General features: G+C 43.9%; 20 protein-coding genes across 20 annotated transcripts; 9 read left to right on the top strand and 11 right to left on the bottom strand.

Annotated features, from left to right (window-relative positions):
• Positions 1 to 6,164: 6,164 nt before the first annotated feature.
• On the bottom strand, positions 6,165 to 7,187 carry LOC131289709 (pancreatic triacylglycerol lipase-like). The gene has a single exon (XM_058319010.1). The coding sequence runs from the start codon at positions 7,185 to 7,187 to the stop codon at positions 6,165 to 6,167; it is 1,023 nt and encodes a 340-aa protein (XP_058174993.1).
• Positions 7,188 to 7,552: 365 nt separating this feature from the next.
• On the bottom strand, positions 7,553 to 8,665 carry LOC131285607 (pancreatic triacylglycerol lipase-like). The gene is made up of 2 exons (XM_058314468.1): positions 8,617 to 8,665; positions 7,553 to 8,526 (listed from the first exon to the last, which is right to left on the bottom strand). Exons 1-2 carry the CDS (start codon positions 8,663 to 8,665, stop codon positions 7,553 to 7,555), a joined length of 1,023 nt encoding a protein of 340 aa, XP_058170451.1.
• Positions 8,666 to 9,383: 718 nt separating this feature from the next.
• On the top strand, positions 9,384 to 10,562 carry LOC131285606 (pancreatic triacylglycerol lipase-like). The gene is made up of 2 exons (XM_058314465.1): positions 9,384 to 9,411; positions 9,598 to 10,562. Exons 1-2 carry the CDS (start codon positions 9,384 to 9,386, stop codon positions 10,560 to 10,562), a joined length of 993 nt encoding a protein of 330 aa, XP_058170448.1.
• Positions 10,563 to 10,967: 405 nt separating this feature from the next.
• On the top strand, positions 10,968 to 11,987 carry LOC131285605 (lipase member H-like). The gene has a single exon (XM_058314464.1). It carries the CDS (start codon positions 10,968 to 10,970, stop codon positions 11,985 to 11,987), a length of 1,020 nt encoding a protein of 339 aa, XP_058170447.1.
• Positions 11,988 to 12,879: 892 nt separating this feature from the next.
• On the top strand, positions 12,880 to 13,890 carry LOC131285604 (lipase member H-like). Its single transcript, XM_058314463.1, has one exon. It carries the CDS (start codon positions 12,880 to 12,882, stop codon positions 13,888 to 13,890), a length of 1,011 nt encoding a protein of 336 aa, XP_058170446.1.
• Positions 13,891 to 14,664: 774 nt separating this feature from the next.
• On the bottom strand, positions 14,665 to 15,864 carry LOC131285602 (phospholipase A1 VesT1.02-like). Its single transcript, XM_058314462.1, has 2 exons — positions 15,825 to 15,864; positions 14,665 to 15,749 (listed from the first exon to the last, which is right to left on the bottom strand). Exons 1-2 carry the CDS (start codon positions 15,862 to 15,864, stop codon positions 14,665 to 14,667), a joined length of 1,125 nt encoding a protein of 374 aa, XP_058170445.1.
• Positions 15,865 to 17,152: 1,288 nt separating this feature from the next.
• LOC131285601 (lipase member H-like) lies at positions 17,153 to 18,127 on the top strand. The gene has a single exon (XM_058314461.1). The coding sequence runs from the start codon at positions 17,153 to 17,155 to the stop codon at positions 18,125 to 18,127; it is 975 nt and encodes a 324-aa protein (XP_058170444.1).
• Positions 18,128 to 18,282: 155 nt separating this feature from the next.
• LOC131285600 (pancreatic lipase-related protein 2-like) lies at positions 18,283 to 19,387 on the bottom strand. Its single transcript, XM_058314460.1, has 2 exons — positions 19,342 to 19,387; positions 18,283 to 19,271 (listed from the first exon to the last, which is right to left on the bottom strand). The coding sequence occupies exons 1-2, from the start codon at positions 19,385 to 19,387 to the stop codon at positions 18,283 to 18,285; spliced, it is 1,035 nt and encodes a 344-aa protein (XP_058170443.1).
• A 6,105-nt stretch (positions 19,388 to 25,492) lies between these two features.
• Positions 25,493 to 26,603, bottom strand: LOC131287605 (pancreatic lipase-related protein 2-like). Its single transcript, XM_058316669.1, has 3 exons — positions 26,525 to 26,603; positions 26,283 to 26,457; positions 25,493 to 26,219 (listed from the first exon to the last, which is right to left on the bottom strand). Exons 1-3 carry the CDS (start codon positions 26,601 to 26,603, stop codon positions 25,493 to 25,495), a joined length of 981 nt encoding a protein of 326 aa, XP_058172652.1.
• Positions 26,604 to 31,095: 4,492 nt separating this feature from the next.
• LOC131285599 (facilitated trehalose transporter Tret1-2 homolog) lies at positions 31,096 to 33,663 on the top strand. Its single transcript, XM_058314459.1, has 3 exons — positions 31,096 to 31,137; positions 32,103 to 33,323; positions 33,397 to 33,663. Exons 1-3 carry the CDS (start codon positions 31,096 to 31,098, stop codon positions 33,661 to 33,663), a joined length of 1,530 nt encoding a protein of 509 aa, XP_058170442.1.
• A 394-nt stretch (positions 33,664 to 34,057) lies between these two features.
• Positions 34,058 to 39,304, bottom strand: LOC131286801 (axoneme-associated protein mst101(2)-like). The gene is made up of 6 exons (XM_058315801.1): positions 36,383 to 39,304; positions 35,567 to 36,331; positions 35,356 to 35,497; positions 34,881 to 35,297; positions 34,538 to 34,811; positions 34,058 to 34,463 (listed from the first exon to the last, which is right to left on the bottom strand). Exons 1-6 carry the CDS (start codon positions 39,302 to 39,304, stop codon positions 34,058 to 34,060), a joined length of 4,926 nt encoding a protein of 1,641 aa, XP_058171784.1.
• A 4,218-nt stretch (positions 39,305 to 43,522) lies between these two features.
• LOC131286058 (transcription initiation factor TFIID subunit 5) lies at positions 43,523 to 45,795 on the bottom strand. Its single transcript, XM_058314922.1, has 4 exons — positions 45,700 to 45,795; positions 45,055 to 45,634; positions 44,651 to 44,990; positions 43,523 to 44,583 (listed from the first exon to the last, which is right to left on the bottom strand). The coding sequence occupies exons 1-4, from the start codon at positions 45,760 to 45,762 to the stop codon at positions 43,608 to 43,610; spliced, it is 1,959 nt and encodes a 652-aa protein (XP_058170905.1). The 5' UTR covers positions 45,763 to 45,795; the 3' UTR covers positions 43,523 to 43,607.
• Positions 45,796 to 49,106: 3,311 nt separating this feature from the next.
• On the top strand, positions 49,107 to 53,385 carry LOC131288030 (dicarboxylate carrier SLC25A8-like). The gene is made up of 4 exons (XM_058317127.1): positions 49,107 to 49,238; positions 50,558 to 50,751; positions 52,059 to 52,329; positions 52,412 to 53,385. Exons 2-4 carry the CDS (start codon positions 50,611 to 50,613, stop codon positions 52,993 to 52,995), a joined length of 996 nt encoding a protein of 331 aa, XP_058173110.1. The 5' UTR covers positions 49,107 to 49,238; positions 50,558 to 50,610; the 3' UTR covers positions 52,996 to 53,385.
• Positions 53,158 to 55,627, bottom strand: LOC131288029 (recQ-mediated genome instability protein 1-like). Its single transcript, XM_058317126.1, has 3 exons — positions 55,219 to 55,627; positions 55,054 to 55,156; positions 53,158 to 54,986 (listed from the first exon to the last, which is right to left on the bottom strand). The coding sequence occupies exons 1-3, from the start codon at positions 55,505 to 55,507 to the stop codon at positions 53,456 to 53,458; spliced, it is 1,923 nt and encodes a 640-aa protein (XP_058173109.1). The 5' UTR covers positions 55,508 to 55,627; the 3' UTR covers positions 53,158 to 53,455.
• A 674-nt stretch (positions 55,628 to 56,301) lies between these two features.
• LOC131285598 (uncharacterized) lies at positions 56,302 to 57,523 on the top strand. Its single transcript, XM_058314458.1, has 3 exons — positions 56,302 to 56,443; positions 56,520 to 56,970; positions 57,498 to 57,523. Exons 1-3 carry the CDS (start codon positions 56,330 to 56,332, stop codon positions 57,521 to 57,523), a joined length of 591 nt encoding a protein of 196 aa, XP_058170441.1. The 5' UTR covers positions 56,302 to 56,329.
• Positions 57,524 to 57,754: 231 nt separating this feature from the next.
• Positions 57,755 to 58,421, top strand: LOC131286504 (UPF0545 protein C22orf39 homolog). Its single transcript, XM_058315465.1, has 2 exons — positions 57,755 to 57,924; positions 57,988 to 58,421. The coding sequence occupies exons 1-2, from the start codon at positions 57,844 to 57,846 to the stop codon at positions 58,381 to 58,383; spliced, it is 477 nt and encodes a 158-aa protein (XP_058171448.1). The 5' UTR covers positions 57,755 to 57,843; the 3' UTR covers positions 58,384 to 58,421.
• A 145-nt stretch (positions 58,422 to 58,566) lies between these two features.
• Positions 58,567 to 59,957, bottom strand: LOC131285597 (zinc finger protein 331-like). Its single transcript, XM_058314457.1, has 3 exons — positions 59,799 to 59,957; positions 58,896 to 59,722; positions 58,567 to 58,822 (listed from the first exon to the last, which is right to left on the bottom strand). Exons 1-3 carry the CDS (start codon positions 59,925 to 59,927, stop codon positions 58,567 to 58,569), a joined length of 1,212 nt encoding a protein of 403 aa, XP_058170440.1. The 5' UTR covers positions 59,928 to 59,957.
• A 657-nt stretch (positions 59,958 to 60,614) lies between these two features.
• On the top strand, positions 60,615 to 63,111 carry LOC131286619 (ATP-dependent DNA helicase Q1-like). Its single transcript, XM_058315598.1, has 3 exons — positions 60,615 to 61,446; positions 61,513 to 62,212; positions 62,294 to 63,111. The coding sequence occupies exons 1-3, from the start codon at positions 60,771 to 60,773 to the stop codon at positions 63,099 to 63,101; spliced, it is 2,184 nt and encodes a 727-aa protein (XP_058171581.1). The 5' UTR covers positions 60,615 to 60,770; the 3' UTR covers positions 63,102 to 63,111.
• Positions 63,112 to 63,162: 51 nt separating this feature from the next.
• On the bottom strand, positions 63,163 to 64,270 carry LOC131287619 (uncharacterized). Its single transcript, XM_058316682.1, has 2 exons — positions 63,418 to 64,270; positions 63,163 to 63,349 (listed from the first exon to the last, which is right to left on the bottom strand). The coding sequence occupies exons 1-2, from the start codon at positions 64,208 to 64,210 to the stop codon at positions 63,165 to 63,167; spliced, it is 978 nt and encodes a 325-aa protein (XP_058172665.1). The 5' UTR covers positions 64,211 to 64,270; the 3' UTR covers positions 63,163 to 63,164.
• A 15,492-nt stretch (positions 64,271 to 79,762) lies between these two features.
• LOC131285596 (uncharacterized) lies at positions 79,763 to 103,845 on the bottom strand. Its single transcript, XM_058314456.1, has 6 exons — positions 103,776 to 103,845; positions 97,001 to 97,136; positions 89,960 to 90,102; positions 83,527 to 83,851; positions 81,867 to 81,981; positions 79,763 to 79,909 (listed from the first exon to the last, which is right to left on the bottom strand). The coding sequence occupies exons 1-6, from the start codon at positions 103,843 to 103,845 to the stop codon at positions 79,763 to 79,765; spliced, it is 936 nt and encodes a 311-aa protein (XP_058170439.1).
• Between the last annotated feature and the right edge of the window lie 18,051 nt (positions 103,846 to 121,896).

Raw genomic sequence — 121,896 nt, 5'->3', positions numbered from 1 at the left:
GCTTACATAGCCGTGACCAGCCTCATACCTCCGTAGGTTCCCGCCAAGCAAACACCTTCGTCCAAAACCAAAAGCAAAAAGAAGCGTTCCGAAAGCGAAATAATTACTCTACCGCGCGCGCTCGTTACACCGCGGGAAAATGAAAACAGAGACCGCAAGATAAGGTTCTTTTTATGTAGACCAGGGTTCGCTGGGAGCAGGGCGCTGTATGCAGGTGAAATGCTTGGTAGATGTGTAGAAGCGTTTTGTAAAGTTAATTGACACTTGCCGGAACGGAGCGGAAGGCTGCGTTGGGTTTTATCTACGACGTGCATTTCGCTGCACAGCTTCGTTCGCCATACCATAATTAAAATTTATGCAGCCCCGTTTAATGGTTGGTACCGATACGATAAGCTTTGGTGGAATGTTTCTATTTTATTAAAGAAGCCAAAATGACAGGAGACGACTTATGATGTGTCTGTTCCGGTAGAAATATTTAATTAGAGTTCGTCGGTTACTGAGGAAATGTAGCACAAACCAAGCTACTATTTATTCTAGTCTGTTCTATTTTCTTCTTCTCAACCACTTCAGTATGATTGGCCATCGCTAAGCAACTTTCCTTTATGCCCGATTGAGTTCTGTTTTCCCTCACAACTGTTTGCTTGCTCACCATCAATCTACTTTACCATCCCAAACCTCCTGCCGGGCGCTCAAACAAACGAAAGTGAGCTGTCGATGGGTTGTCAGGATTAGAATTAGGCCAGAGTTATCGAGCCCTTTACGGTCACCACAGCGAGGGCTTACTTCTTACGCTCGATTTGCCGGAAGTAGGTTTCCGGGAAAGCAGAATTGTGCCAATTTGTGTCACTGTGTCGCGTTCCTGTAGCGAAACTAGGATGGGCAGGGCCAGGCACTCGAATTGGTTACCCAAATAAAGATGCAATCAGGATTTGCGAGCAAAAAGGTAACGTACGGAAAAATACAGGGGACGAAATAATATGTTAGCCAAACGCTTCCAAATGGTCCATCTGTTCTGGGATTGGCACAATGCAACGAATGAAAAAAGGAACAAGGAAATAAGAATCCAAATGTTGGGTTTGCCATCTGGAGCAAACATTGTACTTCGAGGGGCTCGAGCAGGAAACGATCAATGGAGAAGCAGAATAAAAAAAAAACAACCATCCACCAAACCCAAAACAATAATACGTGTTTAATGAGTTGCGCAAATTATCTTGCGGCCATTACGAGAACCATTAGCGGGGCCAATGCGAATTCAAACGTGCCCACAACGACGTTGCCCCGAGAAATCTTCTAAAATAAGAATGTGAAAAGATGGAAAAACAAGTAAACAGGGCGCGGAAATTTACCAAACCTCGCAAAAGATGAGAGCCGAAAATATGCTCTCCAATGGTTGGTGGTTCGGAAGGTTGCAAAATGTTCGAGCACGATTCGAAACAATTGGACCCAGTGTATGTTTCATGCGCCACCGGTACGATTGTGGAAAGGAAAACGGTTTGGTACGGCTGGGAAAACATACTCCACAGCGTTATGGACCGTCATCAGCAGCGATTATTGCCATTCAGCGTTTGATTTTCCCAACAACTGCGAGCGTAAATGGTGCGGATTTTGCCCTTGTTTTCTTTCCATTCCGGGTCTTTTCTGTGCCTCCGACAACAGGTTCGATTGGATACGGATTCAGGAAGTGAAATGATTGCAATGCAATTGTGAACAGACGTCGAAACGAGAAGTAAAGGAAAGCCGAAAGAATGAAAACAACCGAAGAAAAAATTTGTGTCTTGCAGAAAAAAAGAAGCGGAAAGTGCTTTGCCTCTTTTTTCTACTTTCATTGAACGATGTTTTCAACCATGGTTTTTCTTATGTTTCTTTATCTTTACTTACATGTTCAACGATTGTGTGTAATGAATGGCAGAGATGAATTGGAAGTATTTACGGCTTTTCCGACTCGCAAAAATTAGCTGCAACACTCGGTTTTCTGATTATGGGTTTCCTCGCACCACGTGACGTAGTGAGTAATCCTTAGCTTGAATAATCCACTTTTCCCTCCTTTTCTACACTATTTTTTTCTCTTTCACTGCTCACTAGCACACTCGGTCCACCGTTTTCACACGTCGAGCTTCCCGGCTGTGGAAATGTGCTGAAATTTCTACTTCAAACCCGACAATAACACAATCACACAAAACACGGAAAGGCTACTACTGCTTATCACTTTGTTGTGGCACGATCGATAGGATTTTATTCCGCTGGAAAAAAAATCAAAAGAGGCGCCGGCACGTAGCCACCACTAATTAACACTTTTCCAGGCCTGGACGCGACAGCCGAACGAATATTGGCACGCACGAATATTGGCGCCGTTTTGCAATTTTCTTTGCTTTTCTTTCTGCAACTTCGACTTGCACTGCACACATGCACTAATTACCAGCTCGATTGACACCTCCACAGCACCAGACAAATTATATATTCAGCGTAATTCCACACACCGAATCGGTTGGAGGACGAACTATCCTCGCGCCAAAAACCCGCGTGCACAAGAGAAGGAAAACACCGTTCCGTTGGTCAACGCCGTTGGGGGAAAACCAGCTCGTATCCTTTTTTCGCAACAACTGACAGCTCTCGCTCCCTCCTTATATCCCTTTTGTGGCGCACACAAACACCGGAGAAGCGGAGTAGCAGTTTCCAAAATCCTGTTACGAGTCCTCCTGCTGGGATGATAGCCTGCGGGTGGGAAAAACAAGACAAGAGAAGACGGGGGGCGAGGAGTTATTGCGAGTTTAATTTATGACTCACCAGACTGCTGGTCCATTCAGCTTGCCCTCCCCTGATCCCAGTCCCCGATTATCTCCCAGGGAAACGAAACCCCACCGACCCTTCATCCCCTTTTCCCAGCCCAAAAAGGGCAGAACCACAGATGAATGTGTTTTCGTTCTACATTTTCTCGTGCTCTCCAACTTCCCCCCTGTTTCGTTTCCCGACGTTTGCTCGTGAGGCGTGAGTAATTTAATGTTTATGTTGGGCCCGCTTATGCTACCGTTGGATCCTTTTGCGAGCTCGCCCCGACACAACGATACACAACTACCGTAACCGAAGGCCACACGAACACCAGCGCGCGTGCCAGCGCGACGTGTCCTGGCACCCCGATGACGACATCGGGCGTCCGGATTGGGGCGCCGATTTGTAGGGCGGATTGATCCGTTTTTCCTGCGTCCCTTCGGTTGGCGTCCGTAGCCATTGTGGCTCCTCAGCGTGTGCGTGTGTGTTTGTTTGCGTGGCATTTGTTTCATGTTGCTACGTTGTTGCCGTTGTGGCGTGTGTGTTGGTGGCGTTGGTCCAAAAGGGCGGAAGTAGCACCAGCTGGCCGGGATGCAAGGATTCTCTCATCTCCACCCGACAACTTCTTCAATGCAAACCGTGCGGTGGTCAAATTTCCAGGGAAGCGCTTCTCTTCTTCAAAGGACAAAGTTTTCCTCCCGAGGTACCGGCCGGAAACCGCAGGAAACTGATTCTTCTGAGCAGGTTTCATTGGATGTGCGCGAGATCGCGATGGGAAAACCTTCTGTTTCTTTAGCAGGAAACCCTGCCTTTCATGTGGTTCTTTGTGAGCGGCTTTTCCGGCGTGTCATAAGCTCTAATTACCGATAAGAATTTCAATTCAATTTATTCCCAAATTATCTAAGAGGCCCTACTTTTGAGAAAGATGAAGTTTGATGAACAAGACAAAGATGATGTAGTCTTAGGTAGATCATTACGATTCCTTAGAGTTAATTAGCAAAGGAATGTAAAATGTGTTCAGAAGGTGGTCCAACATTGGAGAAATATGCTACCGGAATGGTTAGCTGGTGATTGTGAATTGATCAGAAATCTTTGTGGATGATAATGGGTTTACTTTCTGAAGGCCAAGTGAATTGGTGATAACGGAATACAGAATATTTTCATTGTTGCCATTTTTGCGTCAATAAAACTTTAAGTTTTTAGTTGCATAAGTACGACTAGACAACTAAAGGGAGATTTTTTTAAAGCTAAATTTCATGCTGTTTTTAAAATGATTTACAACCAACAAAAGCGCGTATTATTCATCCGTGAAATATCATTCAAATTTCTCAACCGACCGGTACGTAAGGCGAACGTTTTCAAATTGTGTATCTTTCAACTGTTTGTGGAGGCACAAAAGGATCAAACCATCAAGTAGGCGCAGGCAAATACATGAAGGAGCATAGATTATGGGGCGAAAAATGCGATGCTAAGCAGGGGGAGTAACATTAGCCCAGCTTACTCGGATGAAAATGCGGTCTTCAAAAGCAGCCAAGGTAGAAGATGTTCCTCTTCCTTCGCTCCCCTTGTTGGAGGAGCACAGAAATTGCAAAACTTGGTATCGATTTTTTTTGTACGTGTCCGACTCGTGCCACAGAGAAAACGAGACGGTGGGTGTAGAGTTTTCTTTTTCTCGTCCCCTTTTTCCAGTGTGGAGCTGATTTTCCTCCTTGACGCTCGCATTTTCATTCGCTCTGGCGCACACACGAATAAAAAGGGGAACCACGCGTCCGAGTTGGGTTAAAAAGAAAAATAAAAAGACATGGTCGTAGATAGTCCTGAAACCTGAGGACTTCCTTCATTTGCACAATCGCACACATACCATTGCAATTCGTTACGTGAGCGAGAAGGAGCGCCTAACAAAAGTGCTTCCTTCTTTCCGTTCGTTTGTATTTTTGCTACCGCGTTGTCCTGCAGGAAAGTGGAAGGTAGTGGCGAGGTAGTGGAGACCGAATCGAAGACCCCCAAGCCGTTAGGTGTTGTTGACGATTTAACCGGCATTTCTCTGCGCAGAGCACGGAACAGGATCGTTTATTTCAAACGCAGAAGCGATCAAATGATTGATGTAACAAATCATGCCTTATGAAAACTTACATGAAAACCACTTATTTTATCTGAACGACTCTTCACCGTTTAAGTTTCACTTCGCATAAAATTCACCGAACCGCATCGCATTAGAAATCTTCTTTTTGCCGCATTCACACTTTATATTACGCACCACGTGGAGCTGCAACAAACTGCACAACCACTCGCGAGAATGTTCCGATTCAAACTGACGCGGAAGAAGCCGAGACAAATGAATTAGGGTTGGCAGAATCGGGATTCGGAAGATTCGAAGATTCGATCCCTAGGCGGATTCTAAAGATTTCATCCGATTGGGATTCGAATCAGATTTGATTTATTTGGGACTCGATTTGACTCGGTTTTAACTTCATGCGAATCTATTTGACTTTGATGAGACGCGACATGACCTGATTCACATTTTAATCGAAAAAAAAACATCTTCATTGAGAATCTCTTTGGACAGTATAAGATTGATGGATTGGGATTCGGAGTTCGGGATTCGATTTACCCACCATTAGAACGAAGCTGCAGCGCGCAAGCTGGCATCTACAAGCTTCAAATACCTTGGTCACAACTTGCTCGTAGTTCGAAATTAACGAATTAATGTATCACCTATTGCATACATTTAGGTATATGGTTACACAAGCTTTGTTTACGCTTTTCCCTCCGTTTGAATTAGATGCCGTGTTAAATTAAAAATTCTGGTTGTATTGAACAACTAACTAGAAGTCCTCAAAAAGTTGATGACCGATCTAGGAAATCCAGCTATTAACCGTCATCCATTGTAAGGTTAATTTGCGTGATCGATTTGACAACATTCAGAACATGTTTTATTTGTATCCGTGTTTCTTCAGTTGGATTATTTTTTATCTTTATGTAAGGACTGTTGACGAACATCTCACGGTTTATCTACACAACTTTCTATTTTAAAGAAATTATTTGAAAAATATACACACGATAAATTTAAAGACAAAACAAATATTTTGTGTAGGCCATGGACACGTTTTAGCTGTGCAAGAATTTGTTTCAGCGGGTTTTTTGCTACATGGATGAGTTTACATTTTTATAAATAACGTCAGATTAGTGGCATTTTGTCGATCGGCAGGAAGTTTGATAAGATAAATCGCCACTAAAAATAACTGTCACTGGAAAGTCCCAATCACGCAGCAGCCCACATTTACTGCTTCAAAGACCCTCCAAAACGAACATATTTTTCATGTAACAACATTTTTTTTATTAAAAATCACATTCGGTACTATTTACAAAGGAGTCTTTATTGTTGAAAAGGGAACGGTTTAACCTTGAGCAAACGGCGAGTTGGAGTTGGTGGTCAGATGGTACACACCCGAAACACCGCGTCCACGGTTCGACGGCTCACCGCCCATGTTCGCGTTGGCGCCACTCGGAGTGCAGCGTCCGCCAAGGATTTCACCATGATCTGCGCAACGCACCGACCGGAAGCCCACGGACGACGAGACGGACTCGGCGTAGAAATCGTTCACACGGTTGTGCGCACAGATACCGGCAATGTCCAGGATGCATCCGGGCTGCGAGCGTCCACCGTTCGGGTAGAAGTTGGCGTGGGCCAGCGGTTGATCGAACCCGAGCAGACCAGCGTTCGTGTAGATCGCCTCCGTGTAGTGGGCATCGTTGGCACCGAAAAGGTCCGCCTGGCCATTCGAGAACAGCGGACCGGCCGGGTCCAGACCGATGATGGTGTTCAGCTGTCCGTTCTGGTGCTTGCCAGCGTTAGCTGCAACGTGCGCCCCGAGACTGTGTCCGATCAGGTTGATGTTATCCCGGGATGCTCCCGTCGCGGATACGATCGTGTTGATCATGCGCGAGATGATTTCACCGACGGCACCGACACGGTTACGGGCGGCAATGTAGTTGATCGTCTGCGAACCTGCACCCCAGTCCACGTTGACGATGTTGAATTCGCCGATGCGGATAAAGTGATCCTTGATGCTCCAGTGCAGACTGGCGTCCTCACCCTCCAGGAATCCGTGGATGAGGAAGCGCGTCGGATGAGCCGGGTTGAAGTTGCTGCCCGACACCGAAGCCTGGCTGTTCCAGTTGATCACCTGCGGGTGGACCGGGTTGCGACGGGTGTACAGACGGAACACGACATCCGTCTCGGGGTTGAACAGTGGCTCGACCTCAGCGTCGCTGGTGGGAACGTCGTACGGGTTCACGTTGAGGAGATGGAGCCGGCCCTGACCATCGGGCACCAAAGCCCAGGGACTGACCTCCAGCGGGGCGGCACTGACCAACGCAGCCAGTCCAACAACACCTAGTACCAACGTAGCGGCCTTCATGTTTCTGCAATCACTGATCCATCCTGGACCCCCGACGTAGTCTTTTATTGGCGCTCCTTATCATACCCAGGGGACTCTTATCGGAGGGACGGGGGTTGGGCGTGCGAGATACCTCGAATCAGATAATTCGGATACTATTTAATCCTGCCTGTCGAATTATGTCGACTTCCCTCTCGCCAAAAAAACGGCGCAAAAAGGGCATCGTTAAACCATAAAACAAATCCCATCAATCTGGAAGCTCCTCCCCATATCGTGACGTCAAAGACAAAAGGCAATCAGTAGGTTGATAAAGATAAGTGTCAGATGTATTTCTTAAGCTACAAACGAAAGCTTCGACGATGTTGCCGGAGGTGAGTTGGCAAGCTTTATCCCAGCGAGAAAGGAGTAGCGGCACGGGTAGTCAGCGTGAAGACGCCCGAGGTACCGGTGTCAAAGTTCGACGGCTCTCCACCCATCGGACGGCTCGGACCCGCCACGCTGCAGGTTCCGGTAAGAATTTCATCGTACGAACCGCACTGTACCGAGGTGAACCCACCGGAAACGATCGACTCGGCGAGGAACTCGTAGGCGCGACCGTGAGCGCATGCGCCGGCGATGTCGACACCACAACCTGGCTGTGTGCGTCCTCCGTTCGGATAGAACGAAGCCTGTCCAAGGGGTAGATCGAAGCCCAGCAGGCCAGCATTGGTGTGGATCGACTCGACGTACTGTGCGTCATTCAGCGTGATGCGATCGTTGCTGTCCAACGAAAACAGAGGCAATGCCGGATCCATGCCGAAGATCGTGTTCAGCCGTCCAGACTGGAAGAAGCCCGCGTTACCGGCGGCATGCGCACCGAGACTGTGTCCGGCGATGCTAACGCTTCCGTAGCTGATACCGGTGTTGGCCTGCAGGAAGTTAATGAAGGTCGACACCACGTTGCCAACGGCAGAGACACGCGCCCGGGCGAAGGGATAGTTGATCGTCTCAGCACCGACTCCCCAGTCGACGGTGAACACGTTGAACTCGTCCCGAGTCAACCAGGCATCTTTCAGCATCATGTTCACCTCCGAGAAACCGTTGTTGTTCCATCCGTGGATGATGAAGCGGGTCGGGTTGGCTGGGTTGAAGTTCGATGCGGACAGCGTGGGGGCCTGTCCCAGTTGAACGACCTGTGGCGTGTCCCGGTTGGCGCGGGTGTACAGCCGGAAGATGGTGTCAGTACCGGCAGTGAAATGAGGCTCCGGAACCGTCTCATCAATGTTGTACGGGTTCAGGTTGGCCAGATGCAACCGACCGTTACCGTCCGGGATCAGCATCCATTTGTCCGATGCCGGGGATGACAGCGAGGCAGCGTTCACTAGTGGAACGAGAATAGATCAAATGTCACGAAGTCGATTTCAATATCTCAAGATATGAGTCTTTCGAGAAGACTCGAATGTAAACCTACCTGCGGCAATAAGGCCGAGGAGCAGCAGAGCAGCGGTGTTACGATACATCTTGGTACTCCTTAGATCGGTTTAATCTTACTGACAGCAATCCCTTGCTTAGGGAGGTGTTTTATAGCACCCCCAGGAGTAGGAAACAAACGTGCTACAAAACACCTTATCGGCTTTGCACTGATTAGCCGATATAGCCTTAGCGCAAGGCGCATTCGGGAGCGGGATGAGATTGGACAATAGGACCAAATGTTGCTACCGCATCGTGGACAGTCGTTCAATGTTGAAGGTAGTAATATTTCTAGCAAATTCATTTAGCGATCATTCCACCGCGAGATAAGCGCGGAGGTCTGTGTTGATTGTTTTATGGTGGGAAAGTTTGGAGGTGCGTTCTTTGGCGCCTATCAACAGTCTTCGCAGGTGTGCCACCGAAAAGGGATATGGAACATTGTCCGTGTTTCAAACGTGCAACGGCGATTAGGATTCGTTTGGAAGTTCACTGCAACGTCACATACATCAAATAAGTTTGCTCCAAAACACGTGATAAACAAAACTTACTAATTTGCGCCCTACGCACAAAGTTATTTTGTGTGTTTCACCAGCTCAAGATTAGCAGAAGCTTAACTCACTTGATAAGAACACATCCTTCTGCGTTTATCGCGCGGGGGGTCAAATATTTGTGACGCAGATCGGGCCAGATGGTTGACGTGAAAAATAAGCACCATCGGTGGCACCGTATCGTAGAGTGATTAATTACGCCTTCATGCGTACACCAAATATGACGGGAGGCGATAAGTTAGTGAACGGTATAAAAAGGCACGTTCGATAAGCCGATTGAGGTTGATCTTCGTTACACCCAGCAGTGAGGTTAATATGGCGAAGGTGTTGATTCTTTGCTTGGTAGCTGTGCAGCTCCTTGGAGGTATAGTATACCGTTTGTTTTGTTTGTTGTTCATCGTTTTTGTAACGAAGCCGACAATCCTTTGTTTTAGCTCTGGCCTCTGATGCCTCCAACTGGAAGTTGGTACCGGATGAGTCTGGACGGTTGCGGCTGGTCAATAGTAATCCCTACAACCTTCCGGCGAACGAAAACGAAGTTGAACCTCTCTTCAATGCGGAGACGGATGTGATCTTCCGCTTGTTCACACGTCGTAACCCTGCCCACGGACAGATTCTGGAGTGGAACAATCCCGCCTCGGTGCAAAACTCCAACTTTATCGCTTCGCACCCGACGCGCTTTACCATTCACGGATGGAACGGCGGAGCAGACTCGGGCCTGCATGCCAACATTCGCCAGAACTACCTCGGCATCGGGGAGTTCAACGTGATCGCTGTCGACTGGGGTGCAGGTGCACAGACGGTCAATTACATTGCCGCCCGCAACCGAGTGGCGGCCGTTGGAGACATTGTTTCGCGCATGGTCAACACGCTTGTGTCGGCCTCCGGAACGTCCCGGAACAATATCTATCTGATCGGACACAGTCTCGGTGCGCACGCTGCGGGTAACGCTGGTAAGCAACAGAATGGCCAGCTGAACACCATCATCGGTCTGGACCCGGCCGGCCCGCTGTTCTCGCTGGCTGATTCGGACATCATGGCCCCACGGGACGCGCAGTACACGGAGGCAGTCTTCACTAATGCGGGTCTGCTTGGCTTCGATCTACCGCTCTCGGATGCCAACTTCTACCCGAACGGAGGCCGTTCGCAGCCTGGCTGTGGTATCGATGTGTCTGGTAACTGTGCCCATTCGAGGGCACACGAGCTGTACGCGGAATCGGTGTCGACACCGGTTGGTTTCCGGGCAACACGCTGCGCCAGTCATGGCGAGATCACCGCTGGACAGTGCAGCAATACCGGATCGGCTAACATGGGTGGAGAACCGTCCAACCAAGGCCGTGGAGTTAATGGCTTCTTCATTGTCTCTACCAATGGAAACTCTCCCTTTGCTCAAGGATAATAAGTTAATTCTAATAAATATAAGACTTTGGAAATTCTCTAAAACCCTGAAAGTTTGTGTTTCTTATCTTTGTAATTTCAAAGAGTCCAACACATCAATCAGAGTATTATTTAGACTTTTGATAAAACATATGTTTGAAAAATCACGTATACTACTGAACTTTGCTTCGAGTCCATATTCTTTTAAGGTCTAAAATAAGTTTGTATAGTCATCATGATCAAGTAATATTATCGGGAATGCTTTTAAGGCAATAGAAAGAGTTTGTTTCATCATTATCTTTAGATTTGATTATCTTTTATCAAGATGCCGACCTCCGCAAACGTTATAAAATAAGGTGGTTTGTTTCACTACCCTCGTAGTCGCAAGCCTTAGTTGCGTCTAGTGAGTTCAAATAATATCCCAAAAATGATTCAAAGTGCCTTACTTCTTGTGGCCGCATCGTTGATGCTGGTTACAGCACAACCTATAACGGACTCTAACTGGCATCTAGTGCCTGATTCCAATGGAAGGCTTCACCTGGTGAACACAAATCCGTACAATTTACCAGAGGATTCCGTTGCATCCGTTGCGCCACTGTTCAATCCCGAGCAGGACCTGATCTATCGCCTCTTCACGCAGGCCAATCCGACTACGGCACAGGTTCTTGAGTTCGGCAATCCGGCCTCCATTGCGGCCTCGAACTTCAACCCGGCCCATCCGACGCGCTTTACCATCCACGGCTGGAACAGTAATGGTAACGATGGTATGAACACAAACATCCGTGATCGATACCTTAGTCTCGGTCAATACAACGTCATCAGTGTGGATTGGAGTGCCGGAGCGGTAAACCCCAACTATATCGCTGCCCGGAATGCTGTCGGACCAGCTGGAGCGGCACTTGCTTCATTCATTGACCAGCTTATCGCCGCCGGTGCTTCCCCGGATAACATGTACCTTGTTGGATTCAGTCTTGGAGCTCATGTGGCAGGAAATGCCGGCAAAGGGCAGCAAGGACGTATTAACACTGTGATTGCACTCGACCCTGCAGGACCGTTGTTTTCGTTGGGACAAGTAGATGCTGTCTCGCCTGCGGATGGACGCTACGTCGAGATGATCATGACCAACGCCGGACTTCTGGGTAACACCGATCCTATGGGTCAAGCAACCTTCGCACCGAACGGTGGCCGGTCACAGCCCGGCTGTGGAACCGATATTGCCGGTGGCTGTGCCCATGGTCGTGCTCCTGCCTTCTTTGCCGAGTCTATCACCAGCTCCGTTCCGTTCCGGTCAACCCGCTGTGCCGGTTTACAGGAAGTGGTAGCGGGAAGCTGCACGCCAAGTGGACCCGATGCTAACATGGGAGGAGAGCCTTCCAACTATGGCCGAGGGGTCACTGGAGTCTACTTCTTGACCACAAACGATGCTGCTCCATTTGCCAGAGGATAAGACTACGACTCGGATATCGAAAATAAAAATAGAATAAAGCTTGAAAAGGAAATGTCTTTAAATACAATCATTATAATGCTTCTACTATTGAAACTACAATTGTAAGAAATAATAGCCTCCAAAAACATGATAGGAAAAACAAATATAATGTATTGGCATCGCTACAGAATGATTTTTTAGAGGACGTCCACCCATTTAAGGCTATGCTATTAATGGCTTCTTTATTTGGTCTACTAATCTTGCTTTGGGGGGATCCGCGACAGCCGAGCGGTAGCGTCGGTAATAAAATCGGCCTATGAGCGCCGGGGCTCGACGGCTTGGGTTCGAATCCCAACCGACCAATATGGTCGTTACGCTAAGAAGAAGAAACTTTCTTTGCTTCCCTTTGCTTAAGAAAATTCTTCTTTTGCTCTAAAATAGATATAGCTATTGGATTCCAAGTTAACAAGCTATATCTAATAAATTTAAGAGAATCAAATTTCCAGAAATCATAGAATTTCCTGTGGCTTCTCTCGAATGCACAACATTATAATGAAATTGACGCAGAATTCTAATATATTTTACAAATGTGGAACATAACTAACACATCTATAAAAGTATTGTTTGCATTGGTAGCCTGAGCAAATCTTTCCAATACAACTTTGCTTCGAGTCTTTATTTTTCTGCAGATATTCGTGTTGAAGTAGTTTGTATAGTCATCATGATAAAAATATGGAAAATGCTATTAGGTCAATAACAAGAATTTGCTCCAACATTATCTTTAAAAGTGATTATCTTTGATCACGTTGTCGACCCCCATGATGAAGCAAACATTATAAAATAAGGTGGTTTGTTTCGCGACCCCCACAGTCGCAAGCCGCAGTTGCCTACAGCGAGCCTGAGTATCTAAAAAATGGCCCGAAGTGTTTTAATCCTTGTGGCCGCATCGTTGATGCTGGTTACAGCACAACCTATAACGGACTCCAACTGGCATCTAGTACCAGATTCCAATGGAAGGCTTCACCTGGTGAACACAAATCCGTACGATCTTCCGGAGGATACTGCTGCGCCCTTGTTCATTCCTGAACAGGACCTGATCTACCGCCTCTTCACCCAGGCCAATCCGACTACGGCACAGGTTCTTGAGTTCGGCAATCCGGCCTCCATTGCGGCCTCGAACTTCAATCCGGCTCATCCAACACGCATCACCATCCACGGCTGGACCAGCCATGGAAACGATGGTATGAACACAAACATCCGCAATCAATACCTTAGCCGCGGCCAGTACAACGTCATCAGTGTGGACTGGAGTGTTGGAGCTCAAAACCCCAACTACGTCGCTTCCCGTAATGCTGTCGGACCAACCGGAGCTGCGGTGGCTTCGTTCATTGATCAACTTGTCGCCGCCGGAGCATCCACGGATGACATTTACCTGATCGGATTCAGTCTTGGAGCTCATGTGGCAGGAAACGCCGGAAAAGGCCAGCAAGGACGTGTTAACACTGTGATTGCACTCGACCCAGCAGGACCGTTGTTTTCGTTGGGACAAGCAGATGCTGTTTCGCCTGCGGATGGACGCTACGTCGAGATGATCATGACCAACGCCGGACTTCTGGGTAACACCGAACCGATGGGTCAGGCAACGTTCGTACCGAACGGTGGTCGGTCACAGCCCGGCTGTGGAACCGATATAGTCGGTACCTGTGCCCATGATCGTGCCCCGACGTTCTTTGCCGAGTCCATCACCAGCTCCGTTCCGTTCCGGTCAACTCGCTGTGCCGGCATGCAGGAAGTGGTAGCGGGAAGCTGCACGCCAAGTGGACCCGATGCTAACATGGGCGGAGAGCCATCCAACTATGGCCGAGGGGTCACTGGAGTCTATATTTTGTCCACGAACGATGCTGCTCCATTTGCGAGAGGATAAGCTATAGGATACCGAAAATAAATGCAAAAATATGAGTACTTCGGAATGCTATGAATTTAATTATGAAAATGTGCGAGATTTAAAACTAAAAATAAGAGAATTTGCAGTATTAACAAATATTAGGGAAAAACAGATGTAATGTTCTGGGAGTCCGTAATTGTTATGCGCGTACGTAGGTTAGGCCAGAGGTTAGCATAGACGAATTAGATCAGGGGTCTCCAAACTACGACCCTCTCCTCCTTGGGTAAATGTGGCTCAACGTTACGGTTATTCCACTCAATGCGGCCCGCGTTAAAAAAAGTTTGGTGACCCCTTGATTAGATGATAAGAAAGAAAACGAAAGCGCAAATGTAAACACCTTTAATTGTGTTTTATTGGTTTGAAAATGATATTGAACGTTTTTTGAATATAGTACTAAATTTATAATCCGAAAGGTAATATAAGCCTCTTAGCTCCCATCCTACGCGCTTCAATTGTAAAGCTACAATTTTAAGGCTCGAATGGCAAACATTTTCAACAAATAAATAATAATATTATTTACAATAAACATAACATAAATTTATACTGTACTCAAATTATTTTAATATAACATGGTTTTACTAGCGTATTATCGTGAATTAATAACACAAAACAATCAAAACAAATAACAAGAACAGAACAGAACATTTAACTATACAATGACAATACTATAAATTGAAAGGCATGGCTACGAAAGTATGATTCAGTTTATTACATTTAAAGTTTTTTGAAAATTCTTGCAAAGCAGATCACGGTTTAGCCTCGCGCAAACGGAGCGTTGGCATTGGTCGTAAGGTGGTACACACCATTGACACCACGGCCAATGTTGGAAGGCTCTCCACCCATACGAGCATTAGCACCAGAGGACACACAGTTGTTGTTCAGAATCTGGTCGTAGTTAGCACAACGGACCGAGTTGAATCCACTCTGAGCTGGGCGAACGGACTCCGCGAAGAACTGATGAGCACGGCTATGCGCACAGGTACCAGCCAGATCGACACCACATCCGGGCTGACTACGGCCTCCGTTGGGGTAGAAATCAGCCTGACCGATTGGCAGATCGAAACCGAGCAGACCACCGTTGGTGTGGATGACCTCCACGTAGTTGGCATCTCCCGAAGCGACACGGTTGCCCGGATCGTTGATGGAGAACAGCGGCAGCGCCGGATCCAGGGCGATGACCGAGTTCAGGCGTCCACGAGTCACACGCTTGCCGACAATACCGGCAGTGTGGCCTCCGAGACTGTGTCCAGTGACGTAGACATTGTTGAAAGCCAAGCCTCCGCTCTGGTTAAGGAAGTCGATGAAACGGGCGACGGCAGCTCCGACAGCATTGATGTGATTACGGGACGTAACGTAGTTCGGGTTCTGAGCACCACCACCCCAGCCCACCACGATCACGTTGAGATCAGCACGATCCAGGTAGGCGTTGCGAATGGCAACGTTCACCTCCGAACCTTCATTGTTGTTCCATCCGTGGATGATGAAGCGGGTCTGGCGGCCACCGTTCCAGTGCGGTCCAAGGGTTCCAGCATTGCCAGGGGTAATGCGATGTCCACTGTTGCGGTTGTTACGGGTGAACAGCAAGAAGACCGTGTCGGTGTCGGCGTTGAAAAGAGGCTCCGGAACATCCTGGCTTCCCAGGTTGAAGGGGTCAGTGTTGACGAGATGCAGGCGACCATCACCGTCCGGGACCAGCTGCCAGTTCTCCGGAAGACCTTCCTCCTCGCTGGGAATATGCTCTTCGCCTACTTCCTCGTTGGGCATATGTTCCTCTCCGATTTCCTCATTGGGAATGTGCTCACGTCCGCGCACATCTTCCTCAATAGGGATGGCGGTGGCTAAGGACATTTAAATAGTAAATCAATAGGGCAAAACCAAATCTCTACTAAACCCTAAAGGTACTTTCAACTTACCAGCTGCCAAGCAGAAGATCAGTACTGCGAAAAACTTCATCTTGGGTCCGTAACTTCCCGCTGACTGAAGGCCAACGGATTCCAGATCGGTTTTTTATAGGTTTAATAATCTTTTCACAAAAAAAAAAACGAGACTTGTGCTTATGATAAATGAATTGCTTTGTCTAGCCAAAAATCATAATGCTCAATGCACAAATTAATCTTATCGTTAAGCGTTGCTGGAGCGTAGTAAATTCGGTAGTCTATAAATCGCTTAAGGGGTGGTCCAAGACTACGGGGAGTTATCGATAAGACATCGGACCCCATCAAAGGTCCACAAAAACCACGCTATACGTAGATAACGAAAACGATGCTATTTAAAGATTGATTAACTATGTAGCTTTGACAACAAGTGAATTATAAAACAAATCAGAGAAAATAAAATGTGTTCGCTTGGGTTCTACTTCAAACGCCGGAATGTATGCAGTCGTTTCTACATTACATTGTTAAAGTCATTTGAAGTTGCTTAATACTCATGAAAAATATGTTTGTGGATCCCCTTAAAAAACAGTGTAGAACTTAGAAATGCACTTGAAGATCCTATCCTTTTAAAAATATAATATAAATGATCTTTATATTAATTGAGAAGCACTGGGAACTGGAATAAAGTGGTCAGGATGAGAACATACTGTCTGTACGTATAGCTCGTATAGTACAGTTAATTGTCATAGAAACACAAAAAATTATGCCATATGCAGATTTAATCTTATCTAACTATTAACGGTACCAGTGTGGTCGTGGATTTCTTTAAGCGATAAGCTATCCCATAAATCGTAAGATTTTAGGAACCAATAAGCTACTTCATCAGATTGAACCCACGTGGGATCGTGCGTGGTGCTATCGTTTGATTATAAATATCATTATTATTTTTGGATTATGCCAAAACCATGATAAGGTTTTGCGTCACTAAGACAGTGATAAGATAAGACATCTTGTAAGTGGTGCGGATACACGCGTAATATTCAATTCGCAGCTAAACATCGATAATGTGGACTACAATAAGGGCAGGAACTGTTGAACTTAGAAATAGCGATTATAACATAACCAATAAACTAAACATTCCTGTAAGTATTTACAAAGTAACAAAACAATAAACGATTCAACTGCTAGGGATTTCGTTCGAAGTAATGCGTTGCGGAAATATATATTTCTACCACTTGATGGCGTTTCTAATCGCTTCCCATGTGCTCTAAACCAACCATCGAGTGTTGCTCAAATCAAGATCCGAGTACTTGAGAATGATTTATAAAAGGCTCGCCCAGTCAAACCGAACCTATCCACTTTCTACCATGAAGTCAGTGTTAGTTCTTTTGTCAGTTGCCGGAGTGTTGTCGCTGGAAGCGCCGCGATGTGATCCTGGTTTCGTTGCCATACCGGCCAATTTTGAATCGTTCACTTGTGTGTCCAGGGGGCGGCTAGAGCGAATGAAGCAAACAAAGTTTGTTACTGATGCCGGAACGCGATTCCTTCTCTGGACGCAACAGACCAAGGCTGGAGAACGTGAGGAGTTACGGTTAGACGATCTAAATGCGTTGAAAAATACGACCTTCAATGCGCGCAACCCGACGCGCATCCTTATCCACGGTTGGCTTAGTGATTGGACGGTGGAATCGGTTGATGGATTGGCGAAGGCGTATATCGCCAAAGGAGCGTATAACGTTATCGGAGTGGACTGGTCAGCGGCTGCATCTACGATATTCTACCCTCTAGCGCGCATGCAAGTTGGTGCCGTTGCTGAAACGGTGGCCAAACAGATTTCCTTGTTCCTACGGGCAGGACAAAAACCCGCCCAGATTGTGATCATTGGCCACAGCCTGGGGGCGCACGTAGCCGGGATGACGGGGAAACATTTCCCGAACATTCCCAAACTGGCAGCCGTCGTTGGGCTAGACCCAGCTGGGCCCCTGTTCAGTGAAAACAGACCTTCTGAGCGTCTCGATCTGCTGGATGCGGAATACGTCGAAGTGATTCACACCAACCTGGGCTGGTTGGGCTATCATGCTGTACTTGGGCAGGCCGATTTCTTTCCCAACGGAGGATACTCTCAAGCTGGATGTGTGACACACACCTGCGATCATCAGCGGTCCGTTGAGTACTTCCGAATGTCGCTGGAGAGTACACAACCACTGTACGTTGGTCGACGTTGCGAAACAAAATTGATCAATGATGCCTGTGATGGCGCCCTGGCAGTCATGGGAAGTGATCCCGACGAGCGGTTCAAGCTAAAGACAAGTGGTGTGTTCTATCTTCAGATTTCCAATTAAGGTTCCGTTTCTGAAGGGTAATGTTTGTCATCAAACAGAAAATGAGAGGGTACTTAAGAATTGTATCGCACAATTAAACGCTTTATCGACATTTGTATCGAACGCTTTGATGCACGTGTTACTTATTTCGAATCTTACAATCTATTTAATCTTATCTAACAACCTGCAGCAAACGGGAAACTGTTTGCCGTCTCCATGAAGAAAATGCCCTCCGGTGCACCGTCGGCATTCGGTGGCTCACCTCCCATGCGTGAGGTAACTCCCGTGACGTTGCACAATCCATCACGGATATTCTGGAACGATTCACACTGTTGACCCACGAAACCGTTCCTCGAAAGGATCGATTCGACGTAGAAATGAACGGCGCGTGCATGGGCACAACTACCTCCGACGTCCGCGCCACAGCTTGGCTGAATGCGGCCAAAGTTCGGATAGAAATCAGCATCCCCGATCGGCTCCATAAAGCCCAGCACACCTCCGTTGGTGTGAATGATCTCCACGTAGTCGGCATCCGTCGACCGGATGCGATCGGGAGCGTTACCCGCAAAGAACGGTAGCGCCGGATCGAGTCCAATGATGGTCTCCAGCTCACCGGACTGCCATTTGCCAACGTTTCCGGCTACGTGCGCACCCAAACTGTGACCAACGACCACGACGTCACGTTTGTTCAGGTCGACGTTACGCGAAAGGTAGTCCAGCATATTTGAAGCGGCGGCAGCGACAGCGTACACCAGCTCACGGGAATTCGGATAGAACTCATCCTGCGCGCCGACACTCCAGTCCACGAAGATCACGTTGTAGTAGCCGGTGAAGAACAGGGCCGAACGCACCAACCGGTTGATTTCCGAATTTTGCGAACCGAGCCATCCGTGGATGACCATGCGGGTCGGATTGTTCCGATTGAAGGACGATCGCACGATGCTGTCCACATCACCATTTCGCAGCACCTCCGGAACCTCCGGGTTCGAATTGGTGTACAGTAGGAAGCGTGTGTCACGCTCGGGAATAAACTCACGTCGGGGTTTTTCACCGTCCAATTGGTAAGGCATACGGTACGAGACTAGGCGCATGTTACCGTTTTCATCGGCGGCCACTTCCCATTCATGGTTTCCATTATCTTCTCGAACCAGCGGACTGGCGGAGGCTGTAGATAATGAATGATTGTATAACAGCATCTAATCAACCGAGCACTTGGGAGCACGGAAGATACTTACCCAATCCCACACAAAACACTCCAATTAGCACCAAAAGAACACGCATCCTGCTGCGCATCTACCAAATGTGACACCAAAGTGTTACATAAACGTTTACCGGCTACTGATTTTTCGGACCAAGCCGATGGTCACCTTTATAGGTGCGATAAATGGTCGCCCAGTTTTTGCAGGAAGCGTTATCAAAAACCCACCGATCAATCCCTCCGATTGGCCATTCGGATGATAAGGTTCGGTCGACCCACACTCTATACAAACAATGACATCACACGCAAAGCAAAGTCTAGACGCAGTCTAGCATGACTTTTATTTGGATTAAAATGACCGGCAGAAACAAACATTAAAACGTCACTAATGTGTTCAATAGGTTCTCTAAGGGCAATGGTACCTACCGTATGGTCAAAGCGATCAAAACCAAGAGGGACTCGTTCGTGGCGATAAGCTGCACGAGGTGCTGTAATGGGCAGGGGATTATATTTAGTTCCGTATCCAAAATACGCCTATAGATAAAAGAGATAGATAAGTTTAATCGGTAGAAGGTCATTCTGCTGCATACTAAATTGCATAACTAGACACAACTCGCTGAAGGAAAGGTTTATTAGACTACCGGACTTACTTAAATATTTACATTAACGTTACTACCGCTCGCACCGCACGCACCATTTGCACACTCCGCGTTTATCGTAAGATATTTTAGTGAAAAACACTCCGGCTACCTGCAGTTCTTGGCTCTAAGTTGCCTCTGTACCCCGTGCTTGGCCCAGCAAGTTTGTTTGGGAGTGATTTGCCCGCGTTTGTTTATATTTTCGAGCTTTTGTCTACTTGGTGCTCGTTATGGTTGGAGTGTGTCGCGCCTGCTCCTCGCCTGCCTCAGGCACCAATACATACATTTGTGCTGGCTCCTGCAAAGCCGTTTACCACTGCAAGGCGGGATGTCTGGGTGTTCCTGCATCGGTGCTGAAGGAGCTTAAGCGCCCCGCTTCCGGTGTGTTCTGGAGATGTCCGGAATGCTTCGTCTGTCCTCGCGGCGAGTTGGCGGACCTCCGGGGCTTATTGGCCTCATCGATCGCCGACGTCCGGAACGACATCATGGCGCTTGAACGGCGCCTTACCTCACTGGCTTCTAGCACCAACACCGAGACATCGCTGATCGACACACCTACGCCTTTGGCTTCCGCGCATACGATCAGTACCACTGCTCCCAGTCAAGCGTCGGATGTCACTCACACCATGCCTACCATCGCTGGCACTAATTCTGCTCCTACGCCTAACGGACCCGATTTCACGCACACGCTCGTAGACGACATGATCAGTCCTTTGCTCATCCCAGCCGACATCACTACTACGCAATCCCTGCATCCCGTACTCACCATCGCCGATAACGACACTACGATGCCTAATCATAACACCATCCTGAGCGTTACTCCCGTAACTAGCCACACGGAGAATGCGTTACCGCTTGCCCAGCCCGCCCCGAGGCTCCTCCACGGTACATTGCCTTCCCTCTTCAAAACGGTGCCTCAAAAACCTCCGCGGTTTTGGCTTTTTATTACCAGGATCGCCCCGTCGGTTTCCGACGCTGAGGTGGATTCCATGGTCAAACAACGGATGGGCACTAATGACATCGTGACAACTAGACAGTTGCCGAAAGATCGCGAACCGAGCTCCGCGACCTTTAATTCCTTCAAGGTCGGCGTGCCGCTCCCTCTTCGCGACAAGGCTTTGGATCCAAGTACGTGGCCTCTTGGCATGGGGTTCAGGGAATTTGTGTTCCACCATGCCCCCCGGGAGGGATTTCGCGACGCAACGCATTTTCGTGGCTCACAGCAGCCTTGATTCACGGCTCTCATCATCATCACCTTGCACCACACCAAGCCTCCTTACTGCACTGCCTGCCGATATTCACCTGACTCGCCGCCACACGTCCGATCGTTACTCACCGCCACCACAAACTGATCTTGTTATCGACGTCCCGGCTACTACCGCTGCCCTGCCCTATGTCCGAGGTCTGAAAACTAAGGTGAATGACTTCTACCTTTGCTCCACGACACCGACATTCGATGTTTGCGTGATAACTGAGTCCTGGCTCGACGACACTGTTCCTTCGTCGCTTCTGTTTGACGATGCCTACGTAGTTTATCGTGTTGACCGTAACTCCAGCAATAGCCATCGGTCCCGTGGTGGTGGTGTGCTGGTCGCCTGTTCGTCCGGCTTCGTGTCGTCGTTGGTGCAGCATACGTATACCTCGCTTGAGCTTCTATGGGTGCGCATAAAGCTTGGCGGGCCATCACTTTATGTTGGGGTGGTCTACATCCCACCCAGCATCAGTGCATCAGATGTCGTTTGGGACGACCTTTGTTCTTGCGTCGAGGAGATTCAATTGCTGATGGGAGATCGCGATTTGCTTTTGTTGTTCGGCGATTTCAACTGTCCATCGCTAAGTTGGTGCCCGCACCCTTCCTCGCCGTCCACCTACGCGCCGTCCCGCATCACTACCGGCACTTCCTGTCTCGCCGACTGCATGGCGCACAATGACCTGTTGCAGCTGTCGGGAGTTACGAATTCGCAAGGCCGGCAGTTGGACCTTATCTTCGCCAACGATAATGCCGCTGGTGCTTGCTCTCCTGTGACCACTTCACCGCTTCCCCTCGTTCCTGAGGATCATTATCACCCGGCTCTCGACGTGTCACTGCTACTACCGACTGTTACCTCTGCTAGGCATGTACACCACCGAATTCCTGAACCACGATCGCTTTGTTTCCGGAAGCTCAACAAACGGAAGCTCAACCGCCTGCTTCTCGAAACCAACTGGACGTTCCTGGATGATGCTGATACCGTTGATGAAGCTGTTTCTACCTTTTACACTGTAATAATGTCGTTTCTCCCTCAATGTTGCCCGCATCAGAAACCCCTTCCTAGTCCTCCCTGGTCCGATAGGCATCTTCGTGTATTGAAGGCCGACATGAAGCGAGCTCAGCGGATTTACCATGCACATCACACTCCGTTTCGTCGGGATGTGTTTAAGTATGCCGCGTCTGCTTACCGGGCTTACAATCGTGTCCGTTACGGCCTGCACCTTTGTCGGTTGCAGGCTCGTTTCACAACTAACCCCCGGTCGTTCTGGCGCCACGTAAACTCCCGACGAGGTAACCCTCAAATTCCCCCTTCCTTATCCTCTGGCTCAGTAACTGCCTCCACCCCTTCCAGCATATGCGAGCTGTTTGCATCACACTTCTCGCAAGTGTTTGTCAACCCCAGTTGCTCTACGGCGTCCCTCTCGCTGGGCTTAGCTCGGATCCCGTATTCCGGCTCGTGTCTAAACAATATTTTAGTCTCGGAGGAGTCTGTACTGACTGCCCTAACCAAGCTGAAGGTCTCCTTTGCTCCCGGTCCTGATGGCATCCCTTCGAATGTGTTAAAGAGCTGCAAGACTGCCTTCGCCCCGATTTTGGCTCGCCTTTTCTCGCGTTCTCTGCGAGAAGGGGTGTTTCCGGTGATGTGGAAGGCAGCTTGGTTAGTTCCGACCCATAAGAAGGGTTGTCTATCAACTCCTTCCAACTACCGAGGAATTTCTCTTCTATCCTCCGTTTCCAAAGTCCTCGAGTCTGTTGTCCACTCCTTCCTGCTCCCTTTTATCCATTCCTTTATATCCCCCAACCAGCACGGATTTATGCCTCGCCGCTCCACCACGGCTAATCTCATGTCGCTCATGGCTAGGTTGTACCCGGCCATCACCTCGGGTCGCCAGGTAGATGTGGTCTACACAGATTTTAAGTCTGCTTTTGACTGCCTACCCCACAGCCTGCTGTTGGCGAAACTCGAGCGACTCGGTGTGGCTGATCCGTTGCTTTCGTGGTTTAATTCCTTCCTCTCATGTCGCTCCTATAGGGTGAAAGTGGCGAATCACCTCTCCCTCCCCTTTGTGGGTCCCTCTGGGGTCCCTCAGGGAAGCGCCCTGAGTCCTCTCCTGTTTTCCATCTTCATCAACGACTGCGTGAGTGTCCTTCCTGAAGATGGGCACTTGCTATATGCCGACGATGTTAAAATCTTCCTTTCTATCTCCTCCCTCCTTGACTGCCACTCCCTCCAAAGATCCCTGGATGATTTTTCAGCTTGGTGTACCATGAATGGTCTTGTGCTCTGTCCGCCTAAGTGCTATGTTGTGTCGTTCGGCCGCATGCGTGATCCCATCCGGTTCGACTACTCTCTCTGTGGCACCTCACTTACGAGAGTGTCTGTGGTGAAGGATCTTGGTGTGTTGCTGGACGACCGACTTACCTTCTCTGACCACATAAATTCAGTTGTGGACAGAGCGAGCAGAGCACTTGGCTTAATTTCGCGCATGTCAGCGGAAATTCGGGACCCGCTCTGTCTGAGGGCGCTGTACTGCTGTTGGGTCCGCCCAATACTGGAATACTCCTGTGTTGTGTGGTCCCCGGCTGGGGTTACAGCAATGAACAGGCTGGAAGGTGTGCAGCGTAAGTTTACTCGCCTTGCTGTGAGACGTTTCCTAAATGATTCCACAGCTCCTATCCCCCCCTACCCCTCGCGTTGTCATCTGCTTGGGCTTCAAACCATTCAGCAACGACACGTGACCTCCCAATCCTTGTTTATCGCGAACCTCCTCCTCCATAACATTGATGCCCCTCTCCTTCTATCTTCCTTACCATTCTACATCCCTTCACGTCACCTTCGTGACAGACCTCCATTCCTACTTCCCACTCGTCGGACTACATATGGCCAGAACGATCCGCTGCTTCGCTCGCTGTCGGCCTTCAATGCCGTAAGTGACCTATTCGACTTTAACATTTCCATCTCCCAATTCCGTTCCCGCATCCTCTCCCAGAACCCTTATCCCAGTTAACCTATTTTTAAGTTGTATATTGTATAGCCCCGGAGGCAAACAATTTATTGTAAATAAATGTAAATGTAAATGTAAAATGTAAATAGACTACGACTAACAACACATTATAGCTGGGGTTGGCATACATTTCCTAAAAAGAGATAAACGACGATTTGATATTTTTAAAGTAGTAATCTTTTGACTTTTAAAGTAGTAATATTTTTTTTGGGTGCCCATGGCGCAGCGGCAGCGCGAGGAAACACCACGCCACAGGTGTGGGATCGAATCTCGAGTCTGGCACAATCCGGTATTACGAACGGCTGACCACCACCGATCTGTAATATACCGTCTTGCGGTCACACAAACTCTCTTCGGAGAGAGGCCTTGTCCCACTAGGGGATGTCGTGCCACATAAAAAAAAAATCTTTTGAATGGAGTATCAACTTTCTGAATAGTAAAGATACATACAAATTAGTAAATTAACTTTTTTCAGCATTTTGATAATTATTTTCGTTGAATTTTGATTTCATTTTTTCAACATATACACTATAACAAGAACGCCTAGTTCAACAATTTAAATTTGAATTTTTGGGAAGAAAGTAAACCTGACACGATGAACAAATCCTATAAAAATTGAGATTGGGTTTTTGTATGAAGCACTAAAATTTCCTTACGAGCCAGACTTTGCCAATCCCTGCATTGTAGGATTGTAGGATTCATTCGCAATCAGAAGTTTAGTATAGAAAGTAGTGGATATTGAAATAATAGAGAATCCCCGAATATGATACGATATGATATGATAGGTTAAATTGCTGCAAGAAAATTAGGTAGATCGATCGTTTTCACCCTGTGTGTAATTGGGAATTTGAAGAAGGTATACAATATCAACATTTCTCTTGTAATAGTTGAATGACAGATAGCACGATTTAGAGCAACGTTGAACTTGTACAAAATTTAAAAAAAAAAATAAAAAAAAAATCTCAAGCTTGATAGTAATAGCTTGAAATATTAGCGCTGCGAGGGAAAGAGAAAGAAACATATAGTGAGGTGTAGTGAAAAACGGGTGAGTCAGTCACTTTTGAGATTAACCCTGACCAGAGGAGTTGGTAAAAAGACAAAGCAATGAAATCAAATTAAAATTGAACATAGGAAAAAGTTGGATTGAGCGGCTTAAGTAAGCATAGAGTCCATCTTAATTTGGTTCGAATGTATTATTTATTGTTAAGGTATTGTTTTATTTATCAGATGTATGAAAAGGATTTTTATTTAAATAGTCATTTTAATTTACTATCGACGCTCTTGTTTTGTCCTTTAGTGAACATACCCCATAGCATACGGTGGATCTGCTAACGTTTCGACGGTGTATATGCCAGCGGTAACGTTCTTCTGCCGGAACTCTCCGCCCATCAGCGCGAGCTGTTTAATATTGTAGCACGTTCGTGATTTGATCTCGTTGTAATCGTTGCAACCAACCCCCCAGAACCCTTTCGTTGCTTTCGATAGCGACTCGATGAAGTACTCCGTCGAGCGACCGTGGCTGCAGATGTCCGTCTTGCAGCCCGGTTGCTTCCGGCCGTAGTTCATGTAGAAATCCACGTGGCCCAACGGAGCCGGATAGCCAGAGAATTGGGTGTTGGTGTGGATCACCTCTACGTACGCGGCATCGTCCAGGCTGAGACGGGTGTCCGGTTCGTCCTGGAAGAAGTTTATCGAGGCTGGATCGAGCCCGTAGATCACTTGCAGCTGTTGGCTTTTCAACGAGTGGCCAGTATTGCCGGCAATATGTGCACCCAAACTGTGTCCCACGAGATGGAGTCGCTCGATGTCGGTTAGGTTGGAGCGGACGAGCTGGTTGATAAGGTCGGCCACGACCAACCCGACCGCGATCGTGTACTGTGAGGCGCGAAAGTACGATTCACCAGCACCGAGCGACCAATCCACACCGATGACGTTGTAATCGCCGACATCCAGGTATGCATCCTTTATTCCCTGAATCACTAACGAAGACGCGTTGTTAAACCAACCGTGGATGATAATTCTGTCAAAAAGAACCGATTATAGTGTGGCGTTCGTATGTCTTAAGAGATCCATTGCCTCACACCTGACCGGATGGCTTGAGTTGTAGAACGAACGCATCACCGTATCGACCGTATCGACCGAGAAGACATGTGCATCCACATTGTTCAACGGGGTGTAGAGGTAAAACCGCACATCTCGACGAGCACTGAAAGACGTTCCGAAACCAATACGCACCTCATTCAGGTCACTGTCAGCAGCTAATGGATACAAAGAGAAACATTATGTTTATGCACCACAATCATGTAGGGTTGGAACAGCACTAACCTTCACCGTGTAGCATGAGTCCACCGACAAGTATCACCGTTAAGCCGACCAAGAACCTCCAGCCACTGATGTAGACCATTTTCGGCTGAAGGAGAATGCTTCCGATTCGGCAATTCGTTCCAATTCCACTGCTGGTGTTGACAAACCGCCCACTATCGCCGGGCTGGCGCATTTATGGAGTGATGCAACGTGTTTTATTGCAGGTGTACCAGCGGGAGCTTCACTGTAGAATGATTTGCTATTGTTGAAAATGCATCGAGGAAGTTATCGTTAATCGATTCGATCGAGGAAAAGTATTGTAATGCTTATGGGCAGTGCTTTGCGGTGACCTGTTTAAATAACGTGTAATGAATTCATGCAAGTACTTTCGAAACTGTAGGTGGTTCGCATTCGATCGTAAACGCATATCTCAAATATGTTTCCGATAAAAAGAGTTTACGTCCCATAATTTAAATAAACTTAAATAAAACGAGTTTGTATTTTTTAATTCGAAAAGTTCTACCCTTTCCCTTTCAGCCTAGCGGGATGATGTCTTACTGTAGGTGTTAAAAACGCCTCTAGCGAAGGTAAACCGCACGTTTTGCAACATCATCAATTGTGGTAACTGTGAACTTGTCTCGTTAGCATCCACATTACTCTATTTGGTAATCATCACAATATGTTAAACGATCGAGCAACCTTTCATCCCAAACGTGATCGTGTTCGGTAACGTGCACTGGATGTAAAATGAAAGTGATTCAATCGGAACTGCAGCCTAAATAACATGTGCTAATTGTATCACGACCCATTTCTCCCATTTGCTGTTACATTTTCATTGCAAATATAAATGTGCTACTCTACAACGACTGAACCTTCTGGTACGGATTTAAAATGACCTCCTGGTGGATATGTTTTCGGTTTCACATTTTAACACATGCACCTCAAAAGATTCGTCAATGAATGCACACTACTTGCAGTACCTGATAGCCACTGTTTCGTTCTTTTGGCGGTGATGATATGACACTGAATATCTAACTAACGCAGGTTTGAGTCCTGCCAGAATCGTCGGAGGCCAGTCGACAGCACCAACGTACCCCGTCGACTTATCGTACCGAACTGCGTCGGTCGGCGGAGTTGTCGGAGTTGTCTCTTTGGCAAATAAACAGCCGCGCTATCGGGTTGGGCTGTCGTCAGGCAGCGATCATTTCGCTTTCGCTTCGCCGAAAGACAACATCGCCCTCTCCGGATCTGAATCGAGCGGAACTGGTAAACTTTCTTCGTTGTGGCGCAAACCCGCCTTCTCTTGGTAGTCCCGAGTGCCGGCAGGAATGTTTTTTTTGTGGCAAAATCTACCTTTCCCTTGGCCCCTAAGGGGATTTAACGCGACAACGGATCCCGTTACTGGGTTAATGAGTCGATTGATCGACTGAAAATGACATGAAAATAATCTCCGGGAGCAATCGTTTTGCAAAACAGATAACAAATTAAAACGAAACCGAATCATGCACTTGGATAAAATATACTTTTTGAAATGCCTCAAAACGAGTAACTGGCAGAGTAGGCACTGGCGCACGTGGAAGTGACAAACGAGTCGACTAGTTAGCGTTGCAAGCACGGAGTGAGAGAACGATCACGTCATTTGAAGTTCTAGTGCCATGTTCCAGATCGACTATCTAGCACACAACACACAAACTACCTATGGTAAGTATTTTTTCATCATCATCCATTTGGATGAAGTGAGCTGGTATGTGTAGAGAGTTTGTTATCCACTCGGATGTTGTAATAATCTCGATCGAGCGCGTTTTTCCGATGTTACCGCTTTTGATAACAATCATTTAAATGACTCTATGCAGCTTGTTTAGTCTGATCAATTAAGAAAGTTCAGAACCTATCCGTTGCACCCATTTCTTTCTATATTTTAAATTCTTATATCATTCACATGATCGTCGAACTCTGGTCTGGTAATTGGTTCGCTAAGTGCCCACAAATTAATTTACCACACTTTACGCCGTCATTCAAATCATGGTGCGTTTCAATCTTAGTCGTGCCGTGATGATTCCTTTCATCACGCTATTCCAGTATGGTGGGCGTTATTGTGTTCAGTGAATTAAGTGCGAACGAAGGCAAATACTCTTGACCGCTTTCGTAGTGGGGTTTCTTTGCGGGAGGACAGGCTGCAGAAAGTCCATCTGAGGGCTTCCACATCCGAGAACCTACCCATCTTCACGCAAACTCGTGGATGCTGAGCGGGTCTGCCATTCGGTGTAGCGCAGCGGTCGGCAAGAAGTGGGTCTTTTGATTGTTTTAATGTGGTTCTTTATTTCCGAAAATGATACTTAAGTGCAAACCATTATTTTCCAAGGAGGAGTTTAGTTTGAACCAAATAAAAACCTGCATTCTTACATTATAAAAATCGGAAAAGATTATCTTCAGAACAATTTCTGAATGTTTCAATATATTTATACATTCGATCAATTGCCGAAGTCAGCATGAATTCCTTAATCTTATATTGAGAGATTGTTTATGATGCACATTTAAAATCGCCAGAAGTATAAACAAGAATGACTAGGCCATGATTTTAAATGAATATTTTTAGTCCAAAATTTATAATTTAAAAGTCATACCACGAATGCTTGTCATGCATATTCAAATTTTTCTAGCTTTAATACATGAAAAATTTGGTGACAATTTATCTAAATTTCCTATCAAAAGCATATCAACTGAAAATGTTTATAATATATAATAATTTTCTGTAATACAATATTTATTGTTGTTTCCTAACGATGTGCTCAAAGGATAGAATTTTACTATGCTACTGATTTTAGTGGATGAATTACGACTATTGCACAATGACGTGTTAAATAGATAGGTTAAGGTTAAAATTTGATAAAGCTAACAATGTGATTAATTACTTAACGGCCTTTACTCCTAGAGGTTTGACAACCACTGGTCTTACATATGTTCCAGTAAAGAAAGTCTTTGAAAAAACATACACACATGCACATACAGACGAATCAATTGGAACTGCACAGGAACTAGCCAAAGGAAATGCACGGTCGTCCCATTTTTCTGATAAGAAAGACTTCCGTGGGAGGCATCACCTTACATGCACCCCCTGACACCCTTTTCTTCATCGCATCGTCCACCTTAGACACTGTCCGTTCTGGCCAACTCCCGTTGTTTGTAGAGCAAATTATTTGCATGCAGATTCGTCAATCAAGCGAATCGCAGCTGCTTCCCCACAGCCAGTAAAAAAAGTAAGAAAAGACTCCCTCGCACGGCTGGTGGAAATATGCGTTTCATTAGCGGTAATCCACCGACCAAATTGTAGTTTTGCGCTCGTAACCCGCGGTCGGCGGAATTCCTCTCTGTCACCGCGTTTCTACTGCGGTCGGGCACTTAAAGTCGCGTTGAAGCTCCGAACGGTAGGATAGCTGTAAAAAAAAAGCACGTAATGAAGTAAAACGGCCATTCCGATTGGAGAGACGCCCGGCCCGGCATGTGTTTCTGATTTGTGACGCGCTGCGGCATCAGCTGATGGCCAGCTTCATTGTAGCTGCTTTGTAGTGTGGAAGTGAAGCGAACATATCCGATTAGTGGGTACAGTTCTCTCAACCTATAAGCGATTAGAAAAGTGTTAGAATTGGGATATTTACGGCTAGGGTTTGACGACAAATATTCTTCATCGATATTTTGCAACTGCGAAAAGTGTCGCAAACTTGAATGTCCCTTAACCACCTCGTATAATTCGATTTAGAGTTTAGCGATAAGCTCAGCACGTTGAGCTTAAAAAGGGCAAAATGAAAAATTTTGTTTGTTTTTATTTTTAAAAGGTAAATATACAACCTGTTAATATGCTAACTTGTTGGATTGCTGGAAGGGGAACCAACTAATGCTACTAATGCAGAAGGAAATGTGCCACCTTGACCGTCGGGTGGGAGAGATAAATAAACCGAGGATCGCGATAGCACGATCCCCAACAGCATCGCGTCAGCCATTTGTGAAGGTCTAGGCTTGCCGAGGACCGATGCACCATCAGTCGTAGTGCCGAAACCAACGCGGTCGGTTGCCTTTCCCGGTCGGGAAATCACACAGGCGTCGTGGAGTGGCATCCAATCCGTGCAACGCCACCATTGCACAATCCGTCTCCGGTTACCCCCCAATGCTGGGTTCCCATTTGTGTTGTGATTTCACAGTGAAACTTCCCAAAACAACGTTCAGTTTCCCTATGGTGAACCTGTCCAAAAAGTGATCTGACCACTTTTTGCTCGCGTGTGTTTGTGTGCCTCCATTCAACCGTTCATCAAACCGGCATGGTGATCGCGTAACAATCCGCGTGTGCTGCGACTACTTCCGTACGTGTGGCAGCAATTTTGACTACGATCAGCTAAAGTGAACGAGCGACGAAGAAGACATACTGGATTGATCCATTGTCCAGTGTTCAAGCGTTGTCGAGTAATGTGCGCACGGTGTGTGTTTTATTCGCAATAAACTTCAGTCGGGGTTTTGGAGGTTCTTGTATCCTTCAGCTGTGTAAAACCGGCTAACAAACTCTTTCGTTTAACAACGTCACAAAAGCAATCCCTATAAAAATGGCCGACGAAGGTACCACGCCGATGGCAGCGTTGAAGCAGGTGAGATGAACCAACTAAAACGAATTTAGCCATTTAAATCCGTTTAAACTTCCGATTCATCGTTATACGAAAAATACATCCACGTGATCTGCCGTGATCATGTTAAAAGACACGTTTTCGATTTTACGATAAGGAGGGTGTCGAACATACTCCGATGTTTAATGGTTTCGTATGAATGTTAATGCGGATAATGGAATTCCTAGCAAGTACGGTTCAGTTGGACGACGTGTGTGCGAATGAATTTGACCTTGAAGATCTAAACAAATACATCAGCCTTGGATAGCATGTTTTAATTTTTTTGCCAATGGTCTTTATGTTCAACGATGAACAATACTAGTTGACAAACATGGCAAAACACGACTACATTTTAGAGTTCACGGTTTAGTTGTTCAAACATCTTAACTTATTTTTGGATTGCGGTTCATTAACAAACGATGGAAAACAATTGATTTTAAAAATATAGCATCACATAATCTCATTTTAAATCTTTTACTTATAGTTCCATGAGATTTGTCAAATTTGATCATATCCACTGTGGAACTGTAAAAAACACACACACAGCTACTACGAAGGCGCGAAACATAGGGAAAGTATTTGGATATTGTGAAGAAAATGACCCATATCATGACCTCAATTGGGTTGCTTAAGGGTCGAGTTGGTTGTTTCATAATGCATAAACATGGTTGCTTGCCACATACAATTTAAAGAAATTTATCAACAACATCAAAACAAATATTCTGAATCATAAAATAGTAAAAAATTAACGATTTCTATGAAATGGGGGAGATTGATAGAAAAGATTAAACTGGGAAAAGAAGAACTGAATGAATGATAACTAAATTTTTGCACCAAAATTTTTGAAGAATGATATTACTGAAATAATCGTTACCCCACAACACGTGGGACGTGTTATCCTTCATCATTCTACTAAATTTGAAATGGTTTCTTCCATTTTATACATTCAGACGTTACTCTCTCTGTCGGTGTCGCTGTCGTACTACTGTATCGGGCTCGTTCGAGGTTATTCTGCACCCGCCGTACCATCGATGCACGAAACGGCGCCTGGCCTGCTGCCCTCCAAAAACATTGCATCCTGGGTCAGCTCGATCCCTCCATTCGGAGCCTTCTTTGGGAGTTTGGTGGCATTCCCACTGATGCACCGGATTGGCCGGAAGTACACGGTACTGATAGCGTCTCCACTATGGGCCATCGCCTGGATCCTGATCGCCACTGCTACCGACTGGCGGGTCCTGTTTGTCGCCCGTATGCTGTCAGGATTCGGTGCCGGATTATCCTTACCGGCGGCGCAGGTTTACGTGAGCGAGTGTAGTGATCCAAAGATTCGCGGAGTGATCGGTTCGCTTCCCGCGCTGGCCATGTCCTTCGGCATCCTGGTGATGTACATTATGGGGAAGTTCTTCGACTGGCGGCTTCTCGCGTGGATTTGTTGTGGCATGGCATGTTGCCTGTTTCTGGCCGTGGCATGCTTCCCCCAGAGTCCGGTGTGGCTGAAAACACGCAAGCAGTACGAGAAAGCGCACATCTCAGCCAAGTGGCTCCATCTGCAGGGTTTCTCAGTAGATCCGAAGGCAGCACCGGATTCGGTTGCAGCACACCAAACGGGTCAACGGAATGAAAAATGTTCCCCAGAAGCCAACTCACCGAAACCCTTCTCGAAGGAAGCGCTCCTCCGGCGCGAGATCATGATTCCCCTTGGCATTGGGCTTGTGCTTTTGCTGATTCAACAGGTAAGTGGCATTGATGCGGTGGTGTTTTTCACCGTGGAAATCTTCCGCTCCGCCGGTTCTTCGATGGATGGCCACTTGGCGACGATCATCGTGGGCACGGTGCAGGTATTGAGCAACATCGCCGCCCTGTTCGTGGTAGACCGAGCAGGCCGTAAGCCACTGCTCATCATGTCCGGGTTGATCATGTGCCTGGCCATGGCGTCGATGGGTGCCGCTTTCCATCTCAACGCCATCGGGAACACGTGCTTCGGATACCTGCCAATAATCAGCCTGATCGTGTTCATGATCGGGTTCTCGATCGGTTTTGGCAGCATACCGTTCCTGCTGATGGGTGAGCTCTTCCCAACGGCACAACGCAGTCTGCTTAGCTCTCTAGCCGGGTCGTTTAACTTGGCCATGATGTTCACTGTCATCAAAACCTACCACCCACTGGAAGACGTGAGTAAACCTAACGTTAAGGTCATAAGTTAGTGACCCTTGTTTATGTATTAAATTAATTTTCTCTTCACAGCTAATCACCGCTTCCGGAACGTTTCTCATGTACAGCGTCCTCTGTGCCTTGGGAGTCGTGTTCGTTATCACCTGCGTACCGGAAACGAAGGGTCGCGAACTGGAAAGCATCCAAAAGCTGTTCGAACGAACACCCCGACACCATCACGAGCAGCTAGAATGTGGCAAGGATGCGAGCCATGACAACCCCGTGTTTAACGCCACGGATGAAATAGTGCGGCATCAGTCGAACCCTTCCGAGAAGCGATCTTATGATACAAAGCTGTAGCGAAGATTGCTAGATGATCTGTTTCAAATGAGATTAAATATTAAATAAACACACATATTGAACTAATTTAACTCACTGATACACATTATTTATTCCACATCGAAATCGAAATGATCGCCAACCGGTCGCCGTAAGTTGACGAGCTGGTGGTTGACGCAAAGGATGTGACATTTTAAAGTAGGCGAACGTGTTGTATTCCGGGTGGTTCGCTTTGCCACACCGGTTGATGGAAAAGTAAAAACAAAAAAGAAGAGTAAAAGCATTCAAAACCAAATCTTGTTGCCTGTTGTAGTCCATGGACATTATATCGGACGGCATTGTTGGGCGGTGGGAAGGAGAAGGGGAAAGTGCCACAGGGCACAAAGTTTGGTGACACCCGACTTCATCATTGGGCTTATTGCACCACAAAATAGAAATAGTTTTTGAAGATCATCGGGGCCGTTTCATCCGAAATGAAGTTACGATCGGGTCGCTTCGAACCGAAGGGATTCACCGACGGTGGACGGATAACTTTCAGCGCTCGGGACGACTCGCGCAGGAGTCGCTCCAGGTCAAGCGGAGACTCGAGCTCGGTGTACGCCGTCACCAGCATCGGGCAGCCGGCATCGGACGCGGTGCGGATCGTTTGTGGCCAACTGTCGAGCCCTGCGTAGCCGGTGAAACGATGCAGTCCCGGGTTGAAGAAGCAGATCAGATCCGGTCGCTGATATCGGGAGCTGTGCCGGTAGTCGTGGTACATCGTGCGACACTGGAAATCGAATGCGACCACGCGACACTTTGTACGGCAGGTACGGCACATTCTGGAAGTGCACACGAAAGCAGAACATTAGAATGAAAGGTCGCATCATTAACGTTCCGTTTGCCAAAGTCCTACCGTATGCGGCTTATGATGTCGATGGGTAGATTTTCCACGTTCAACTCCGGGCCAACGAACACGACGCGCAGAACTGCGACTTCCGGTACGAGGTGAAGGAAGAACGCTTCCCACTTGTCCAGTGTGTCGCCCTCGAACTGCAGTTCGGCTCCAACGAGGTGGATGGTGAATGTTTTCCCGAACGGTAGACCAGTCTGCTGGTACGCGTACAGGGCGGTCAGCGGAGCCGTCGCTATCTGGGACAGCACCGCGTACACACATTCATCCCGAAGAGCTGTCAACGGGCGATAAGAAGATATCACAGAAAGCTCTTCCTTTCGTGGTCGACGTCCCGGAAACTTACCAGAGGAGTTCTTGTACAGTTGCTTGAACGTTTCGTCGATGTTCGCCGCCAGCGGGGTCGGTTTGGAGATGATACGCGATGGAAGGACGGGCTCGATGCGGCCGAGAATGCGTTGCCGGAGGATCAACTTCTGGAAGAGCAGGTACGCCTTGCACCAGCGACTGTGCGATTCCTGCAGGTGTGTCGGTTCGTTGGCGCAGTACGACACCTGCCGACAGTCTTTGCACTCCGTGAGCAGCTCCTGGTTCCAGGCGCGACAGTTCGGCTGGAGGCAGATGCGTGGGAACAGTACAATCTCGCGCTCGAACGCCTGCAGGGGTCGCTTGAGCGTCAGCTCGATCTGGTTGAGCGTTTGAACGCGCAGGCTACGGTACTCCTGAACGTTGAGCTTCCGGGCCAACTGGTAGATGTGTCCTCCTGCGTAAGTGTTTATTTGGTAATCGCCATCGAGATGAGATAATGCGAGTAAACTTACCTCGCATTGAAGCAATTTCGCACAGTACCGCACAAAGATCCCGATGTGGTGGTTGATCGACACGACGATGCTCCTCGCCGCAGTACGACACCATCCGACATCGTTCACAGTGGAAGAAGGTCTTCAGAGGGTTCTTGCACACCTTTTGGAAAATCCAAGAGATTAAATAATTACAATCTAACCACCGAAAACTTGGCTCCCTTCACCCTACCTGACAGATGGTAGCTATGAAGACCGGCCGAGGTGTGAACTTGTACTCGATCGTATCTTCCGCATCATCGTCGAGCAGATCTTCCTCAAGTTCATCCTCCTCGGTGGTATCGGTTCCCGGGGGGAGAGTTTTGGGAAGAAGCTTCGCCATGGCTGCCGTCGCGTTAAGTGCCTCCAGCTGCTTCTCCACGTTAAATTTGACGTTCACCTCCTGCAAGGTAGGCATCAGTGCACGGATTGCGTCCTTCGTTAGAAACGATCCGAATGGATTCTCCGGAGCTCCATCGGTTGTTGTCTCGGAGGGTTTGCTTGTCGATGGACCTGCCGGTGATGTCGATGATTGTCCACCACCCTCTACGGGCCGTGGAGCGTTCGGCTGCGTCGATTGAAGTATGCGCAGGATGCGTTCCAGATCGAGTTTCGATTTCTGTTTCTTCGCATCGCCGCTAGTGCTGGGTTCGGATGACTCGCTGTTGCTTGCCTGAGGATCGGAAGCGGATGGTGGATGATCTTTCGAACCACCGGATGATTGCGTGGGAAAGAGGGCTGAAAAGAGTGAAGCGGGAGTTTGCTGGCTGAAGGAGGAAGGATCGAAGGAACTCTTGGCGGTGGGTGGATCGTTGGAGTTGGTGGCGCCCTCCGCTCGGTTCCGCTTAGAGCGTGGGTACGATAGCAGGACGTCCGCGATGGTCGATATAATGTCCATGTTCTTCTTAAATGCTTCCGTCCTACTTAGCTCCGTTGCTGCCGGCGACCTGCAATCAGACTGAATTGTTGTCAAATGGTTATTCTGTACGGGTCGGTGCGCAATCGTTACCGTCGAGGACGCCTTGCCGCTCGGCTGCTTGATCGGGGTCTTCATCTTGGCGGCGCTCTTGTTGTGCACGTCCGGCTTCGGTGGAACCTCCGGTTTCTTCTGTACTGGTTTCGGTTTGTTGGTGTTGCCGGCGGCGGCAGCAGCTGCACTGGCCGCGGCGGCCGATGGCGTTGAGGCGGGTTTCTTCTGTCCGTTGAGTGCATCGTCGGTCAACCGGGCAGCGACTGCCGGGTCTGCAACAGGGACCGGTGCTGGTACCGGAGCTGGTGCTGGAGCTGTCGCTGGTGCTGGGGCGGGAGAGGCAGGTGCTGAGCTCGGGGCGGGTGCTGCGGCCGGTGTTGGTGCTGGAGCGGCAGCTTTCGGAGCGGGTGCTTTCTCCTTCTCCACCGAGGGTGACTTCTTCTTCAGGAACTCGGGCTTTGGTGGAGGATCCGGCTTCTTAGTGGCGGGAGGTGTACTCGGCTTGGCAGCGGCCTTTGACGAGGGTGCAGGTGCGGGAGTTTTCGGTGGTGACGGAGCCTTGGCAGTGGTCTTTGGTGGCGAGCTACGCGCTGCAGTCTTGGGCGGTTGAGCTGGTTTCTCCGGAGTTTTGGTGGTGGCGGCAGGAGCAGTCTGTGGCTTTGCATTGGCAGGTGGCGATGCCGGTGCTGCTGGTTTTCCATTAGATGGCTTTGGAGCTGCCTTGACATTGGCCGGGGCCGCCGCTTCCGGGGCCTTCGGTGCTGGCGCTGGTGCTGACTGGAGTTCCTGCGATTTTGCTACCGGTACGGGTTCAGCAGAGGAGGCAAAATCGCCGCTTGGTCCGTTTTTTGAACCGGTTCCTTTGGTTGCGCTCTTCTCGTCCTCGGAGACACTGTTCTTGGGCGTTCGTTTGTTGTTTTTCTTATTGTTTTTAGGGTCCTGCTTTGGGGCGACCGGTTTGTCTTGCGTAGGGGTCGTTGGTGCCGATCCATTTTGCTGCTGCTGCTGTTGCTGTGGTTGTTGCTTGGCCGGCTCGACGGCCTGTTTCCGCTTGGCGTCCTCTTCAGCCTGTTTCTTTGCCTTTTCCGCTGCTTCCTGTTTCAGTTTTTCCTCAGTATCTTTCTTCGCCTTTTCTTCCGCTTCCTTCTTGGCCTTCTCTTCCGCTTCCTTCTTTGCCTTTTCCGCAGCTTCCTTCTTGGCCTTCTCTTCTGCTTCCTTTTTGGCCTTTTCTGCGGCTTCCTTCTTTGCCTTTTCTTCTGCTTCCTTCTTTGCCTTTTCTTCGGCTTCCTTCTTAGCCTTTTCCGCTGCTTCCTTCTTTGCCTTCTCTTCCGCTTCCTTCTTGGCCTTTTCTGCTGCTTCCTTCTTGGCCTTTTCTTCCGCTTCCTTCTTAGCCTTTTCCGCTGCTTCCTTCTTGGCCTTTTCTTCTGCTTCCTTCTTGGCCTTTTCCGCTGCTTCCTTCTTGGCCTTCTCTTCCGCTTCCTTCTTGGCCTTTTCCGCTGCTTCCTTCTTAGCCTTCTCTTCCGCTTCCTTCTTGGCCTTTTCCGCGGCTTCCTTCTTTGCCTTCTCTTCCGCTTCCTTCTTGGCCTTTTCCGCTGCTTCCTTCTTGGCCTTCTCTTCCGCTTCCTTCTTGGCCTTTTCCGCTGCTTCCTTCTTGGCCTTCTCTTCCGCTTCCTTCTTGGCCTTTTCCGCGGTTTCCTTCTTGGCCTTTTCCTCCGCTTCCTTCTTGGCTTTTTCGCCGGCTTCCTTCTTTGCCTTCTCTTCCGCTTCCTTCTTGGCCTTTTCCGCGGCTTCCTTCTTTGCTTTTTCTTCCGCTTCCTTCTTTGCCTTATCTGCTGCTTCTTTCTTCGCCTTCTCTTCCGCTTCCTTCTTGAGCTTCTCTTCTCCTTCCTTCTTGGACTTTTCTTCAGCCTCCTTCTTCTTGCTTGATTCGGAATCCTTTCGCGTGCGTGCCTGTTCCTTTTTCTGCTTCGGGCTTCCGGGCTGGGTCGGCTTCACCTCCTCCGTTTCCTTCCGCTGTTGGACTTTCTGATCGAGTTCGTTAATCTTCTGCTCCACCACTTCGACGCGTGCCTTGGCTTGCGTAAGCCGAGCCAATTCCGCATCCCGAGCGGCCTTCTCCTCTAGCAGTGCCTTCGCTTCGGCGTCCTTCTTTGCCTTCTCCTCCAGCAGCTTCTTCATCTCCTGCTCCTTCCGGGCCTTCTCCTCCGCCAACCGTTTCGCTTCGTTCTGAATCTGAACCTTCTCAGTAGCCAGCTTCTTGACATCCGCCTCCTTGCGCACCTTCTCGCTGGTCAAATTCTTCGAGGACGATTCCGACTCCTTGCGGGGCTTCTTCTCTTCCTTCTTGTCCTCGGACTTCGGCGCCGGTGCCGGTGCTTTGGCGGTACTCTTCAAGGTTTCGACCTTCTTCTGCTCCTCCAGCGACTTGGCCTGCACGTGCTTCAATAGATTCTCCACAACTTCCAACCGCTTGCGAAGCTCCTCGGGCGACAGCCCCGCCTCACCGGATGCGGCCTCCTCCAAGGCGGCCTTTTGCGCGTTACCACTCGACTCGGCCAGCTCCAAAGCGCGGGCCAGCTTGGAGCGCTTCTTGCGCAGGCGCTTTTTCTGATTGAAGAGAGTGTTCGATTCCGCTTCGCGTGCCTGCTGTTCTGGAGTTACAGCTTCTCCGGTCTTCTTCTTACGATTGCGGCGGCTATTCTTGCGCTTCGATTCGCCCGCCGTTTCACCCTCCACTTCATTTTCCGGGGCCGATGTTGGTGCTACGACTTCGGGTTTCTTCTGTTGGGGAGCAGCAGCAGGAGCAGCCGGCTTTGCAGCCTCTTCTTCCTTGGCTGGCTTTTCCGGGGCCGGTCTAACTGGATTCAGTGGCGTGTTGGTTGTGGCTGGTGCTGGCGTTGCCACTTCCTGTCCTCCCTCCGCGGGAGCTGCTCCGTTTTTAGCCTTCCCTTTCTTGGCCATGCTTCAATTGGCTAGCGTTTTCGGGCTTGACTCTCTGAAATTGAAGTGAAAGAAGAAAGAAAAACATAAAAGCAACATTTATTAATTCCATCAGCAGTGGATCGTCAGCCATGTAAACGTAAAACAAATATCTCCCTTCACATGAAACTCGCACTCGCTGATTTTGCTGTGAAAACGCAAAAATCAACCATGCCTACGGCCGTGCGAGGATCTAAATTTAGTTTCTAATGGATATGGTTCGCAAAACCACAGAAAAAAAACACACACAACAAGATGTCTGAATGTGAACCAGAACACTTGAACCAAATGGCATATTATACAATTCATTTTGCACGGAAACATAATGTTCTGTATTTGTGTTAGAGCGCAGCTCTGTTTGGTAGTAGGGTTTTCCCTTGGTGATTAATTTGCAATAAAATCAGAGCGCTGGCTTTTCATGAGGGATCTGTTGTACAAGAGTTAAATATAGGAGTTAGAATAGAAAATAAGTGAACAAACATCAATAAAAACACAAAAAAATACAAAAATTCACATTAACCTATATGATGACGCAAGTCCAACGGCACGCCTAAATGCTAGACTAAATCATAGCTCTAGGATGTCCGGCATTACGTTACCTGAACTCGACAAGCCCCGCAATGTCACGGCTTTCTCTTACGAAATGTGGTACACATTTTTCAACCCCCCCTCCCCACCCTCCACCTCCTTCCTCCTCAGCACCCTCGCCTACGTCAGCTGGTACTCCCTCTCCCCAACAAAACAACAAAAAAGCAGAAAAACTCCGAGCCATTGACCTCAGCGTATTTTTAAAACAAACCTTAGCGCACATTTTGAAAACAAAAACGATTGGATGAAATGATTTTTGGCTTTTCTGTCCCACCTTGAAAGTACGTGCATGAGGATTTTTTTAATATCAAGCATCTGTTTGGTCCCCATCAGATGTTGTTGATGATAAATTTTGCACTTGCTCTCAGAGAAGATACGTGGTAGAAAGATAGGTGGGTTAGTTGTTTATTTTTTTTTACTATTTTTTTGTGTGTTCTGGTGTAATGATTGTGTCGTACAATAATTCAATGCCATTCGCCACACGAGACACAAATGTGTGTTGCAATTTGTGTGAATTCTCCTTGAAAACAACCCCCCAAGTATGCGACATCGCCTTGAAAATTCAACAAGCACAAAATGACCAAAAATAAAGCATGTATCGGACGCTGGAAAATTGCCAAAAACAATGATAATGTCAAAAACTAAAGCTCATCACCAACAATGATATAATTTTGACAACTTTGTTAGGTGCTACTAGGCTGCAACACCCATTTTCACCTTTGAGTTAATATGTAGCATGTGTTTAGTAGAAACAAAGCATATATAAACATGATAAACCAGGATCAGGTACAGACCACTCATTGGCACAATTGATCACTTTTACGTAATAAAGAAATGCAAAAGTAGTAAACAACCAGGCGCCCGCTTTAGCTGAGTCTTATTTTCCTTGCAAACGACAAACTTCTTTTTTCAACTTAGTTGGCGTGGCAGCTGTCACGAAAACGTGGATGTATTTGTCGGAATAAAGTGAAAAGCCCAATAACGGAAGAATGTGTTCCGTTTTCTTTTTCTTCGCACTTTCCAACTTGGGAAAAACGCACACAGTTTTTCCTTCCAATGTTGGCCACGAACGTCGGATCGCTTTCAACGGTGTTTGACGCATGTAGCAGCGTGTCGCTTGTTAATTGATGCTAGCGACTACCGGAGGAATAGGAGAAATACATCAACAGAAGAAGCCCAACGAAGAAGTGACGGCGCACAGAGCCGGACCAGTTCTACGGTGCGATACGATCATCTAGAATGGAAAACCCGGCGCTAGAACGGAATGGTTGGTGAGTATGAGTTCTTCCCGTATTTATAGACGGAAAATGTATGCGCCGTAGGGAAAAAAGGCACGTCAGTTCGCTCTCTCGAAGCCAATTGTCGCCCCGAAAACCGGTCGCAATAATCGCACACTTTATTTCGTCACTAATTATAAACAACGACATTTTTAACTCGCCGTGCTCCGTTCTCGGCCGTCGTCTCGCGTTAGTAGATACACGCTCCATGCCTTTCGTTCGGGTTTCTAATAGCTGAACACGGCGTGGAATGGAAGATAAATTTCCGCGATCTATCCGTTTCCGTGGTGTTTGACAGTGTTTAGAGAAAGAGCCCTGCTTTTTTGGTATTTGTTTAATGTGTCTAGTTTCTCCAACCATTTGTCATATATGAAAAGAAAATATAAAGAGATTTATTTAGCAATTAACATTTGTGGGTATCAACGACTTTGGAAAGCCTTGACTTTGATGTTGCAAATATAACTCCATTTTCTTAACCCATTTTGTGTTACAAAACCGAGCAAGCAATTCAAACATCTACAGATCAAATATATAAAAAATGTACAAAAAAGATTGCAAAAAGGAAAAAGCAGGAAGAAAAGAGAATTAGAACAAGGTGCCGAAAGGGGGACGAAAACTTGGACTAGGAACAAGAAGTAAATAACAAAACGATGAACAACACAAGACTCTGGCGCTCCCGTGAGTGAGCGCGAGGGAATCGCGTATGTGACGAGAACCGCGGCCTTAAGACGGCGGCTCAGGCGACAAAATTTTCACAGTTTCAACAAAAATGCTATTATTATCTTTTCCCACTGCTTTCCCGCATGGGACTGATCGCTCTGTTCCCGGTGAGTGAGAGGCCGCTTTTCCAACTGAAAATGGTAGCCATACGAAACTGGTGGCCCAAAACTGCTGCTTCGTTCATCAGACATTTGAGAAAGTTTTGTAGGCTAATCCGTTTTCCCTGTGAAACCAGAGCACGAACGCAACGATACGCAACGGGTGAAAACTAGCATAAACTTTCATTTCTTTTCACATGCCGCCGGTGTTCGAAGAATTTTCATCGAAACATAAATCAGGGCCGTCAGGGGACGCCTGAAGGCATGCGCGGATGGAACTGTCGATCGAAAACTATACCACAGGTTCTCCTCTTGGTCATCGTCGACGATCCGGTCCGGCTGTCTGGTTTAGCAGAACTGCTGGGCAAATTCCACCGCCATGCTTAAACACCTTCGTAAATTAATATCGCACACCACAGCGCAAGCAGGAAATACACCCCGATACCGACCACATGGCGTAGCATTATATAACTTGCGAAGAAATCGGCCATACCAGAAGGGAACAATCCGTTTCGAAAATAGTTTGCAAATTTTCTCACAGAAAACTACGTTTCCTTTAGATCGTATTAGGGAAGAAGAAAGTAACGACCATTCATTAAACCTCACTTTACGATATTGTAACTTGAGAAACACTGCACTACCCAAATTAAGCCAAAAGAAGTTACTGGCATCGAATACACTTCCAATAATACTATAACTGTGTTGCGTGCGTTAAAGAAAAATTTCACCTACGTTTTCTCGATAGTTTTTCTTGGTACTTTAACACTTTTACTTCAATAATTTTGCCTTGAGAATCCAAGATTAGATTCCCCTTTTCTAACTTTTTTACGTGGGAGTTACTCTCGATACTGGGCGCAGCGTAATACCGTAACGGTGGTTCAGGTATAACTGAGAACGGATTTTGCTCGACGGCTCCCAAGCCGGGACCGGGATACGTCTGCTGCTGCGTCACAAGATCGGCCAGAGGTCTGAAAGACCAGAGCGGTGGAGAGCATTTGGTTCAATCTGCATTTGAACCGGGCACGGTCTTAGCGAGAGAAAACCAACTCGGAGAGACCACAAATTAAAAATGGATGCCGTACTGGGGAAAGGCAGAGTTTTCTTTCTCCCTGCTTGTATGGGTGTATTTTCTAGGAGATACAATAATTTTTCACAATTCCCTTCTCTAGGGGCTGATAGGAAATTTTAATTTACTTTTTCCCTGAGTGCAACAAGCATTTTGCATGACTTTTCTTTTTCCCAGTGGAGGCGCATGGTCCGTATGTTCTTCAACAGTTCCATCTTGAACGGCATCGTTTTGCTTTACGAAAATTATTCTTGCCTTAACACACCCACCATGAAATCCGTAAGATTTATATCTTGGTTTGGCCTCGCTCTTGATGTTGTTGGCAACGGTTGTTTACTTTTTGTAGGTTTTTGCAAAATGTATAGAATATAGGATTATTCTAATACAAACAATCTATTGATAGATACATCTACTAATAATTGAACTATCCAAACACAGTTTAAGATTACCAAATACAGAATTTTTATTATTAATCTTAGAAGATGTATTTGGGATCTGTACGTCTGTTGGCCGATTGTGATCGCAAGCCATTGCGCCTACACACCCAGCTCGTACATACCCACCCCGAGCAACAAATTGCGGCGCGTAAAATGTAGCGTCAAAAATGGCGACTGCTTCGTGGGGAACGTGCGCAGTAGGTACGGTTCACCGTCACGCACGTCCGGATTGTGCGAAACGTTCACATTCTCCCCGCTGATGTCGTCCACGAGCTTTGTAAAGTCCCACAGCTTAAGGGCGCAGTCCAGCCCGCCGGTCGCCAAGATCGTGCCGTCCCGGCTGAAGCACATCGAATGTACCGTAGCGCCGTGTCCGGTCAGGGCCGCGATAAGATGCCCGTGAGCGAGATCCCAAATCAGGACACGTTTGTCCGCCGAACCGGAGGCCAAATAGCGACCGCACATGGAAAATGCTAGCGAATAGATTGGCGCTTTGTGGCCGGTCAGCAACCGATGGTGGTTTCCGACGCACACGTCCCACAGACGCACGGAACGGTCGCTCGAACCCGTCGCGACGTAGTTGCTGTTCGGGTGGAAGATGCACACGTCCACGTCCGCGAGATGGCCGGCGAAAATGCGCAGCGGCTGATGGGAATCGGTAGCCCAAAGGCGTGCGGTTTTGTCGTGCGAGCAGCTCACAAAGTAATGCCCATGGGGCGAGAATCGTACGTCCCACACGGGAAATTGGTGGCCTTTGTACACGACGACGCACGTCCAGGTGTGCAGCGACCAGAGCCGTATGGTACAGTCCTCCGAGCAAGAGAGCATCATCGTTCGATCCGGGGCGAACGATGTCCGGTAGATCGGACCACTGTGGCCACACAGCGTACGGCAAAGCTCCGCCTTTCGGTCGTCCAACATCCGGATCAGAACGTCCTCGGCATCGCGATCGATTTCCTTCAACTGCTCTGCGCTCTTCATCTCCCGAAGCTTTATCGGTGTCATCGACCACACCCTGATGGACGAGTCGGAAAAGCCTACCGCTATGAGGCTGGAATCTTCACACAAATCCGCACTGCAATAAAAAGAGAAAATCTATTATTAGAAACTGTTTTTGAATACTACAATGAGTACAACCTTACCATGTCACCGTATAGTTGGCATTCAACAGGGTGTACATGCAAATGGAAGGCAGCGAGTCTGGTCCGAGGTTAACCCTCTTAGAAGCTTCTCGTAGAGCCTTTACTTTCTCCATTTTGTCGACATCTTTCAATTTTGGCAGCGGAATACGATCCAGCGGGGGTGCGTTCGGATCAGACTTGGGCTTCTTCGAGTACAGTGGGTCCTTTTTCGGTTTTTTCTTCTTCGGTTTATCCGGTGCGTCCGGGTCCATGTCGTCATCCTCTTCCGGAGGAGCGGCTGGCTGTAGCGTTTGCACGTCGGGTTCCTTCAGAAGTCCATAATACACTTTAATTTTATTATCTGAAAAAGATTAATGTCATTTTGAGAACGAATATGTGAGGCACAAAGTAACTATTATTCCTACCTTGTCGTTTAGCCTCTCCCGTCATTGCACCGCTCGTCGCATCGCATTGGGACTTGTTTCGCGCAACACCTTCATACAAATCAAAGTACATATGCTCGTTGACAATGTTCAGTATTACCGATGCTTTTTTCTCGTGCAAATGTCTCTTCAACAACGAAAGCGTGTCACGGGATATCCGAATCGTGAAAGCATTCGATTTGAAAGTGTCCGTGATATCGTTACCGCTCATCTGGTCCCGCTTGGTCACCATCGAAAGTCGGGCCAGTTCGTCCTGGTAATAGTACTCCTGCTCGGGGCCAAACTTTGTGATCAACTTCTTTGCCTGCTCCTCGTGACTATTATACACAAGCTCGATGTACATGTGCACCAGGACCGGATACAGTATCAACGCCAGCTCGTGCTTGTAGATATCGAGCGATTCCTCCACGAACTTGCGCAGCTCCATGTAGGAATGCTCGTAAATGTCCGGATCTCCCTCGCTTTTGTAGGCCGCTAGTACACTGTTCACTTCCGCTTCGCCGGCCACATTTTCCGGAATATCGATGAGACCGGCTTCCTTTTTGAGCAGATCCTCGGTACCCTACAATGGTTTGATGCAATGAATGTAAACAAACCGCCGTAGCTTCTCTTTTCTTCCAAACGTACCTTTAAATTGTACTTTTTTACCACCGCCAACACTGCCAACAAGTCGTTTCTATTCTGCGCCATCGTGGCAAATAGAGGAAATCGCACTTTTCTGTATATTTACGCGTTTTTTCTGCAAAATTCGTCAGCAAAACACTAGAGCTTACTTTGGTGTTTTGAGCACATCAAGATCACTGAAATTAGTGTTGGTAGATCGGGATTCGAAAGATTCGAAGATTCGATCCCTAGACGGATTCTACAGATTCGAATCCCATTTGACAGATTCTAAAGATTCGAATCCCATCTGACAGATTCTTAAGATTTTGATTCGATTCTGACTTGATCCTAAACTGTTTGAATCGACTCACAATGATTTGAGTCGAATTAGGCACATAACTAGTCGATCTAGAGACAATGTAGTTGATTTAAGTTTCCTTAAATCGAACGCTGGGTAGAATGTCCAATAGACATAGATTGAGTTTTTTGCGCGATTTGCAAGTTTTGCTTTAGAAAAATTCCTGGAACCTATGTTTTACAAAGAAATACAGTAGAATGTCCATTATCCTAGTTGATCTACCCAACCAAACCCATTTCATCAGGACCAGACCATTTTTACCGGATTCTGAATCGGAGTCTGGAGATTCAGATCAGGATAAACAATTTCCAGAAAAAAAGGAGGTTTATCAGCTCCTAGGAGCAAATAAAAAGAAGGTTTAACAGCTAAAATCGCCGAACCTTTAACCGAAACCTCCACAAATTAAACACATCATATGAAAAATTGGCATTAGATGAGCATGTATGACATGACGGATTGGGATTCGGATTCGAAGATCCAGATCACAGAATGGGTTTGAATCGAAAGATTCGAATCTCTGTAGGGATTTAGTTTCCCCATCACTAACTGAAATGAAGCACTAGTACGTTTATACTACTAAGTTGTAGCACAGTTCGGTATGCAAATACATTTTTCAAACCAGTTTCAAGCGAATAATCAAGGATATACGGTTTGCATACCTTCAGGCGCACGAAGTCTTGGAACACACTGAAAACGGAACAAACGTGTTTCCGTTTACGGACATTTTTATTTTATTGTTATTTCCAAATGGTAAACGATTGTAGGTACCAATTGATGGTATATTTTTTCAAATTTGATCACACAACTAGACAACATCCTGTTCATGGTGTTCCACATTTTGTGCTTCGTCAAAAAGTGCAAATCATCATCTATGAACGCATTTACGCAAATCTTGAGTTCATCCCAAAAACTCGCGTACTTCGCTGGAAGGGGCAATCCTTCACTTTCTTTCATGTACCATCGACGTCAGTCATTTTTATTCTGTTTGATCGCTCATTCGCTATAAAAAAAACCCCCTCACAATATGTTTGACCTTCACGAAATGTTTAACACTACATTGGCTTTGGATCGTTCGATCATAACGCCTCAACAAGTCATCTCAATCATCTGTCTATCCATCCCTCTGCCCGCTCGCCATTTATTAACCTTATCACGCCTACATTGGCGGCATTTGGCGGTGGCGTGATTGAATTTATCAATTGTGGTTCCTAAAACGGTCAGGAAAAGGAAAGCGTCCGCAGCCAAAACAAACCGGGGGCTCGCAGCAACAACTCGACTGCTGTTGCCTTGCGGGAAGGCGAAAAATTGCCTTTCGGCGTGATTGTGATTGTTGGCCCCGAAATTGACCGTATCAAAATCATCCCGCGAGATGCTGATTGGCCCACGCGCCTGGACACACCTTTTTTCGGGCAACAGCTATGGGAACCAGAATATGTATTGACCTTCTTCGTTGCTGATGGTGTGTATTGCCTGATAAGGATAAGCCACGCCACGCAAAATGATAGTGAAGTTGTTGTGTTATTCGTCCCCAACCTGGTGGGTACAAGAAGCGTTCTATTTGTGTTGTTTTCAATGACCGCACATTTTGGGGTCAGTTGCCTGGAATACAAAATGAAGCCATTAACAAACTATCCGGCTTTACGATCACACGATCGCTAGATGCGTGGTAGGGTTTTAATCGTTTTTCGCTTTAGAGGTCATTGCAGAGACATCAAATCGACGCAATACATATTGTTTTGATACTTTGTACGGACGATCCTGAGATACCGTCACACAATAAGACAAGATAACATTATCCTGCTCATTTTTACGTTCCCGAGCCCCGGATGATACGATAGAAGATACGACGCAAATCACTGTCATTTGTTCGAAGGGTAAACAAATTGTGAAGATTCTAGGTTTAAAAAATTAGACTTCACATCAAGGCCATGCTAGCCAAAATTAGCCACCGTCCTTCGCAATCCACTGAAATGAAGCGCCGACTCAATGACGCCAACTGCTCCACAAAAGGCTCCCGACTAGATATGAGAGTCGCACGATCCAGTCATAACGATACGGTCAATATTTGGCCTATCGATTAGAGTGAGAGTGGCTAAGCTTCAAATTGATACGGTCCATCTTTGATTTGAATCCCGGGGGGACATAAACATGTTTATCAGTTCCTGGCGGTGTTGGCTTTTCCGAGCCAAAACCATGCTAATTGTGCGAATCAATCGGTTGTCAAGCGTATCTCGTCCTATCCATACCAAAAGCTTCCCGGCACATACGACGTACCATGAATCACTTTTTCTTACTTTTCGCAGCATCATTTTATCAGCCCCGATAATAGGTGCGATTGATGTCAGTGTCAATATTTTGGCTAATTGTCGGCTATGTGGCTCGTGTTCGCACTTTCGTCGCCTTTGCCGCTGGTTTACTACGAAAATTTCCAAACGGTTGTGGGCACGCGCGCCCCTTGGCACAAGATAGCCGTTGACGTCTTATCGATCGATTGGTGTCAGTCTGGTAAGATAGCAACAGTTAACCACAAGATGACTCTCGGGTATAGGGTGATCTGTGTCCCGCGCCCTATCTACCCCTTACGTTCCAACCCCTCCCTGGTAACGGGGACAACAAATCTCGTGGACCGAAGTCCGCGTTTCCGAGTTCATGGTACGTTAAATGAATGGTCACTTCCACCACCATCGGCGATGTGGTTCGCTTTCTGTCGGTAGACGATCCTCGGCCGCGGTATTGGTTGGCCAGCGCGCAATGTTGAAGATTGGTGGTCGTGCGATGGTTTCGCGGGTCGAACGCATTCAGCTCGAGCCTATTTATATGGGGCCGTTGCGTGGTTCAGGCTTCACTGTGTCATTTTGGAAGCTCCAGCATACGCTGGCTCTAGCGCCGGGCATCCGTGCGCCAAATAAACCGAGCCTTTCGAGTGAGTGATCCTTAAAGGATACTGTTTCTGCTGGAGTGCGTGTTGGTGGAGTGGATATTTAAAAAGTCTCTGTGCCGTTGCTTCACACACTCGATCGGAAGGAAGTGAATGAAGAAGCAGGATTAGTGTTCGGGGAAAAAAAAAGTTTAATTTGTGAACCAACGGTAAAACCAAGTGATCATACCGTGCAAGCATTGACATTTTTTGTTTCAAAGATCCACCATCGAAAAAGTGCCTCAATTGCTGCTAAGAGTTGCACGTACACGCCCCCGACCATATTGTGTAAGTTTCTGTAATGGCTTTCGAAAATTTGTCCAAACCTATACCGGTAACCTGTCCGTTGTGTCATGCGGAGTTTATTTGTCCACATTTTGTGTTGCACGGAGGATAGAAAGGTGTTCGAAGGAACCCGACGTTGATATATTGAGTTTTGCGTCTTAGTGGACCTACGATAACATGATTTAAATGTTGAATGTGATTTGTCCTTTCACTATTCATTTACGAAAAATCAATTAAAAGTTTCTACAAATGTTGAGATAACGTCAATAGGTAAAAGAAAAGATCAACGTTAATTTTGAAGTATCCTTAAAACAGTGTACTTTACACGTTTTAGTTGAAAGTTAAAAATGTCATATTCACATTAACTTCAGTCCTGTGTAGTCCTAGATCGATGATCATAAACCAACAGGAATGTTGAATGAAAATTTCTAAAGATCGTTCGTTACCATGGTACCCGAAAAGACCATTTCTCCATAGTAGACAATTTACCTGTGGATCGTGCAACAGGTCCACAAACGAACGATTTCGAACTTCAGAAGTCTTGCACTGCTTTTTTCGGTTGCTTTCCGGATCGTAACTTAATCGCTAAACTGGATCCGTGGTAAGTTTCAAACTAGAAAACATTCACGCCTGACCAACCAACAATCAGTTATCCGAGGTTCAGGAAGTTAGAATGTGATGCGGATCTAAAAGCTAGGCCGATCGAGCTGGAACCCATTCCTGCGTCGAACAACAATGGCGTCAATCGGATGATGTAAATTTGACCAACAACGAAAAAATAAAACAAGTTTGGCAGTGCGAGAGCCGTAAGCATTCGTCACACGAAACAAACACGCCTATTGCCCGACGGACATTCGGACGAGCCCCCACCGGCCAACATCAGTGCCAATATATACACCGGTTTTTATCAGCTGACCACAGCGAGCGAACCGACCCGTGGAAGGGCAGATTGATGACGATGATGGTGATGGTGATGGCGAACGATGCGATATCGCCGAGTTTAAGCGCCGATTGGCTTGTTTTCTAATTTCTGTTGTCAAGGCTATTTTTGTTTTCGTCACCTCTCGAGGAGTAGACATCGGCGCGAGGGCATGGAGCGGTTTTCGCAGGGGCTTAACCATCTGTTTCATCGGTCCGATGCTTGTCTGGCGGACGGGGTAAAAACTATGACACCTTCTCAATCAAAAGATTTTATCATCCCGGTGTCAAGCAGACAAACAAATGACAATGGCAAATAACCTACGAGTACCAGATTAACCGAAACTGGATACTAAAGCAGTGTAAATAATATTTCTATTTTTGTTTCCCTTCGTTTTCGGCAGGATATTTACTGTTGAACAAAACCATCCGCACAACAGACGAAAAATACAACAACATGAGCTTTCAAAGACGCACTTCGGAAAAGACGACGGAGCTGACGGCGTCGGTGCCGGTAAAGCTGTTGACGGCCGGTACGGCGGCCTGCTTTGCCGACTTCATTACCTTCCCACTGGACACAGCTAAAGTGCGGCTACAGGTGAGAGTTATGGGGGAAAACAGCACAAGTTTATTACACCACTGGGATTTCAAAGTCAAATGGGAAGTTCATATACTTGAAACGTGAAATTTAGGATTATTAATCGATCCTTAAGCGAATAAAAAATTTGAATTGCCGAATCAGGGCACACATAACAAAATGACGTGCTCTGCTCATGAGCAGCCAGCGAAAAAAAAATGCCAAGGTTACCAAGGGAACACCAACGCATGCTTCGTGGTAGTATTTACCTCCAGCGATCTTTTGACGAGCTTCCTATTTCGCACTCGCTCCAACGAAACCGAAAACAGAACCAAAACCGCATGCATAGGGAGAAAAACAAACGCCAAACCAGTGTGCACCAGCATATTCGATCGATTGTAGCGAAGGTGGTGAACGATCATCCTACTCCTAGCCGCTTCATCCGCATCCGTTACAGTTCGGAGTCGTGCGGACGGCTTTTACGGTTCGCTGAACGGAGTGAACGATCACAACGAGTCGCGTCGTGAGCTGCCCTCGAAGAGAACGACCAACGCACGGCAGCGTCGAGGAAACTTGTGACCGGTTAGCCGGTACAAAGTTCACACTGGCTAGGTATTTTTTTGTTTGTCTACCCCGATGCCGGAGAAGGGCTCCGTTTAGCGCTGATGGACGCATCGTCAACATCATCGGCAGCAGTAGGAAGTAGGGCAGCCACAGAGATCCGAGGACTTTGCACTCCGGATACGGTGTAAGGTATCTGTCCTTCGCCTAGCAAATTGGAGACGCACAAATGGATTACATAACATCCAACGGACGGGCTGAGGTTTCAAAGACAACGGTTTCTCGAAGAAAAATACGCCTTATGCCGTTACTTTTTTTAAATTTATAAAACTCCAACAACAGGAGGAAAATGTATGTGAACCTACGATCTCCCATTGGAGGTCAGGGTAGCACATTATGTCAACGTGTTGTGTTGTGTCGCCTTTGTTTGAAGACGTTGTGTGAATCAGGGGGAAGCCGTTGGTTTTTGGGTTTGTGTTGTCACCGAGACAAAGACCCTGTGTAGCAGCAGTTTGCAGGGGAAAAGAACCGCAAACTGATCAAACTTTCCTTTCTAATAATTGCTTACTGCCAAGGTTGTACAAATTTACCCTTTCAAAACAATGTGGTGCAGGAATTTCTTATCGATTTGCCTTCGACCAGGAATAAATGTATGAGCAAACATTAACAAACAGAAAATATAAAATCCAACTAACGTTAGCACGAGCAGGTGGTGCATATGGTTCTTCCGGTAGCGTGCTTATAATGACACTTTCATCTGTTTTCAGATTCAAGGCGAACAGCCCGTCCGAACGGTTGCCATGACACCGGCCGTCAACACAACGGCATCGTTCAAGCTAAACCCTACGCCCCTCCCAGCTACACAGCACGTGCAATACCGTGGTCTGGTCGGCACGATCACCACTATCACCCGCCAGGAAGGTTTCCGGACGCTGTACAATGGCCTTTCGGCCGGTCTGCAGCGGCAGCTATGCTTCTGCTCTATCCGCCTCGGACTGTACGATACGGTGAAAACGTTCTACGGTTCCCTGCTTAAAGGTGGGTGTGTCCAACTAATTAGTTGGTTGCCTGGTAAAGTAAGCATTAATATGAACGTACACATACCTGTTCTTGTTGACAGAAAATGAAGCTGGTCTTCAAATAGGAACACGAATCTTAGCCGGTCTAACGACGGGCGGCGCGGCGGTCATGATCGCACAGCCAACGGATGTAGTGAAGGTGCGCTTCCAGGCAGCAACCCGATCGTCCACCGGTCGCCGGTACGCATCGACGCTGGAAGCCTATCGCACCATCGGCCGGGAGGAAGGCGTACGCGGTCTGTGGAAGGGTGCAATGCCGAACGTGGGTCGAAACGCGATCGTCAACGTGGCCGAGATCGTGTGCTACGATGTGGTCAAAGACTGCCTGCTGCTGTACACGCACATGCCAAACGACATACGGTTGCACTTTTCGGCCGCCGTCGTGGCCGGTTTGGCCGCTACGATCGTCGCATCGCCGGTAGATGTGGTGAAGACGCGCTACATGAACTCACCCCGCGGTCAATATCGGGGCGCTATCGATTGTGCCATCCGGATGGGTGCGAAAGAGGGCATGAACGCATTCTACAAGGGCTTTGTACCATCCTTCGCCCGCCTCGTTTCCTGGAACGTGGTGATGTGGATATCGTACGAACAGCTGAAGCTGGTGGTATTCAACCGAAGCTAAATAGAAGGCAAGCTTCACCTTGCCTTTCCTTTACCGCACCCTAGCAAAACCCACTCACAGACACAATCCGAGATTGTACCTCTAGCGTAACGAAATGTTTTTAACTACTAGACACAAACAAAAACATGGATGTCCCTTTTGTATGACGCGGTTGGACTGCGCTAGGAAACGGACAAAGTTTAGGCTCATTGCCAATCGCCCGGTGACGGTTGCATGGACAACGCTGTCTTTGACCCGTTTTTTTTTAAATCGTTTTTCCATGTTTCTATATGCTTATGCAGTACGAATGTGATAATAAGTATGTTTGTAATCGTCCGAATGAAAACTGTTATCGTGCCTTAATTTTTAAAAGTGAATAAAAATGGACAATAATTTCTTATTTTAAGGTAATCGGGTGAATCGACTCATTTCATTTCGTTTTCATTTCATCATTCGAACAGCACACGATGACCGGCACTTTTCATAGCATTTTCCTTAGCTGGCTACAGTTTTCCTTGATAATCTTGTCCAACAATATGGACCCTCGTTCGTCGTTCATTTCGTACGACTCCATCACCACGGGAAGCTCCGAATCGCCAGTTTTTGAAGGGTACACCACACGCCAGAAGCACTTAATTTCCTGCAGCAGCTCTTTGAACTCGACCAGAATAGTATCGAGTAACTTCATCACGCCCTCGCGATCAGTTTTATGCTTCCGCATCAGTTCCCCTGCGTCATGCCGGACCAGTTTCGCTATCACGTCGTTGTGCAACCGGACTGAAAGATGCTGCTCCGATTGATCCGTCAGTACGATCGTAAGGTGCCAACGTTCCTTACGTATACGTGGCTGGTCGGTTACGGCACTAACCTCGCAGTACACAACGAACGAGGCACCACCTAGCTTATCCTCTGAAAGGGAGGCAATCTGATCGAGCGTGGCCAAATTTGTGCCATCAATGCGGAATGTATAGTTTGGCGAAGTAATGTTTGCGGTTGCAAGGGAGGGTTCCTCCGCTTCCGCGTAGTCCATGCTGTCTTCAAAAAGTGATGACGCACTGAACCGATGGAACATCTTGCTCGAGGATGGCTGAGGTGATACGGGGTTCTTATGGTGATTCATATTGGATTGGAAGGAACTGCTAGGAGGTTGCGGAGCTGCAGGGGTTTTCCTGGCCGACTGCAACGGTGTGACAAACTTGTCATCTAGAACCCGACTTTTCTTCGCCATTGGAGGGGCCAGCTGCACCGCTGGTGGTTCTGATTGAAAGCCATGAAATTCGCTTTGAATTTGATTTTCCAACGAATTCATCAGGTCGAAATCGTCGTCCAACGGTTCATCAAACGTTGGCTTTACGAAACCGGTTACACGGGGCTTCGGGGACGGTTGGGAATGTTTCGTTGAGGACACCTGCTGATCCATAACCTCGGGATCGTCCGGCACCTCGACTTGCTGTACGATATCATCCAATTCGTCGTCATCCATCAGCGTACTTATAGAAGCGACTTGTTCCGGTTTGCTAACCGGAGCGACCCGCGACTGGCTAGCTTCGACCGCATCCAAATCAATGCCCATGAGCAGCGAATCATCGTCCACGTCATCCACCACCAACGGGGGCGTTTTGTTTACCACATTCTTCCGTTCGTCGTGCCCAACAACACGATAGTTTTCCATCGGAACCGGCTGAATGTTGGTATGGTTTGGACGGTGTTTGTTCTCAACAACCTCCGGCTCTTCATAGTCGATCTTGGGGTTCGGGTTGGCTGGCTTATTTAGCGCTCGCAGTAGCACATTTTCGTACGCATTGCTTATCAGTAAAATATCGACTTCCCCACCAAGGACGCGCAAGTTTTTCGACTCCAAAAATAGCACCCTGTTAACGCAACGTATCGGCCCGGAGAGAAGGAGCTTCACGCCAGGGGCTAGCTTTGTGTTCAGGCACCGGATAGCCGTGTGCTCCATAGCTATGGCTGTTTGTTTTCCATCGGTAAGCTCAAGTTTTAGCATACGACGCCTAGGACAGAGAGAATGGAAATCAAATCATCAAGAAAGGAGTTAACATCTATGGTCGTTTAACACACTTTTTTGTTTGGGGCGCTTGACTCCTTCTCATTTGTACTTCATCCTCCGCCTCATCGAGCTTTTTGTCGTACAAGTTCCTCCACTGCTCGTAGGCAGGTTCAGCTTAAATGATAGAAAAAAAAAGTTAGTACACTCCATGCGTGTTTGCGTGTTTAGGCACTTACAGATGTCTAGTAAATATTGCATCTGGACAGGAAACGTCCCGGTCAGCATATGGGAGTCTATTGTCTCCTCTAATCCAGGCGCAAACGCACCTACACCAACCTCGTTCAGATCTGCCAGCAGCCATTGACTGAAGGCGAACTGGAAAAGGCTTTCGTTGGATATTTTCGGATTTTCCTGCAAACAGAACGACACGCATCCGGACAGCCACTCGTCAAGCACCTTGATGTTGTACTCGCGAACGAATCGCTGCTTCGTTTGCTGTGCACGGTTGCTTTCGTTTTGAATCATTTTCTAGCTTGAATCTAACGATTGGATCGCGAAGCTTGCATGCACATTTTCAGAACACTTTAAAATATCTCTAGGTATGGATACACAAATTTAAACGCCACTTTTTCGCACCATTCGTTCGCCGGTGTTGGCGGCAACGTACTTCTTCTTCTTCTTCTTCAATTCGGCGAGGATTTACTCCAGTACGGCTATTGAATCCAGCTTCCTGGGCCTTCGCAAGCTAACCTGGAGACATAGACCTCTATTGTTTTAGGACTGGCAACTAAAGGCCATATGTCCTGGTTTTCTGTGGTTTTCGATTTTCTGTAGGCGTCGCCTTTTGACTGCCACCATGCGGCCAGGAGCACTGCTAGCCAGCCACGCTAGTGCGCAGTCAAAATGCGGCTGTTCACCCGCCGTAACGAAAGGAATATTTCCTTCCGTTTGTCAGATCGCACGAAACTCGTGATCCGCTTGATTACTCAAACAGCACGAGATGTGCGTCGGCTAGGATTTCTCTGACTTGAGCTCCAGCTCGGCGACACCACGCGGCCGTGCCTAAGATAACCTTACTTTTCAGCTAACCCTTTCAGGAACCTCGTGCACTGCTAACCATCCGCTCTGATGCGACGCCGAACTAGAACTGGCGGCAACGTACAACGTTGTTTGGATTTGTGTAAGCATGACAGTAGCGATAAAAAGCGCGTAATCGTGTTGTCAAATTTGACATTCATCAGAAAGCTAAACAGAAATGCAAACAATTCCCGTGCGGTAAACATCGATGCGATGCGCTTCTAGTTCAAGGAAAAGATTTACGATTACATTAAACAACCGTCCTTTAGCATGACGATTTGGAAAGTGTGCCGATTATGCTTAAAGGAAGATGAGAATAGTCTCACAGAACATACCGCTGCCAATAGCCTCATCGAAACAATATTTACACTCACTTCACTACAGGTATGTTTGCTGGTGCAGTAACATGTTGGTTCGAAAGAAATTTACAACTAATGTGTTTTTTTTATTGTTTGTCTAGGTACTGGAGTTCCCGATTGAATCCGTTTATCTATGTGAAGAATGTGAGAAGCTGCTAGTGAAATTCCATCTATTCCGTGAGTCCTGCTTGGCAAATGATATCATATTCCACCAAACGGTACAAGCAGAAACGTTGCAACGGAAAGACATCGTCTGCAGTAGCCATGTGGAACTAATGAAAATAGAAATCCTCTCAGAAAACGACATGGAACATGCGGTGTTTCTCGAAGAGGATCAAGTTAGCTTAATGGAAGAGGAAAATAATTCGATCAAACCGAGGAAGATTTCCAAACCTAAATCGAGTGCAGTGAAGAAGATTTCTGTGCAAAAGATCAAACAGAAAACAAGAGGAAACAATCGTAGGACCACTAAAGCCGATACTAGCAAGAAACCGACGAAGGATGAAGTTAATCTCACAGCTAAGGCAACGAAGAGGAAACCTGTACAACAGCGTAAAAAGAAAACAATAGCAAACAACCGCAGGACAACCCGATCCGATGCTAGCAAAAACGCGATCAAAAAAAAGAGAGAGCGGATACCATGCACCAAAGACCGGTACCTGCCGTGTACAGAATGTGGCAAATTGATCGTACGTCGGAATATCCTGAGACACTTGGCGACACACAATCCCGATGAAGTGCCTGTAATGAATTGTTCGTACTGTGGCAAGCTCTACAGAAATCCGGTGCTTTTGAAGGTGCACATCAACACACACCACACATTTGAAAAGAAATATGAATGTACGGAGTGTAATAAAGTGTATCTTTGCTCCACTTCACTGCGAGTGCATACGCGTTCGAAGCATTCCGTACAAATGCGGTATGAATGCAAAGAATGTGGTCTGAAATTTTCCACGTACAGCCAAATGCGCTACCATCACAAGGCGAAGCATACCGAAGAAAGGCCTCATGCTTGCCAGTTTTGTGAAAAGGCTTTTAAATTCAGGTATATAATCAATTCATTATGTTTTGACCAACAGAGATTTATCAGAACATTAACGTTTGATCTACATTTTCAGAAGCGATTTAACACTGCACACTCGGACGCACACTGGTGAAAAACCTTTCGCTTGTGATATTTGCGGAAAGAAATTCAACAAAAGCTACAACGTTGTAATTCACAAAAAATCACATGCAAATCAAGCGCTGAAAAACAGGAAAGTGAATACAGAACATGATTCTGTTGAGGGCAAAGAGCAAATAAAAACGTAAACAACAGCACGTAAACTCAATCCGAATGATGTAAACGTTTCGCTAGAATCTGTCACGGGGGGGAGGTAAACAAATGTGCGCCAAACGGGCTGCTCTTGTTATTAAAAATTAAACATGAGTACCATTTATGAGGCTGCTACGATTATTAAACCGAAAACTCCTGAAGAGGAGGAAGTGTTGAAACATCTTTGGTCGGTGCGTAAAGTGCAATATTCATTCATTAAACAACGGCTTACAGGAAGTTTCAATCCACCGTAGATTCGACCATGTTACTTATATAACGAGGAGTACGAGGACTGCACCAGCATCAAAGCACGTTTTCATCAGTATTTTATCCACGGCGAATCGATTGACTGCAATCAGTGGAAGCGAGATTTTGATAATTGCGTACGTTTCGAAAAGAATGCCACCGACACCAAAAGCGCCCTCGAGCTGATACACAGTGAGAAGAACCGGCGCGAGGAAAGGATGCGAGCCCACTACAGCAATAACGTGTGGACTAAGCGAAGCTCCCCACCCGAAGATTGGTCCAAACCATTGCCGGAACACATGCAGAAGGAGTATGAAAACTCGTTTCTGGGATCAAAAGCCAAGGAACTGCGTGGCGGAGTACAGGGACCAGATACCGAGAGCTCTTCCTGTTCGATAATGTGACCTTTAGTGCAATAATAAAAACTTCCTGGCATAATAAATAACATAAAAAATGTTAGTGAAACAATCGTTAGATGGACATATTGAAGCAAGGGATCTGAAACGTTCACGTTGTCTTGATCTAATAAGCACATTTTATTAGGTAGTATAAAAGAAACTGTATGATCTTAATCTAATGATGTAAAATTAAACTAGTTTCTGCATTTCACTTTGCCCAAATGACAAGGCTATGTTACAACCAACTCCTTCCGATTGTACCACGGGTTCAGCGGGTAAACTATTTACTCCCTCCTGTTTTAACCCGGGCTCGGCTGATAATACATTTCTGTGTGATTTCTTGTGAATAACAACGTTGTAGCTCTTGTTGAACGCTTTGCCACAGATGTCGCATTTGAACGGCTTCTCTCCAGTGTGTTTCCGGATGTGCAGAGTGAGATCTCCCCTGTAAGAACCAGAAAACCAAACTGATTGCATTAATCTATAGACAAATATCCTTTGGACAATATCTAACATACTTAAATTTAAACGCCCAGTCACAATAAGTGCACGCATAGGGCTTAGCTGTCGTGTGCTCTTTTTTAAAATGATGCCACCGCTGTGCCCAGCTCGTGAACGCCGTGCCACATTCTGTGCATTCGTACCGCTTATCGGCGGTATGTTTTGTTGCCTTATGGTCCTTCAGTGAGGTTGGACGAAGATACACTTTACCGCAAATATCGCATGGATATTTTTTCTCCAATGTGTGATTACTGTTAACGTGCAGCTGCATTCTTCTGGGATCCTTAAATGCCTTACCACAGTACGCACAGAATACTTTGGGCCGGTCGGGGTCGTGTGTTAGCATATGTTGATTGATGTTGTTCCGAGCAATCATTTTACCACACTGAGAGCACGGTAGTTTGTTGTTCGATTTATCCGTTGCCGATTTCACCTTCCGACCGCGTTTTTTCTGCACCTTTTTCTTCGCCTTGGGTGAAGACGATTCGCTGTCACTTGATTGATAATGCGAAACCTCCGGAGGAGGAGCGTACATGGGTTTAACGTCTTCCTCCTCCACATCGTCTACTAGGCATTCCTCAATGTAGTTTTCCTCGATGTATGTTTCTTCAAGTTCTGCATCTTCGGTTTTGGTGTTTCCAACATCTGTTGAGTCTTTGTTTTGTTCAACGTTGTCGATGGGAACGGTAGCACCAGCATCACCAGGATCACTTTTTAGCAAAGTAAATTTCCGTCTAAAAATGGTATCGTTTACGATACATCGTTCACGAAAGTCGTAGCAGGTTTGCAACGATCTATTGCAATCCGAGCACATAAAATACATGCTTTCACGGTCGAGCAGCACCTGGTAAACAAAAACATCCAACATAACAGTGCTTAAAGCGAGGGGCAATGAACAATTGCAGAACCGTCCTACTTACCTCCACGGAGGTAACCGTGCGAATTATATTCAATGTTTCACTATTACCATTCAAAGGAATCATTGCACTAAAATCACTTGCAGGTGCCTCCGCCAAGCAAAGGCGACAAATACGTTCGATGAAGGCCATTGCTTCTAGTGTAAAGAAGCATTTAAACGAAGTTTGTTTTCACCAGACCTGCTGGGCTATTGAAAAATGAATGGATTTATTTACCACGGAGTTTGTTGACATTTTTATGTTGATGTTTTGAAGATAGTGTTGGTAGGATTGGGATTCGGAAGATCGTAGACTTGCCCCCGGATAAGGAATTGGACCAGTTTAGCGAGCGCTCATGGCGATTTCTGAAAGAGTTTCGTCAGAGTGTTGCGCCACATAAGTAAGAAAGTAAATGAGTAGTAAAAGCGAGTGATCAGTAGTGATTTGATGAAGTTTCAGATTTGGATATTTGATCCCCAGGTCAGAATTGGGAATCCGAGATCCAGTAAAATATCGATTTTCCCACCACTAGTTCAAGTGACAGACTGACAGCATCGTTTAGTACAATTTTTGCCTGTTTTCGTACATTTGTTTTACAATTCTAATCTTCGTGATTTTTATTTAAAAAAGCTGAAGAAAGTTTGTGGTTGTTGTAATCGTAATTGGTTACCATAGAATTGGCTTCGAATGGCTTAAATATTTCTCTGAATCCTTTTTTTAACCAAATCCATCATCACAGAAACATGTTTTTCTTCGTTCTAGAAACCTTGGCCAGTTCCATGTGCTCAAAACCGCGCGATTAAAATGTCAAAACAAACCTTATTCCGGGGTTTGTTCGTGTACAGAAAAGTGTAGTTTGTTTTAGTCGTCCGCGCAATTCTATTTGTATATTTTATTGAAATTGAGTGTTAAGTGTACGCTTGTTGCTCCACGTGCTGGGGAAATGCAAACGGGAAGACATTTTAGTTAGACTTCAACAACGTGCTTGCTGCAAGGATGGGAGAGAACACCGAGGACCGGTTGGACGAAACATTCAAGTCGTTCACGGACGACGAATTGAACACGCACGATTTTCAAATTAATCAAAAGCTCGAGGTTATCGAGCAAAAAATAGCACGCCTAAAGGCACAGAAGGCTCAGCTACTGAAGTGGAAAGATACGATACAGACTGTTCGTACACAACGCCGGACAAACCAGCAGACGGAACGAGGCTGGGACGACGAGAGCTACGCATGGTCCGCGAATGCCCGAGAAACGCTGAAGGAGGTATTTGGCCTGAGCGTGTTTCGTCCACAGCAGCTACAAACGATCAATGCCTTGATGTCTGGAAACGATGTGCTGCTGCTTGCGCCTACCGGTGGAGGAAAGAGCTTGTGCTTCCAACTTCCGGCAGTCATTAGTGAGGGGGTAACGGTAGTGATATCCCCATTGATTTCGTTAATGGAGGATCAAGTATGGTCGTTGCAGAAACTGGGCATCGAAGCAAGGATGCTTTCCAGTTCATCCGAGAAAGCAGATATCAACGAGATACACAAGATACTTTCTAGTGTTAAACAAAAACCCAGCTTGAAGCTACTGTACATTACTCCCGAACGAATGGCCAAAAGTAAACGATTCATGACGGCGTTGCAAAAGTGCTACGACCATGGCCATCTAGATCGCTTCGCAATTGGTAAATTTATCTCACCCCGTTTTGTAACTATTGGATACTACGAAAATCTGTTTTAATATCTTCCAGATGAAGTACATTGTTGCTCGCAGTGGGGCCACGATTTTCGACCGGATTACAAATTCCTGGGCGTGCTAAAGGAAATGTTTCCAAAGGCACCGTTGGTCGGTGTGACCGCTACGGCCACAACGAAAGTAATCACCGACGTGCAGAAAATGTTAAATATCCCAGAAGCGCTGGTGTTTGTAGCGACGTTCAATCGGCCCAATCTTTATTATCACGTTTTGGAGAAACCGCAGGAAAAACAGGAGCAGTATGAGTTTCTGTCCGACCTGCTGTTGAACCGCTTCCGTCAAAAGAGCGGTATTATTTATACCTTGTCGATGAAGGATGCCGTGGACATCAGTACTGAGCTGCAGAATCGTGGTCTGAAGGTCGCCCCATATCATGCTACTCTGGAGGCTGTGGATCGTACGAAAATCCATCAACTTTGGCACAAAAATGACCTACAGGCGGTGGTGGCCACCATTGCTTTTGGAATGGGTATTAACAAGTCGGATGTGCGATTTGTTATACATCATACGTTGAGCAAGAGTCTGGAGAACTACTACCAAGAAAGTGGTCGTGCCGGACGCGATGGCCATAGGGCGGAGTGTATCTTGTTGTATCACTTTTCGGATATTTTCCGCATATCGACAATGTCGTTTTCCGAGCACACAGGGCTGCAGAATGTCTACGCAATGGTGGAATACTGTATCAACGTTAGCGAGTATGTATAAACTTTAATTCTGCTCGCTAGTTTTTTTCGCTTTAAAATAATGTCCTGCATCCGTTTTTATTCGTTTTTCAGCTGCAGAAGAAAGATCATCTCCCGTTACTTCTCAGAAGTATGGGGAGCCGATGATTGTGCGGCCATGTGCGACCGGTGTACGAACAAGGAACAAGCTCCGCATCCGGCTGTCGATATATTGAGCCATTACGGTCAGCTAAAACGCGTTATCTCGAAGGCTAGTTTGCAGCAGATGAAACTAACGGGACTGCGTCTAGTCGACGCCTGGCTTCATAAGGGTCCGACATTTTTACGGCTCTCAGAACCACCGCCACCGTACGAACGCGTGATTGCGGAACAGGTTGTTGCTTTTCTCGTTATTAATCAGCACCTGAAGGAATCGTTTACGTACACCCCGTACGCAACACTCAGCTACCTAGTACTGGGGCTGCCCATTGTTGGTAGTTCCTTAACGGTACGCCTCGGTAAGCATTTTGACCTTCCAATTAATGAAGAGAACACACAGACGGCGTCGGAAAAGAATCCCGCGAGCACCACTCAAACGAATGGTACAAAGAAGCGATCTTTGCCTACCGAAACCTCCGGTAAAACCAAAAAAAATCCTTCAGCAAAAAAGGGGAAAACTAATGCTACTGCCTCAAAGACAACTAAACGAGCGAAAACGGCACCCACGACGGTTGATGATAGTATATCCTCAAGTTGTGCGAACGATGAAGTGAATGCGCCTCCCGCGACGGTTGATGATAGGACAATATCTTCAACTGATGCAAATAATGTAGATAAGGAGGCAAACATGGCTGAGGAGGTTGATGACGATGTTATAATACTTCCGCTAAGAGAAGAAATTATAGAAATAGACGGTGATTAATTGTTTTATAATCAAACACACTTTTTGTACTTATTGACGCTAGATTTAATGACAAGACGACGTTTACATCGCAAGGTAAGGGGGTTTGAAATTGAGAGCGTTTCTATATCGACCAGACGTCCGCGTTGCCATCTGCCGGTGCCTTCTCATTGCTTCGTTTATTTCCTGGGGTGTGATTGCCCGTACGCCATCCATTCCTCTGCCTTGTGTCACTTCGGGGCAGGCATGAAGCATGTTGTAAGATTTGCCTGCAATCCAACAGAAGTCGACAAACTCGATCACGATATCTATTACCGTTAGACATGGCTTTACGTACCTGAAGAAGTAACACGGCTGTAAGGGTCTACGCTTCTGTTGCCTGAATCCAACCTCGTAAGGATACATAAGTCCACCAGCACCGCGATGGTTTCATGCGCCAAGTAAGCCAACGTTAGCAGGCAGCTTTGCGTAATGTTGACATCTTCCGGAATGTTTAACCACGCTCGCATCCTACCTTTAAATACTTCAGCGTTCCGGTGCATGAACGAGGTACGGCGAGCTAAGTTATACTCATCGTACTGCTTGCCGGTAAGAATTTGAGCGATTCGGTCCGCGCGAAACAGTCGACGCACCTTCTCCTCATCATACTTCTCCGGCACTTCCCTGTCGGAGTCGTCATCCGAAGCTTCGGAACTGCCGCCCAGATTTAAATGGGAGTACCGACCGCCACAGATATCCTTGAGGCGCTTTTTCACCATCGCCATGTCGCGGAAGTATTTTTGCAGCCGAGCCACACGGATCTGATTTTTGCGCATGATGTACTCGAAATCACGTCTCGAAAGGGTCGGCGAATTTGGCCGGGACATTGCGTGGTCGATGGCTTCCTGCATGATGCCACGCAGCTGCTGCAGAACGATCTTTTCCACCAGTATCACCGATTCGCGCAGCGGTTTCTCACAGTCTCCGTAGCCCCGCATGATTTGGGAGATTTCGTCGAAAAAGATGGATTTGTGCTCGCCATCGAAGGTGGTACCGATGCTACCGGGAGGCGTTACACAGTTCGGATGTATTGCTACGTTGACAACGGGACGTCCGGATTTTTTAGTTGTATTATCACGAATGTTTGCCATTAAAAAAATTCAGATTCTTTGTACCCCGGCGGAAGCTAAGCTGTATGTGGAATTGTCGAACGGTTTTGCTTTTTTCTGTGTTTGTAAACACAATGTTTACTAAAGGATGTACCAAGATCAATAAAGCCGAGGTTAGCTCATAGCGCTAGATAGTTTTCATTTGTTCGGTAAATACCAAAAAGTGTTGTTTGAATTAGTTGAAAAACAAACACAACAAAACAAAGATGAATTGTATACAGCAACTTTAAAGCTTGTTTTAGTATGGAAGGCAATATATTTTAGAATAAAATGCCTTTCTCGCAACCTAATGTCCCGCGACCGACCTCTGACAGCCGGCTGATTTTTTTTGCTTTTTTCGTTTTTTTAAAAAAGCACATATCCTATATGACCTGACCTGGTCGTGATTACAACATTGGTTTTAGTACAACAATTGGCGCGCGATATTTCAAAATAACGATTTACTTCCAATCTTAACTGTTTATCTACTGATGTAGAACATTCAGTTCTGCATGTTTTTATAATACTGAAAACATTCCACAATAAGATTGAAACAAACTACAAAGCGAATGATTCAATCACTGTGATTTATTCAATCGACCCATAAGTATTCAGCTAACATATGAAATGTAATTGTAAATAGTCTTCTTCTTCTTCTTCTTAGAGACGAATGACCGAATAGTTCAAAGTCTCTAAAATTAAAAAAAAATTCTTCTTCTTCTTGGCGTAACGACCTTGTTGGTCATGCCTGCCCGTTAAAGGGTTACGAGACTTGTTTCCCTGTTGTACGTGGATAGTCAGTCCTCTCGTACAGGAGAGGGTCCGGTCTCGGTTGCGATTCGAACCCACGCCGTCGAGGTGGTGAGCCCCGGCGATCATGGGCCGATTTTCTAACCGGCGCTACCGCTCGGCTGTCGCAGACCCCCTATTTTTTGTATTAATTGTAAATAGTCCATTATATAAATTGAATTTTAAAATGCATAAAAATGGATCACTCTCATCAAAGACCGAAATTTAAATCTATAGTTGATTCTCACGTGGAGTGCATGGTAATATATTATTATGGAAATGGAGGATATATACTCTATTGTGTTAACGAATGTCTTCAACAATCACCGATAGATCTCGAAATCGATTATACCGTTCAAAAGTCCACCCCGAAATAAGCAGCTTCAGAATTATAAATGAGGCAGAAGCAAATTGTCCTCGCTATCATTGATGTTCCCACAATTTGCTCTCAGATGGTGTGTGGAAGCTCCGATCAATGGATGTACAACCTTATTTTCTCACCCAATTAGATTTATTTTTAATTAACCATTTTTTAAATGACGCACACGAGTGCATCATGGCCTGTATGTCATCGTGTTCATAGCATGCAGTGCACTTTGTATTTGATTTGCTCAATTATTTACCTTCCCCTGGCCGCAACGGCAATTCGAACCGCTTCCACAGCTGAATGATGGAAAGGCCAATGATGAGTAATAAATTCAAGACATTGTGCCTTGGTAATAAAATCATTGGTCACAAACCTTTTGGTGCCAATTATTGTAAGGTACTATGACACTTGATGTAACGTATGTAGAAATATTCTGTTTTATTTTATAATTCGTATTTTTTATTTTATCACTCGTTATTTGATATGGGTGTAGTATGCAAATAAAAACGCATTGCTAGCCTCAAAGGTTATCAGTCATGAGATGAACTTATTTTGAACTAAAGGAGTTAGCTTGTCGAAAAACATAATATAAATATTCAAATATGGTTGAACTTCTTATTCTTATATACTACCCCTCACAATGTTCGACACATAACACTTTTCTCGGAGCTCTTTTCCTGTTTCACACATTGTTAAATAATCAATTTAGATAGTTTACTGTTCTCCACTTCAGGGTTTATTTATTATCCTTCGAATGTGCAGTAGCTTCCGGTTCAGCTGCGTCTGAAGCGCACCGGGATGTACGGTGCAAGCAATATTGCAATCGTTTTGGGCCCACTGTAATCATAATTATTGCTGCAATTATGAGCTCCAGTGGGTTTCGGGTTCAGTGCAGTCGGTTTGGTAACCAATCAAATTTATGCTACCTCACACTTTTCCACGCTCCAGCGGTTGGTGTGAGGTATGTTGCTTTTTTTAATTGTATTTTCCATGCGTCCTTATTATGCTGTCTTTTGGCAGGCCGCAAGTTCAAACGACTGTTTCGCATTTGGTAGAAGTAATTATGTCAATTAAAAAATCGAATATCCTCGTTGAATCCAATTCAAGGAGCAAATGGATCGATTTACTTCAGCGGACTTTACTTTTCAAACATGAGTCAATGTTACGGGAGAGGTTACTATTTATTGAACCTTTTCAACAGAAATAGCCACCGAGTGAAACAGTTACAATGAAACTCATAAACGTGAACAAAATCCATTAATTCATGCAGAGCTATGCACACCTAATTTATTGCCTCGTAGTGCATACATTTACACTCCATCCCGTCTGGGTGTTAGCTATTACTCTTGCACAATTTATAAGCATTTCTAATTATCAGCACGAACGAAACGGTTCATCATCATAATGTTACGAACGACAACCGGACGTTGTGTTTAGATTTTTCCCGTGTTTCCGGATCAGTTCCGGGATTCCGGACTGGATAAATGTCCGTCGTTAGTGGAATTAGCGTTTCAATTCATCCTCTTTAATACATTCTGATTATATTTGTCACGTGGTTTAAACTAGAACAGCAATCGGAAAAGACTTGTGAAGTGGTTTATCGCAACCAGAAAAATGTATTCTCGTCACAGTCATTCGTTAGAATTGGGTATTAACTCTTCTCCAAGCAAAAAATGAATTAACACCGATAGACGTGCTTATTCAACCAAACATGACATGCGATCCCAAAGAGCGCTTATAACTACAGAAAGAACAATGAAATGTGAACATGTAAATTAAATCACAATCTAAACTCAGTTTTCAACATACCAAAAAAGGAAAACCATTTCAACGAACAGATTGTTTGCGCTTTTCGGGCGATAATTAAATACAGTTTTCCACCGAATCAATTGCAATTTTTGTTGGACCTTTTTATTTTCCATCCGAACACGTGCCACATGTTCATAGGTTGGAGTGTTCTAATCTGCAGTCATTCGTGGCTTCGAGAGGGACTTGTCAAATTTTTCGGCAGCATATCAATTTGATTGATCAAATTCTAAGTACTTGCTAGGAAGTGAGTTTGTTTTCAAATATTAATTGAATTCAATTGACCCGATAGAGGCTCGGAACAGGATTCCCAGGATATAGGAATCGAGTGGCGATTCTGCTCCGTATTTTATAAGCTAGTAAACATGACTTTTGAGTGGTGAAAATTTGAATTACGAAAGAGAAATGGTGAAATAATTCCGATTTGAAATGAAATGAACAGTGACGATTATAGACAGTGTTTGGCACAAGTGTATTTTGCTTGACTTAATTAATTTAGTTTTTCTTTTTTTGATTCATTTATGCTGATGGTTCTGTTAAGATAAATATGAGCACTATTGATATAGATTAACAGTTTAAGTGTTAAGTAATACTGAGGATCAATAAGTTGTCCACGAACGTCACCTCAAGCGAACTAAGGCATTTGAAGAAATACTCTGTTGCTAAAAGTTTGAGTCCTCCAACATAATTGCAAGTGTAATTTTGACTATGAATTCCATCCCATAGCATAACCCAACGGCACAAATTCAGAAGAAAATGGATGCATTTATAGCAGTTTTCAACACTTTCGGCTTCTTCTTGGCATAAGCTCAAAGCTGCAATTTGTTGACCAAAGGGAAATACTTCAACAGACAGCCAGTTGGGAGGGTGAAAAAATAAAACTACTATTCATGGTTCATACTCCCCGGCCCCTCTCCCTCCAATGAGTTTCGTGAGAATCCATGAATTTGCGGATAAAATGGAACAGGAATCCAACATCCAACTTGCATAAGTGAAACTGACATTTTAAATTCGATAATCCAGCCGGTGCCACCCGGGAGACCAAACGAAAAGGACAGATTCGGAAGGGTGAGGCTAGACTTGTCAGAAGCGATAGTGTTCAGGGAACGGAATCGGGCCCTTAGCCAGCGCATAACAGGCGGAGCAAAACCGTGTCCACGCAGGGAACCTTTGGCGAAGGTAAAACGGTTTGCACATTCTCGGTCTCAGAAAACAGCTTCTCAAAGATAAGCAGATTTTTCCGACAGACGTAACACACTCACACGGTGTCTGATTTTGGACAGTTTTCGATGCATTTAAGTATGAGAATTCCTGGACGTACATTTTCCCAACGAATTTCTGTCTCGAAATGGTTATGTCTCCTAAAAGCACGAGGAGTCTTCTCGTCGACGATGTCCGGTTCGATACACAAACAGATCAGGTTTCTGTCACGGGAGTAACCGTTCACATGGCCTTCAGTTGGTCAGCTATCTTCCGGATAGTGCTATTTTAGACCAGCTTTCCATTTTTACTCTCAGAGGTATCCTCCACATTGTTAAAATAAACGGGAACGGAAAGTCAACGGGAGTTGGTAAATTGTTTTCCATCACGGTTTTGCCATCCACCTTTAGGTTGACACTTTCGACACATTGTTAGGCGCAAAGTCTCTTCTTTACAGAGTCCGTAGTACGGAGTCCTTTCACTTCTCGCCTGGGGAGTCTGGAATTCTGCAAGAGTTCTCAGGAGCGAGTCACTTCGTTAGTCGATATGCTAGTTCTGGAGTGTCCTTTCCTTGGTGCGCTTTCATTTAGATTCTGTTTTGGTCAGTTTTTGGAATGCTGCTTTGTTTTAGACGTATGCATAAGACTGGAAGGGTTGTTGGGGCATACAAATGGTCGCCGGGAAATTGGGCGAGCCAGCATGTTTAAGGCGAAAGTGAAACGTTTCCCTTCGATTTGCGTGAGAACTCTGTTTGGTCTATTCCGGTTGTGGTTCGTAATCTGAGGAGAAAACTGGAGACTATGCAAAGTATACAATTTTAACCAACTGTCCATCGCTAACAAGCGACCATTAGCATGGTGCATGATCCAGAAAATAAATCATCAGAGATGTTCACTTGGAAAATCACTTTCATTCTGAATTGAAAGGTTGCCTCTGCAAACATTGTAAATTTATTTATTGGAGGATCATCATGGATTCTGGCATCATCATGGATTAGAGTTTTGGAAAATTTGAAATAATAACTGTGCAGTTATCTTTATTTGTTCGATATGTTTTTGTTAACGTAGTAATCACTAAAAACATATGCGATCTTTGATATTTATGGATCCACGGGAGTACCTTATATGACTTGTATTTTTATCACAACGTAAAAGGGAGCGTAGTCTAACATTTTGGACACGATGTGGCACCCCATCTCCTACCGATTGATGATGTTCCGCGATAACTAGACTTCCTGGTTTAGAGCGTTGTTTGACGCGCGGCTGTCAATTCGAATGCATGTTGACGGTGACATATATTTCCACTGCTCAAGCAGAGATGTTGGAAAACTGGCGTAGAGTCGAGTTTTGGAATGTTTATCTGTGTACATTTTCCTGTAACACTGGAACACTGTACGAACTTCAGGCGACTGGAAATGGACAGCAGTGGATAGGTTTAATATTGTGTTGCCAAGTTAAAAAAAACTGCCCAACATATGCTTACTGAAGTTGCCTACCAACAGGTTACCATATGCCTACCAAGAGTCAACAAGAACTGCCGAAAATTGCGCTTAAAATCCAGCATTGGGCTTCAATCGGATGGCAAGTGGCAAGGGCAAGGATGATCCCGAAAGTCGTGTCTGCAATTTGCAGAACGGAGTACGATGTCCCTGAAAAAAGTTTAATTGGTCCTCCAGGCGTTGCGATGGCCATCTGTTTGAGTCGTTTGGTAGGTTTGAAAAAAAGAAACAGATAACACTGGTCATTTTGGACTGAACATTTACGGAATGTTTGCAGCGACGAATACATAAAACACGATTTTCACGAGACATTTTGCGTCAACAGGTGCGTCCGTCATTAAGTGGGCTGAATCATTTATGGCAATCGCATGCCATTTTCGTCGTTTTATTCTCGAGGGAAAGGCTTGAAGCTTGTCGTTTCCGCCCATCCGGTCGGATGGATTGGTAGGACGAGCTTTTGATTGGAATTATATAGCCGTAAATTTACATTATTCGAAGCAACGTGATTGAATCTTTTAAGATTTATCAATTGAAATAAAAAAATACAGCTTAATCAAATGCAAAAGGAGTTGAAACACATTCGTATTTTTTTTAAATCAACTTGTAGTAGAAGGACACCGTTTGGTTACCCACATTGGTCCAGCTATATGATTGATGGACCTTATTTCTGCACAACCACGAGAATCCCCCGTAATGCATGACCATGCAGTTGGATGGTTCAGTTTGATGTCCTCGCAGGGTCTTATGAGGAATTGTTTGAAAGTGGATGTATCCAAAATCTCGACATTACTTTTAACTATGATGAGTTCAAGGTGGAAATTACGAGGAAAATGCTTACTGCAAAACTTTGACACTTTGTACCGTTGTCACCTTTCCGGGAGCTAAAAGCATTGCTACGAACAAAGTTTACAAAGTGGGAGCGGCATGCATATGAATGTTTGGTTTTGTACGCGATAATACTAACGCTAATGTTCGCACACGCGTATGCAACGCCTATGGTACCTAACAGCGTTTTTACATAAAACTTCTTTTACCCAGGAGATTACATTCATAATGTTTCAAAATGTTTCATGCCACCCGCGGACGAAGATGGCAGACCAAGATGTCGGCACATTCAGCACCGTCATAATCCGCAAGCCTTTGGGGGATTGAGCTTGGTTCCGGGGAATTGAGATTGGTCCACCGTTGGAAGACAACAACATTGTTGATGGTGTTCGTTGACGAGCACTTTGGGCCGTATCTGTGTCTTAAATGGTTTTTCGTCATGAGAATCCTTCGCCGATCCACGGTAGTGGATAATAGCGCGTTGTCCAGAGTACGAAAAGTGATAACTTGTGTATGTTGTGGAGGAGGGAAAATCAGAAAAGCTCAACGGTGCGACTTGACGACGGTGTGTTCTATGATTTCGGAAATTGAAAACATTAAACAGTAAAAATACAAACAAAAACCCTTCACAAGAATGCCTTTGGTATACTTTAAAAATGTTCACAATTGAGTTTTGAAACTCATGTTCATTATTTTTCGATTTTAGCATCGAACAGTCATCTTCCTGTTGGCTCTGGGGTGAACTGGAACCGAGGGAAACAATCTCTTTTCGCTCATTTGCGATCGAAAGGACGCGTCCCCATCGTCATTTTTTGTGCTCCAAGGACTTGGAGGCTGATGTAGAGGAAAGTGGGGCAATACAAACCTTCATCAGTGGAATTTTTCAAATGCTGATAAAATTGATAAAAAAGAGATAAACAGTTTTGGTTAACCCCTAATAAGACTTAACAGTGTTTTTAAAAATAAGAGTCGCGCAGAGTTATTGGCTGATGTTAAAATGTTTACTAACATGTATGGAAAAATGTTGTTTGGTTCTGAAAAATATGATAGCCCTTCTATTATAAGAAGTTAAGCCAAAACCTTACGCTAGAAGTTAATTCAATCAATGCATCCTGAACATTGAAGAATTTGTTTTTTAATTTTTTGATAATATAAATGGTGCCAAAGAATCAAATTGTTTGTACTTGGGGTGTTTTTGGAAGTATTGTTAGATTATATTCAAAATGCCTCCGCTTACCTTAAGCTAAAATTCGATCATAACGTGCAAGGTGTCTGGTGTCAGCACAGCCAGGACAGGCTTAGCTGTCCTGGTAGGATACGCCTTAACGTGACTCTTGTGCAGGCACCAGTAGCTGATCCCTCCAGGGAAGAACATTATAATCATCACGTTCCGTCGAGCTGAATGTGCGCAAAGAACGTCTCTGTTCGGTTTCGAGGTTCAGTGTTAGAGGATCCTGAACGGAAATGCACCGGGTTGCAGTTTGTAGCGAGTCAGCCTGAGCTCATCCTTCGTTGTTATGTTCTCTTGCTTTCGTTCTCATTTTTGGCAAAGGGAGGAACGAAAAGAAAAGGAAGTGCTGGGTTTATCCCCCCGACGCAGGGAAAACACTTTCATCTCTTCATTATCATCATTACACCGTAGTTGAACGCCCCCAAGGAGGTTAGGTCAACTACTGTACTTCCGGTTGCTGGAAATGGCAAAGAATGGCGCAAAGATGCATTATCTCGGCTCTTGTCAGGTTCGGTGAGTTGAAAGCGTTTCTGAAAAAAGCAACATGATGGAGGAGTGAAGCACATCTACAAGTTAGTGAAGGCAATAAAAAGCGTTTAAACATGGCATCTCATTTTGTCGCTTCGAAGAAGAAACTTGGCTGCACTTTTCATGCCATCCTTTGAGCAGAAAACAACTACGGTTTCCGGTTTCGTTCGTTTCGGGCCTTCGATGATCCAATCCATCTTTTCAAATGATCCAATATAAGAATGTACCGGCACGGGAAGTAAACAAGCGTCTCTTGGAACACAGGAAGTTCCAACCTTTCCCCCAAATACACCCTTGCTCACCTTTTACCACCCTGGAAAATCTGACTTTATCAGCTCTTTGCCTGGAAGCAGCAACGCACATAGAAGCCCTTATTTCCTCGGACATTATCCGGAAGCGAGACACACACACGACGGTAGTAACGAAGAATATTTCCCTTCCCACTCTGCACGTGTCGTAAGTGCAATAACAAGTGAGTGGTAAAAGGGAAAATGAGCCTGCCATTACTTTGTGTGAAGGAATGGTTTCCACAACGATCCAAGAGGGTATGTAAGCATGAAAATGGAGAGAGTTCGTATACGAGTTTTCACTTTTCACCATACGATGGAGACTCAAGAGATACGGCGGGGTATAAGTGCGTCGTATAAGTGTGTGCGAGAGCATGATCCTGCTAATTAGCTTCGCGTGAAAATAGAATGGGTTTCGGGTGTGAAATTAACATTGCGCGAAGGTTTTCGCCCTCAAGATTTCGCTTCAAGCAATCTCAGAAAGGAAGTGCGTGCTTCTTGTGCTGACATGTTTTTACTTCGCTCGCTGCTAACGAGAATTTATGACCGATCATGAAATTTGCATCTGGTGAGCGTAAGGAAATCTCAGCAGTGGCATCGTTTCAGTGCGTTAGGTTAAATTTTGGCTAGTGAAGCGTTTTCGTGCTGCACTGGTTCAATATTGGATGATAAGTATTAGAACAGTTTAAAGTCGAATAGGAAACACTTGATGAGAGATATATTTTTATTTATCTTCAATCTTTAAGTTCAACGTATCTTTTAATTCTTTTTAAAAAGATATATTAAATCTGAAGGATTATTTTGAATTGCTTTCCCTTCTCATGCATCCTGCATTGTTTTAAATTCCTTTAAAATTTCACACTATAGAATTTCAGTTTCAGGTGAACCCGAAATAGTTATCTATTTTCTCGTTATTTGCATTCCCAGTATGAGTGTAAACATCCGTTTGGTTGAAGTTTTCACTTAGCAAACATCGGAAAATACTTTGCAATTATGAGTTTCTGACTGCAGGTTCAGGCTCGTCTTTTCCGGTCATTCGCATAAAGCCACAGGGAAAATAAACCTTGCTCTGTCGTTCCGGAAAACATGATCCTTTACAATGCGGTCGCATCCGGTCGGTTTGATGAAGAATGTTGGATTAAAAAAATATTAGAAAAGATATGTGGAAATTAATAATAATTGAACCCTGGGCAAATGAAACCTTTACCTTTTTCTCCGCTGACAATAATGTTCTTAATATTAGTGAACAGCAGGTCCTTTTGGACGGAATGATCAAATCGTTCTTAACTTAACCAAGGAATGTTGGGGATATGTAGTTTAAAATGATCACTTCCACGTGTTGCTACGTAGATCATGTCCATTCGAAACGAGAGGTTGGTGAAGATTAGACTAGATACTGTTAAACTGTAAAACAATAACTTTATAACTAATTTGAAGCTTACCGAGCTTTTTGTATTTCGTTGTCGAAAAGCAACACAACCGGATGTCCGCTCACACCATTTTGATCGAATACTCCGCCCTTTTCTAAAAGCCTAGCGATACTTTGTGTAGTTAATGAAATAAACGAACTGTAGGATGAAATGAAATATTTAAATTCACCCACCACTGTTCTCGTCACAAAAATAATAAGTCTGATTAAAATGAAAGAAGTTTTTACTTCAAACCCGGTCTGTCATGAACCTAGAGTTTGCAAATAAATGGAGAGACAACAGTTTGTTTAACGAAATATAAAAGAAAAACTCCCGCTGTACGATGTGGTGAGATTTAACTGTAATGTTAATGAAAAGGTTACGCTGTAGATTTACATTTTGTCGTCACCTTCCAGCACCTTGGGCTGTCGGGATTGCTGAGGGTTACACAATTTGTTGACCACCTGCTAGCTCCATGTACATGGAGAAAAAGACATCGTTTACACTTTTAATTACCTTGTCAAACAATTGCCAGTGAAGAGAAGTGGTTTTTTGTCATTTAATTCTGGTACTTTTTCTGGGAAAGGCGAAAAAGAATGTTTATTTTTTAATTGAGGATAATTATATTTTAGCAATTATTTTTTTCTAAATGGACGATACAGCACGGTAAAGCATCTCCATATCCATGTTTTAACAAATAGAAAATATTCTAGCTTCGATGTTCTGGTGAAGATATTTTACCTTTATCTTTTCCAGGATTTTTGTAATTCCCTTTTCTCCTCTTAAGATAAGTCGTAAAAACAATTCCGAAGCTGCAAAGCTTAAAAACCGAATGCATTGTTTCTCACTTACACCTGTTCCAATAATTAAAACGTTCATTATCTAATTAAATTTGAATCGAGCTTTAACAGCGACACTTTATACGCTCTTTTGGTACAACCGAATCGGATAGTTCACTCTCCAGGGGAAAAGATAATTTTACCCGTGTACTTCTGAGGTTTTTATTTGTAAACCAGTATCGATTTCACCAGAAATCTTTTCCTGCTACCAAACAACTTTAAGGCATGGCAAAGCGTATCCTCGGGAAAGAGCTCTGTCTATGAAACGGGTTAAAAATAAAGTTGTTTCGAGCCACCGGAATTCCTGATTATATTCACTTCAATTTCCGGTAGCTTTTTCAATTTATATGCATTTTATTTTCATCCCGGTGCATTGGGATTCCCGGTGCAGAAAAAAAGTGCATCATCCTCATCACCATCATCATCATCAATATCATCGTGAGGTTGGAGCTAGCAGGGGTTCGCAGGGTGCAGGATGTGTTGTTTTCATCTTCGCAGCATCACTCTCCACACCGTGAATGTCTGTGATCAGTAGAAACAGTTTGACTTCGCAACCGCTTCACGTGTATACCTGACGTGCCTTTTTCGTTTCAACCGAACCTTTTCACTCAAGCGAATCGACATTTGCAGGTGCAACGGTGTGGTTGCAGCCGCGTGGACAATTGCGGAACAAAATGAAATTTGGCGGCGTTTTTGCTTTATTGAGTCAAACCAAACCGAGTGACAATCAGCAACTGGCCAGATCGAAGTCCGGGTCAAGTGATTTTGCTTACTGGTGGGCCAGTTTTGATTTTACCAGTTCAGCGAAATATTTGAACGATAGGTTATCTTTCCTAGATGTTTCAAGTTTATCTGTAATGCGCGGATTTTAAAACTAAAATATGAGATAAAAACATTTGTTGCAATCAATTCAAAATTCTTTTTATAACTCTATGGACATTGGTAAGTTTTTCTAATATTTGTATTTTTGTTTTCAAAACCAGTCATTTATTGAAAACCTTTCCCAGGTTTCTCATCCCAGGGAAACTAAACGCAAGAAATAAACACTTTACTACATTCACCAAACCAAGTTTGTCACGACGAACTGGACAAAACAAAAACAAAAAGGCTCAAGAGAGTGGTATTTTTCTTTGCTTAGATTTCAGTTTTTCACGTTATCAATTTCCACGTACGATTTAAAAAGTCAGTACACGTTCCAGGGAGGATCACGAGCGTGAAACTCGAACCAAGATGCGAGTTTTCCACGTCACTGCTAAAAAATAAACGAAAAATGCGATCAATGGCTCTAAGTCAATGCCTGAATAAATAAACGGAAACAAACGAAACGACAGACAGGAACCGGAATGTACTATTTGTGTTTCAAAGCTATTTACATATCAATTGTTTCCTCTTTCTTCAAACAATCCCGTTTAAACATTACCTGTAGCAAGAAAAAAAAGTTACTGAATAAAATTCACCCAAACTGTAAGAAAATTAACTTCTGGCGTGTATGCATGTTGGGTGTCAACTAGTGTCCCTTTCCACTCTGATGTATTACTTTTCTGTGTAAATTTGTTCAGTTTTCATATGTACTTAGTGTGCACGCTCGATGACTTTGTTTATCGAACGGCTTCTTCAAATATTTAAAATAAGTATCTCTTTCCACTTAAGCCCTCTATCATTGTTTGTTAATCACTATCCCGCCGCATGTTTCTGCTTCTGCATCTATAGGAAATGTTGAGTTGATCGTACCTTTTTAAGAAATCAAATATACAAGACTGTTTGTTTTTCCCATCACCACATACCCGGAGTATTTTAACATGAGCTGGCAAACACTGTCCGTCATGTTTGGTTGTGTGCGTCCAATGTTGTTTACCTTTTTGGGTGAGAAAGAGGAAGAGAAGTGTTTTCGTGTCGGAACATTGGGAAGTGTTGAGTTCGTTAGCTTTATTTGACCACTCGCTTTACCTATCACTGACCTCGTTGTGTAAATGAGCGACAGTAAAGTTTTCAAAAATAATTATCAGGATTTCACAGGATCATTCGATTCTCTGACGGTGGTGAGTTTGTTTGTACATTAATTAGTTTTGTGCCTGTAACACTTTACCAGACCATTCGCTTTAAATCCCTTTTTTCTTATTGTTATCATCGTCATCTGTATCGTCATCAACCATCTGAACCTTCCGCTCGAAAGAAACTTGCAGCTATCTTCCAGCGGGGAAAAGAACAACCCAATGGAGGCGCCCAGTACATGGTGATTGAATGAAAAAGTTTACGCCAACCCCAACCCTTTGGGAATGGAACGAGAGTGAAGAGTTTCAAACGAAAGAACACACAAACACACACATGGTAAGGTTGCATCGTAGCTCAATTTGCAGCATGCTCACGACAGGGCTCATGTGCTCATCACACTTACGTGATCACGTGAGGAATAGTTTTGGCCGCTCTGGAATTTGTTTCTTTATTTGTTTGTTTGCTCGTTAGTTTGTCGGTTTGTTTATTCAATGCGTGCGTGTTAAATTGTAGTTGAATTCCATTTGAGCGTGCGTTACGCATTTTTTTTTTTACTCCAGTTTAGAGTTCAGTTCCGTTTGATCTGAACCACATTGTTCTCGCCAATAATTTATTACTCCACGGCAGTGTGCATCCCGTTTTAACCATATGTTTTATCCACATAAACAATCACAACGAATATTGCGTGACCGATTTCTATATATTTCTATGGTCCATTTCTATGGTCCATGCATCCAACAGCTTGTTGGATCCGTTTATTCCTTTTTTCGTTCAACCTTCAATTATTCGATTTTAATTGAAATACCTAGTTGCAACTTTGGTGGCGTTACATGGAAATCTTGTTAGGATGGAACGCTTTCATCCACCTTCAAGGTTTTTTGGATTTCAACGATTGTTAGAGAATTTGTAATCAATTAAATTAAAAATGTTCTATCACATTTAAAAACAGATATGCTCCCAAAATGCTTGCATGGAAAACATAATTAAATTTCAAGGAAGCTGCAAAATAAATAACAAAGCATGTTTTGTTTTTAGTTTTATCGGTGGTCACTGGTGTTTTCAACATAACTTTTCAATTAGTCAAATCTTTCTACCTACCTGTTCCGTTTGTATATCCTACAAAAATAATATTTTACTTTCATTGAAGCTGCTTCAATAAGTTGTTGTGCATTTCAGACGGTTTTTATTTTTGGATGTTTATTTTTTACTTTGTTCGCTACACTTCATCACGCTTGGCTCTTCCCCATTACCACGCCGCATCTGCACGTTGGTGCAGATGTTTCCATCAGTTACGGGTGGTGGGCACTTGTTTGCTTTCATGTTAGTCATTATTTAAAATTGATTTACGGAGCGAGAAGTTTGGTTGATATAATTATGCCATAGGTGGGCCGCAACCGAGTGGAGCGTGGACATTTTAATGCAGCTTTTTCCCACGCGTTAAACTGATTTTGATTTATTGCGGGCTTTATTATCTGAACGGAAATTAAATGCGGTATTTAATAATGAGGCTGGTGGAATTTCTAATAATAACAATTTAAAGCTGTTTAGAATTCGAAAGTGGTGTTCGAATGCGCACACTTATGGGTTCAATTCACAACTTTTAATTTGCCCCATCTAGAACTGAGACCAGAAATGTTCTTTATTTATGTCTTTCTTTCTTTAAAGTGAAGAAAATATAGAATCGATTATGTTTGTTTTAATAGTGTACAGTGTTTGATACTTTTATTCAACCTTTGTTTCGCGTTATTATTTCGTATTCCGCTACAGCTTTTAGTTAATAGTTTTCCCTTTTTCATTATACTAAATCCTCACACAGGGTTCTTTACAATCTTACGCGTTATGCAAAAAGTGTCACTACTTTCCAAACTGCACCTTACCTTTTTGGTCTCTGCACTTGTGACCTCGTGTTTCTATTTTTTCCATTTGAGTGTCATTCTATTCCTTTATTTCAGTAGTTCATTAAGTTGCCTAGGTTTTGAATTAACAAACGGCTTCAAATAAACGATTGTCTGAATCGTTCTAAGCATAGGATGGTTTGGTTATGTTAAAATGTTGAGTGAGTTTTTTGAAAGTTCGTTCAATATAAGGAAATTGGTTGAAAGTGTGGTTTGTTTAACAGCTTACTTTTGCTAACTATAAATAGCACTCGCACCAAAAACAAAGTCAGTGCAAGGCGGTGTAGTCCTGATTTACCGGATAAGTGAGTTATCGTTTTTCTTCTATGTTGTCTTTTTTTCTTTTATGAATTCTTTACAATAAACGAACAAAGCCCTTGTCACAAACAAGTGTTAAGAAACAGACTACAACGATATGTGATTATGTCTGCTACTTACTTTTTTATTACTTAACCTTGGCAACAGCTTAAAGAGTAGAAACTATTCCCGCAAACAATAAAAAGGATAACAATCATTCGTTTTCTTAAATTCAATTGTCGTGAGAACAAGCCTTCATTGCAGCATAGTTATTTTGCATACCTTAGCACTTCTAACTGAGACCCATCGCAACACTACTATCCATCTTTATAGAACCTTTTCCGCTTTGATTGTTTTATACTCTACTCTCTTGGGCAGTAGTTAGTTGTGTGCACCTTTTGGGTCCTGGAGGTTTTGCTCTCAAAAATGTTTCTGTATGTCTATCTGCTATATCCATAGCGAGCTACCGATCGTACGCATCGGATCGTCATCATCGTGATTGACAATAAGGTCGAGGAGTAGTCCGGCGCAGCATGTGATGATCAACCGCGGTTTTCCATTTTTGGGTTGGAGATGGTGATTCAATATATGATCATGTATGCAGGAAAGGTACCATCAACAGGACTATAGCGTAGATAAGTGATGAGGAACTCCAACTAACGGAAGTGTAACGCGTGGCGCTGGAGGTGAAATAATCCCGACACTTTCCGCTTTCCGGCGTGTAATCGACGCAGTGCATCTGTTTCCGGTTCGGTTGCGTCCACATCGTAGCAGGAAAATGAAAAAAAAAAATTATATTGTTGGGGTTTTAATATAAGTTTTCTTTTTTGGGACCCAAATGGAGTGGAGCCGAAAGGTATGCGACCAGTGGTAAAATTATTTAGAATTCGGACAAAACGCCACGATGCGCCTCTTTCCTGGTCAGACTATTATTGTCATGTAAACGGCGCCAAAATGGGGATGAGAAGGAAGGGTAACGCTTCCCTTTTACGTGGACATTCCGTGCTGAAAATGGTGCATGTTTATTTGGTTTTTCTTTCCTTGTAGTCGGTGATGGAGAGGGTAAAGTAGCGTTTAGCTTGTTCCGTGCAAATTTGGTCAATACGGTCGGAAAGTGTCCACTGCAGTCCACATTGTCACCAGAAAACGGGGGCAGCATAAATCATGACCTTCGCCCATCCACACCATCGCCCGGAACACCCAACGGTGGAGAGACCAGAATGTTTAGCAACCGGTCGTAAAAGAGAACCAAATAGAGAATGTTCTGCTTTGCGGTAAAAGGAGGCTGAAATATGGATGAATCCTCGGTGGCGGAAATATGTTTCCAACGGGCACTCCATATTCATATAGGCAAAATTGTGGAATGCAATTCAACAAGGCTAGCTAAAGTTAAAAAAAGTTTACTTATAATTTCGAAAAGCAGCATGTTGCTGTCCACCCGCTTAGTTTTATACATCTTTTGAATTTAGTGGGTTATTTTCACGCGCAACCGATTTGTGTCAGCCTGCAGCTGGTATGTTTCATTAATTGTTTTCACATCCAATGGAACCCGTTTAGTACGTTGAAATGGGCGTTGCAATTTACTGGACATAAGAGCATTCTACTGATGATTTAAAAAAACCCTTGACATTGTTCTGGCTGGGAGGTTGGAGGATTACACGATGCAATTATACGACCTACAGACAAAAGGGATTTTACGAACAAATATTTTTGTAGGCTTATCAGCTTTTATACGACCAACCAGTTTTGAAAGAGCTCAATGGTACATAGCTAATCGCTGTCGAATTCAATTAGAAAACATGTTGAGTATAGTTATCAAAGGTGGGCAAAAAGGTAAAATTAATTTAATTTCAAGGTAGAGTTTATACTAATGTTATCTTTGATAAGCTGTTAGTATCTATTTAATTGAACCAATCGGTGTTGTTTCTGTACCAAGTTCACTCGATTTTGACAATACTGGTTAATACCAATTTCTCGTTGCCCAAACAAGTGTTCCAACACATCAGTTGGAAGGTTTACATTTTTTTAATCAACATTTTATCTCTGAACAAGACAAACATATTGAGCAGTTATAGTAATGCATAGTATGCAATCAAAGTTTAACTAATGAACTGAAAATTCTCAAATAATCTGTTTATGTGCCTATCCTAGACTCGGTAAACTTTAATAAAATGCCACAAGAAACTTTCATAACCTAACTGATTTTGCGAGGTTTTCTCGTCGAAACTACACCAAAATAACTGAACGCTATAACTATTCCATGTCAGTATTAAATCGGGTTTGTTTTGTGTTTTAATCATATCCTGCTTTACAATGTAATGTGCGAGAAATGAATTTCCTTCGGGTGGTTCATCCAGCTGCAACAGTATAATGTATTTCCTCTTTTTACAACGAAGGCCAGCAATTTGTCATTTTGGGCTGGCAAATGGTGTGAAAAGCAAAGTACTAACTGTCTCCGTTGATCCTGCAATCGGCAATTACTAATTTACTTCCAGTTTATCACCTCACCGGACCGGAAAGCGGCCTTGCTTTTGTTTTTGTCCTCGATTGAACACACAATACGAAACGAACGTTCAAAGTCAACCAACCAAGGAACCTGTTCTCGGAAGGAACTGAACCCTCACTGTTGTCTCCAATCTATTCCATTTTCCGGCCCATTTCGACGAAAGTCTTCTCCCGGTTGAAAGGACACCTACCCGCATCAGCGTGTTGGACATCTTGTCGAGGAATTTCCGCGTGAAAAGCGCCGTCTCGTCGCCGCAGGCATGCCGCACGGTGAATTCTGAACATTGCATGTACTTCTGGAAGGCACTAGAATTTAGAAGAGATAGAGAAACAGCGAGAGAGAGCGTGTGTGAGTGTGGAAAGCATTGGATAGTGGATGGTGAAGAGGTTCAAAAGCTACGCGGGTGTGACTTGGAGGAATGTTCAGGATGCAGCTCTAAATATTCGCACCACTTCACGCGAAGGCCGACCGGATTAAGGTCGGCTTTGGAGACGAAGATAAATACTGGAACGCTGCTCGGTCGCGTCAGTGTAGCGTGTAATCGGTGTGAAATTGACGGGAAATACACCTCGATGCAATTGACGGGAAAGCGATAGAAGTTGCTATGAGGCGAACTGCGCGTCTCTTGTCACGGTTCATAAGATATGTGAAAGGAGCTGTCAGACGCTAGGACTATGTTAATAAGACGGGTTTCTTTGAGAACTGGGACTTGAATATTATGGTGATAATTTAGTCCAATGAAGTCCTTTCGGAATGTAACATGCTATCATTTTTATAACGATGATGTCAAGATTCTTAGCGATTTTTTCCCTCGCTAAGGCTCTCTATTTCGATGGGGCGGATCGGAAAAAATACGTATGCAACAACAACGGAACACATCCATTATCGATCCGATGGTGGCAATTTGATGATTTTCCAGTTCGTTCCGATAATGAGGTAGTAAATTCGTCGCGTCGTCGTGGCAATCACCCTGTTTTTGTTTTGCTCGATTTCGTTTGTAAAAGAATTGACCACGGAATTGAGGTCAAGGAAAACTAATTTCGGGTGATGGGCAAATTGGCAAGATCATCTTCCGAAAGAGAAGCATCCGGGAGTCACAAATTGAACAGTCATTGTTATAATTTCGCTGTCTCAGCCTCCAGATAGAAAGAAAAGCGTTCACGAAAATCCATCCCCAAAATGAAGATAGCAATAGGCGACCAGCATGGGTATTTGTCCCTTGATAAACCGGACATGTGTGACCAGGTCAGTATGTGTGTGTATGTTTGTGGATTGTCATTTCGTGTGAAACAATAAACTTGATTGTCTTGTATCGATGGTCCCGTACTAACGCCACCTTCGCTCCAGCGCCGGTTGCTAAATGTTACTTTCTACATAAAACGACAATCGTTTATCGGTTTTATGTGCAGCTTCTTTTTCGTCCTTTTGTGCTATCGATTGTGAGATAATCTGAAAAGTAGCACGCCTTCCACGCCCGTCAAGAAAGAAAGAAACAATGTTTTTATTTGAGTTCTTCGTGACGTTGGAAGATGCCTTGCCGTTCATATCTTTGATAACATTTCCTTACTCCAAACTGCACTAAACACCCAATCGACAATTAAATGTCTGTATTTTCCAAAAGAAGTAGGGGAGTAAGAAAATAAGGTTCAAATATTGATTGATGGTAATTGAAAGCGGATTGCTTTCAAAATAGAGGCAAATAGTACAACCAAAAGCGGCAATGGATAAAAGTTCTAATCGAATCAGTTATTGAAATAAGTAGCTAAGGCATCTATTTTGAATAAGCAGCTACTTATACTTGTGACGGTTCAAGTATTCAAGTTCTACGGAGAAAATATCCATCCACTCACCAGCACACAGTTTTCAGTCGCTCCTCTTCGGCGTCCTCCACCGATTTGGTGCTGTTCGGGTGTCCGCTGTGTCCAGCATGGTCATGTTGGTGATGATGATGATGCTGCTCATGACTCACATCATGACCGCCGTGGTACTGACCGCTTCGCAGGGCGGCTGCCGGATGCGTCGCCATTGTCGGACCGACCGGGTGGAACGTCGTCGATGTGGTCGTAGTGGTTGCCGCCGCCTGGCCGAGCTTCGCCATCGTGCTTTGGTAGTGGGTCGCACAGACCTCGTAGTCCTTTTTCACGTGTCGCATGCATGGTGCATGTCTAAGAAAGTCTGCGTCGCGTGGAATGGAAATGTCGAGCAGCGTGGCAACATAACGAGGAGAGAAAAACGTAGAAGCCCGACGGAAAAATGCCATATCCTCATTCCAAGCATGTATCCGGATCGGAAGGTTTTTGGTAAAGAGAAGAACAAAAGGAAAAAAGAAATCGGGAAAAAAGGTTAGAAAGGATTTTCATCAATGCAATGCCAAGTTTTTGTGTCTGTTTGAATCGTTTCCGTCTCGTGCTATACTTTCATCGACGACACAGATCGTTGCGTTTTGTTATTGAAGCAAAGACACACATCACGACAAGCTTCGAGGTAAAAGGAAGTCACAACAAGGCATGGTTTGTGCCAAGGTTTTGGATGCAAACACAGCCGGATAAGCGTGGATGAAACACGCAAAGCTGACATGGAATGGAGACATAACAAAAACGACATACTTTGGAAATGAAAACATGCTTAGAAAGGAAGGAGTATGTTTCAAAGTCGGTCACTTAATCTGGTTTATGATGTGAAAAGCTATCTTCTCCTCCTCTCCTCCTTTCAACAAGTAAAATATCCAACCCCAGATGGAGGGAATCGGTCGTTTAGTGTGATGTGTTTTCGTCAGAAAATAGAAAGGAAGTTGTTTGATCCGAATACAATCTGGTACAAAGCGTCATGATTTTCAATTGTCTCAACAGCTCAACAGGAAGTGGTCGGATTATGGGTATCCTGAGGGTGGACCAAAGTGGAAGACGTGGTTAAATGTGTTGGATATGACATTATTGGGTCGAGGATGATGATAGTAGAACTGATTGATTGACTTTAACAAGCATTATAAAGTGAAGGGTTTGATCGTTTGTGTCAATGATGAAATATGCATAGTTGGAGAATTCATACAATCAAACATGTTTGTTCAAACCGAAACCTATGTAAATCCAATGTAAAAACACTCCAAAAATTGTTCCCGATAAGAAATAAACAAACTGTAACTGTAACTGTAACATGTTTGTTCAGAAATTTGAGCGATCTGACTAAATCAAATTGTGCTTTAAAATAGTTTTTTAAAGATAATGAAATATTAGTTCAATCAATATTATTTGTCTGATCTCTTGAAGCTGAAAAGCTAATCATCTTTGACAATTTTAAATTTGTATAATAATATAAAAATGCACATTTTTTCCTTTTGCTGTGCTTAATGAAACTGTCGTCCTGTGTCGTTAATAGTTGTTAAAAGTTTCATTAGAAAAAATATCTTCAATATTTTAAAACGTTTTGAATTGTTTGTTACAAGATAACGGCATTGAACTTTTGAAAGTTTTCTCCATAAGTGTCTGAAAGTCTCGTAGTGCATGTAGCACCACTTAAAAAAAAAACAAACCTATGCATCACAAAAGTTGACGCTGTGCAATGATAATTACATTAACCACAAAGCTGCAGAGGCAGACATTTCACGTTGCCGTGGTTTTCCGTGGCGTAAACAACGCACTTGAGTTTATTGTTACCAACAATCCTGTCTCCCTGCTGCCTTTTCGTTCAGAAACATGCTTACTTTTAATGAATGGAAAGCTGTTGATTTCGTACAATTTCACAATGTATTTGTGAGGCCAAAGAGTGGATAAGTGTACGAATGTAGTACGGTTGTTATGCTAACCGAACAAGGGAGCATTGAGTGTGTATTAATTAACGGGTACCTTGACAGAACCCTTAAGAAGCTTGTATGAAAACAGGGGCAAAATATTCTCGATGAGATTTTTTTTTTGTGTTGTTTCGTTGTCAGGGCTTCAGACAAATGGTTTATAATTAAACGGATAATCCTTTACTGGCGAAATTTGCCAGACTTAGTGGCAGCCTCATCATCGCAACCATGAGTACATGAGTTTGTCCCTTGAACTAAACCCCAAAAGAGATACATTTCTATTTCCGCAATGCGCAAGGAAAACATATTATTTTACCGGTATACCGTTTCAGATTTTCTGTGCACGTCGTGTTTTTGCCAAGTGTGTTGGGGAGCCGGTAAGACGTGGTAAGCATAAGATGAAAGTTAATTCTTCATAGAGAAAATAAAAAAAAATACTTTCAATCCCCATTCCGGACGTATGTTCAGCCCATTCAACTTGACTGCTAATTGCCGTCTTACCCAACTACCGTTTGCTTCCCTCTCCTGCTCACCTACGGTGGAAGGAAAAACTTTGACGTATCCAATCACGGGCTAAATGAGATGGAAACGACGCTTGCCTTGATTTTTGCCTTGCAATGCTCGTTTTGCTTCGTTCCAGTCCGGAAAAACATAACATCGATGTTCGGTGCGTGATTATCGTTTTGCGGAATAAAGGTTGTTGGTTGCGAAAGCAGAAAGTAAAGTTTTTATTTTCGAAGCTTTCAACCACCAGGAGCATAATTTGTGCCCGGGTGTGGAAAATGTTGGTAATTGATGAAAAAGAAACTGACTGATGTAATTGACGGCTGACCGTTAGTTCATTCCATCAGTAAACAAATGCATTGCCGATTTTTATCGTTTTACTTTTCTGCATTGCTGGAAACATCATTAGGTTGTTAAAAATACCAGAATGTACACATCATACCTATTACTATGGTGGTAATCACTTACTCTCACTTTTCTCCAAGTTCATAAATCTGGTCATTCAGGAAGGTATTCATGCTATTACGAATCTTTTATTATTCAATCAGAAATGTGCCCTGACGTTCCTAAATACGTTTCGTTGCAAAATAGATTCGTGTGTTTATCTGCTGATCGTGATTTGAGCGAAATAATTTATTTGCTCCAAACATGCATCATGCCGTCAATACAACGTTCCGCAAAAGAGCATCTCGAAGCGAATGAAATATCCTAACGAATATTGGCCTTTAGGGGAGGAAACTAGCTAGTCCCGTTTCCGATGCGTTTTGCTACATCCATTAGGGAAAAAGCAATGCATCTCTATGGCCCAAAGAATTCCATCATAGCCAGTGTGACGTTCAGTGACAATGCAAGTTGGATAGCGTGTGAAAAGGTCGGATAGGATAGGTTTTGACCAAAATCGGTCCCATATCCCACGTCAGTATCGATACGTGCATCATTCGTATTCGGACGACGGTGGTAGACGTGGACAGACGTGACAGTTTGAAATATTGGTTTCATATTATTGGTTCGATGCATATAAATCCTGTTTAAAGGTGCCGGCGTAAATCGGTTCGGAAAGCCATATTGTGGGGTTTTCATTTTGCTGTCCGGCCGCATCGTCGTTCGGTAAGGGTTGCTCTTTTTGTTTTTCCATCCTTTGCTCTATATGCCTTTTCCGACGAGTTGGGTCATACCTTCGCTTAGTACACATCGGTCATCGTTAGAAGGTGCATTAGTCCCCAAACAAACATATCACCCTAAGATGGAAAACCCGCCGAGAAGTCATCGTCGTTTTGATGCATAAGTGGACGTGTGATACCGGTTACGTGACACCGCTCCAAATGGAGGATATCATCAGTCAGGGGAAAATTGATAAGATTTCCTTCCCTTTGCCTGTCCAACGATTTTCCTCACTGGAATGCTTTTGTATCGCTCCCAGCACACGATTTGGCACGTGCATCCGACGAATAACTTTCCTTTGAAGGTGCATCCTTCCATCCTGGATCCATTGTTGTCCTTCGGAGTTTTATTGTCTGCGTGTCGATGCTTAGTTGGGGTTGGTCAGTGGAAGATCGTCACCCGTTCACCCACCATCAGAAGGCGATATTGCATGTTTTCTCGGTGCAAAGGCGACCCTCAAACGCTTCGGAGGCTATTCATAAGCCAAACCATCCGTTTGAAGTAACAGCACCCCCTGGTCTTCATACTCATAGTCATTCTATGAATCGGTGAATGGCCTGTGCAGACGTATGTTGCAAAGCCAATGAAGAAAAGCTCATCCGAGTGAGAATTTAAATGAAATTTTTTATTTCATTACACTTTTTAATGGAATGCTATAGGTAGGTTTATGAATGAAAATTTTCTTCACTTACTTAAGACGAGAAAAAAATGATCAATATTAATAAAACGGCGCTAAATTGTGCTCAAGATATAGGAATTCCAATTTTAAAGCCATTCAAATGGAAACAACCAGGCGCCTCCATTACAGAAAATCTTTTTGTATTCAGGTGTGGCTTGATGCATTACTAACATATTGTACTAAGGGAATAACATTCCATGAGCTCTTTTTGTGATAAGTAATTTTTTATGTTTAGAGCAAGAACATTCAGCACCATGGTGTGTAACGCATCAGTATTTAACGAATGAATTATGTTGTACTATACAGTGCAATTATAACAAATGAAGTACACTTAAAAAGGTTTTTCTTTATTTTCTGTTATACTGTAACGTTCGCTTTTTCAAAATCCCAGTACAACAATAACATTTCATTCACATGCATAAGTTTTCATTTATTGCCAAGTTTCTCAATTATACTAATAAGATATCGCCTTTCGAAAGATCATGATCCTCTAACTATATGCATTCTGTACTGAGTGTTTCGTGCACTTTTTGCTAAACTTCGTCCTTACATATCTAAATTCGACGCGAGCTGTATAAACACCGACTCTTTAACTTGCGAAACCAGAGCCAACTCATTATGCTCCCATGATGGCACCAAAACGTCTTGGCTAAATGGACCCGATGAGCCCCAGTCGTGTCGTCTATCGGAGATGCAATAGCCCCCGATCCACCATTGTTTATTCCTTTGCAAGGGCTAACACTTTCCCCGGCAATTTGTTGATGAGGAAAAGTTTTCTCGTTAAACCGCGTCGGACATGGCACGAAGCGAAACAAGTGCTTAAAGCGTGGGAAAGCGAAATAAAGGTGAAAAAATAGCGGTTGCGATGGTGTGAGAGTGGTGGTTTTCCCTAAATGGAAGCAAGCCAATGGAAATAGTTTCCCCTCCAACTCCGAGTCTCGGTTAGCTTAGCATGTTGAGGATGGTGTTGATGGGCTTGCAACCACGCAGCATGCGGTTACGGTAGTAGTTGAGTTTAAGCCACTTGAATATAAAAACAGCTCAATTACAACTAATTAAACAATAACGCTGGAACAGCGCTTCCGAGTTTTCCTCTCACCATAGTGAATTCTTCCGTTTTCCCTCTCCCACCTTTCTCGTTATTGTTTGCACTCTTTTGTGGGAAGGAAAACTTCATCCGGATAATCGGTGTGATTTCGTGATGATCAATGAAGGTGATTGGATTTGGAGTGGGAGACTGTTAATGATCGACCTGTCGATTGAATGGTATTTTACTGATTTTATGCTAGATAGCATCTCATTAGGGTACAGACGCAGGCACCAACAGTACATTGCAGTTTGTGTTTGTAGAATGTTTGTTAGTTTCTTGCTTCAATTCCTTGGATTTAGAATAAACCTATGAAAACTGTTAGATGCTATTTCAGAATTATTAAAAACACAAAAATGCTAAGCAAAGTTACTGGGCCAATTATTTGCTTCTCAGTAGTAATTGACAACTTTGTCACAAATGAAAAGAACCGGGCGCCTCCATTGAAGAATTGTTGTTTTTTTATGTGGCTTGACGACCTAATTTCTGTATGGTGTGGTTTTCCAAAAACAAATTTACTAGTAAAACAAGTTTACTGGTTGTTTTTATATTTATGAAAAAAATGTGAACAGCTTTAAAAATTGAATTTTAAGTTATATACGAAACGCCATAACACATATAGCACATATACATTTTTGTTGGTGGCAATCGTTTATTTCATGTCATAAGGTAAATCACGAATTGAATCAGACAAACTATTTGATATTTTTGAAGTTTTCCTACAAAACAGATAAGTATTTCTTCTTCTTCTTCTTGGAGTAACGACCTCTTGGTCATGCCTGCCCGTTAAGGGCTTACGAGACTTGTTTCCCTGTTGTACGTGGATAGTCAGTCCTCTCGTATCTCGTTATGTATTTATGATACTTTTATACTCGTATAATCTGGAATATGTACTTCTTTCCTTACAAAAGAATATTCTTCAATAAGGAAAAACAAAACAGAAAACTCTGGCACCATCACATGATAACAGATAAACAAACATCAAAACACAACTAACAGTGGGAGGGAAAAACTAACAAAAACGAAATGAAACACATTGATATAATTATTACAATACGTACGTGCCTTCCTGATACGGTCCTTCCTCGCAGAGGTCGTGTATCACTTCATTAGTGCCGTGGTAGAGTTTGTTGAAGTGATCCCGCTGATGAATATTCATGCAGCGTCGGGTGTAGCTGCGGATACAGTGCAGTCCGGTGTGTAAATCGCTAAAGAGAGAGTATAAGAGAAGAAAACATTACAGATGGTTGGTTAAAAGCAATGTTTAACGTTGGATAAATGGGGTGCTTTAGCTGTGAGTAGTAGGATGAAAGATACAATAAAAAGGAATGCTTAGAAAGAACATTTTTAGTACGATTTGTTTAGAAATTCAGAATCACACCATTATCGAAACAACTGTAGCAAAGCAATTCACATTTTTACGATCGACATTGTTATGAGTCGGTACTCTAACCCCTGACTGCCGTAATGTCCTTATGGCCATTATCCCAATCGACAAAATAGTCGGTCACATTGGCCCCTAAACGGTTCCATCCACCGATAAAACGGTAGTAAATCAGATTTTTCTTATAGCCAAGTAGAGACACTAACGGTTGTAATATGCGCGCTCTCTTTTACTTCCATCAGAAAATAGGCCAACATGGGAAAGCTGCCCAAGTGATGGAATCTTTAGGAGAGAGAACCAAAAGCATGGTTATGGTTTGCTCACAAGCAGCGGGTTAGCGCTTGAATCAATTGTTTTACTGCAGAATGAGCATCGGCTAGTCATTCTGTCGCCATCAGCAGTATGACGCCAGTCTCGTCGTCAAATAAAGTAAAGGAGGGAAAATGGAACCGAGGAGAAATTTGACACAAAGAATGTGATAAAAACGTGTCTTGCAGAAATCAAAACGAAAAATGGTCTGTACCATATGACTATGAGGAAGCATTGGTTATGCTTTCGATAAGTTACAAGGATAAAGACGTCATAAACAAATGTCGATCGATTTTGTTGACCTTTTTAGCAGAAGAAAAGATTTGGCAGTAAATGCCCATGTTTTAAAATTTCCTAACATCTCTATTGACTTGTAATACAACCAAATGTGAACGTTGATCTTAAATATGTTGTCAGAATTTCAAAATTTACAATCCTACATTTACGGAAATAATCCTGGCACAAATCGCGGGGTGCAAAAGTTGCAAATTACATTTCTACTCGCATCCCACATACGGTCTGTAAGCAATTATTGATTCACACGCATCTAATTATGTCGACAAAACTCTCGCCAGCTCCTCTCAGCCTCCAATCCCGTGCACGGCATAAAACCGACACTAATAAGAGCCGTGTAGCCATTTAATGTTCATGATCTGATAACGACCCATAAAAACGAGCCCTCTCCCTTATTTCCGTTTCCGGTTGCTTTGTGGGTTCAGTGGAAATGAGTCGAAATGGTGTACAAACCCTTTTCATGACACCTACCCACCCTTGTGCCACGTATCTTCGTGAATGTTGTGTGAATGAGGTACTGCCCCAAATGATGGTGTAATTTGTCTCAACATATCTTCCATGATTCCGTTTCCCCCGGACCTTGTGCTAGGTACAACTTCAATATGGCAAAGTCACAGGGAAGCTCGGTACATTTCGGCACATGGTAATCATTTTGCGGGTAACCCCTTTTTTGGTACACCGTTCACATTCTCCACCCGAAAATCAGGGGGTTTTCCTACCACGCACACTCGTACACACGGTTCCTGCTTCCTCGTGTGGCCATCCGTTATCTGCAGGAACAGCGGCCATGCATCAGCACACACGTATCCAGTTTTACGGTGTTCTTCTAATTGCCAGCCCATTTTCGAAGTGACGCTTCCGAGGTAGCCAACGGAGGTAATGAGATGCCAGTAGGCATCGCCATCGCACAGTGTTGCCAAACAAACTGCCACCGCCCGGTAAATTATTCGACCTTTTAAATTGAGTTAATTTCATTAGGAAAATTTCATAAATTGAATCATCACCCTCACCCCTGCTCAGTTTTAATTTATTTTGATACACAACCCTGTCGGGGCTTTCGTTGGTGCTGGTGGCCTTTTGTGGACCTACTTCCTTCCCGCTCTTTTTCTCTGTATCTTGCTCGTTATTTGGTTGTTTCATTGCGTAGGCTTCATCATCAGGCTCAGGACAAAAGCTTTGAAACTCGTTGTCTCGTGTCTCGGTGAGTTGCTGACTGTTTTTCCGGAGTTATTGAAGCTCACGAGGGGAGAAGTAGGGCCAGAAAAAAAACTGAAAAGCTACCGGCTGTGATTATTTATTCCACACGTCCGCGCACATACATTGGGTCTCGGGGAGCCGTCATAAACTCCGTGCGTACTTTCATTCGAACCCTTTGGATGTGTGAGGCAGTGCCAAACTGATACCATAATCGACGTTGGTAAACAAAACGGTGGAGGATTGCAATTTCATACTGAAGAACTTAACTGACTTGACTTAATGTCTCCTTTTTGAAAATAGACAGCAATGGGTAACTCTATTTCTAGTCTGACGTTTGAATGTCCGTTTTTGGTACAGGAAAGATGCGAGCTGGACCATCATGTGAAGGTAGTGTCAGGGGTGGGAATTTAGTCTATCGAACATGTCGTCATTTCTCTGTTGTTGTAGGGTTAACAGATAAAGCAGGAAAAGGGTCCACTATTTATCTGCAGAACCGTTGCCAGGTTAGGTTGGCGCATGTTAAAATTGTTTGCAGGTATTTGACTGAAGAATGAATTTTTTGCAGGTATTTGACAGGTATTTGATGAAGACTGAAAAGTACATTACGTTTCATTTGTTGAATATTTTAATAAATACTCTCATAGGCATAGGAATGGGTTTAGAATAATTTTGTTCTCCATAGGACTACATTAAATTTTAATTTTATGGGTTTTTACCAAACGTCGAATTTACATCTAAACTCAATCACCCCTTTGGTAATCTTTTTAAAGGCCATTCAAAATTACAACAGTATCGAGAAGAACACCACTTGTCCTTTTACAAGTTCTCATTAAAGCCTCCCTTGGAACCCCTTTCCGATGTCCACGTAGGCCCCAAGAATAATTGTTGCTATGATGTCTCTCGTTGCCTTTCTAGTGCATCACTAAACTATACTGAGGCATGGAGAAGCTTGGTTCATAATAGATAATAGAAATAAGATAATTTGATAAAGTTATTGCTGTTCATGTTTTTATAGAATTTAGAATAAACATTATTTTTATCCACGTAAAGAGCTCTTAGTTTCTATTTTCTTCCCCGTTTCCATCTTTCTTGCCTTTTTGTTTGAAACGTCAGTGTGAGAACTCCTTGTGAATGATAGTCCATCATCCACTGCTTCCGTTTTTCTTTTGCAGTAAATTTTCTCGAAAGGTTTTGAAAGATTAATCCTCGACATTAGATTCCTTCCCCATACTTCATCCCTTGCGCCACGTACGTCCTGTCCGACTGAATCCGATAAACGAAAGATCTCAACCTTGCTCGAAGAGTGTAACGAAGCAAAGTTGACTGGGGTTTGACACATTTGATTTACTGTTAAGTCTAGGGAAATTTCACAAGATTCGGTGCCGCACGATAACCACCAGGGGTAAACCTCCTTTCTTCCCTTCTCTCACTCTCCTCCCCTTTCGATTGAGGTTAAGGTTCTGAAAGCTATGGAACTTCAGGATTACTTTTTGTGCCAGTCTCGGTGCAGCATTGCTGAATGCTTCCCGACTGTCCGGGTTTATCGTTTGGCTCTCGTTCCATGTTTCCGGTCACTCTGCTCCAATAGCAACTGAATCCTTGCCTAGACCGTGGGTGGGTAATGGTCAGTGTATTTGCCTCTGCGTAATCGTTATTCGAAAGTTTTGCGTAGGTCAAGACGGGAAGGTATGAAGGTCCTGTCCGACGTGAGATGCAACAGAGGTCTCTGGTATTTACTAAGTACAGCTGTTTGTTGATCCTGCTTGGAATCAGGAAGGATTTGAATAGAATTTGCCTCAGTCTCCAAAATCCTTTCAGTGTCTTTCTTCCTTTCCTTCACTTTTCATCTAGGGTTAGTAAGGGTTAGTTGAGTAAGGGTTAGTTGTAGAGAAGGAAACGCATGTTTACGTTGGTTGCTTCACCCGAAACGTAAGGCACGTAACGGTCTGTCTTGGACCGTTTGTGTTAAGTTCATTTATATTTCATCTGATTTGATATGTGAACTTTTTGTCATATGACTAAGCCCTAGCGTACGTAAAAGTGTGTCCTTCTTCTGGAATGTCATGTTATTCAATGGTCCAACAGGGGTTCACTTCAATGCCTTCAGTTCGCTTCCCTTCGCATAAAGTCGTGTTTGAAGAACTACTGACTCCGGAGGGACTAGTCATGCTAGCTGTACTTTCAGAGCGCACACTGCTAGCATTTCAAGTAATGTTTATTTATGTTGAAATACATGTTATATTTGTACATAGCAAATAGCAATAATTTCTTGCTGCAGTGGAGTAAACGGAGATCTCCTCCGTGTACGACTGTCTGTAGGGGAGAAATCTGAGGAATGGCAACCTAGTTTTATAAACGGCGATGCTAAAGATTGCAACAATTCAGAACAGTGTAAAGAAACCCTTTTTCCGCACGACCGGAAAGTTCAGGCCAAGTTAAGTCATTCGAACGGAAAATGCTACGTTTCGAGCGAAAACGATGTTCGCAAACGATTGAACTTGGTATCAAGTTGGCCGTTTTCAGGGCAATATTCCTTACCCGTTGAAACTAGCTATATTGGTATCGCAGGCTTCCGGTTCATCTCATGTTCTGCAGCGAGAAGATCTCTACAGGCCACGTGTATCTCTTTGCAGAATGAAATATGTGCAGCATCCTTCCGTCGGATGTGGAAATGAATTTTCTTATTGAATTTTTCGCTCAAATGTGTACGGAGGGATATAGTGTTGTGGATTTCTCGGGTTTGCACCTTTTTCGCTTCCATATTGGTTTCGCTTTTCCTTCCGTTTGTTTGATATCGAACGAATAATTCGTGTTAATGGAACCGTACAGATTAAAATGCGTTGGGTCAAGCATTGTATGTCAATAATGTAAGTTTCATAAAGTTTCATATATTAATGTGGGTTGCTAACTTATACGAAATTGAGAATAGCATAAGAACCGTTTTTTTTACATTCATATTATTTCTCACACGAATTTCGTTAATACCGAATGTTGTTTTGGTGAAACGATGTTTATGAGTTGAGTAAATTTAAATTAATTAAATTTTTCTATTTAACCTGGCACCTAACAGTTGTACTGTTAGTTTGTTCACACAGAACCCGGCACATGCTAGTTGAATGTTAATCCTCTATTCACTTCCAAACATGCGTCGAAACAGCCGGAACTTGCCATTTATCCCATACCATTTTATCCCATCGTAAACTTTTCCCATCAGCAGATCTTTTCCAGTTCGGGTGACGAATTCTTGAGCTAAAGCGGCTAAAGTCCGTGCACTGTCTGGCGGATGACAATTACTACATCCATGCTGGAGTTCCACTTCAAGCTTTCGTCTTGCGAATTCCACCGCGACTCGTAGTTTTCGCGACGTCTACTCACTCAGTCCCACGTAAAGTTTGGCATCCGATAGCTGTCGTTTGACTTGTTAAGTATGGAAACAAGTGAGTAGTGAGATCCGATGTGGTTTTTATGTCGTGGTTTTCCACGACGTTGTCCTCCGTTTGGGGAATCTTGCTGGGAAATAGACACATACTTCCCCTCGCATACACGGTCGCGCCCTTCCGGCGGAAATGTGTTAAAACGTTAAATTAGAAAAGTTTCGCACTTCTAATTATCCACCCTGTTTCTAGTCTCGAATATCATCACGCCCAGCGAATGCGAGTGGACCACTAGGGAGGGTAAGTTTCGGGTAGTTGTCCGAATGAGCTCGACGCCAGCTCAGAATAGTTTTACCGAACCACAGGATTTGACCCACCGGTGGCTTTTCCGGTTTCCGGCTGCCCGATTCAGTTTGTCCCTTCCGGTCACCAACCGGACGAAGAGGCGGTTTGTGTCGTCCTTTTTAACCAACCCTGGTTTGTTGTTCCCGCGGTTTTGTTTGGTGAGGTTTCAGACGAGCGAGTCACCAAGTTTACGTTGGGTCCGAGATTATGATTGAAAACTGAAACAACGACCATGCGGTGCAAACTTCGGCTGCATCCGTACCGGATCAGATTATTCTGCGGTTTCAGCCCTTCTGTCCAACCTATTTTACCACGTGAGTATCTGCAAGTGTCACTTATTAGTGTTGCAGATTGTGGACTTGAGCCCATTATTATGGATCTTTTGTGTAAACGGTCTCTCTCTCTATCTCTATCTCTAACCCTTTCTTTCTCTCTTTCTCTCTCCGGTCGGTGGTTCAAATGACTTTCTATGACCTAATGACTTGGAGGAACATGCAGATAAGATCCCCTTCAGCACCTTGCTTGGAAAGGAGACGTCTTACCGTTCGGACAGCTACAAGCAATGGATTCAACCCATCTTCCGACCATAGCCCAGTAAAAGTATTATGATGGAAAACTACACTTTAGTTGGAAGCACGTATAGCTACATACTGTTAATCAATCCATTCACTTCATCAAAGCAGCATAATTGATCTCAATGTATCTATCTCTTGTTAAATGAAGCATAAAGGGCGTGATTATGTACCTTCTATCGATCATAGCTGGTTAAAATCATGAATGGGAAAATTTGCAGTGTGGAAAAATGCTGAAGATGGTTGATACACGATCTGGTTGACTGCACGAAGGAAAAACTGTTGTATCAACGATACATTTCATTTACTTTCATCCGGCTGAAGGATTCATCTTCCTACCGGTTCGGTTTCGGAAGGTCGTGCTCGGACTGGATGACTTATAGTCAAAGGGTTCTACCAGGTACGAAATCAATACCTTTCCCAACGACTCGTAGCAAATGCAAGCCAAGACCGTGTACAACCGAACGTGATTACGTTTTCCGACATTTGACCAAATGTACGACGACACGTCGACGTCCTACAAACCTCAAATTCCAAGATCATAGAACGCCGATAGATTCTCTTTGAATTTATTGCGTACGAAATCGTGGACTGAGGTGGTGAAATGCATTTGATGGTTTGCTTTACTTACGGGCAAAGTTTATCCAGTTCCTCCTTTTTGGTCACGAACGATAGCTCCGATGTGGCGGACAGGACCTGCAGCGGTCTCGTGCACTGCACCAACTCCTCCTGGCCGCAGTCCTCAGTGAAACCATGCCGTACGAGTGCTGTGGAGTTGAGATAATAAAATTGCAGAAAACGTTAGTCTCCACCATGGATTGCACAACTTGGAGCTGCATTTTCCGGCAGAATCGTGAGGGATCGGGTTTTTGTGGGCGATTAGGGCAATTTCAATTATGATACGGCAGCGTTACGGTGCATACCGACCATCCTTGCTTTTCGTTTCTTTTCAAAAAGTCCGGAGCCGATAAAATGGCCTACCAAAATCGGATGACCAAGGAAACAAGAGCTTCTCTTGTTTCTGTGTGGTAATGGAGCGATAGGTGTGGCGCTTTTATGCTTGTACTTAGTCAAGTTGACAGTTTTCACGGGCTCTTGCTCCGGGAAAATGACGGTACTTGGAATTCGAAAATGGGTTCTGAGGACACCTAGTCCTGATTCCTATCTACCATTAACAGTGGTAGGTTAATCGTCCGTTGACTTAGTAAGCGATTTTGGTTCATTTTTCCACACGCACGGGGCACTTTGTAGTAGCTCTGTTTAGTTTTGTGTGTATCAGTTTTGCTGTCATTTCGTTTCGTGTAGACGCTGGTACTCGTGAGCAGATGAAAATAAAATAGCATTCCGTGTAGATCTTATCTTTAACAGTAAACAAAAAACAGAGAGGTAATGTGTTCATCTAAATCTTATCCATAAACGCAAACAACAATGTTCCGAAGGCTAGCACTGAATACCAAGTGCAAAACTCTTAGCAAACCGTATTTTTCACTCGCTGAGTAAAAAACACGAGGATTTTAAAATGTTTGCAGCATTTTGTTTTGCAAAAGTTGCTTTGCGCTTTATATAATCATAGCAGGACATTTGTAGCAAAAAGTTTTTTTAGTTGGGTGTCCAACATGGTAAAAATTCTACGGATGCTCTTAGTATTCGTCGAAGTTGGTTTTTAGGACTTATTTGTTGTGAGGTTAAAATTATTGCAGTGTTTGTAAAATTATGCTTTTTACTTTGAAGAAAACTAAAACCTTCTTTGGATGCTAGTTATCCAATGGATTACACTATAATTGCTTTCATCAAGCTTTCCTAACTCCAAATAATAATGACCCTGTTATTCCTCATGAAACAGCCTCAGTCATATTCATTGCCTAAGGCCAGCATACTCACACACTCATACATACACTTGATAATCTCCTCACACTATTTAGTGTCGGTATAGCAAGCAATCTATCCACTTTCTACGAGAAAAAGTACATCGCAATTAAGTTCATCTTGGACGACCATCCTGAGGGATTCTCGTTTCGATATACATCGGCCGCTCCCAAGATACGTCAGTTTAGTTCCAACACATCCTTCCGAAATTAAGTTCAGCTGCTTCTTATGAGGACGCTGACCCATTGAACCGAAGCCTGATCCGTGAGGGAGTAATAGATTTTACGCCTTACTAGGGTTACCAGCAGTATACTTTCAACGTTGTGGCTATAACCATTATCGGTTCGAAAGTCATTCTTTACCTCCCGTTGGGTCGGGATATCCTTTCTTCTCGTTCAACCAGAATGGGTCGTAATTGATTTCGGACTAAATTTTAATACGCTAGGATTAGATTCGGTTTCGAGGGTCGGTATTTTGTTTTAAAAGGCGAAGGGCTAGGGAGGATCGTCGGATAGTGGCACAAATGCAGGATTATAGCGCTTATCGGGCCCATTTGGTTGTCATCCATACCTTCCTCCGGAAGGGTGTGATATTGGAATTCGATTAAACATCGGAAACAATATTGCGATCTATTTTAGATTGCGTGGCGCGAATTAGCCTTGCAATTGAAATCCGCTGACTCGGTGGTCATTTTCATCGATTTCCATGTGTCATCCAATTTTATTAGTTGAAAATGTGAGCCTTAAATATATGCATTGGGAAAGCGATATGTTTCGCTCAAGTGAACATTTTAGCGCATGACCTAGTTTGGAATCGAATTCGCCAATTCAAAATCTATCAACGTTGCGCTCTTGGTGTAAATGTTTAACCACTTTACGATTTTATTCTGATCACTTTTGAAATTTCGAAGATTTTAAACGTAATTTAAGGATTTCAATCGGATTTTCTGCTATACAATCATTTTGGTTCAAAAGGAAACCTTCTCTAACGTTTAGCCAAAAGCATCTGCTTTTCCAGTATGATTCGGTTCAAATCAACTGGTGTCTCATTAACCCGTCTAGTAAGGACACTTCAGAGCACTAGGCCGTCGTGACCGGGAGCCGGCTTTTGTCAGCTCATTGTGTCTCCTGTCAACCGTCGATGCACTTCTAACGGTCGGTGGTCTCTGCCAACTTTCAGAGAAAATACATTGAATTATCACGCCGTGACTGGCCGTTTAGAGCCCGCTCAAACATCGGTTCCCCAATACTCGGCCGCACTGCGGATGACGGGAGATAAATTAGTTTATTTAATTATGTATTCATTATTCGTGCGCACCGGATTCGTCCAGGAGTGGTTCGGACGGATTTAGGCCTAAGTCTACTCGCACGTCCGTCGGCTGTCCTGTGCGTCCTGGTCCGATTCTAAAGTTGGTGTTGAACAGTCGAACATTGTTGTCACGGCGCGACTAATTACCGGAAGATTATGAACTCCAATCCGGTTGCACATGATGTTCCAGCAGACGTGCGTGCGACCCTTTTCCATGTGCCTCCCGAGAGCTTGGCGTGGATATTTCCTATGCCAGAGAGCTTTTCGGCTTCTAGTTTTCCCATCGTATGGTTAGCATGGTAACTTCTAGCCGCTGGGGGTCGCAATCCAAAAGAGTTCGTTATATTGGAGTGGTATTAAACAGATGTGCAAAATGTGCCTAAACGACGCAGGGAATTAGAGAAACGCAATCGTTTTGTATTGTTTTTCTAACGCATCCATGTACTCGTCATTTCGTCATTTCATGGCGGAGGATTTTAATTAAAGCTACTCATCTTGCTGTTGCCACGCGTTTTTGGAAGTCATTAAAATGAAACACACAAACATCCTATTACCGTATCAAACGTCACTGGACGAATGAAAAACAATTAGGTGGGATTCGACAAATAAAGAACACTCAACCAATTAAATTGTTCGTTAAAACCAATTAAACTTGGAACTAACTACTTCCTTCTTTGAAAGGTGGAAAGTTTTCTCAAACATATCTCGTCTTTACTGGGCTATAATTTAGGAAATTTATTAGTTAATCTTTATGTTTTTTTAAATAGCGTATTGATATCAAACTTTAAAATATTCATGTTCATGATAGTTTTTTGTTACAAATAGTCAGTGCAAATTATTTTAATATTAGGAATTTTTCGGCCGTCTAAGGAAATGGTCTGGAAGATTCCTGGAATTTGCATGACAATGAAAAACAAGCATAAAAGTTTGTGTAGCATCTTCTACAGGTTTTTATAGTTTCGAAGAATCTTAAAAATTTTAACAAAACCTTTAATGCTTCTTACACAATTGTATTTAAACATTTCTTACGTATGCCTTTGCATCAACTCTACGAGGGCTATTTTTTGTGAGCGAACTGTACCTACAATTTCCGTTTATTTGCGAGATAACTTTTATACGATTCCCTGTTTTAACTCAATTCTTCCACGGCGTTCTACAACTCCATGCCCTGTTCGATTGACTCGAAGCTTTAACCGTTCATTTGCCATCATCGAAATTATGGCATCAGTTATTGCCGCGAAGGGCAAAGATATGACTCATTTTGCACTTGGCCAGTTGTGCAGAATTTTAATTAAATGTGCAGTCCATTCCCATTTTTATGTATGCCGCTCGGCGTTTTTACGCCCCACCAGGCACGCGAAATCCCAGTTCGAACTTGCGTATGTGTTGGTGTGCGGTTCAGACGGGGTTAAAAATATTGCAATCACAATTGCACTATATTTCGCCGCTTTGGAAACACACAGTCCCACGTTCGAACTCGAATCTCGCACCATCCTCTCTTCGAATGTGTGTTCACAAGCATGTTTGGTATAGGTGTCCGCAACTATTTCCTCATTTTCCGACGGGAAAACTTCCAATCCCTAGTCCTCGAACCGGTGGGAACGGAACTTTTGTTTAAAATTTTTATTTGATTATTTAACAACAGATGAAATCATTAATGAATAACGAGCTCCGAAAACGTGACGAGGCCCTTTAAGAGATGAAGCAGAATGGTGGCTTGTGGTGGTGGGTGAAGCAGGCTCGTAAGAGCAAATGAAAATTATCCAGCAAAGGGACAATTATAGCGAGTGGATAGGTTAGAGTCAGTACGAAGTAAAGCGGACCAAAACGGGGAATAAGTTTATGAGGCAGCGTGGCCATCAATGTGCTTCCTCGTGGAACACAATTTTCCGTCAGCTTCGTACAGCTTGTTTTCCTGTTTTATGTAGTCACGTACAGGTGCATATGTGTGTGTGTGTGTGTTTTGGCCGAAGGTGCACATATCGAGAGCGTACTCGCAAAATTCAATGATTGTTCGACAACAACGACGTAGTCACGCCGAATTTAAGTTGGGGTTTCGATTCGAATCGATTTTCCTGATCGTAGAAATGACATGGAGAAACAATCCAATGAAATATAGCATTCATAATGCATTCATGTGTGGCCTATTTTGATAGTTTTTGTTACCCTTTGATGTGCATTGATGGTTCAAATATACTATTTATATCATTGAAAAATGTTCATCAATATTGTTCGATTGTAGTCTTCTGTAGGCTGAGATCATACGATTACCTTTAGTAAAACTATTTAAATTATAATCGGTTTAATAATATACAAACATACTACTAGTTGTGAAATGCATGTTTCAATCGTGAGCTCACATTGTGGTATAACCCTGAGTAAAATAAACTTCATAAACAGCTGAACAAAAAAAATATAAAATGTCTTCTCTGCCTCAAAATAGGTTTGGTTTCTATTTGGAATTAGTAAAATTGAAAACCAGTGGATACATTGTGGCAAAGGCCTCGGGGTAGCTATGATTGGTATATGTTGACGTCAAAGCAATTTGGGGGGTTTTGGGGAGAGTGTGCGGTTTTAGGAAAAAATTGGAACACCCTCCGGAGCGGACCGAGCTGCTTCATTTTAATTGATTTTGTTAACAACGGTGCCGCTTGTTGTCACCGGTCGCTTTTCTGGGGAAAAGCATGGTTTTCGTCTATTTCCCTCGCAGCACCAAAAACGGTGCAATGAGGCTGTGGCCACAGGCCTAAATGGAAAACGAAACTCGCCATCCGATTAGCAGACACAAGCACACGCAGGTGTGGGTTCCTGAGATGACGTACTTTGGTAGGATGTTTTGTAGTAGTTGTCCGTGAATACGTAGTTAGCCGGGGGCGAGTGGTCGGTTTTTCGTTAGCCCTACCTCGGTTTGGGTTCCGCATTGACACCAGATGCAACGGAGCTTAACCAGTAGGGGGAGTTTCCCAGTAAGTTGGCATCCAAAATGACGCCCGTTGAGCTCCCGAAAAAGCGTGGGACATGTAAATAAATGTAATTTGGCGAAATCGCCCCTGCGGGAGGCGTGATAAGCAGCTGGAATCCCACCCACTCGACTCGCCGTTGTGGGAAATGTATTATTCGAAGTGCATGTTCAATGCACGGATAATGCAATTTTCCATCGCTGAAGGTTGCTTCCAAACGGTGCCAAGGGGAAAGTGTCCTCTTTGGTTCCATGGGTCGAGAATTCAACCATTTCGCTCGGTACGAAAACGTATGGAAAGAAACTAGCTTATCGTCAGTAACCTGTTTTAGTGGCCTACGGGGATTTGAAGGTTCCTTTTTTAGTTCTTTTTGGCAATGGGGTTTTTTTCTGTTCCACAGCTGAGTTACACGACTTTAGGGACAACCTTACTAAACCCAGTAGTATTTAACTAAATTTAGCAAGATATAGCAAAGTGAGAGGTTCTTCCCGAATTAATAACATTATTTTATGATAATTTGTTTACCTCAATCCTTTACTAACGATTATTCATTGGTTTCTTGCTTCTCATTTTGCTTTATCAAATCAGTGCAGTACGAACTAAATTTAAACACTTTACATCGCGTTTTGAAATTACAAATTATTGTCAAATCCCAATTTTACCGTACTTTTAATGCTTGTAGTTGAATTTCGTTGTTCATTCTGGTATGTTAGTCAAGAGAATGGTAATCCAAAATTGTTGTTCCTATTTGGTTCCATTTCAATTTCTTTGCCAAGTCGAAACATAGGTTTTTTTATTTTGCATGTTTGGATAAAAACGTTGGGGGTCCGCGACAGCCGAGCGGTAGCGCCGGTCAGAAAATCGGCTCATGAGCGCCGGGGCTCACCACCTCAACGGCGTGGGTTCGATTCCCAACCGAGACCGGACCCTCCCCTGTACGAGAGGACTGACTATCCACGTACAACAGGGAAACAAGGTCGACTGCCCTTAACGGGCAGGCATGACCAAAAAGGTCGTTACGCCAAGAAGAAGAAAAAGAAAAAGAAGAAGAAGAAGAAGAAGAAGAAGAAGAAGAAGAAGAAGATAAAAACGTTACAGTGTTTTTTCATAGATTTGAATAAAATTATCCACTTAATTTATGATAATATGGCTTCCCACGAAACTGGTATTTCTCGCTAAATACACCCATGACAGGGAAACCAATGCAGCCTAACATCATTCCGCGACACCTTACGTTACTTAATGGTTTAATGTACTGGATTTACCACTTACCTGCCATTGTGATGAGCGTTAGATGGAAGACGCTGCCGGTGTTAATATTCACGTTCCTCCTAATCCTCATTCTGTGTAGGTGTGTGTTGATTTGTGATGAATTATTTGTGTCCTTGCAGCCTACACGCTGAATGGCCTTTAGACCTTCGTGTACTCTGATAAAATTGACTTTCTATTCTGCGTACGATGGGTGTGTATATTGTTTTGTCAACACTTTGGTAGAGAGACGGTCCTGAAGAGTTGGTGGAGATTTAACTCTTACTTTTTATGTTTCTTTACTTGTCGGAGAAGGAATATAGTTAGTATTTTCGTTTGCGTCTACTTCTTAACTTTTCAATCGATCCTAGAAAATGTATTTTTTCAATCTTCATCCAACATTCCACTATACGTATTACATACGACAAATAACTTTCGTTTCCGAACTTTTTCTTGTGGTCAGTAGAGGGATTTTCATTCTTTCGGTAGAGCTTTTCGCTGAACTCACCGTCTGTGTGAGTCTCTTTTTCGTTCCGTTTACTATCCTTGATGTTTTTCGGTGATCAGGGTTAGTTTTTACGCTCTTTCTCCAGTTTTTGTGAATTTCGCCACCCTAGCGTGTTTGTTCTGCACTTTCGGCGTGTTTGGCTCTGTTACACTCCGATTTTTCCAGAGTACTTTTCTAGTACGTACTTGGTTTCTCACTCTTTCCCTTTTGGGCAGGAAGCTTTCTTTACTCAACCGAGGATTAAGGGATTTTTTGTTGAATAAGAAATTCGAGTTAGCGATAAACTAGCAGTTTACCGTTCGCTGACGTTGTAACCTGTTGAATGAGAATCGGAAAAATGTGGGTTAGGTTGACATATTACCTTGTTATACTAGACTGTGGTTGAATGGGAAGTTTTTTACTTTTTCTATCTATTCGCTGCGAAATTTTCACTGAATTTACTCCATTACGAAGAAGCTATAAACTGAAACATTTTTCTTGCGCAATCATTACCGAGGTCCTTTATTGGACCATTGTGAAAAAGAGCTATACATTAAACTTTATATTCGTTGCCCTTTCCAGTGAGACAATTTGCAACCCAAAAGTATTTGTTTTGTTATTTGAATGAACGTAAAGTAAGCCAAAAAAGTGAAACTACTTTTTCTTATATCGATCGAGAAGTCAATTTGGAACTGTTCAAGCTATAATGTCGTAACTGTTTGGTCGTCAGGTTCTGTTTCTTCTCACGATAACCTCTGTCTTATAGGAGGTGACTTGTTGCTTCAGGGCAGGTTATGTTCGGCAATTGAAATGAATAAAAAATAATTTAACGCTTTGATGTAGCTTTGACCTTGCTTTATGGGAACCTAAGCCTTGACGAGTTTTCTAGTGGAAATGAAATTAAAAAAGCCCAGGGCGCTGATGATGCTTGTAATAAACGGTCTCATAAACATTTGGGTCTTCCTTTGTGGTTTCTTTATTGAATAAGACAAACTTTTCCGAGCGTTTTTGCTTGGCTCCTTCCTTTCTTCCTATTTGGCATTCGAAAACTTGGAACTCTTCAATTTTACACTTTCGCCCCTCCCCCCTCCCCCCACCCCATCCCGTGCGGGCTGTTATGCATTTCATATTGGCCGTTCAAAGTCTTCGGTCATTTTTTTGCGTTCAAATGGACCACAGCGGAAGCCGCCAGCAACTTTGCAAGAACTGTCCAAAACTGTCGGGTGAAAAGTTTTCTTATAAATTTCGCGGCCGAAATAACATAAATCATCAAACACCCGTTCACGCGTTCGCTGTCGGATGTTCAACGGGAAGGTATTAGGAGGGCACACAATTACAGTAACACAGTATTTTCAAGGTCTATGGAGACATCTGCTTGAACACATATTATACAACTCGAGAATTGGATAGGACCAGTTTTTATCGGTTCATTTGGGAAGGCGATAAGAAAGCTGAACGACCAACAATTTTTTACCCTAGCTCTTCGGCACTTAATGAGCGGTTGTCAAATATAAAGCTAAACTATTATGCTCAAATGACAACATTTAGGCAAACTTTACCCTTCTATTAGCGTCGGCCAAGTTGGCTCCGGTAGTAGCACCGTTTTGAAATCATTGTTTTCCAGGAAGCTTGAAACCCCAATCTGGGAAACTTCACATTTTTGCTGCCCTGGGAACGAACAATGGAGGAGGAAGAGGCTGCCTAAAAACTTTTCCAGTTAATGAAGGGCATCGAGCAAGTTTTCGTCCCTACATCCCACTATATTCGCTTGAATCTGAGGGGGTTTGTCTCATGTAATGGCTGTAGTTTTCCTGCTGTCGAGTTTTCCTCGAAGGCAAGGTTCGCTCATTAAGCCATTGCAAGATAAATTCCTTTTGTCAATACAGAAACTGTTCGAACTATTGGTAGTTGAAAGCTTGGATTGGAGTTTAAAAAAATGAACAAACGAAAAAATCAACATCGAAACAATACGAAAACTTTCACGAAACACAGCTCAACCTTGATATCCTCGTCGAAGTCTGCAAAAGGCGCGTTCTTGTTCTTTAAGTTCATCTACAAGAAAGAAGCAAAGGAAAACTTTTTGATAAACAGTATACTGATTTAATTTTATTCATATTAACATGAAAACTTCACCGTCCACCCATGGAGCGACGGTTTTCCCCCATTACCTTCCCATGGAGGGAAAAACGGAAACCCTTCTCGATAACGGCGAGCTTGATTGAGTCAAGCAAAGGATCGGATGAAAGAAAAAAACTTTTTATTTAAAAGTATCTGTTTAAGGTAATATGAATCAATTTGTAAATGCATTTTGATTTTATAAGAATACAATACAACACAAATACAATAATTCCGAGTTACAGTTTTCAGGCGGGTCAAGCAGCTGTGCAGATTTCCAAAGAACACTGAAAAAAGTCGACTCAATTGTAATGTTTTGGCTTATTCAATAGCAACCAAAATAAAGTCAAACAGCTGCGAAGAAACAAAAAGTGGTTTTCTTTGTGCTATGTGGGAGAAATTTTTTGGAAATATTGTAATTTCTGCATCATTTGCGGATTCGTGGATAAAAGTGCACCCTGCAAATGAGAAATGGAGAAATTTTGATTGAGTAGCGAACACTAAAACAAAAACACTCCTGGTCTTCACTCGTCACTGCAGTGCACTGGAAGAACAGAGGAAATTTAATCCGCTCCACATCGCTGGCTTGATTTTATAGATACCAGGGAGAATCATTAGAAATTCCATTTGGGAGTCAATTTGATTCATTGAGCGTTAGACTAGTTTTATTTGCTTCAAACCACGGTACAATCCTTTCGTGCATCGTTCTCTTTGTAATTTTTAATCGCTACTTTCATACCCAATGCGATTGCTTTATGAAATAAAACAATTAAAATTGTGTGCAACCTATCCGTAATGTCTCATCCGTGTATGTCTCTTGTTGTAACTTGGAAGCTCAAATGTTCTTTTTCTATGCCGAGCCAGGTTCATTCAGTTTCACTCGTGCACGACTAACAAGAGACTTTTTCGTTTCACTTTTCTCTTGGCTCATGGGGAAATGAATAGCTCCCTCGGGATATGGCTGAAAGTTGGCAAAGTGTCTTTTCGCGGATCGTATAGTATCAATGTTTCGTGGAAGTTTCGGAAGCTGCGGCCATTGGAGCATTGAATGTAAGTTTGAGAAAGGAGGAGTAAAGGAAAAGTTTGCTCTGGAGTGATAAAGTAGTGTCAGACACACAAGAGTGTGGAGGAGAGTGCTGAAAAATTATATTTTATGTTTTTCGTTTCGTTCGTTCGTTCGTTCGTTCGCTTTATTTCACTTTAAGAAAAATTGCCAAAAAAGAATGAAAAAAAAAGAAAACAATTAAAATGTCTACATGACCCTTGGAAAAAGTGTCAAATAACATGTCCTTAGTAATGATCTGGACTCGTCCAATTTGATCAAATTGGTTTTTAAAAATTGTCCCATAGGTTCGAATGCGGATAAAATATTCTTTTACCAATCGTTTTAACAACTTTCCGGATTCCCTTGAAAAACGTCAAACTTAGGCTTCTCTTTTTATCCAATTATTACATTTCTTTTGGTTATGCTGCGTTTTGACGGTGAAAAATGCGTATTTCATTTGTTAATTTCGCTTATCCGTTTCACAGCTGCCCGCTTTTTATTGCTGACCCGTAGAACCGGATTCCGTGGGATGTCTTTCTTTGCGTTCTCAGCTTCAGGTTTTCATTTTCCCTCTCTTGCTGCCAATTGGTAGGGAATTATCCAGGATTTTAACGGATCAAATTACGCAATGATCGGGTTTGTTTAATGGAAATGGCACTCCTGTTCTATGGCTGAAAGGTCTCCTGCTTAGGAAAGAAAGGATTCATTCGAGAGAAACTAGAAAAATAATAGGAAAGGAAAGTGAAGTTATAATTTAATCCCCGTATTCGAACCGGACGAGTTTCCTCACAGTGGAAAAAATTCGGCGTCCTTTTCCCCCCATGTCCCGCTCAAGGATCATACGGAGGACTTTGTTCAAAGATATGCTACTGCATACTTTTATGATTATGATTCCTTCCGAATATCCATTACGGGATTATGCCGAGAAACATTTACAATTCATCAGCTGCAGTGCCAGATGCAGTAGCGAATTAATGGATTTTCGTTTTATTCTCAGCGTTGTTTCAAGCAATTTGATCCACCGAGGTTACTTTCGCATTTTTCTTGAAAATTAGTCTTCCATGAGTCAAGTGGCATCGGATTTGGAGCGAAAATTATAATCATTTCACAATTCGCTTCTTCGTTTCGGTGCGGGTGATTGCCATCCTTTCTTGATCATGATTTTAATTTAATAATATTATTTTTACGCAAGTTTTTATTTTCAATTTCTTCCAGTGTAAACTTCCAATTTATGGCAACCCAAGAAAAGAGACAGCTGTTGCCAAAAGGAAAACCGCTCAAAAGTCGGTCCGATCGTGCGTTTGGTCGAGCTGCTAAGCTGAACCACATGAGGCGTGTGATGATGGAAGCCACGGACTAAAAAAAGCGGTTCAGTTGTAAATACAGAAGCTTTTATAACTACTGCTAGCTGCAGCAAATGGTCGTACAGGGTATGAAGGGTCCAGAGCATTGCGAGTCAAGGAAAAGTCAAGTAAAAGTCAAGTCAAAAATCAAGTTAAAGTCAGTATAAACTACTGTACGGTTGTTAATTATATTATAAATTAAGAAGAAAAAAGTGGAAATAAAAATGTTATTTAATGTGCGTGAAAAACTGAAAAGGCTTTTGCATGATTGACGGAAAAAGCGCTTGTAAATCGTAAGTATATGTAGCACAAAGCAGAGAACCCTCTGTAAGAATCAATAAATGCTAAGTAACGTGTCATGTGCAGTGGAATTAAAATAATAAAAAGAAATTATAAAAGCATCTTATTTTAATTTCTTAATTATCATAAAATGGAAAAAATATGATTAAGGAAAGTTGGCACTGATGCTCTTCTGCCGTAGCAACCTAGCACACACAGTAAATTGATCACAATTTTACAATTTTCACCAAACTCCTTAAGGCATAATGATTTTTTTACAAAAAAAAACCAAAAATGATAGAATTTGTTGAATCGATCGCCAAAGCAGCGGAATCATTCGATGAACGCGAGTGTTTGATTAATGCATAAAATATGTTCGAGTTTTACTGCACCTTCGCTGGCGACCAGACTGAATTATTTTTTTACTCCTCAGTCTTTTACAATGCAAAAAAGTTCATCTGCCATTGATTGTTTGATTAAACATTTTCGATCGATTGGTGTTCGGTTGTCACTCAGATCAGCTTCCACTTTTCCTCCATTGGCCGTAATTGTGCTGTATCTGTATGTAGCTGGGGGTCACCCAAAAGCAAGGTTAAGCGGATGGAAACAGTAACATTGACCACAGTGGTCAGAACATTAAAACTCACCAAAAACACACCTACAACCTCACATAAACCATTCAGTCACGAGGTGAAATTTCAGATATTTTGATGGCATTGACTGCTTTGGGCGACTTATGGCTTCATGACTGGGAACCGGAAGGTGTGTTCTTTGCATGGGTTTTCACCGTTTTGAGGCTGTGTAATCGACCCACTTTTACACGCTTCTCGTGCCACGCACTCCACGCGCGGTACGGATTTTTTTCCAAATAATAAAGCTCAACGTTGGAAAAGCCTTTTTCATCGTGGTACGCTGGAGCATCGATGTGTGCAAATGGAAATGTTGTGGTATGTGGCAGGCCCTACGCATTGGCGAATGAAGCAATTAATATTCATTCTGATAAATTAATTCGTAAACGCAGCACCGACGGAGGTTTTTTGTTGTTGTTTGGGTTGGTTATGTCCCACTCATTTACCTCCTTTATATGAGTGATAAATGGGCTTGTTGGGAGGGAGGAAAGTGCGGATGTGTAGTATGAATCTGCACAACCCAGGAACCTTCTAGAGAGTAACAGTGAATGGCAATTATTGCGCAACTGAGTATTGTTTACTCATGGGAGTGTTGCACATGCACGAATAAGGTGTGGGATGAAGTTGATTGAACGGATTCAAAAACTGAAACCCTCATCCAGTCGGGGAACGTTGTCTGTTGTGCTCAGTGCCATGGATTGGATCGCTCAATAAAGTTCGAAGAGCAATCGATTATTATCCATCCTTCGATAATTGGAAGTGTGTTCCCTTTCGTGGAATTTTTAATTGGCCTATTCAGATGCTTTTTCGAACGCGTGTCGATGCAAAGTTTGTCATGCTTTCACACTTGTATTTAGGAATTGAAATATTAAATGGCGCTGGAGGAATACCACGAAACGGGTCAAATAAAAGTGTCTTACCAGAATAGAGACTCTGGTACGTTCTTTGGTCGAAAAATTCCAGCAAATTGAGACAAAAAGTCAATTGCGTGCACCATCTGTTCCCGGTTTTGATGTTTCAATCATTGAATCTAGGTTATAATTTGAAACGACTCAAACGTCTAGCAAAGCATCCGTCCATACGCGGATATCAGATATGACACAGGTTTATACCAGGTAAGCTACAGATTACCTGGGGCAATCCACTCATCCAAACCATTCCGAACCACGACAACCTAGCAGTGTAAAATGCACTCCAAATTTTATTCGAAAGTGCGCAGAATAAGTTCACGTGTACTGGCAGTTCTTGAAAATGACACTGACGGCAGGTGTCGGTGAGATTTTGAAAGTTAGGGACGATTAGTTTGTTTGCGCTGCAATTGAATTCAGCAAGCGTGTAAATGCTCCTCCAAGCACGAATTTTCCTTTTGATCCGAGCTTGTAGCAGGAAGATACAATAAGTTGCAACTACCTTTTTCTAAGCGCAAAAAGTAAAAATGCACAGACACCCAAATTTACTTTAGCGGAAGAAGTTGCTTGCAGGCGCTTACGATTCTCGAACCGAAATCTAAAATTCACACCAGACGGTGGAAAAACTGATGCAAATGGAGATTGGAAAAACGTAGTTTTAAGTGCCGGCGTCGATATGCTTTTTGATGCACCCGTTCGTTCGTTTCGCATTCGGATGCTACCATCTGGCGGGCTTTCAACGCCCTTCACAGAACTTATCCTGAAGCGCAGCCAAAAGAGGTGCCTGGTTGGGAGAAAAATGAAATCTCCACCCGTCATACTGCCACTTGCCACATAACTGGATTTATTTTCAGCTTTTCGCTGGGGAAAACGTTGAAGCGATGCTCCAACCTAACGGAATGGCATCTGCTGGACGGCGACGTACCTTCTTCAGTGTTCAACGTTGCTGCTCGTGCTCGCACCGGATGCATTCCTCATGTCCGCACGTCATCGTCGTTGTCGTCGGAAGGCAGGAAAATCGGTGTGACCATCGTGACCACCTATTGAATCATTCACATTGCCGTCGCTGCTAAACACAATGCTTGTGTCCTCTTACCAAAAATGAATACGGGCATAAATAAAAACCAGCGAAGAGAGACACGCCAAAAGGACGTGAAACTGAAGTCGACGTCGGATGAAAAAAGGCTTATCCAATTAAGTCGCATCCTCTTAATCAGTTCAGCACGTTCCACGCCACGTGATTTGCTGACCCAAAGTCTACAGAGAGTTCTTTTACCCACCTAACTGTGTTTATTTCCAACAGTCCGGGAAAATGCGTCGTTTTCGGATATTCTCTCTAAACAATCTGCCATCGGAGAAAGCAAAAAAGGTCACCGAATTCGTGTGCTCAATTTCATTGCCGTCGGTTCATAGTCGGTGGGAACTTTAATTAAATGCAAACACACGTGATTCAAATTTCCACCGTCAATCGGCGGACGCGAATATTTGCTGACGATCGTGACGATATTGGTTGCATCAGGCTTTTATCAAAGGAGGAGCATTCTCAAAAGCGAACGGAAAGTTACTCCCAACCGTGGGAGAATGCCATCGGAACGACAGTCAAACGAGACGGCGGGAAAGATCTATTTTACTAATTGATCGACAGCCATCGTCACTTTCCACCCGGCGACAAGTCAATCGACAACGTCGTCAACGGTATGGAGCGTTTGGGTGTTCTTTTCGCCGGAAAGGATTCATCGTCTGGTAACATCGTGCCAACAAGCGTCAAACCAAATGCTACCGACCGAAAACCCGAGTGTGGCACCAGCTGATAGTAGTGGCAATTTTCCAATTGAAACTCGTGCCCGAAGGCGAAAAGTGTGTCAGCAAGAAATCAAACGACCGAGTGGAATCTCTGCTCTGAGATACCTGGTCGAAATTGGAAGCAGTGACAGCCGGCACAGTGGATGTTTCGGTAGAACGGAACCTGCATCATAGTAAATTGCTAAATTAAGGCGAAAGGATACAACTGTTAACAAGCATGGTAAAAACGGTCTCGATAAACGTGTAGTAAATTTACGTTTGAATAGTGTTCACTAATTGCTGTTAGCAGTTAAAAAACTGTTGTGCTTATCGTAAGCATTTAGAGCTGCTACGGTTGCTACAATAATTATTCTGGTCAACAGATTAGCATATTTCGTTCTTTTCAACTGTAACCCTTTTTCACAACAACTCAATTCAAAGAACAACAACAGCCCTTTCGGGTTGAAAGAACTTGTTTTATGTATCCTCCATTTCTCACAGTCAATCAAAATCCACTATCAAATTCGCAGGAGCTACGAACAGGGAGATAGGTCTAGAGTATCAGCGTCTTCAGAGGATTCGTTTCTTGTACAAGGCCACTAAAAATAGTGCAATTTTCTACGTACCGTCGAAAACCTGCTCGCTTGTTTCGGGTGCACGGAACCGGTCATTGATAAAGTATCAACCACGCGTTGAGCAACACTCGATCGATAGCTAAACGATGCGTGGTACAGGTCAGTAGGACACACACAGGACAACTATCGATTGCCGAGAATTTCTTTCGTAAGACTGCAGCGCTTGGTGATTGTTTGAGCTCGAACAGCGGAGGTCGTAATACACCACACCTGGGAGCGATCCCAACATTCAAGTTGAAGCCAAATCACTTGGCTATCCTAGACTCATATGCACACTCAGTTGATAATCGCTTTCTTGTTGAAGAACCACTTTCCGGGAGAGCTGGGGATCTTGCACCACCGATATAGCCACCCAGCGGATTACGACGTTTGCTGGTTATGTGAAAACATGCGATACTCGAGACAAACTATAGCAATTGAATGTTTCCTTTTCGGGAACTTCTGGTTTCTATCACTCCTTGGATGGATTTCGACGGACTCTGCGCGGCACAGAGAAGCTTAATGACCGGTAGAAGGACCGATTTATTGCGGTGTAATGGTCAAAACGACCAATTGAGGACTTTACTTGACTGCTGTTCGAGTCGTTTTGTGCACAGCCAACAAGAAACACGCACCGTTAACGGACTTTCCATTCGAGAGCAAACTTAAACGAACTTCACCAAGCGTGTTTCTTTACCAAGCCATCTTGGACCAAGAACAAAAACTACATTCGCACAAAGCTAGAATAACGAAACACTAGTCTGTTAAACTCCTCGACACGGCTATGCTTTCCATTAGTGGCTCTTTTTGCCAACCACGTGCACGCCTGTTTGAATTTCGCGCGCTAAGTTCAACGGGAAAAGCGGGACGTTCCGGGTCGAGGCTATAACATTCGCACACAAAACTGCTTGTTTCGCGTGCTTTCCAACTCCACAGCCACTCGCGCGAGAGTTCTGAAAACGACTGAAACCCTGTGAGACGTTGCGTTCGGACCGGAACCACGCGTTTCGGTCTCGTAGGGCGCCCTTTCGTTTCCTAAAGCCGGCATGTTGTCGTTCGGCGCGATAATATTCCCCTCGTGTCTCGTCTTCGGGTGGTTGTTTTGATTCTGGAGACCCGAACGATGCGCCCACGGTGCAGCATCGAATCGTACCCACCGTCGTTGGCAACCGAGGAGAAATCGCGTATCATGCCGGTTCCCCGACTATTTCGAAAACAGGATGTCGAGCAGTTCGAAAGTGTTTGAGTTTTGGCCGCCTCATGGCTCAGTTTCAACCATTCCCCTTACAAGGGGAAAGTATAGTTTGGGCTTCGGGTTCAATTTCCATCGGAATATGGAATGTGTTTTCGGTTCGTTCGTTCCGGAAATATTCTGGTGTGACTGGGGGTGGATTAGCCGGTTAACGATGAAATTTTCGCACTGTTGTTGTTTCGGTTGGGGTCTGAAACATTGTCACACTGTTGTTGTTCAGCTCGAAAACAGAAGAGCGGAAGAGATATGCTGTGAACTTCGATCATCATCGGGATACTGCCACTTTGTCTTTGATTTTTCACCTTTTCTTTGTCCTTTCTTGGGTGGAGAAAGAAATGCTGGGGAGGGTTTTCCGTTTCCGCAACGGTGACAAATCTGACGCATCCTGATTTCCGATATTTATTGCAATTCAACCATGGTTTCACGTAAGAGGAGAGATGTCTTATTGTTATTCTAGTAAGGTTAGAATTAACTCTTCGGTTATTGTTATTTTTAAAATACTAGAAAAAGTTTTTCATTTTGTATTTTTGTGTTTTTGGACTATTTCTCAAATTACCTTGAACTTAACCTTGAATAACCTAATGAATTTTCATTTGATCTTTTCTCTACATCTTAAGTTTTTAGCTGCCTATTGACTTCTCAATATGAGTGGGAAAGAAGCATTGCTTTACGCACGCTATTTTCGTCCAAATGGCATAAACAGACAAACAAACTCCATCTCCAAGGATTTTTTTTATTACAGCAGGTGCATTAAGTTCCGTGTAGCAACGGAGATGTAAGTACTGTCAGCATCAATTGCAAGAGGTGAACAATTTGTTTTACTTTCCGTTTGATTGTGATAGTTTGGCCGAACGTCCATCAGGCATGAACTCTCGCGTACATTCACTTCCTGACCAAAAGGCGTCAAAACAACGACTCTCCTCAACAGCGGCGTCTTCAATAACGCTGACGGGAGCCGCTTTGCAAATCTTCAACATTGACGCGCATCGCCGGGTGTCGGTGTCTCTGTCCGGGCTGGATTCGCCGCCAGATTAGAGGGTAGATTATTAATCATGAGCGCTTTGATTAAAATTGATTAAACGGGGGGGCGCTCACCTAACCGTCTGACGTGATGGAGGAAATGGAAGAAAAAATATTGCTGATACCATTCATGGATTTACAAGGTGTTGTTTTATTTCTGTCATTTTAGACTCGTTTTATTTTAGCCAAGTTGTCTGATTCGCAATGGTTTTTCGAAGCGTAGCATAGATTAACCTGTCACTAATCCGGATTATTGGAGCCCAGTTTTACGAGCCGCAAATAAACCGAGATAACGATCCGGCTCATGGGTCTCCGGCATGACCATGGGCATAACCACAAGTAACATCGTTATCTGACCGGGAATAGGACCTGAACGCTTCTTCATATCGCGAGCTGGGTTAAGATTTTTCCCGGACTGTATAGGAATGGCTCTGTTTGGGAAGAATCGTCACTGTAAATTGAATTACAACCATCGTTCCGTGGTTATCTTTCGAGCTCATGCTTTCGCAAACCATGCAACCGTTCTGATCAGGAAGTGATGAGTGTAATGAAAGTGTGGGTTCTAATGGTGTTATGGTTTTCATTTCCACGCAACTGTAGGATCCATGGATCGGTTTGTCAGCGCTGGCCACAATTTCCTCGGCATGTTTGATGAAGGAGGTTGCCTGGAAGCATCTACCTTCCTTCCCAACTCCTTTCGCCACGACGCGACGTTAGTTTAGGGTGAATTCAATTGCGAAGGGAAAGTTGGAAACGCAAATCTTAATTAACTTACTGGCTGTTAGATTTGTATGTTGCAACAAAATGTTGGCTCCAGGTGAAGCTCAAGTCGTCGAGCAATTTTTAACGACTAACGGAAGCAGAAAACATGCTGCTGTGACGAGTCAGTGGCAATCATAAAGCGCGTTTTAGTTCGCTTCTTTAATATACCAGAGCCTGGGTTATTCAGTTAGGCAAATGCCAGAGTCATTTTTAATTTTTTGCGCTCAACGAAGTCTGAATGCAAAGAGGCTATGGTTACTATAAGAAATATATAAGAAAAATAAACAGTCATAATTATTATTTTAGAAAAAAAATATTTAGAATGTTTATTTGTTTTGCATCGTACAGTTTATACATTTCATCAAAGAAAAGCTAGTCAAAAGGTTGGCAAAGGTTTGGAAGAATGCTTGTTAGCTACACGACAAAAGAACAAATAGCTTAATTCCAGCGTAAATTTTTCGCACATGTTCTGCCACGATCCATCTATCCTCTATTGAATGCATCCACTTCGAGTGTGTCGTTGGCCTACTTTATCTTGTCTTTGTTGTTCGGGTTAAATTAGCTGCTTTCTGCCAGACATTGTTGAAGACAACAAACGTGTTCACGAACGATACAAATGTAGTCGCGGCAAACCGTTAATGTTTTGATGAATATGTGAGGCGTCGAAAACACAACCGTTTCTCCCGTGTTCTGCTAGCGAATATGCAATCGCGAACATGACGTACTTGTATGCCTCGCAAATCCACTCCCTAGCTCATTACCCAAAACGTGCTCTCATGATGCAGCGTGGAATTTAACGAAAGAATTGGAGAAAGGAACAGTTATGTGATAAAACCTGCACATAGGGTGAAAATGGAAACGATGAAACATAGGTGCTCTGTGGAGGTGTTATAAAGTAGCAGACTACTGTATGTGTGGGGACCGTTCCTGAAGGGAAAGCGAACTCGCTGAAACTTCGTTATACAATTTTAATAAATTTTATTTCGTTTCTTATTCATATGAATTAAATTTCTGTTTGCAAAATGCCCGTCTCCATCTTTACCCCTTTATCAGTTTAATTGACGTCCTCTATTACGTACGCAAACTATATGCAGAGAGAAAATAATTATGAAACAGTACTTGCACGTGCCACGTTTATTTGGCAAGTATTGCCCCAACGAAAGCCATCATTTCAGTCTGATGGCGATATTGTTTGTTCAACTTTTTGACGGTCATGGTTTTAATATGCTTTAATTAACTCGACTCTTAATGCTTGCCGAGCAAAGCGAGACCATCGACTTTCCGATCCATGGATTTTCCATTTTGCTTGTTGGGTTGCACCGTGTGACTTGATAAATGATGCTAACCTCATGATGAGGTGACCATAAGACTTACTTTGCCTTTCCTTTTATTTTCAACAAGAAAGCAATATATTTAAATCTCTATCTGCACAGCGAAACAAGGAGCGATGGTTTACGTTTCTTATTCTCGACACCTTCACTTTCCTGTTGCGAACAACAAATTGAATCGAGTATGATTCAATTTGATCGTGATTATCATTCTTTATCCGCTTTATTTTGAGAATCACTGGGATGCAAATGCATGGTTGCATATTTATGGCATTACATGATTCACCGTGAACGGTTGATCACGAACTTTGAAAGAGCTAGACATCGACCAGCAAGTCTCACGGGTTTGGCCGACTTTGCGCCGATGCAAATGGAAATTACATGGCTCGCCATCGGCACATTTTGCAACCAAAAAGATGCAACGAAAGAGCTCTCCACATATTTGAATCGTGCAAACGTGTTTTGATGACGTGTGTTTCGTTACACACCCGTTCGAGCGAACATCTCCAACCGTTCACGATCGACTGTGTTCTAATTAATGACTTCAAAGCAAGACCTAAGACGCTCGTATGCCTTAAACCTTCCATTGTAGATCATGAGGGAGGCAAAACGTTGTTGCTACGATCCATCGTCATACTCTGTCCCATTAATCGCAAGACTTCCAGTACGACTCACCTTCCGACGCCACATGTGCTTTACAGCTGGCGATGTTAATTGAAATCAATTGAGTTTTAAATTACGCCTCCACCAACGAGCCGGCCGTCGTTGCATGATCGCTGTCTGCACGAAATTTGTAAGGGGGCGTCAATTATGATTGAGTTTAAATGCTTCACTCAGGCCCTAGCCCAACCGGTACAATGTTGAGGTTGTGCGATGCGATGGGATTTATGCGTTTCTCAGAACCGTCGCACGTTTCGTGTTGCGATAAGCAAATGAAAGAGAGAGATAGAGTCACAAGCTGGGTCGGATTAAGGCTAACAACTGTTTATCGTAACGACAGCCAGTGGGGGGCTTTGAAGTGCTGTAGGGATTGTGTAATTGTTTGAAGGAGGTTTTGATTGAATGTGCTCGAGCAACGACAAAATTCGATGCAAATAATGATGAAATACAATGCTTTTTGGTGGTATTGTAGTTTTTGAATTACTTTTCCTCTCGAACCAACCCTAGATGAAGCAGTGTAAAACTCTTAAAATATTGTTTATGGCCAGTTTGTGGACTGGTTTCCTTAACGCAAAGTAGTTTAGTAGATAGACCATTGCTTTAATGCTTCCCTAGGTAAGACTCTCGATTCTCGGGCAATTTCGTGGAGTTCCCAGGACCGTTTCGTTAATTAATAACACAAACTCAATACAAACGTGCATTATGTGCTCATTTCAGAAGAATAATCCTTTTCAGCACATACTGGTGCCCCGTTGTGATTACGTTTACGTCCACATGGCAGAAGTATCGAGAACGTAGGTTTCGAGATAACGCCAAGCGCGATGAATAGCCCAAACGCCAAACGTCGGTCTTTGCCTCCGTGCTGTCCAGCTGGTTTTGTAGCACCATGAATGGTGGAGGCCATTCTTGCAACGACGTTCCAAGAACCGTCGGACACATCCCAGCTGCATCTCTGGGTGAGCCTGAACGAGGGCATCCGATGAGGGATGTCTCTCAAAAAGCTCATTTCACTCACGAGCCTGACCGGACGAAATGGACGCAGTCACAGGCACTTCCACGACCCGGGGAGTAATCTCCCGCTGGACGGCATTTTGCTAACATATCGTCACCCGACGCCGAAAGGACATATTATGGACATCAGGATGGTCATTCAGGAAAGCGGTGGCCAACAGAGGGGAATTTAAAATATTCGTCCTATTTTAGGATGGCCCATTCCGGGGTGTCACCCATTGTGTGTCAACCTGTTTTGTTTGTTTGTCCTTTTCACTCCATCTGGTTTGATGCGCGGGTCTTTTATAGTGGTCAGAACGTCCATTCATCCTTTCTGGGTCACTTATCCTAAGGCAGGCTTTTACAGGATCGCAAACGTCATTTAGACTGCACCGAAATCAAGCAACCCTGCATTTGGGACAAAAGTCTTTTTCTCCGATGCATAAGCAATGCGTTGGATTATTCGTCGTTTATTGCGCGGGTTGTGGATATATTGCTTTTTAAGCTGACATTTCTTGTAGCTTCTTGTTTTAATCAGTGCTTAAACAATTTCAGTATAAAGTCCAATGTTTAATTGGAAAATTCTCATGTACAATCCGTTTAATACCATTGATACCCAATTTTATTGATACCCAAGCATCTACAAATCGTAAAAATACGTTTTTTTTTGGAGTGTAGGTAGATATTTCGTTGGTCCAAATACTCTACAACAATACATTACCGATTTTAGATTGAGTTTAAAAATTCGACAGATAGTTTTTTTTATTCCTACACATTAAAGTTCTTGTTTTTTTCTATCAAGTTAGCTTAATTAAATATCAAAATCAGCTGACTGTATGAAAACCTACTTTAATTGGAATCAAGCGAAGCGAGATACAGTTCAAGTAAAGTAAAGCATGATTTGGTTTTATGTACTTAAATTGTAACTACTTGTTTTTGTAGGTTGAATAGCCAGTCAAAGATAGAATTTCTGCCTATTACCTAGAATGTTATCTAGAATGTTACAAGTATATCTTAACATCAAAGTTATTGTAAATATGTGCGAATTTGCTTCAGTTGGCAGAAAATGCAAGTCAAGTAATATTCCCACCTGGAAAGTGTTGTGGACCCTGTTATTGTTATTTTAAACAGTTTTCTTGCATTCACCTTCCCGGATGTCGCAAAAATTGAATCGGACAGAGATAAAAGACAGGAGATCAGTAATGAAAGAGTGTGTCAGCAACACCCGCATATTTCGCTCCCAGATTATGACTGTGCGTTGGCGATCCCGTTCTGGCCCACTTGAACAGATAGCGTGCTGGTCTCCTTCAGCAGCTCTCCCGGGAGAGCGCTGTGTGACATTGAGAGATCGCATGTTGTGTTCACTCGCAGCAGTGCTGAAGAACGAGAGCACTTCCTCAGTGCTCATAGCAAACGTTAAAACAGAATGCAGTCCTACTCTTACTCCTTGATAATTGGTACTCGGACATCGCGATCCTGTTCACAGCAAAGCAAAACGAGTTGCGCCAGATCCTGCAGTAACAGGAAGTGGATTTCTACTCCTTCCGTACACTCCGACTCAACTAACCTAATGACAATTTTCATATAAAAGAATAAATCCTGTTATCTCTGTTCATGTAATACGTAAAAGTATAAAATAAATTAAATGAAAAAATAAATTTTCAAAACAACAGTTTTTCCTGAAAGGTACTAAAAAATAAAAAATAATGTAAGTTACATGACATATGTATTTATGTATGAGTTTTTTGTTTTTGTCATTATTCGCATAGCATCGTAGATGGCGATCGAACTGAGAGCAATCTCGATGCAATGCGAATAATGATCAAAAACAAAAAACTGATACATAAATACATATGTCATGTAACTTACATTATTTTTTATTTTTTAGTACCTTTCAGGAAAAACTGTTGTTTTGAAAATTTATTTTTTCATTTAATTTATTTTCTTCTTCCCCTTATGGGTAAAACCATAAATAGAAATGTATGTGATGTTGGTGAGGGAAAAACTAAAACACCAGCAAAAACAACACTCATACAGGTAAGGTGAAAGTTATGAATTCAATCAACTTTATTTTTCCTGGAGATGGCTTGAAGGCGCCAGTTTCCGCTTCACCGTTTCGCATAAACCATTTTCGGCCGCGTTTGAGATGTAGTTTTTCTTATTTCGCATTTTCGTTCTGTTCTGCTTCTTAGCAACCGCAAGCTAACAAACTTCGGATCGGTTAGCTTCGATCAGTTCCGATCAAGGCGCGAGATATATACAAAACTTTCCTTGTACCGAACCCAATTTCAACCACGTGGTATGTGAATAACGCTACCGGATAGCGATTGAAAATCTTCTTGCGAACTCAAACCCCGTTATCATCCGTCATTTGCGATTTCTTCCCACTCGAACCGGTTGCTTCTTAGTATCCTACACCATCACTCTTCGCCTTCAGCCAACTCTAGACTCCAGCGTTGAGGGTAGGTTTCGGTCATAAACAAGTGTTGCAGACCATCTTTGCCCCTACCACCAAATTGAAAGTTCAATAAATATCGGACAAAGATAGAGCCAAATAGTCTAGAAAAAAATTTAAAACGTTTACTCAAAATCAAAATTCCCAACGAACACCCCTAACGTTCTCGTTTCATCATATTTCCAATCTTTCTCTGTCGCAACTTGGGCACAAACTTATAAATCATCAACATTTTTATTGAAACTTTGTATCTTCTTTGGCTTTGAGATACTTTTCTTTTTACACAGGATGATGATTTGTTTTCACTGCTATTGATTTTCTTTTTCCTCCATTGCCCGTCCGCTGGAATTTATCGAAATAGGAATGCAATAAGTAGTTACACGTACGTGGTTTAAAGTAAACTCGATTCGGTTTTCAACTATTATTTTTTGGTATATTCTGTCACTGTTCATGCATTTTTAAGGTAGTTTTTATTT

The sequence above is a fragment of the Anopheles ziemanni genome, chromosome 3 (genome assembly GCF_943734765.1).
Source record: "Anopheles ziemanni chromosome 3, idAnoZiCoDA_A2_x.2, whole genome shotgun sequence".
Taxonomy (NCBI): Eukaryota; Metazoa; Arthropoda; class Insecta; order Diptera; family Culicidae; genus Anopheles; species Anopheles ziemanni.
Note: the sequence above shows the minus strand (reverse complement) of the source record. Positions and strands in the feature narration are given on the sequence as shown.

Bases quoted from the DNA above. Each gene is read 5' to 3' on its own strand.
- LOC131286801 (XM_058315801.1), bottom strand. From the start codon at position 39,304: ATGGCCAAGAAAGGGAAGGCTAAAAACGGAGCAGCTCCCGCGGAGGGA. The intron at 35,298-35,355 runs GTAAGTTTACTC...ACACTTACGCAG, and splicing joins CGAAATTGCTTCAATGCGAG to GAGGACACATCTACCAGTTG. The intron at 34,812-34,880 runs GTAAGTTTCCGG...GCCCGTTGACAG, and splicing joins ACTGTACAAGAACTCCTCTG to CTCTTCGGGATGAATGTGTG.
- LOC131285598 (XM_058314458.1), top strand. From the start codon at position 56,330: ATGACGATTTGGAAAGTGTGCCGATTATGCTTAAAGGAAGATGAGAAT. The intron at 56,444-56,519 runs GTATGTTTGCTG...TTGTTTGTCTAG, and splicing joins TTACACTCACTTCACTACAG to GTACTGGAGTTCCCGATTGA. The intron at 56,971-57,497 runs GTAAAAAGAAAA...TTTGACCAACAG, and splicing joins GAGGAAACCTGTACAACAGC to AGATTTATCAGAACATTAAC.
- LOC131286619 (XM_058315598.1), top strand. From the start codon at position 60,771: ATGGGAGAGAACACCGAGGACCGGTTGGACGAAACATTCAAGTCGTTC. The intron at 61,447-61,512 runs GTAAATTTATCT...AATATCTTCCAG, and splicing joins TCTAGATCGCTTCGCAATTG to ATGAAGTACATTGTTGCTCG. The intron at 62,213-62,293 runs GTATGTATAAAC...TTCGTTTTTCAG, and splicing joins TACTGTATCAACGTTAGCGA to CTGCAGAAGAAAGATCATCT.
- LOC131287619 (XM_058316682.1), bottom strand. From the start codon at position 64,210: ATGGCAAACATTCGTGATAATACAACTAAAAAATCCGGACGTCCCGTT. The intron at 63,350-63,417 runs GTACGTAAAGCC...GTTGGATTGCAG, and splicing joins CAGCCGTGTTACTTCTTCAG to GCAAATCTTACAACATGCTT.
- LOC131285599 (XM_058314459.1), top strand. From the start codon at position 31,096: ATGGCCGACGAAGGTACCACGCCGATGGCAGCGTTGAAGCAG. The intron at 31,138-32,102 runs GTGAGATGAACC...TTATACATTCAG, and splicing joins CGATGGCAGCGTTGAAGCAG to ACGTTACTCTCTCTGTCGGT. The intron at 33,324-33,396 runs GTGAGTAAACCT...TTCTCTTCACAG, and splicing joins CCTACCACCCACTGGAAGAC to CTAATCACCGCTTCCGGAAC.
- LOC131289709 (XM_058319010.1), bottom strand. From the start codon at position 7,187: ATGAAGGCCGCTACGTTGGTACTAGGTGTTGTTGGACTGGCTGCGTTG.
- LOC131287605 (XM_058316669.1), bottom strand. From the start codon at position 26,603: ATGGTCTACATCAGTGGCTGGAGGTTCTTGGTCGGCTTAACGGTGATA. The intron at 26,458-26,524 runs GTTAGTGCTGTT...TGTATCCATTAG, and splicing joins ACTCATGCTACACGGTGAAG to CTGCTGACAGTGACCTGAAT. The intron at 26,220-26,282 runs GTGTGAGGCAAT...TCTTTTTGACAG, and splicing joins AACTCAAGCCATCCGGTCAG to AATTATCATCCACGGTTGGT.
- LOC131285607 (XM_058314468.1), bottom strand. From the start codon at position 8,665: ATGTATCGTAACACCGCTGCTCTGCTGCTCCTCGGCCTTATTGCCGCA. The intron at 8,527-8,616 runs GTAGGTTTACAT...TCGTTCCACTAG, and splicing joins CCTCGGCCTTATTGCCGCAG to TGAACGCTGCCTCGCTGTCA.
- LOC131285606 (XM_058314465.1), top strand. From the start codon at position 9,384: ATGACGGGAGGCGATAAGTTAGTGAACG. The intron at 9,412-9,597 runs GTATAAAAAGGC...CCTTTGTTTTAG, and splicing joins AGGCGATAAGTTAGTGAACG to CTCTGGCCTCTGATGCCTCC.
- LOC131285601 (XM_058314461.1), top strand. From the start codon at position 17,153: ATGAAGTCAGTGTTAGTTCTTTTGTCAGTTGCCGGAGTGTTGTCGCTG.
- LOC131288029 (XM_058317126.1), bottom strand. From the start codon at position 55,507: ATGATTCAAAACGAAAGCAACCGTGCACAGCAAACGAAGCAGCGATTC. The intron at 55,157-55,218 runs GTAAGTGCCTAA...CTATCATTTAAG, and splicing joins GCAATATTTACTAGACATCT to CTGAACCTGCCTACGAGCAG. The intron at 54,987-55,053 runs GTGTGTTAAACG...TCTCTGTCCTAG, and splicing joins CAAGCGCCCCAAACAAAAAA to GCGTCGTATGCTAAAACTTG.
- LOC131285605 (XM_058314464.1), top strand. From the start codon at position 10,968: ATGATTCAAAGTGCCTTACTTCTTGTGGCCGCATCGTTGATGCTGGTT.
- LOC131285597 (XM_058314457.1), bottom strand. From the start codon at position 59,927: ATGGCCTTCATCGAACGTATTTGTCGCCTTTGCTTGGCGGAGGCACCT. The intron at 59,723-59,798 runs GTAAGTAGGACG...TTTGTTTACCAG, and splicing joins GCACGGTTACCTCCGTGGAG to GTGCTGCTCGACCGTGAAAG. The intron at 58,823-58,895 runs GTATGTTAGATA...TGGTTCTTACAG, and splicing joins GACTGGGCGTTTAAATTTAA to GGGAGATCTCACTCTGCACA.
- LOC131285604 (XM_058314463.1), top strand. From the start codon at position 12,880: ATGGCCCGAAGTGTTTTAATCCTTGTGGCCGCATCGTTGATGCTGGTT.
- LOC131286504 (XM_058315465.1), top strand. From the start codon at position 57,844: ATGAGTACCATTTATGAGGCTGCTACGATTATTAAACCGAAAACTCCT. The intron at 57,925-57,987 runs GTGCGTAAAGTG...AATCCACCGTAG, and splicing joins TGTTGAAACATCTTTGGTCG to ATTCGACCATGTTACTTATA.
- LOC131285600 (XM_058314460.1), bottom strand. From the start codon at position 19,387: ATGCGTGTTCTTTTGGTGCTAATTGGAGTGTTTTGTGTGGGATTGG. The intron at 19,272-19,341 runs GTAAGTATCTTC...CATTATCTACAG, and splicing joins AGTGTTTTGTGTGGGATTGG to CCTCCGCCAGTCCGCTGGTT.
- LOC131286058 (XM_058314922.1), bottom strand. From the start codon at position 45,762: ATGGCGCAGAATAGAAACGACTTGTTGGCAGTGTTGGCGGTGGTAAAA. The intron at 45,635-45,699 runs GTACGTTTGGAA...AAACCATTGTAG, and splicing joins TAAAAAAGTACAATTTAAAG to GGTACCGAGGATCTGCTCAA. The intron at 44,991-45,054 runs GTAGGAATAATA...AATCTTTTTCAG, and splicing joins GGGAGAGGCTAAACGACAAG to ATAATAAAATTAAAGTGTAT.
- LOC131288030 (XM_058317127.1), top strand. From the start codon at position 50,611: ATGAGCTTTCAAAGACGCACTTCGGAAAAGACGACGGAGCTGACGGCG. The intron at 50,752-52,058 runs GTGAGAGTTATG...ATCTGTTTTCAG, and splicing joins CAGCTAAAGTGCGGCTACAG to ATTCAAGGCGAACAGCCCGT. The intron at 52,330-52,411 runs GTGGGTGTGTCC...TCTTGTTGACAG, and splicing joins CTACGGTTCCCTGCTTAAAG to AAAATGAAGCTGGTCTTCAA.
- LOC131285602 (XM_058314462.1), bottom strand. From the start codon at position 15,864: ATGAAGTTTTTCGCAGTACTGATCTTCTGCTTGGCAGCTG. The intron at 15,750-15,824 runs GTAAGTTGAAAG...AAATGTCCTTAG, and splicing joins GATCTTCTGCTTGGCAGCTG to CCACCGCCATCCCTATTGAG.
- LOC131285596 (XM_058314456.1), bottom strand. From the start codon at position 103,845: ATGAGGATTAGGAGGAACGTGAATATTAACACCGGCAGCGTCTTCCAT. The intron at 97,137-103,775 runs GTAAGTGGTAAA...TCAACTCCACAG, and splicing joins AACGCTCATCACAATGGCAG to CACTCGTACGGCATGGTTTC. The intron at 81,982-83,526 runs GTGAGTGGATGG...TCTAAATTCTAG, and splicing joins CGACTGAAAACTGTGTGCTG to TGCCTTCCAGAAGTACATGC.